The sequence below is a fragment of the Myotis myotis genome, unplaced genomic scaffold (assembly GCF_014108235.1).
Source record: "Myotis myotis isolate mMyoMyo1 unplaced genomic scaffold, mMyoMyo1.p scaffold_m19_p_3, whole genome shotgun sequence".
Classification (NCBI taxonomy): domain Eukaryota; kingdom Metazoa; phylum Chordata; class Mammalia; order Chiroptera; family Vespertilionidae; genus Myotis; species Myotis myotis.
Genome location: NW_023416335.1, coordinates 88,527,293 through 88,649,188, shown reverse-complemented (window position 1 = coordinate 88,649,188; position 121,896 = coordinate 88,527,293). Strand labels below are relative to the sequence as shown.

Genomic DNA, 121,896 nt, shown 5'->3' with positions numbered 1-121,896 from the left:
AGCATAGTATTCCATCGTGTAGATGTACCACAGTTTTCTAATCCATTCATCTACTGATGGGCACTTAGGCTGTTTCCAGATCTTAGCTATGGTGAATTGTGCTGCTATGAACATAGGGGTGCATATATCCTTTCTGATTGGTGTTTCTGGTTTCCTGGGATATATTCCTAGAAGTGGGATCACAGGGTCAAATGGGAGTTCCATTTTCAGTTTTTTAAGGAAACTCCATACTGTCTTCCATAGTGGCTGCACCAGTCTGCATTCCCACCAGCAGTGCCCAAGTGTTCCTTTTTCTCCTCATCCTCTCCAGCACTTGTCGTTTGTTGATTTGTTGATGATAGCCAGTCTGACAGGTGTGAGATGGTACCTCATTGTTGTTTTGATTTGCATCTCTCGGATGATTAGTGACTTTGAGCATGTTTTCATATGTCTCTTGGCTTTCTGAATGTCCTCTTTTGAAAGGTGTCTATTTAGGTCCTTTGCCCATTTTTTGATTGGATTGTTTATCTTCCTTTTGTTAAGTTGTATGAGTTCCCTATAAATTTTGGAGATTAGGCCCTTATCAGATATGACATTGGCAAATATGTTTTCCCACACAGTGGGTTTTCTCGTTGTTTTGTTGATGGTTTCTTTTGCTGTGCAGAAGCTTTTTATTTTGATGTAGTCCCATTTGTTCATTTTCTCTTTCGTTTCAAGTGCCCTAGGAGCTGTATCAGTGAAGAAATTGCTTCGGCATATGTCTGAGATTTTGTTGCCTTTGGATTCTTCTAGAATTTTTATGGTTTCCTGTCGTACATTTAAGTCCTTTATCCATTTTGAGTTTATTTTTGTGTATGGTGTAAGTTGGTGGTCTAGTTTCATTTTCTTGCATATATCTGTCCAATTTTCCCAACACCATTTATTGAAGAGACTATCTTGGCTCCATTGTATGTTCTTGCCTCCTTTGTCAAATATTAATTGAGCATATTGGTTCGGGCCGATTTCTGGGCTCTCTATTCTATTCCATTGATCTATATGCCTATTCTTGTGCCAGTACCAGGCAGTTTTGAGAACAGTGGCTTTGTAATACAACTTGATATCTGGTATTGAGATCCCACCTACTTTGGTCTTTTTCAGGATTGCTGCAGCTATTCAGGGTCTTTTTTTATTCCAGATGAATTTTTGGAGAGTTCGTTCTAGATCTCTGAAGTATGCCATTGGTATTTTAATGGGAAGTGCGTTGAATTTATAGGTTGCTTTGGGTAGTATGGACATTTTTTTTTTTTTTTTTTTTTTTTTTTTTTTTTTTATGAAGAGAGAAAAAGAGATGTTTTACCTTTATTTCATAGGCAATTCAACGCCATCTTTCTGTAACATCTACGATAAGCAGCACCAATGGATCGCTCAGAGCTCTAGCCCAGCGGGTCTCGCGTCTGGCTGTGGAGCGGGTGCGGGAACTACAGACCCCGCCGCCCGGACCCCCCCGCAGGGGCTCTGGTTGACTGGCGGGAGGAGGCGGCCCGGGAATCCGCAGTCGCAGAAGCTCGGGGGGCCTCAGAGCCAGAGGGTCCCTGTCGGAGGCAGCGGGGCTCCTGGGCACCCCGGGCCCTCAGGACACCAGGCGGCACCTGTCCGCAGGCCTCCACAGGCTGCTCTGACTGAAGACACTGGCGCTCACTGCAGTCTCGCCGCGCGGGGCCCACACGGGAAATGGTAGAATGGAGGCCAAAGTGGCCCGCAGTCCCCAGGGAGACATGGGCGCCCTGCTCACTGAAGACACAGGGTGAGCGAAGGTCCCTGGGCACGTGCCCGCGCTGCTACCAGGAGCCCCAACAGGAGCCTGTGCTTTCTCCTGTGGCCGATAAAGAGGAGCAACAGGAGGCAGAGCCAAACGTGCACTGAGCTCAAGGCGGGGAAGGGGACCGCCTGCTGACGGGGCTGTCTCACAGCTGCACGTTGGGGCCCAGGATGAATGCTGCACAGCACCGCATGCCACGCAACAGGACCAGCTGAGCCCTGCCGGGGTCCAACCCCAGCAGGTCCAGGGGTCCCCAAAGGTGTAGACGGAGTCGGCGAAGAAGGAAGGACACGGAGACAGTGTTCAGTTGATCAGCAGCCTAGCCAGGATCTCTAGCCAGGATCTCCAGCCAAGTTCTGGTCTGGATCTCCAGAGAGGTTCTGCTCTGGATCTCCAGAGAGGTTCTGGTTAGGATCTCCAGCCAGGTTCTGTTCAGGTTCTCCAGCCAGGTTCAGTCACCAGGTTCTAGTCAGGTTCTCTTGCCCATTTCTGTAGTCAGGTTCAGTCCAGGATCTTTTGCCATGTTCTCTCCAGCGAAGTTCTTCTGTCTCTAGTTCTGTGTCTTGCTGTCTTATTGCATCTAGGGGAATCCTGTTCCAGGGGTTCCCAAAGGTGTGGACGGAGTCGGCGAAGACTATCCACCCTCTTCCTACGGTGGAGTCCTATCCATCCCGAGAGTGGGGCTTACCTAGGGGTCCCTGTTCGGGCGCCAGATGCCGGGGTCCAACCCCAGCAGGTCCAGGGGTCCCCAAAGGTGTAGACGGAGTCGGCGAAGAAGGAAGGACACGGAGACAGTGTTCAGTTGATCAGCAGCCTAGCCAGGATCTCTAGCCAGGATCTCCAGCCAAGTTCTGGTCTGGATCTCCAGAGAGGTTCTGCTCTGGATCTCCAGAGAGGTTCTGGTTAGGATCTCCAGCCAGGTTCTGTTCAGGTTCTCCAGCCAGGTTCAGTCACCAGGTTCTAGTCAGGTTCTCTTGCCCATTTCTGTAGTCAGGTTCAGTCCAGGATCTTTTGCCATGTTCTCTCCAGCGAAGTTCTTCTGTCTCTAGTTCTGTCTAGTATGGACATTTTAATGATGTTGATTCTACCAATCCATGAACACGGTATGTTCTTCCATCTGTTTATGTCTTCCTCTATATCTTTTTTCAATGTCCTGTAGTTTTTTGAGTAGAGGTCTTTTACTAGAATTTAGAGGTAAGGTTTTAGAGGTAGTATATGCTTGCGATAAAGTTTCAGTACTTTTCACCTACCATCTTTTGTCTGTGGCTTAATTCTTCAAATCTATCTGGACAAAAACCTGGGGAAGAAATCCCCCTTGCATCCTGCTCAACAAAACAACCTGAATCAATAAGAGGGAGGTTGTTCCTGTGTGAGGGAAGGGGGTAAATGGGCACTCCACTTCCTACTCAATGTTTCTGTGAACCTAAAACTGCTCTAAAAACAAAATCTATTTGTTTTATAATATACTAGAGGCCCGGTGCACAAAAATTTGTGCACTCGGGGGGAAGGGGGGGTCCCTCAGCCCGGCCTGTGCCCTCTCGCAGTCTGGGACCCCTCGGGAGATAACGACCTGCTGGCTTAGGCCTGCTCCCAGGTGGCAGAGGGCAGGCCCAATCCCTAGGTGCGGCCCCTGGTCGGGCTCAGAGCAGGGCCAATTGGGGAGTTGTGGCGCCGCCCCCTGTCATGCACAGAGCAGGGCGATCGGGAGGTTGCGGTGCCACCCCCTGTCATGCACAGAGCAGTGCCAATCAGGGGGTTGGGGCACTGCCCCCTGTCACTCACAGAGCAGGGCCCATCGGGGGGGTTGGGGCTCTGTACCCTGTCACGCACAGAGCAGGGCCAATCAGGGGGTTGGGGCGCTGCCCCCTGTCATGCACAGAGCAGGGCCCATCAGGGGGTTGGGGCACCGCCCTCTATCACCCACAGAGCAGGCCCGATCAGGGGGTTGGGGCGCCGCCACTCTCACACTCAGGGCAGGGCCGATGGGGAGGTTATGGCTCTACCCGTCACACACAGAGCAGGGCCGATCAGGGGGTTGGGGCGCTGCACCCTGTCACACACAGAGCTGCAGGGCGATCAGGGGGTTGGGGAGCTCCCCCCTATTCGGCACAGAGCAGGGCTGATCAGGGGGTTGGGGCGCCTTCCCCTGTCACGAACAGAGCAGGGTGGATAGGGAGGTTGTGTCCCTGCCCCCTGTCACACACAGAGCCCCCGGGCGATCAGGGGGTTTGGGTGCTGCCCCCTGTCATGCTGATCCTGGTGCTGGGAGGCCTGGTGCATGGGTGGGTGCCAGCTGGTTTTCCCTGAAGGGTGTCCTGGATCAGGGTGGGGGTCCCCACTGGGGTGCCTGGCCAGCCTGGGTGAGGGGATGATTGCTGTTTGCAGCTGGTCACACACCCTTCAGGGTGGGGGTCCCCATTGGGGTGCCTGGCCAGTCTGGGTGAGGGGCTGAGGGCTGTTTTCAGGCTGGGGGTGACTGAAGCTCCCAACTGCTCTTTTTTTTTTTTTTTTTTTTTTTTTTTTTAATTCTGGGCCAGCTTTAGCTTTGAGGCTTGGCTCCAGCTCTTAGGCCTCTGCTGCTGAAAGTAGGTTTCTGGCCTTTGCTTACAATGTTGCGATCCTGCTGGCTGAAGCCCTGAGGACTAAAAAAGGTTTCTGGGGTTTTGTTTAGCTTCTATATTTGTTACACAGTTGCTTAGAGTTGCAGCTCAGAGGCTGCCGGGGTCGAGCCCCAGCGGGTCCAGGGGTCCCCAAAAGGTGTGGACGGAGTCGGCGAAGAAGGAAGGACACGGAGACAGTGTTCAGTTGATCAGCAGCCTAGCCAGGATCTCCATCCAGGATCTCCAGACAAGTCCTGGTCTGGATCTCCAGAGAGGTTCTGCTTAGGATCTCCAGCCAGGTTCTGTGTCCATGTTCTCTTGCTAGGTTCTCCAGCCAGGTTCTGTAGCCATGTTCCCTCGCTAGGTTCTCCAGCCAAGTTCTGTCCAGGTTCTCCAGCCAGGTTCAGTCACCAGGTTCTAGTCAGGTTCTCTTGCCAATTTCTGTAGTCAGGTTCAGTCCAGGATCTTTTGCCATGTTCTCTCAATCTAAGTTCTGTGTTCTAAGTTCTGTGTCTTGCTGTCTTATTACATCTGTATTTATACCAGTTGATTCAATCCTATCAATCTCTATTACAAAGGTTAGGGCGTTTCTTATCTCCATTCCAGGGAGTAAAGATTATGTAGCTTAAGCATGATTGTTCGTAGTTAAAGTGATTAATTACCCACTTGGCACTAGTTAAGAAGTTTTATTCCCTCCCTAACTTCAGGGGAAAATCCCTACCTGGGGAAACAACCTTTCTCAGAGACCTTGGTTAAAACACATAGTGCCAAGAAGGTGAGCAAACATATTAAGAACAGTATGCCATATATGCCAGGTCCCTTGAAACAGCAAGCATGGACCGGCTCCCGGCAAGAGGCCTGCAGTGGCAGGCGGGCAACGTTGGAGTCCTCCGTCACTGAAGCAAGCAAGCCTCATGTTAGTTTCAAGCTGCCTGGCTGCCTGCCGCCATCTTGGCTGGCAGTTAATTTGCATATTGCCCTGATTAGCCAATGGGAAGGGTAGTGGTCGTACGCCAATTACCATGGTTCTCTTTTATTAGATAGGATATTTATATCTATTTATGGACCTTGAGATATATCTATTTATAATAACTTCTCTAAAAATCCCATCTAGTAGATTTCTACTTGTACCTCATTTGCCAAAACTGATCACACGACAACCCCAGGCTACAAGGGAGTGGCTTTCTTTCTGGTGCTTTTTCCCTTCCAGTTTTACTGACATATAACTCACACACAGCCCTGTGTGAGTTAAGGTGTACTGCAGAATGACTTGATGTAGGTGAATTTATAGTGAGACCCACTATAAGTTTAGTTAATATCCATCTCCTTATATAGTAACAAAAACATTTTTTTTTCTTGGGATGAGAACTTTTAGAATATACTTTTTAGCAACTTTCAAATATAGCAGTGTTAACTATAGTTATCACTTTGTGCATTGCATCCCCAGTACTTATCTTATAATTGGGAGTTTGTGCTTTTTAACCACCATCATCAATTCCCACAGCCCTAATTCTGTCTTTGGTGACCATAAATCTGATTTTTTTTTCTGTGAGTTTGGTGGCTTTTTGTTTTTGTTTTTTATTCCACATATAAGGGATTTCACATAGTATTTGTCTTTCTCTCATTTATTTTACTTAGCATAATATCCTCAGGGTTCACCTCAGGTTGTAAGTGGCAGGATTTCCTTCTTTTTATGACTGAATAGTATTTCATTATGTGTATATCTCTATCTCTATCTCTATATCATCTATATCTATATCTATCTATCTATCTATCTATCTATCTATCTATCTATCTATCATCTCCATTTATTAATAAACACCTAGGTCATTTCCATGTCTTTGCTATTGTAAATAATGCTTCAATCAACACAGGCAGATAGCTGTTCAACATAGTGATTTAGTTTCCTTTGGATATATACCCAGAATTGCTGAATTATATGGTAGTTATATTTTTAAATTTTTTTTGAGAAGCTCCCTATTTGTTTCCATAGTGACTATACAAATTTACACTCCCACCTCCTCATGAGCATTGGTTATCGCTTGTCTTTTTGATGCTAGTCATTATAACAGGTGTGAGGTGATACCTCATTGTGGCTTTGATTGCATTTCCATAGTGATTAGTGATGTTGGGCACCTCTTCATGTGCCTATTGGCCATTTGAATATATTCTTTGGAAAAAATATATGTTCAGGTCCTTTGTTCATTTTTTACAATAGGTTATTTGGTTTTTCGCTATGAGTTGCATGAGTTCTTTGTATATTTGGGCATTACCCCCTTATCAGATATATGATTTGCAAATATTTTTTCCCATTCCATAGGTTGCTTTTTCATATTATTGATGGTTTCTTTTGCTGTACAGAATCTTTTTAGTTAGATGTAACTTAGTTAGATGTAATTAGTTATTTTTGCTTTTGATGTTTGTGCTTTAGGTATCAAATTAAAAAATCATTGCTAAGACATTGAAGGAGACCAAAGTTTTGCCACTCCAAAATATGACTTTTAAGATATTGATTTTAAGCTGGCTATTCAGAAATAATAAAGCAGTGTAGTATTCCATTGTGTAGAATTTTTTAATCCACTCATCTGCTGACGGGCACTTAGGCTGTTTCCAAATCTTAGCTATTATAAATTGTGCTGCTATGAACATAGGGGTGTGTATATCCTTTCTGATTGGTGTTTCTGATTTCTTGGGATATATTCCTAGAAGTGGGATGACTGGGTCAAATGGGAGTTCCATTTTTAACTTTTTGAGGAAACTCCTACTGTTCTCCACAGTGGCTGCCCCAGTCTGCATTCCCTCCAGTAGTGTACTAGTGTTCCTTTTTCTCCACATCCTCGCCAGCGCTTGTCATTTGTTAATTTGTTGATGATAGCCATTCTGACAGGTGTGAGATGGCACCTCATTGTCATTTTGATTTGTATCTCTCAGATGATTAGTGACTTTGAGCATGTTTTCATATGTCTGTTGGTCTTCTGTATGTCCTCTTTTGAGAAGTGTCTATTTAAGTCTTTTGCCCATTGTTTGATTGGATTATAGAAGAAGGTAAAGATTATTAATCTGCCTCCTGAGCAGTGGGCAGATTACACACCATCTACAACTTCCTTTTGTTAAGTTGTATGGAATACTATACTGCTATAAAAAGGAAGGAACTCTTACCATTTGTAATAGCATGGTTGGACCTGGAGAGCATTATGCTAAGCGAAATAAGCCAGCAAGAGAAAGATAAATATCACATGATCTCACTCATTTGTGGAATATAAAGAACAATGTAAACTAATGAACTGAAATACAGCCAGAGACATAGAAGCATTGAACAGACCGTCCAACCTCAGAGGGAAGGGATGGGTGGGGGTGGGGGGTGAGAGATCAATCCAAGGACTTGTATGCATGCATATGAGCATAACCAATGGACACAGACAATAGGGGGTTGAGGGCATGTGCTGGGGGTGGGAGCGTAAAACTGTCATTATTTGAAGTAAAGAAGTAAAGGAAGAAGTAAAACTGTCATTATTTGAAGATGACATGGTACTGTATGGTATATAGAGAATCCTAAAGATTCCACCAAAAAAACCTGCTAGAACTGTTAAATAAATTTAGTCAAGAAGCAGAATACAAAACAAATATCCAGAAATCAGTTGCATTTTTATACATCGATAATGAACTATCAGAAAGGAAACTAAAAAAACAATCCCATTCATAATTGCTTAAAAAAGAATGAAATACCTAGGAATAAATTAAACCAAGAAGGTAAAAGACCTGTACTCAGAAAATAATCAGACACAGAAGAAAGAAACTGGAGAAGATACAAATAAGTGGAAGCCATATATCATGTTCACAGATAGGAAGAATTAACATCATTAAAATGTCCATACTACCGAAAGCAATCTACAGATTCAATGCAATCCTTATTAAACTACCAATGGCATATCTCACAGATATAGAACAAATATTCCAAACATTTTCATGGAACTACAAAAGACACCAAAAATCTTCAGCAATTTTTAGAAAGAACAAAGTTGATATCACATTTACTGATATAAAACTATACTATAAGCCCATAATAATCAAAACAGCATGGTACTGGCATAGAAACAGACTTATATATAAATGGAACAGAATACAGGGCCCAGAAATGAACCCATGCCTTTATAGTCAATAAATATTTGGCAAAAGAGGCAAAAACATACAATGGGTAAAGACAATCTGTTCAATAAATGTTGTTGGGAAAATTGGACAGATACATACAAAAAAATGAAACTAGTCCACCTTCTTACTCCATACCCAAGAATAAACTCAAAATGGATTAAAGACTTAATAATAGGGGTGCTCTCCCTCCCAGGAGCATACTCCCATCTTTCTCCTCTCCTCCTCTTCCAACAAGACTTACATGTTAAACTCAAAATCATGAAAATCCTAGAAGAAAACACAGAAAAATCTTAGACATTTCTCCTAGCAATATTTTTTCCTGATATATTGCCTTAGGCAAGGAAAACAAAAGAAAAAACAAACAAATGGGACTACATAAAACTAAAAAGTTTTTGCACAGCAAAGGAAACCATCAACAAAATGAAAAGACAACCCACTGAATGGGAAAACATACTTACCAATGATAATCTGATAAGGGGATAATATCCAAAATTTATAAAGAACTTTAAAAACTCAACACCAAAAAAATTAAATAATCCAATTAAAAAGTGGGCAAAGGACCCGAATAGACATTTTTCCAAAGAGGACATACAGATGGCCAATAGACATGAAAAAATCGCCAACATCACTAATCATCAGAGAGCTGCACATTAAAACCACAATGAAATATCAATTCCCACCTGTCCTCAATAAATCAACAAATAACAAGTGTTGGTGAGGATGTGGAGAAAAGGGAACCCTCATGCATTGTTGGTGGAAATGTAGACTTGTGCAGCCACTGTGGAAAGCAGTATGAAGTTACCCCAAAATATTAAAAATGGAACTGCCTTATGACCCAGTGATTCCACTTCTGGAACTATATCTGAAGCTATATGAAACACTAATTCAAAAGAATATATGCACCCCTATGTTCATTGCAGCATTATTTATAATACCCAAGATTTGGAAGCAGCTAAGTGTCCATCAGTAGATGAGTGGAGAAGGAAGAAGAAGAAGGAGAAGGAGAAGGAGGAAGAGGAGGAGGAGGAGGAGGAGGAAGAGGAGGAGGAGGAGGAGAAGGAGAAGGAAGAAGAAGGAGAAAGAGAAGGAGAAGAAGGAGAAGGAGAAGGAGAGAAGGAGAAGGAGAAGGAGAAGGAAGAGAAGGAGGAGGAGGAGGAGGAGAAGAAGGAGAAGGAGGAGGAGGAGGAGGAGGAGGAGGAGAAGAAGAAGAAGAAGAAGAAGAAGAAGAAGAAGAAGAAGAAGAAGAAGCAGCAGCTGTGGTATATTTACACAATGGAATACTACTCAGCTGTAAAAAAGGAAATCTTACCCTTGCAACAGCATGGATGGACCTGGAAAGAGCATTATGCTAAGTGAAATAAGCCAGTCAGAGAAAGACAAGTACCATATGACTTCATTCATATGTGGAATCTAATGAACAAAATAAACTAACAATCAAAATAGAGACTCAGACTCACAGATAGAGAGCAGGCTGACAGCTATCAGAGGGGAAAGGGGTGGAAGGGCTGGGTGAAAAGGTGAAGGGGTTAAGCAAAACAAACAAACAAACAAACAAACAACAACAACAAAAAATTCATAGGCACAAACAACAGCATGGTGATTACCAAAGAGGAAGGGTGGTGGGGGGAGGTAGAAGGTGAAGGGGAGAGAAATGGTGATGGAAGGAGACTTGACTTGGGGTGATGAACATACAATACAGTATACAGATGATGTACTGTAGAATTATACACCTGAAACTTACAAAATTTTATTAACCAATCTCACCCCAATACATTCAATAAGAAAAAATTCCCCAGAACAGTTTGGAATCATTCCTGGCTGTATGGCAGTCAGGCGTGGGTTTCTACACCTCACAGAGAATCTGGGATCTGCCTGACATCCTTTAATAACTTTCTTTATAGATTCAACTAGGGGACTCAATTCTATTGTCCATTTCAAGAACTACTTCCACCCAGTGGTGATGAGGCAGTGTCAGAATTAAGAGCACAGTCTGAATTCAGACAGACCTAGGTCTGAAACTTGACCTAGCTGTTAGCTAGCCATATGCCTTGGACAATTTACTTAATGTCACCAAGTCTCAGTTCTCATATGGATAAATAAAATCTATCACATTGGGTTGTTCAGAAGATTGAAAAGAAAATGTTTGGAAAGAATTTAGCACAATGCTTGGCATATAGTTGGCACTCAGTAAATGAAAGGGCAATTATTCCAGAGAGGTATGCATGTATTTTTCCTTAATCTGTTAGATTATTTCAAAGTTTTTTTCTGTCATAAAGATGCAAACTCAGAGGTTGGGAATGGCTGGAGGTAAAAGCTCCTCCTGGAGAGGGAATTTCTACCATGAGACATTGGGAATCCTGGAAGCCCACGGGGTCAAGCACTGTCTCTCCAGAGTGAGATGGTCTTTCTACACTGGCCTTGGACTTGGTCACTGGCTCTAAATGGTTAATGCTACAGTGAACCTGAAGTCAGTAATTTGGATGGAACAGGGGTAGAAGAATAAAAAAAATAGTATCAGACATGACTTCAGTGAGACTTTTGCAAAGATATCACTTTATTTCATGTAATATGCAAACAGCCTCTGCTTGATTCATCTCTGTTCTTTCATCATACATTTTCCCTTAGTGTTTCCATTTGTCATGCTGGCCTCCCACTCCATTTGGTCCAAATATCCTCTTTGGTTATTTCTGGTTCAGCTGTTTAGAACATGCTGATTTATGGTGCCTTTGCAGCGATATGTGGTAGGGGACTGAGCTGCCAAATGCAATGGGAAACATTTGCAAACAGTAGAATGGTCTTAACTATGGTGCCATCTTTCTGCTGTCTAAAGGTGATATGATGCAGGAAGGAATCTCAGACTAATGAAAAGAAAGAAAAATCCAGACAGGCAGGGTGATTGTTTTGAAGACCTTATGTTGGTTATACAAAAAAATAATACATTCCCAAGTTGATTGTACTTAGCTGGGGAAAAACTAGACCAATTCAGATGACTTGAGGGAACTCTGACAAGCTTTGTGCAAATGGCCTCACTTAAGAGTGAAATCACATGTGAGGTCAGAGGACTTGTTTGCCTGCATGCTCCACATGCCTCATTTTATTGCCTCATTTGTTCTAATAGCTCCTGGGTTCAACCTCATCCTTCCAGCCCTCCCTAATTCCAGAGGTAATATATCTTCCCAAATAGAGTAAATTAATATTAATTTTGTTTTAAGATTTTATTACATTCTTTGACCTGTTTGAAAATGTCACAGATCTAACTTTATAAACTGCCTGATCTGTGATGAGTGTTAAAACACCTGTGCTTTGTGAACCTCCATAGCAGTGGTTATCAACCTTGGCTGCACATTGGATTCACCTGGGAATCTTTTTAAAATCCTGATTTCTGGGCCGCATCCTCCGGAAATGCTGTTTCTTTGTTATGGGGTGGGGCCACAACATTAGTAACAAAGAAACAGAATTTTCAGAGGATGAGGCCCAGAAATCAGGATTTTAAAAAGATTCCCAGGTGATTCTAATGTGCAGCCAAGGTTGAGAACCACTGCTCCATAGGGTACTGTGGACATGTAAATCCTTTCTCCCCGCTTTAAAACAAAGGGTGCAGAGTGTTTTAAGGGTGCTGACGGCACAGGAGTGAGTCAAGGCCTCTCAGGAGGATTGGGGTCCCTACCAAGGCATCACCCCGCTCTCTGAGGCCACAGCAATGAGGAGCTCTGGGAGCTTTCAATTTCTTCCACCCTTCTTGACATTCATCTTATCCTCTAGTTATTTCCGTTTCTTCTCTCCTTCTGCTCCAAATATCGAACTGGTGGGAAGAATTCAGCTCTTGATTGGGGGTGGAGAAAAGGCAGAGATGCATTCTTGTTCCTTCTTTTATTCACCCCAAATCAGGAACGCAAGGAGCCCTTCAGTCCCCTTGCCCAGGGCCCCTGCTTGCAGAGGGTAAAGCTGGTCTACTTGTCAAATCATAAGTATGACAAAGACATTTCAAGTGGGACTCTGTGGCCCTCGGGGTACTGACCATGCCTGGGCCTGAACGTTTGTGTAAGTGACCTTCATAGAACCAGGTATTTCATTTGTTATCATAGAAGGCAGTCATGCTCCTAAACAGGCACATTCCTGCTTCCCTCTCATACAAGCAGGACTTTCCTATTTAAAAGGAGGCTGTATAGCTAGTCTTCTTAATGACCATAATTAAGTCATGGGAATAGAATTTTAATAGAATCTGCTTATAACTTCTGAAATCTGAATTTAGTTCCAAACAATTATATGCTACTCTTATCAGGTTTTTCCATCAGATTCATTTAGCTATTGTGTTTGAGACAAACAGTGCTATGAATTGTGCTGACAATGGAATATGTGAATAAGTAAATAAAACACGTTAATCTCTTATTAAGAAAACAATGATGATGAAATAGTAACAACACAGGCTACAGTGGATATTGCTGATTTAATAATTCCTGTGTGGGGGGAGCTTAGCTTAAGAATGTTTCTGCTTGGAAGAACTTGTTCACATTTTGTTCTTGAAATTTTACCCCTGTTTAAACCCAGCTCAATTGTTACTTTCATAGGAGTGACTGTCTGTTTCTCTTCAAGGAAAGAGTTCTCACGTCACATGTCACACCAGGCTCTACTTTCTAGACATCTGTGTGCGGTTTCACTTTACCTGCTGCCTCATCAACTCCTTAGGGGAGAATCCCTTACATACAACTTCACCTGTTCTGTTGCAACTTAACAATACTCAGTATATTTATTTTTTTAAAAAGAAAGAATGAATGAGGACACTCTATTATTTGCTAGCTGTGTGATCTTAGGCAGCATCTTATAATCTTTGTGCTTGTTTCTTCATATATAAAGTGGTGACAACTGTGATCTTACACATTTAAGATTAAATGAGATCATGTGTGTCAGTAGCCTAAGGCCTGGCACATTGAGTTCTCAATAAATGTCAGCTGTTGATTTTAATGTTAGTAACATGGACTATATTTTTCAGTAGGTTCTTCGAGGTAGGGTGGTTTCTTTGCTGATCAGGGACATAGTGTTAAATGAAGGATGGAGATAATCAACAGCACCTCATAAAAGCAAAGTAACAGCAATAAAGCTAAAGTAATTTCAACTGCTAAAATAATGCTGCAAGTTCTATATTCAGTAATGGGCAGGATTCCAGAAGGGCCCAATGTACTCTCAAATGTACATTTAGCACATAAAAATACAACTCAATGTCATTAAAAATTTAATCAACGAACAAGATAATCATGTCCCTTATCAAGTGCATATATATTATGCTGGTGGTCCTATGATAGCATGCCTTTTATAGGGGTACTTTAGATATTGATAGATGGTCCAGGAAGGCCTTTTAGAGTAGATGGCACTTAAACTGAGACCAAAGGGTAAGAAGGAGATATGGGAACAAAAAGTAGGGAGAAGAGTGTCCCAGGCCGAAGGGACTGCAGGTGCAAAGATTGTGTGGAGTGTTCGACTATATGTAGGGAGTCTGGTGGGATTGGAGCATAGTGAGTGAGGTGGAGGGGTGGGAGGTGGGGGGGGGGGGTAAAGGCAGAGGGGCCAGATCATACAGGGCTTTGAGGCCTGGGGACAGGCCAGTGTATTTTCAGTTCAAATGCAATGGGAAGCCACTGCAGGACTTTAAGGGGGCAGTGACATGATGCAATGCTCAGATTTCATCACCTTCTACTAGGCTGTGCATGCACCGCCAGCTCTTGCAGCATTTGTCTTGTAGGAGGGAGGCTCTTCACTGCACTCTTTCAGGGGCCTCTGAGCTGCAGGTGTGCTGTGAGGGAAGACCAGAGCATAGAGCATAGAGGTGGCAGCAGCCCTTGAATCCCCTCTGTCACCCTGCGGTCACACTGCTGGGTCTGCACCACATCTCCCAGTTACCTGGTGCTGGAGAGTCTGCTAGTTTTCCACTTGATTTTAAAAATAAGTAAATATTGCACAGCCAGTCCACAGATATGGTGAAAATACAAAGCAAATGACAGAGTTAGGAACCTGCAGCTCTAGGCAATGGCTGCAGCTATGAGAGAGGTTTTCAGGGCCCAGCCCGAACCAGGAGGACTGTTTGCTATATATACATGTGGTTTGGGAGGGACAGAAGGCCAGCCCCGAGGGAAATTTTGGAAGCTGACAATGGGAAGGATTTTCAGTCTTAGGCAAAGAAACAGGTCAAACACCTGCACTCCCAGCCCAATTTTGAAAGACTATAATTCTAACCTGGCAAACATTAAAGAAAGCAAGTAAGTGTGTTCACGTCATTTCAACATTCCTTTTCAAACACGTGGACTTAAGGCAGCTATGTTTGAAATCCATTCAGTTTGTATTTTTGCCAAGAGTTTTGTGGGTATAAAGTTTAAAAATAGCTGTGTATACATAGGATATCTATGGGGAAATGTGGATAAATTCTAGGTTGGAAAAAGGTTTTGTGACCAAGTGCCCTAATGTTTAGCTCTAGATGTTTGTAAAGAAAATAAAACACAAATGGTTCAGGTAAATACGGACTTACCCAGCAAGGGCCTGGAGGTTTCTTCCCTCCACACAACTTCTCCCTCTCACCCAGGAAGTTGGAATGGAATAATTGTGCCGCAGGCAAGTACATCCCTCCCGCACTCACTTATTTAAATCTTATCTATCAAGGTACTGCTTTGGACTAAGGACTAGTTTATAATCTGCCTGGATAGATAAGCCTTGTCCCTAAACAACTCCAAGACAAAGTAGCCTGTGATCTGTCCTGAGTCAGGGACAACCTAGTGCTCGCACACTGCAGTGCGGGAAGGGTAGCCAGGCAGGCCTCCTGAGGGAGGCGGTGCTGCACAGGGCTTCGGTGGACAGTAGGGTTTTGATGGGCGGAGAGTTGGAGAAATACCTGAGCTTTGGCACATGGGTGGGAAGGTAGGTATGTTTAGTGGAGAATTAAGAGGCTGCTTGGCTGGAGTGTAGGCTAGTAAGTGAATGTGAATGATGAGAGAGAATACACCATTAAAGAACTGAGAAGCCCAGAGGAGAAGGAACTGGTCCTTTCTCGTGTGTGTTGGTAGGTTGTTGTGGGTCATGATTTGGGGGCACAGGGAAGCCAGACCTGTACAGTGTGGGGTACGTAGCAGGTGGCTGAAAATTCAGGTCTGGCCTGCAGGAAGGAGAGAAAGGAAGGCCAGCACATACCCATTTGAAAGCTCCAATGTTTACCAAATCTGATAGCAAAGGCTGGGATGGACCCAGAACAAAATGTGATCGGGCAGAGTTCCCGGGGACGGTCACATGTGGTTGGGTCACAATCTCGAGCCTGCTGCCAGGTGTCCGGGAGCGCCCACCTCCACAGGTGCTGCCAGTTCACTGCGCCCGGCAAGGACAGAGCTGGCGGGGAGCACTCCCAGGGAGCCCAGGCCAGAGCTGGGGGCTCTGACACTGACCGGAGGAGCACAGGGGTCACTCCGGGGCTGCAGAGCCAGCTCAGGCGACGAACACAGGCCCAGACTGCCACTGAGCTTATGGCCCAGAGAATTCAGAGCCCTGGGCTTGGGGTGAGTTACTTGTACTGGGCATAGGAGGCTCATTTTGCGGAAGTGGAACATAATTCTTAGAGTGGAAATAGGACGAGGAGTCTCCCTGCTGCACAAATCAGTGTCTTCTGTTGTGCCAGGTGCATTTTCAGTTGTCAGACCATTTCCAAGGGCAGAGGACTTGGCAGTAAATCCATGCTACTCACTAGCCTCTTCTTGTTTCTTACCTCACTAGAGTCAGACACAGCTCATGTGATAGGAGGAAGCCTGAAGGGATAATGAACAGTCTGGCCCTGGTTGAATAGGTGACAAGACCAGCTTCTAAGAGTAGTGCAAACCAAGGTTTAGGGGGCATTGAGAACTTGAAACAGGCTTGGACAGGAGAAGCCTTTAAGAGTGGATGAAAATTGCCCAAATAGCCGTGGATTGGTGGAGTGAATGGGAGTGACTCAGCACAGGATGCCTAACAGCTATGGGTGGAAATTGGGCTACTGCAACAGAGGGCTCGGTGCCTGGGGAGGAGGCATCAGAAGGCCAGAGGGAAAGAGGTGCAGAGGCTACAGAGGCAGCTGGTGAAATGGCCAGCTGGTGCTCCAGGTGGGGCAGGCAGATCTAGAAGCCAGAGGAGACGGTGTGGGGAGCAGGGGGACAGGGGGATGACGGAGAGAGGTGGAGGGATTGGTGGGGAGGGAGGGTGGTTAGGGAAGGGCAGCTCAGAGTTAGAGAGCTAGGAGGAGCAGCACTGGGTGGTAACAAGCACTCAGGTCTGGCTTTGCCGGCGGTGGCTTGAAATGGAGGAAAGAAAATATCCAGGGAGGTTGAGGGTGTGATGTTGGAAAGATGATTCCCTCTTGGGTGAAGTTCTGTCCAGACAGACGGTTGAGAGGTGGTGGTAGAATAGCTAGCTGTCAAGAGCATGATGAAGCCAAACCTGTCTGCCACCCACACAGGGAGTCTGTAAAGGGGACGAGAGCCTGCTGGGCAGAGCATGTGCCGTCCCACAGCCCGAGGGAAGAAAAAACATCAACCTTTATTAAATACCTGCCATGTTGTAGGCAGTATAGGAACTTTTGCACAAGTTATATCATTTAATTTTTGTAATGACCCTTGAATGTTGTCCATATTTTACACATGATAAAACAGAGGCTCACTGGGAGGGGTGGGGCGGGGTGGAGGGGATCAATGGGGGAAACAGGGGGACACCTGTAAAGATTTAACAATAAAGATTTTTTTTTAAACACACCAAAAGACAGAGGCTCTGAGAAGTGAAATAACTTACCCCAGGTTCATAGTGAGTGGAGTCAGAATTGGAAGCCAGATCTATTTGAAGCCAAAATTTGAGATTCCATGTAAGTGTAGCAGAGGTTAAGCCCAGCAGATCCACCAGGAGGGTTATACAATCTACAGGTAAGTGGGAAACAGCAATGATGATTATATGAGGGTAGTTCCACGAGGGAGGGATTGTCTCTCCCATTCCATGCTAGGTTCTCAGCACCTAGCCCACTGCCTCACACATAGTGGGACTCAATATGCTTGTTGAATGAATGATAAGCAAACATACTCAGGGCAATGAAGAAAGTGGTGCAGGGACCCAGATTCCTAAAAAGTTTCAAGAATGTCAGTGAGAGGCGGAAGGAGGGGATCTGGAAGAGCTTCGGAGTCCTGAAGCCTCTTACCTGGGGAGGTTAGGGACCTGGAGTTGACATCCAAGCAGGGAGTGGATGCGGATGCAGACGGAGCGCCATCCATGTGGACTCTCCGGAGGAGCCTCTCGTTTCCCAGGAGGATGTCAGTCTTACCGCCTGTTTCCCACTTGCCAGACTGTTCAGAGTTGGCCTCAAGAGATCAGAGTTAGCCAGCCCCCAGGCTTCTGACGAGGGTGAAATTTCCCTCTACCGACGGTGCTGCCGGAGATGTCCAGGGAGGCTCGTCCACAGTGCACGGCTGTGTCCCCTCCTCCAGGTCTTTTAAATTCATCCTCCAATCTAGAAAGCTACCAACTTGGACTATATTAAGAGAAAATCCTTTGGGAAAATCCCCTCCTCAGAAAGTGATTTTAGAACCCTGCGCTGAGAAAAACTTGGTTTCCACTGAGAAAGGGCATTGAGGCAACTTCAATCACAATGAAGTAAGGTGCCGCTAGATTCTCCAATCACAAATGAAAACGACTGAGCTACTCGTGTTTCCCTTTTTGCTTTGGCTTCTAGGAAATTCATCCACAGCAGTTACATTTTTCTTTACAGTTGGCTTATTTATGAACATTTTTCTTAGCTCTGATTTTCTATTTCTATCGTCTTATGTCATTGCAGTATCAGTTGCCTCAATGCCTTGTAGAAACAGCTTGATGCAGAATAGTGAACCGAAGTGCCTCCCCCCTGTTCATCCAGGTGGAGTCTTCAATGAAAGGGAGGGCAGCTGCTGACACTCCTGGGCATGGTGGCCACCAGGTGGCACCAAAGCTTTCCCACGGCCATCTTCAGCGAGGCGATTTGGCCTGAAAGTGTTTCTACTCTGTTTCTTGAGCTGCCACATGCATTCCGAGTGGCTCCTGACCAAAATGCACTGGGGACTGAGCAGAGCTGACCTAAGTCTAGCTGGCTTCGTTCAGGCGTTCAGCTTATAAGATCAATGTTTCAAATGGGGCAGGGCGACTCCCAACCAGATCAGGCCCGTGGGGGCTATGCCACTTCTCGGAAGCAGCTGTGTTTCTACACCATTTGAGGCAACTGGAAGTGGGACCTCATCACAAACGGAGAGCTTAGGGAGGGTGCCATAGGGGAAGGGGAGGGGAAGGGGCCTTTTCAGCTTCACCAAATGTTCTGGTGACTTCTGTTTGAAATGAATATCTTATTCGTAATAGTGGCCACATAACTGGACGATAGTTAGCACCCTTTTAAAATAGGAATGCTAAAAAGACCCAGCTGTGCTGACACTACCATCCATTTCTGCCTCTGTTATTCACCCTGATAAATTATGTCATTTAAAATCATTTGTATTTAGGCCTCTGTGCCCAAGAGGAGATAAAAGCCTTCAGTAGAAGTTGGAAGGATATAATTATATGAAAATCTTTAAACTCTGGTTCTTGACCCCTCATGAATTGATTTGTTATTATTGTGACAAAAGGTGTTTCCTTTGAGAATCCATGTTTACTCCTGTTGATTTCTCTTGTTATTTTCTCAAGCCTCTGCAGTACCTCATCAATTGTATTTCCAGAGGATTAAAGAGCAGTGGAACCCTACTAGTCAGAAGGAGGCATTTGTGTCCAAATCAGGCACAGGGAGCAATGTGGCCTTGGGCAGAGAGATGGAAGGTGACTCTTCAGCTATTCCCGCTGCTCTCCTGAAGTTCAGTCCTGGGATCACTGGCCAGAACTGGTCATTGACGCTGCTCTGTTAGGGAGGGGAAACTCTCCAGTTAATTTGCCTTTAAAAGTCTCTTCCAGGAATTCCGAGTCTACTCAGGCACCTGGTACCTGATGGATTGGAGAATTCGTTCATCTACAGAAAGCCCGGGAGGGAGATAAGAAGATACCTACATTTCTTACGATTTCCTTGGAGCCGAAGACATCAGCTATGAACTCGAATGTCTTCCTGCTGAAGGTGAACATTTGTTCTCACCTGGAATGCACTGGATAGTCCAATAGACTCCCATGTGACTGTTCCTCTGCTGTTGGGTCCCTCAGCTCAAGAAGCATCCAGCACTACAGTCCATTTAGTATAGCCACACGTCAACCCTCCCACCATCACAAAAGTCTCTTTGGTGGCTCCCCACCCACCTGCATGGTGACCCAAGTGGAGTGACCCAAGATGAGTGCTGTAGGGCTCAACAGGCCAGTCAGGGACTGCCCTGAGAGATGTTTGATCTTTAATGCAGGTACTAGGTGTTTAGGGTAGGCCACAGTGGGACCGTGAGCAGTAATTTTGGGGAGTCGTATTAGGAAAAGAGGCAAATAAGGATGGGCTGTAAACCAGACAAGGGCACTTACTAACACTGCCCTCCGGGGAAAGCTGGGGAAAGTGCAAGGCCAACAAGAAGAAACTGGGTCCCATTAAATAACCAAAAAATTAGGAATCAGATCTAGATTTCCTATATTACAGAACTTAATTCAGAAGAGATATAATTTATGAGACAACCTCAATGTTATTAAATTGAACAAATTTATTGAGCACCTACAATATGCCAGCATCTATCACAACAATAATAATCCAAGAGTCGGATCCACCAGTGGGTGTCAGGAACTCCCCCCCCCCCCCCCCGGGGGGGGGGGGGGGGGGAAGGTTAGTGTATGACCAGAAATGGAAGCGAGGGCTCTGCCAGTAGAGTCTCTGTGTCTCCTTCTCCACACAGTGACTGCCATTTCTGACCATAGCTCTGGAGGGGAGCGGGAGGGCGGCCTGAATGTGGTCTGTGGTGGGCTTCCCTTTCCTTCTCTCTGTTATGGGGGCACCTTGCATGTTCTGCTCTTGAACGGTGCTGCTCACATCCCTTGGGGTCAGCTGGTTGAATGGACTGTGCTGAGGGTGGGTCACTGAAGAAGGGTGGGTCCAGAGAGCATCAGAGTTGGGCTCTCAGGCAATTTTAGGGATGCATGCAAATACACTAAACTAAGGGTGCCAATTAAGGATGAAGACAGGAGGAGACAGCACTTGGCAGTTGGCCTCATTGATTTTTGCTACTCCTGAGCTGGCCACTGTTCCTTGTAGGCTGAGTTTCTCCTCCTCCCTAAGGCTAGCCTGTCGCTCTTCATCATCAGCTACTGATTGTGAGTCACATTCCTCGGCAGGAGTCATCTCTGCAGAAAAAGCCCCTCACTACTCTGTACCCCGTGGTCCTGCAGCCATCCGCATCACCGGAGGAGCCCGCTTTCTTGGCCTCATGCACCACAGCAGCAGGAGACTGCAGACCTAGATTCTTGCTGTTGACTGTGGCTGGGGTCTTAAATCAACCTCAGTCTAGCACAAGGATTGGCAAACTATAACTCTTGAGCCAAATATGACCCTCCACCTGTTCTTGGAAATAAAGTTTTATTGGAACTCAGTCACGCCCACTCATTGACATATTGTCCATGGCTGCTTTCATGCTATACTGGCAGAGTTGAGCAGTTATAATAGAGAGCATTTGGCTAGCAAAGCTCGCTGTATTTATTATCTAGCCCTTTCCAGAAAAACTTTGCTCACTCCTGGTCTAGAATTATGAGACCATATTTTTATTTACTTAAGCTGGAGCAGAATGTTGTATATCGGAGTCCTGGGATATCCAGGATGTTTGGGGGAAGATCTAAGGCTTTCATTGACAGGGATGGCAAGCATTGAGGCTTCAGTGCAAGTCTGATGACTGGCCACAGCTGCCTGAAGGCTGTGTGGAGAAGGATCCCAAGACTGTGTCTGGAGGGGGTGGGCGCTTCCAGAGAGGTGAAAATGGGCTGTGCTAATGTAGGCAAGGAGCACCAGACTGAGAAATAAACAAGGAAAATACATGCTCTTCTTCCCCAAAGGTAAATGGCAACCAGCGACAGCTCGGCATTGCCCCACGCCTGCACTTGGCATTGCTGAGGCTGGAACAATGTGCCCTTATTGGAGTGGGAGAGAGGTGAGATTTTAATACCATTCACATGGTGACAGAAGCAGACAACAGTCCGGAAGGGCCACGGTCAGGGGAAAGCTCCAGCTTCAATTAAGGCGCCTGGCACTCTGGCAAGGCCAGCACTCCAACTGTGTTTGTTCAGGGGGCACTGCGTGGAAAGCTTCCTAGTGTGCAACCCAAATGATGGTTAAAATGTTAAAGATGAAAAGACAAGGTGACAATGCATATTTGCTAGAGAAAGTGGTATACAATATGGGTCCTGCCATTTATATAGGTATATACATAGACAGCCCTTAGACTGCAGGTTTTAAAACTGAAAAACCCTAAGACTGCCTACCCAGTCAACATCCTATTATTCTGTAATTCCAATGAACGATTCATCCTCAGTGGTCCAAATAAATCCAGGTGCGGGAGTGGCCTTCTGTGGCCCTCACTTGCTACAGTGAATGTGCTAGTATTGTCGAAAGGTGAATACAAATCTAGATTTTGGAACTGAAATCAGATTTTAAATGCACCAAGAGTCTGCTACTCATGCTAAATCCTTATAAAGCTTATTAGCCATTTTAGTGTAAATCCAGATTTTTGGACGTTGCAAGACATTTAAGTGTGGTATGACTGTAGCCTGATTGATGTTTACAGCTGTCTTATCAAGCTGACTTTTTCATTCTAAGCACTACTTGGAAATTATTAGGGTCACTGCTCCCTGGTAACATAAATCTATCTGGGAAATCCAGGGTTGTACATTGTTATTGTGCACTAATTTCTCACACAAGTCACTCAGTATCTTTCCTACAGTGAACATTTTGGCTTTAATTGTTCTTTCTTCACAGCATGAAAAATGGCCAAATCAGCTCTGGCTGACTAGGTTTTTTTTTCACTTCAAGTAATTGTATGAAGCATTTAAAGTGTGTAAATGCACTAAACCATATCTCAAATGGAACTGAGTAATTCAAAAAATATATTTTATGACTTAAGTTATTGGCATAAAAATGCCAGTATTTTTCCACCTAGTCCCTAGAGTGGGTGGCATGGCGAACGGGGGGCTGGGATAGATAACTAGGTTCCAGACAGACCTGGGGAAGCTGAGCTTGTGTGAATGAAAACAACAGCATAGAGGGTGCTCAGATATAGAATTCCTCTGTGTCACTGTCCCCGGGCCCAGCCAGGGCTGGGGATGGTGTGATGTGTCTGCCAGTCTGCTCGGTGTTGGGAGCATCGCCAGGGAGCTTGGAGGATGACCCTGTGAGGGTGGCGGCACCAGAAGCTGGGGGAGCAGCAACCGCCGTTGCCAAGGAACTGGAAGGCCCTTCAGCCCAGGAGGTCTCCGTGGTCACCCCACTCCCAGTGGGTAGTGGTCCTTCTCGGGAACCTCTGTGCTTGGAGCAGTGGCTGCCACAGCGTTCGGAGGGGAGGGGTGTTTCCAAGGTGCTAAAGAATCTACTGGGTGCAGAATACGCAGAGACCACAGACAGGTCCGAGGAGGACAGCCGCAGGCCCGTGTCCACATCTGTCTCCTGGGACCCCTCTAAGTCATCAATGGAGAGGAGGTGGCCGTGTCTCCACTCCGATGCCCGGTGCCCTGGGGCACCTGTGTTTGAAAAACACTGTGGTACAGCCAAGGAGGCTGGGTCGGGGTCTTCTGTGGGCAAACAAAACAAGGACTTGCTTCTCTGGAAAGACCAGGGAAGGCTGGGAGTGCTGCTGGCTCCTGTGGCAAATTCCTGCTGGTGTCCAGCTAGCAGGATCGTCTGGCTGGGCCCCAGGCGTGGACTGTCCAGTAGGGGTTGCTGTCCGCTGCCAGGAGGACGGCTCGGTGTGGTGCAGCTCGGGGAAGGCCTGGAGTGAGGTTTCTTCTCCGAGGAGTGGTGAGCTCTGTTGGGTTTAGGAAACTTCTTGTGCACCCTTTGCGCCTGTAGGGGGAAGAGGGCATATCCTACTAGTCACCTGGGAAGGGGATTTATTGTTAAATACATCCTGAAACACACTTTCTCATAATTGGAAACTTCTAGCAACATCGTAGCAACCAATTTCATTCTCCAAACTCTAAAGCAAAGACTGAGGTAGCAGGGCTTGGGGTGGTAGCAATCAGGACCTAGGAGGAGACACAGCCCCTGTCACGATAGTGGATAATACTTCAAGTCCACATGCAAGGGGCTCAACAGATTAGCCACACAATGAGGGCCTGGCTGAGAGGAGGTAAGAATTACCATTAAATGCACAACGGATGCCTCAAGGTTCCTCCCCTCTGACCACAGCATTGCTTGGGAGTGTTACTGCCGAGAGGATGGAAGCGTTCCGGATGGGATAAGCACATAGCCCTGAGTGGTTTGGCTCAGGATGGGATCAGCACAGACAATCTCAGAGCAGATGGACATGGGATTTGACTCCAGTACCTGGGTGATCACAGGACACACCCTAGGGCTGGCCATGTCAGGGTGGTACTAGTAAACCTTCAGTGAGTAAGGGGCTATCAGGCCATTAGCATTTATTTACCTGCTATTAGGAATCTCTTACTGTATATTTTGCCATTTAGAGATGGCACAGGAAAGGGAGCTGTGACTACTGACTAATCCCTTGGATGCCCCATAGGGTGTAGACAAGCAGTTGCACCCTTCATGCCTCACCCCTGTCCTCTTATTCTTCCACCCTCCCTGCAGCTCAGCAGGAAAACGTTTCTGTTGCACAAATCTGGGACCTCCATTCCACCTGGCTCTGCTTCTCTCAGATTCTTCCTCTGGTCTGGCTCAAAGCCCAAGCCTACAGGGCAACCTTACAATGCAAAGTTTCAATTTAATAGCAGATTTAGGGATAGTGGGTCTTGTTCTATTTAGTATAGGATCTGATTTATGAATCCCTGATATAAGAAAAGGGTTCTGACTGCAGCTAACTAAAAGGGATATTTCCTGGCACCCAGCAGGCTAACATACCAGCCCTTCACTAGACACCAAACACCCTCCCTCCCTGTTCAGCAGGAACCTGGTTTTCCCACAGCCACTTGGGAAATTTCGTTCAGTGTAATAAACTTCTGATGAAAAGGGGCCACAAACTAAACCTGACAAGCTCAGGGCAGGCCTGTGTGGCAGCCTTACAAACTCAGAGACCTAAAATAACCACAAAGGATAGTCTGAAATTAAACCTTTTTTAAAAAAAACTAAAGGCAGTTTATGGTGGATAGTCATGTTCTAGGTCAATCTTTACCTTAACTGAACCTATTGTCTTTTTGCATCTACAATAACATCTCTTTGGAATGTCAAAGTAATTTCCCTTTTTCCAGACTCCTCGAAGCACAGGCACCGCTCTGCGGAGACTACAAATCCCCTCATTGTTATTGAATCAATTGTTGACTGTTAACTATCCTGTACCTACTTAAGTAACAGGAGTGTGTGTCTATCATTTTACTTTTAATCCAATCCCAGAGGTTTCCCCACTTTGCTTTCTCCTGCCTCCCTAATCTATCACCAATGGATTTCATTGAGAGGAAGAGAGAGGGAGGGATAAATAGAACATCAATGTTGAGACAGAATCATTGGTTGGCTGCTTCCTGCACGCCCTCCACTGGAGGTTAACCTACTTACATCTCCTCCTTGAATTGTAATTTTGTACAAGGTGCTTAAAAACTGCCATTCTCCGAAGCATTATCTCAATCTGTTGAGGTTCGGCTTCCTGGCATTTGTTGACAGTTTGGCTAAAATAAACGCACAAAAATTCTTCCCAGGTTTGAATGTTTCTTACGTTATTACTTGGTGTAGTTGGCAGGATTCCAAAGAAGCTCACCCAAGACCATTCTGCAGACCCAGACCTGGTGCTTGTATCCAGAAAAGGCCCGTTGAGCCCCGCCGGCTCCCAGGTGCATTGGGTGAACTTGGGTGAGTTGTCTCTTGGATCCAGGACCTTCCCTTGCTTTTTTGGTAGAGGGTCTGACTTTATTTGAGCTGCTCTTAGAAATTCCTAGAGGTGGCACTAAAGGATAGGAGTTGAAACCTGTGGCAGGTTTTGATTGGGCTTTTCAATTAGAATTGCTTTCTGAGAGTCTGAGCAAAAACCCTTCGCTGTATAAATGAGAGCTGAACGAGTTCAGCTCTGAAGATAAAGGGGCACATCCTCCCTCCAGCCCAAATCTCAGGTGTTCTTAGGTTACTAAGAACCTTTGTGGAGGTGTCAGAGGTCATTCCTCAGGACATGCAGGAGCCCCACAGGGAATTTCCAACTCAACTGTAATTAAACTAACAGGCTCATCCAGGGAGCGCCCATAAGGCTTGGTTTGACAACGCCCGCCCGCCGGTGCCCTTCCCATTGTTTTGGACGGCTGGGAGAGAAACCCAGGCATGTAAGAGGGTGGAATGTAGCTCGAGGGGTGAGAGCCTTGTGGAGCTCAACCCATAAGCAGCACACTGTGACCCACTACATAACATCCCTAGAAAATTTTCTCAGAATCTGCAGATATCCAAAGAAAGACTAAAAATAAAATGGGAAATTGTACCTCTAAGGTTGAAACGCCAAGAATCCCAGCCCCCCGTTAATACTCCCACAGGATACATGTACAGTTTGTATAGAATTTCAACTTGCAAGTACCTATAGAAATGAGAAAATTTAACTAAAAATGATATCAGCTTAAAGTGGGGAACTTTTGACACCTCCAAATTGATTATTCTGCATGCTCAATGTGAAAAAGCTGGCTCTAAAATTAAATTGAATGAATGGGAAGCTTATCTTGATGGGAAATTAGAGATTCCTAGGGGATGAACAGATAAAATATCTTCCCCACTGCTGGGATCATATTCAGTCTTTAATTTTTTAAAAAAATATATTTTTATTGATTTCAGAGAGGAAGGGAGAGGGAGGGATAAATAGAAACATCAATGCTGCGATAGAATCATTGGTTGGCTGCTTCCTGCACGCCCTCCACTGGAGGTTAAGCCTCCAAGCCAGGCATGTACCCTGACCAGAAATCCAACCATGATGTCCTGGTTCATAGGTCGACATTCTCAACCACTGAGCCACACCAGCTGGGCCATATTCAGTCTTAATTATGTCTCTTCTATATGACCATTCCTTTCATTGATTTCTAAGATCTTTATTTGACTAATTCCAGATATCTCTTAATCCTATAAACAGACTGATTGACTTATTCTTTCAACAAACATTAACTGCAGGTCTTGTATGCAGAACTTCTTAACTGGTGTGTTTAAGCTTTGAATGGGTTATTAAAGGTGTGCCAAGATATTAATCTTTCAAACTAGCAGCCTCTTTAACCACATAAATATTATCATTATCATTTTCAATGTGCCCCCAGAGGGCCAGGCACAGATAATTTTGAATAAGACATGGTCTTAGCCCCCAACAATGAACAATACAATGTTGAAGTGTAGTAAGGTGAGCCATGATGATAAAGTGAGTAGCAATATATGCGGCATGCTGGGGCACAAAGAAGGAAGTGGTTGATTTTGTAGAGGAGTGAGGCAGCATGGGCAAAGGTAGAAAAAGTTTGCACTGAAAAGTCGTTCTTGGATAAAACCGCGGAAGTGGAAGAGGTGTTTGCCAGCTGGAGGGCATGGGGACAGGATGAAGGGCAGTCAGGCACAGAAGCAGCCCGAGCAGAGGCTGCAGGCATGAACCAGGAGGAAAACTCTGAGAAGTGAGAGGAGTCATGTCACGGGGACCCTGAATCCCAGGCAAATAGAAGCACCTGCACTTTAAAACCTGGAAAGGTTTGAAAGTAGGATGGCCAGCGTTGTGGCAGTGGACTGAAGGAGAAAGGATTAAGTGGGCTAAACAAAAGAGAAAAATGTGACATGAGGCTCCTAGAGAAGGAAGTTCCAGACGGACAATGCTCAGTAGTTAAAATGTCTTATCTTAATTTTCCCCCTGGGCCTGGGTGCTCCGATGTTGTTTTCTGACTTTTTAAGTATGTCAGCCTGTGACTTCAGAGTTTTATTTGAGGAGCATGCCCTCAGTGAGCAGCTGTGCAGTCTAAATCTGCCTGAAAAAGGAACCTCTGTGGGTATTGCTTCATGAGAAGCAAAAAGCCAAGCTTCCCATGCAAGGAACTGCTAAGGGACATCTGAGTATTCCCACTGCAAGGGACAGAGCGGTGTGAAATCTGACTTTAAATCAGGAACAACTGGCTGAGGATGAGTACTTCGTGGTTTTGCAGATTTTTATCACTGTACTTGTTTAACAGAAAGCTGCCTCTGCTCTGTCTTATTCTGACCACATCAGGCGTCCAAATAAACCCTAAATTTTGCTGCTTTGAAGAGAGGTGGCACCTGGTGTTTTTTCAACATAGAGGTGCCCATGTGCACCATGGAGGTAGCTGCTGGGCAGGAGGGATTCCAGCTGGCAGAGAGATGGCTGGTGATAACGGCAAGAGCCTGGGGCAGGGAGTTGGAGGAGGGTGGTGGCTGAAGAGACTCCACACCCCCCAGATCCCAATCTGGGCCCAGGGCTGATGTGGGCTGATGTGGGAGGCATCTAGTGGTATTCTCCAGTTTTGCCCTGAGGGGGAAAGACAACTTGCACATGCAAAGGATGGAGTTTCTTTCTGTGTCCTACTCCTGGCTGGGGCTGTTTCCAGCTTCTTTTGTCTGCTTGTCTGACTTGACCAGGAACACTAATTAGATGCTGAGAATGAATCATGGTAGATGTTTCAGGAAATTCTTCCCCAGTGGACCTTTTCAGAGTGAAACAACGCCCTGTGCCGTCTTCCCATGGAAGCCTGTTAAGAAGAATTCCTGGTGGCTATTTGGCTCAAATTTATAAACAGAGTCTATTAGTTATTGCTAAGCAGGGTACTTCATGTTCTCTGCACTTCAGGGGAAACCTGCACCGTGCTGCCTGTCTTCCTGCACTGTGTTCCTGTCATTTGAGCTGACCTTTATAAAGAATCAATCCCTGAACTAAAACCTGCCCCAGCCAATTGGGACTGCGAAGCTATATCCTCATTGGAATCTTCACTGACCAATGAAGACATTGCTTTTGGGGAGAGCTTTTGTGAGGATCTGGAGTCCTCATTTGCATGGGAGTAGACCAATCAGGGCCTGGGGGCAGGCACTCTTCTCTATGCAAGCCAGCTTCCCGTCTTCAGTTTCCAGTGAAGACTGCATTTCCCCCGCTGCACCATCCCCTGAGCTGTAACACTGCAGCTAGAACTGTCTCTCTGGACCGGAGTGGAGCTGTAACACCGGGGCCACCTTGCCCAGGATGCCTTCCACAGCTGTGCTGTATCACCATTGACCTGTATCACTACTGAGTTGTCTCATAGCCATGCTGTTCCAAAGCCAAATGTATCACAATTGAACTGCTCTAAGCCCGACCTGTTCTACAGCCGTGCTGTTACACAATTGAGCTGTTTGCATTGAATAAAGTCTGTCTCCCCCTTCCCCACACCCCAAACTGGGGACTCACTGGTGTTGAATTGATGAAAATGACCTTTGGCTGACAGTGGTATGCTTAGATTCCTTCCTATTTCTCTTTGTATATATGCTATCGGTGTTTGCTTTGTGAGACCATGAGGTTTACAAAAACAACTTATTATTTTTTGTTAATCCTCACCTGAGGATATTTTCCCATAGACTTTTAGCTTCCATACTAACTTTATAAGTGATTAACTCATCACCTTTATGAGATTATGTTACTCTGAATTTTTGCTATATATTTACCTTTACCAGTGAGATTTATATAGGGTATCCCAAAATTCACACAAGAAGTAATTTTGATAGAAAATATAGGTTTATAATTAAAAATTGTAAATTTTTTATTGATTCATAAAGTATACAATATAGGGTTATGTATGGAATAGCACATTGGGTAAATGGCCTCCACAGCTTTGCTGGCACATACGTAAAGCCGTGGTCTTCATTGGTCTTCATTGTCCCTGCTCCTGGGCCATAATTGGTACTTGGTAATGTTTATCAAATTGAAGGGATTGAAATCAAAGGGCAACGGATATTAGAATTTGATTCAATAAGCCAAGTAAAAATTAGGCTTTTATTTTTTTGTTGTTGTTGTCAATGCTCACGCAAAATTCAAATCTTGCGTGAATTTTGGGACACCCTATACTTTCATGTATAAGTTCTGCATTTCCCCTTGAATATTTATTTTCAGTATAACTTATGAAATACCCTGCCATTGACTGTAAAACACAGGGGTAGACTGAACTGTTGTTTATGTCAACAAAAGATCATCAGAAGTTGATTAAATATCACTAATTTAAGAATTCCAAAAGACAAATATCCCTTGCCATGGTTCAATGAATAAATCTTAGAAATAGATGACAAATAATTAGCAACAACTTAAGCAAGAATACCAGTTTTGAAATTAGAATGAAAAAGAATGAGGATAGCCTATCTGAACAGTGGAAAAATGTTTTAGAAACCTCAATATCTTTACTTAGGGAGTCTCAGAAGGAGAAAAGAAAGAGAAAGAACCAGATATCTAATTTAAAGAACTAATGGCTGAAAACTTCCCAAATCTGGGGAGAGGTATGGCCTTCCAAGTATAGGAAGCTCATAAATCCCCAAAGAACTTCAACCCAAAGAGATCTTCACGAAGACACATTATAATCAATATCTCAATAGTTGAAAACAAAAAGAGAATCTTGAGAGCAGCAAGACAGAAAGAATCATCACATACAAGGGAATCCTGGTAAGGCGTTCAGCAGATTGCTCAGCAGAAACCTTGCAGGCAGGCAGGAGAGTGGGTGATATAGTCAAAATGCTCAAAGAAAAAAAAACTCATCCAAAAATATTTTACCCAGCAAAGTGTCATTCAGAAATAAAGGAGAGATATTTACTCAAACAAAAGCTGAAGAAATTTATCATCACTAGACCTGCCCTATAAGAAATGCTAAAGGGAATTCTTTATGCTGAAACAAAAAAGTTGCTAATTAGTAACATGAAAATCTATTGAAATATAAAATACACTGGTAAAGGTAAATATATTGTCAAATTTAAAATACTTTAATACTCCAATGTAGTGTGTAAATCACTGAAATCCAGCACATTGGTCAAGAAAGAAGAATGTGGTGAAATAACTAGCTATAATATTATGTTAATGAACATAATATAAAAAGATGTAATTTTGGATATCTACATAAATTGTAGGGCAAGGCAAATAAATAGGTAGGACTTTCTTATGCATTTTGTTATAACTATAAGATGTATTATAAAAAGCCTGTTGGTAAGCACAGAGCTAAAACCCATAAGAGATTCACAAATGATAAAGAGGAAAAAAAAATCAAAGCAAACAACTGTAAAAAAAATCATTAGCTACAAAGAAAAATAGCAAAAAAAGAAGAAACTAAAGATTTCAAAATAATCAGAAAGCAGTTAACAAAATGGTGATAGTAAGTCCTCAGCTATTAAAAATTACTTTAAATGTAAATGTGCTAATTTATCCAATTAAAAGACACAGACTGGCTGAATGGATAAAACATGACCCATCTACATGTTGCCTATAAGAGGTTAACGTAATCATTAGGAACACTCACAGGCTGAATGTGAATGGATGGTAAAAGATATTTACAGCAAATGGAAAGCAAAGAGAGCATGGGTAGTTATAATTACATCAGACAAAAAAGATGTTAAGTAAAAAACTCTAATACAAGACAAAGAGGATCATCCTATCTAATAAAAGACACACATGGTAATTGACCGTACCTTCGCTATGCCTCCCATGGACTAATCACACGATATGAAAATTAACCACCAACAAAGATGGCGGCTAATTTGCATACTGCAGGCAGGGCTGGACAGCGCAGCTGCCAGCACGAGCCACCATCCCGGGCCACAGGCCGGCCCCAGAAGCCCCAGAAGCCGGTGATGGGGGGAGATGGGGGTCCCCTGCCCAGGCCTGACACCTCTGGCAGAGGCGTTAGGCCTAGGTGAGGGGCCGATTTGGTGATCGAAGGGTGATGGGGGTTGATGCTTCTGGCCGAGGCGTCAGGCCTGGGCAAGGGGCCAATCCGGTGATGGGAGGGTGATGGGGGTCACGCCTCTGGCCGAGGTGTCAGGCCTGGGCGAGGGTGGAGCCGGTGATCGGGGGGTGATGGGGGTCCTCTGCCCCGGCCTGAAGCCTGGGCCAGAGGCGTCAGGCCTGGGCCGGGGTGGGGGGGGGAGGGCACGCAAGCTGGCAATTGGTGTGAACTACAGAGGAAACACCTTTTCTGATCGCTCATTGGCTAAGCTCCCTGTATGTCACTGGTAATATTCTTAGTAACTTGGGTAATAAGAATCCAAAAAGGTGATCTAGGGTTTTTCACCACACTCCTGGTGAAAAAAACGAAGGTCTGCTGCTGGAGGGCTAAGAAATGTCATATCCTGCCCTAGCCAGTTTGGCTCAGTGGATAATGCCTTGGCCTACCGATGGCAGGGTCTGGGTTCAATTCTGACCAAGGGCATGTACCTAGGTTGCAGGCCGGGGCCCAGGTCAGGGCTCATGCAGGAAGCAACCAATCAAAGTGTTCCTCTCACTTTGATGTTTCTCTCTGTCTTTCCCTTTCTCTTCCACATTCTCTAAAAATCAATGGAAACATATCCTCAGGTGAGGATAATAAAAAATAATAAAGAAATTATTATTATATGAAAGACACATCTTGAAAATGCCTAAAAAAAGTTGTCATTTTTTCATGGTGAAGGGACTGGAGTCCATGTTGATGAAAACACCTTGGTGGCTGCGGTGACTGGCAGTGGCTGCAGCAGTGGGGTGATGGGGCTGGTGCCTTCCCCTGATCAGCCCGGTCACCTCTCACAAAGGAGGCCAGACTGCGGCTTAGGCCCGCTCCCCAAGGGGAGCAGGGAGCGGGCCTAGGCCGTCACTAGGACATCCCCTGAGGGCTCCCAGTATGTGAGAGGGGGCAGGCTGGGCTGAGGGACACCCCCCCCCCCCAGTGCACGAATTTCGTGCACCGGGCCCCTAGTCTATATATATAAAAGCCTAAGCGACCAGAACGACCAGTCGCTATGACGTGCAGTGACCACCAGGGGCAGACACTCAATGCAAGAGCTGCCCCCTGGTGGTCAGTGCACTCCCACAGCCAACCTCCTGCAGCCGGCCAACCTCCCCTGGTCCCTCCCCACGACCAGCCAACCTCCTGTGGTCCCTCCTCCCATCTGTTAGGCCCCAGCCGGCAGGCAGCAGCCGACAGGAAGAAAGACCCCGGCTGGCAGCTGGCAGGAAGGAAAGCCCTGGCCGGCAGCCAGAAGGCCCCAATCAGCCCTAATCACCGGCCAGGCGTAGGGACCCGTGTGTGAATTTTGTGCACTGGGCCTCTAGTTATATAATAATAAAGGGGTCAATTCATTAGGAGAATATAGTTGTAAACATATAGGTACCCAACATTGGAGAACCTAAAATATTAAACAATTATTAACAGATCTGAAGAAAATAGGCAGTAATGAAATAATAGTAGGGGACTTCAATACGCTACTTTCAACAATGTATAGATCATCCAGAAAGAAAATCAATAAGGAAAAAGGTTTCAATGACACTTTAGACCAAGTAAACTTAACAGACTTATGCTGGACATTCCATCTAATACCAGCAGAATACACATTCTCAAATGCACACAAAACATTCTCCAGGATAGATCACATCACATGATAGGTCACAAAACATGTCTTAGCAAATTTAAGAAGACTGAAATCATAACAAGTATTTTTTTAAATTAATAGGAGAAAAGCTGTAAAATTCACAAATATTTGAAGATTAAATAATATACTCATGAAAAATTAATGGGTAAAAGTAGAAATCAAAAGGGACATCAAAAATATCTTGTAAGAATGAAAATGGAAGCACAATCTATAAAAATCTATGGAATATAGTAAAAGCAGTTCTAAGAGAAAAGTTTATAATGATAAACATCTCAAATAAACAACCTCAATTTATACCTTAATGAACCAGAAAAAGAAAAAAACTAAGCCCAAATTTAGCAGAAGAAAGACAACAACAAAGATCAGAGCAGAAATAAATGAAGTAGCGACCAGAAAACAAACAAAAAATATTAATAAAACTAAGAGCTGGTTCTTTGAAAAGATAAACTGAGCGAAAACTCAAACTCAAATAAATAAAATCAGAAATGAAAGATTACAACTGATAGCACAGAAATACAAGAAATATGAACAATTATATGCCAATAAAGTGGAAAACATAGAAGAAATGGAAAATGTTTAGAAACATAACCTACCAAGACCAAATCATGAAGAAATAAAAAAATTAAAACAGACCAATAATGAGTAAGGATATTTAAATCATTCATCAACCCCCCTTTACCCCCACAAATCCCAATGTTTTATTGTTAAATTCTACTAAACATTTAAAGAAGAATTAACTCCAATCCTTTTCAAACTCTTCCCAAAAACTGAAGAGGGAATACTCCCAAGCACATTTTATGAGGCCAGTATTGCCCTGATACCAAAATCATTTAAAGACACCACCAGCCCTAACCAGTTTGGCTCAGTGGATAGAGCGCCAGCCTGCAGATTCAAGGGTCCCAGGTTCGATTCCAGTCAAGGGCATGTACCTTGGTTGCGGGCACATCCCCAGTGGGAAGTGTGCAGGAGGCAGCTGATCGGTGTTTCTCTCTCATCCATGTTTCTAACTCTCTATCCCTCTCCCTTCCTCTCTGTAAAAAAAAAAAATCAATAAAATATATTTAAAAATAAATAAATAAAGACACCACCAGAAAGGGAAATTATAGACCAATATCACTGATGAATATAGATGCCAAAATTCTCAAAAAAATATAGCAAACCAAATTCAACAGCGCATTAAAAGGAAGCTTCATCATGGTCAGGTAAGGTTTATCCCTGCGATTCAAGAATGGATCAGCATACACAAATCAATAAATGAAATACATCCCAATTAACAGAATGAAAGAAAAAAATCACATGATCATCTCAATATATTTAGAAAAAGTATTTGACAAAATACATTTTTCAGGGTAAATCACTCAAAAAATTGGGTATCAAGTAAGGCACTTCAGCATAATAAAGGCCATGTATGACAAGCCCACAGCTAACATGACAATGAACGGTGAAAAGTTAAAATCCTTTCCTCTAAAATCAGAAACAAGACAGAATTCCTGTTCCTCTCATAATTTCTATTTAGTGTAGTGCCTGGAAGTACCAGCCAAGAAAATTAGGCAAGAAAAAAAATTAAAGACATCCATAGGAGTAAGGAAGAAGTAAAATTATCTAGAGTTTGCCAAAAATATGGTGTTATATATAGAAAATCCTATCTCAAGTGCACATGAAGCATTCTCCAATATGGATCATATGGAAGGCCACAAAACAAGACAAAATAAGAAGATTGAAATCATATCAAGCATCTTTTTTTTACAATAATGGTATAAAACTAAATAGTAAATATAAGAGAAAAAATTCAAACATGTGGAGAGTATATAATACGCTACTGAAAAACCAATGGGTCAAAGACAAAATTTAAAAAATACCTTGAGACAAATGCAAATGTAAATAAAACATACCAAAACTTATGCAGCAAAAGCAGTTTTAAGAGGAAAGTTCATAGAAATAAATGCCTACCATTACAAAACAAGAAAGATCTCAGTAAATAACCTCAGTTTACATCTCAAGAACCTTGAAAAATAAGATTAACACCAAAATTAGCAGAAAAAAGGAAATAACAAGAATCAAAGCACAAATAAATTAGAAAAGATTATAGAAAAGATCAATAAAACGAAAAACTGATTTTTTTAAAAGATAAACACAATTGACAAACCGTTAGCTAAACTCACCAAGAAAAAAGAGAACTCAAAGAGGAAACATTAACATGGATATCACAGAAATACAAAAGATCATAAGAGACAACTATAAAACAATCATAGGCTAACAAATTGAACAACCTAGAAAAATGGATAAATTCTGAAAAATCAACAACCCAAAACAATATAATCTACCAACAGAATCATGAAGAAATAGAAAATCTGAATAGACCAATTTGTAGTAAGGAGATTGAGACAGTAATCAAAAACCTCCTAATAAACGAAAGTCTAGGATCAGATGTTTTCACTGGTGACTTCTACCAAACACTTAAGGAAGAATTAATACCAATCCTTCTTAAACTCTACTAAGAGTAGAAGAGGAGGGAAGCCTTCCTAATTCATTTTATGAGGCCAAAGACAAAGGCACTGGATAAAAAGAAAGTTACAGATCAATTATCTATGATAAACATAGATGAAAAATTCCTCAACTGTTAGAAAACTGAATTCAACAATACACTAAAAGGACCATATGCCCTGATCAAGTGAAATGTATTCCTAGGATGTATGGATGATTCAACATTTGCAAATCAACAAGAAGGGTATACAGGGGATGTACTGCAACATAATAAAGGACATAAATGACAAGCCCACAGCTAACATCATCCTCAATAGTGAAATGATATCTTTTCCTCTAAGATCAGGAACAAGACAGGGATGCCCACTTTACCCATGTTTATTCAGCACAGTATTAGAAATCCTAGCCAGGGCAGTTCAGCAACACAAAGAAATAAAGCCATCACTACTTGCAGATGACATGATATTATAAAGTAAAAAAAGTGGATTATCAAAACTCAAAGGCAGTGCTATTATTGCCAGGCTGAGCTAGCTTCCCATATCAGGAAAGGAGCCATACTTAATACGAGGCAATGCCAATGGGTCTACTAAACGTCTTCAAAACCTTCCAGTGGACTTGGCGAAGGTTACATTACTGCCAATCAGCATGGTCCTCTCCTGGCTGCCCTCAACTGCAGCCCCCCACACCCTCTTCAGGATCAGTGAACACATGTATTTGCCAGGACAGATGCTGGCAGAGTCCTCAAGACTGATGCTGTCATGAAATCATGCCAAGAGAAGCAGAAATGAGAGCAGAACTTACTGTATTATGTAGGCAGTAATTTGCAATCCTGGCTGCACATAAGAATCACCTGGAAGCTTTAAAAGAGAGCCCACTCCATGGCAATTGAAACAATTTCCAGGTGGGTCCCAGGCATCAGCTGAAAAGCTTCCCAGGTGATTTTAATGGGTAGGCAGAACAGGAACAGCTGTTTTAGGCCAACTTCCTGACTTCTTCATATGCTTAGGCTTTATGTCTCTTGTGCCTGGGGCGTGTACCTATTTTTATGGCTACTAAAAGTGACATTCTGAATGACCAGATAGTATATCTTTTCATGACTATATACTCTTCAAAACCTTAAAAACCCCCTTTCTTACTCTCTGTGATGCAAAAATTCTTGCAAGTCTAGATCCAAGTATCTGTGATTCTGAAAAAAACTGCGAAAACTGAGACTCAGAAAGTTGTGCGTTGTAAAATCTGCACTGAGAAAAGTAGTGGGAGAGGCAGCGCTAGCACATAGGAATATTCTTTTCTCTTTCTCTGACTTCCCACTGTGTTAATTAGATTAGCATTCACCCCCCCCCCCCCCCCCCCGTTTTATACAATTATGTTGGCCAAAATACACTGAAGTTCCCTCTCAACTGACCTTTGTCTGGATAATGGAAATTTTGAAGAATGAGTTTCTATTTCCACTCTCTCAATAATTTCCTCTCTCAATAATTTTTTACTTTGTTCTTATCTGAAAATCTGTTTTAATAACAAACTTGCTTTTTATTTGAATTCTCGTCAGTTCTAACCATTGCTATGGCTTACATAAGTTTCCTCTTACAGTATTATCTGCTAACACATTTAAACAGAGAACTATTGAATATATTTGTAGTGCTTATGCCAGAAACAAGGCTGCCTACCTCAGAAGAGATCAACTAACTGGCCCACAGAACAAAGACCCAGAATGAACAAACTCTCCATCCAGCCCTCCTTAGAAGACATGGACGTCACTGTCATTGTAGATTCTAAACAGCAAAGATGGATCTAATCTTCTCCATAAATCTTCCTCGCTGGGGAAAAATGCTGGCTGTTGAGATTAGTCTTGTCATAACAATGCCTCTACTTAGCAAATGGAATTTAGGACAGCACCTCAAAGTTTGGGTTAGTAAGAAGCATGCCAGGAATACGTCAAGAACTCACTATGGTTACTCATTATGTCCTTAGGTGCTCCCCTGGCCAGAATCCTGTGTGGGCTTTCTTGGGTGGTTGAAAAGAAAGTAAAAATATTAAATTAAAAAAAAAAAATCCTGTCTTTGAAGTGCTTACTATTCAAAAGACAGATGCAGAAACAGAAGGACCTAAAGATAGGACAACTTGATAGATGCACAATAAATATGTCAATTAAATAAGCATTTTCACTGGATTGGATGCAATATAAGTGTTGTAAAGAATGAGTCATTACAGTTTTGCATTTTCAGATGTGGAAACAACCTGACAAATAGTCAGGTGGCCATTTGCCTGAAGAATTACTAACCACTTTAACTGGCTGCAGCATCAGGGGAGGAGGAGGAATATGGTTTTGGGGTCACTGTCTTAGGTGGGACTCACCCTGGAGGTGCAGAACACCACTGAGGGGACGGGACAGACCCCCATTTCCATGGGATCTGGGAGAGCCCTGAGTAAAGAGGACCTATCTTGGAACGCCATGGATGAGAGTGAGCCCTCAGAACTGTCTCACTGGTCCTGAGCTCACCCAGTTCAATAGCTGGGTCCTTGGATCCTTCACTGTGTTGAGGACCAGGCCTGGCTTATACGTGGATGAGTTGTGGCTGGAATTAAATTAACCTTCCATTAGTTACTCAGTTAAAATTCTGAGTACCAAGGTAGGTTTCTGCTCTGCTTTTGTGCACAGAAAAATATCCAAAATCTACTTTTGGAAAATTAATATCCGATTACATAAAGTTACCAATTTCAAGCCCATTTTTTCTAAGCTTACTGATTTAAGTTCATCTCAAATCTTATTACTCTACTAACTAATCTAGCAATTAACACATTTAAAAAGGGCTCTTTCTGCTTAATTAGCTAATTTCCTTTTAAAATCTTAAACTGCATCTATACATTTAATCATTGATTATCTTTAAGTCATTCAGTAGTTTGATAAACAAAACATTTAAGCACTTAACTTTTGCAAATCTAATTAGTTAAAATATAAACATGGCAAATATTCAATCCTCTTAAATGTTTCGATGTTACAAATCTACTAAAACTTACCCTTATATTCCTCAACTTAAAACTGCAAATAAATTCTAAACTACATTTTAAATTGGAAGCTCAGGTTGACCAATGTCTCTAAAACACAACAAATTCTTAAAATACCAAACATGAACAAATTATTTCTAAACTTAAACTGTTCAATACATATTATAGATTTTACTTTATTATTTCTATACATAATTCTAATTATTTTTCTGGGATTAAAACAAACACATCCACTAAGGAGATACTTATGTCATTTCAAACAATTTGGGGTTGTTTTGTAGCTGACTGAGGTTACATATGGACAGCTATTTTGGTCAGGAGGTATCCCAACCAGGAGGGACAAGTAGGGCCCTCTTTTGTAGTTGCTAGAACAAGGATTCCCAAACTTAAAGGAATTGTTCACATGGTCCAGCTCCCTGGATTAAGTCAAATCATTATCTTATTCCTCTCCACTAACAGACTTCTGAAACCTCTCAGACTGTGGCTAACTTCCATCACTGCTTCATTAGCTCTGCATGTTTTTGTTTAGCTTAAGATATTTACATGTTAACTCACTGGATTCTGCATCTTCCAAGGCTTTGTTGCCTCTGCAGTCCTCTGATAACCAGGTGTTTCTTAGGTTCATGGAAGAGAGGAGCCAGCCGAGCCTGGAAGGCCCAGCTACTTGAAAAGTCCCATGTAATCTGGTGTTAAAGGAGTGACCACAAAGCAGCTGGGCAACTGGAAAGAGGTAGGTTCAGGAACGAGAGGTGCTGAACTGCTCATAACTATCAAAATCATTAGACCTAAAGGGACCTTGGAAAGCAATCCCAAGTACTGGCTTCCAGGGCCCTACAACATGGCATCCTTTTGTGGCCACTGGTCTGTCCACAGGCCTCCAGGTCTCTGCCTCCCGAGGTCCCAGTTGGGTGTGTTCATGACACGTGATGGGTTCCCACCACAGTATATTGTTATACATAATTGTCCTATTGTATTATTAGTTACTAGAGGCCCGGTGCACAAAAATTTGTGCACTGGCGCGGTGTGGGGTATCTCTCAGCCCCACTTGTGCCCTCTCACAGTCTGGGACCCCTCGGGGGATAACAACCTGCTGGCTTAGGCCCGCTTCCGGGTGGCAAAGCATCTTAGTGGATGTGTTTGTTTTGGCCCAATCCCTAGGTGCCTGCCCCGCAGCCCCTGGTCGGGCTCAGAGCAGGGCCAAATGGGGAGTTGGGGCGCCGCCCCCTGTCACGCACAGAGCAGAGCCGATCAGGGGGTTGGGGAGCTCCCCCCTGTCACGCACAGAGTAGGGCCAATCTGGGAGTTGGGGTGCTGCCCCGACACGCTCAGGGCAGGGCTGATAAGGGGGTTGGGGCACCGCCCCCTGTCACCCACAGAGCAGGATGGATCAGGGGGTTTGGGCGCTGCCCCCTGTCACCCACAGAGCAGGGCAGATCAGGGGGTTGGGGTGTCACCCCGTCACCCACAGAGCAGGGCCGATTAGGGGGTTGGGGTGCTGCCCCCTGTCAGGCACAGAGCAGGGCTGGTCAGGGGGTTGGGGTGCCGCCCCCTGTCACCCACAGAGCAGGGCCGATCTGGGGGTTGCCGCGCCGCCCCGTCACACTGCTCCAGGGGCTGTGAGGCTTCGTGGCTCCGCTGATCCCAGTGCCAGGAGGCCTCCTGGCTCCGCTGATCCTGGGGCCGGGAGGCCTCGCAGCTCTGCTGATCCTGGGGCCATGAGGCCTCTCGACTCCGCTGATCCCAGTGCTGGGAGGCCTTGTGGCTCCGCTGATCCCGGGCGGTGAGGCCTCGCTGCTCGGCCGCTTCAGGGCTGTTTGGCTTCGCTCCACCACTTGGAGCCTGTGTATGCAAATTAACCGCCATCTTTGTTGGCGGTTAATTTGCGTATCGCCCTGATTAGTCAATGGGAAGCGTAGCGGAGGTACGGTTAATTACCTTTTTTGTCTTTCATTAGATAGGATTGTTGTTCATCTTATTGTGCCTAATTTATAAATTAAATATGATCATAGGTTATGTATGTATAGAAAAAGACATATTAAAGGGCTCAGTACAATTTATGGTTTCAAGGGTCCACTGGGGGTCTTGGAACATTATTCCACAGACAAGGAGGGGCTGCTGTATAAGTGATTCTCATGCAGACAGTTCAGAAAAAACAACCCTATACATATTTTGTAAAATATATATTATGCAAAAGCAGAGGAATGCACTTAAAAACTAACAGGATAATTTCTTCCATACAAGGTTTATCTACATGTTTCTAGATGTTTTTGGCCTGTGTCTTAGCACAGTAACTAAAAATCCTTAGGTTTTGAAGATTTAATAAAAAATATTTTGAGAATCAGATTTAGCCTCATATTCCAAGTTTTAAAAAGCAGGTTGGACCAATTTTTCATCCTCCTCATACAACTGCCTAATATACTATATAATATTTTTACATCTATTATTTATTATATGACTTTCCTGCTAGAATATACATTTCACAAGGGCAGGGATTTCTGTCTGTGTTGCTTGCTGCTGGCTGTATTATGAGCATTCTATAAATTGCCTGAATGAACAACTGGTTAAATTTAGGCATGATATAAATTCCCATTACCTAAAGATTATAGGTGCAGGTTGATGTCAACAACTGCTGGAAGGACTAATTATGGTAGCAGATGCTGTTGCACGACTTTTCTTTCTTTTTTTTTTAAAATATATTTTATTGATTTTTTTATAGAGAGGAAGGGTGAGGGATAGAGAGTTAGAAACATCGATGAGAGAGAAACATCGATCAGCCGCCTCCTGCACACCCCCCATTGGGGATGTGCCTGCAACCAAGGTATATGCCCTTGACCGGATTCGAACCTGGGAACCTTCAGTCCGCAGGCCGATGCTCTATCCACTAAGCCAAATCGGTCAGGGCGAGGACTTTTCTTATTTCAAGTGCCAGCATGAGGGCAGCAGCACATGATGGAAGCCGGAGCGCCTGTGTGAGCAGAGGCCAAGGAATGGGTAACACAGGGGGCAGGCCACACTCCTCCCAAGTAGGTGGCCTCGTCTTTTAGCATGATAATACTCAAGTTTCTGCCCACACTACTTTCATTCCTACTTGCAGACATTTTATTATGGGGTTAAACTTACAGCATTGCAAATCTTTAGTCCACATGGCCCATAAAGGCCTTAACACCTCCTAAAGCAGTGGTTCTCACCCTGTGGGTCGCGACCCCTTTGGGGGTCAGACGACTCTTTCACAGGGGTCGCCTAAGACCATCGGAAAACACATGTATAATTACATATTGTTTTCGTGATTAATCACTATGCTTTAATTATGTTCAATTTGTAACAATGAAATTGGGAGTCACCACAACATGAGGAACTGTATTAAAGGGTCACGGCATTAGGAAGGTTGAGAACCACTGGTCTAAAGTTTAGTTGCCAAGTTCTGGCATAAACAAAAAACTGCACATGCTTCCTTGGAGCATTACTGAGCCCCCCAACTCAACGGGCTTTGGGGTCAGATGGGAGGACTCCTGATCACTAATGCATATTAAAATGCAGCTATGGGTACCCAATTTAGGAGTAGAGAGCATTGTTTTTGTTTTATATTTTACCTAGTATATGATAGCTAAAAGCTTAATATGCTAAGTGTCCGGTCAGCCGGTTGGCCGTTCAACCAATCAAAGCGTAATATTCTAATAATATGCTAAGGCCACTTAACCGCTCACTATGATGTGCACTGACCACCAGGGGGAAGACAGTCGACCAGTCGCTATGATATTCACTGATCACCAGGGGGCAGATAGTCAACTGGTAGGTTAGCTTGCTGCTGGGGTCCGGCCGATCAAGACTGAGTGAGATAGGCCAGACACACCCTGGAGCCCTCCCACAGTCCCTCCCCAGGCTCTGATCATGCACCGGTGGGGTCCCTTGGCCTGGCCTATGCCCTCTCACGATCCGGGACCCCTCGGGGGATGTTGGAGATCCGGTTTTGGTCCGATCCCGCAGGCCAGGCAGAGGGACCCCACTGGTGCACGAATTCGTGCACCGGGCCTCTAGTATTCTAAATAAAAATCTGACAATATCTATGCAATGGACTCTACTGATGAAAGGTACCTAAAACTAAAAATGGCTGAAAACATGTACACCTTTCTCCAATGTTTTATTATGAAACTTTTTAAATATAAAAAAGTTGAAAGAATAGTACAAGGATCAGTTTAGACACAATTATTTTGTCTTACTTCCTTTATCTACATATGTATAGATATATTTTATACATTTATACCATTTAAAATAATTTCACTTATTTATATGAATACATATATGTATAATAGTACTTATATGTAATAGAATCTATATGCAGTTTTTTGAACCACCTGAAAGTAATTTGTGGCTTTCCTAACACTTTACTCCTAAATATTTCAACCTGCATTTCCTAAGAATAATTTAAGTAAATCCTATGTATGTGGCTGAGATGGGAACATGCTTACATGTTCCAATAAAGCATCCTGAATTCTGGTTTCAGGCACGCAGGTGCTTTGTTGTGGTCTGGAGAGAGGCCCCTGAAGTTGGGACACCCTTAGCAGCCACCAAATTTAGCTAATAGTAGAGCCACCACTGTGCATTTGAACCCTTACTGGTTCACTTATTAGCTTTGTGGCTTGGGGCAAGTGGTATAGTAGCTGTAGTGATGATGGTGACGGTGATGATAATGATAATAATAATAATAACGAGGGCAACAGCAAACAACACTTAATAACCTTACTATGTGCTAGGATTTACTATTCTAGATCCTATCTCTTGGAATGATGTCACCAAGGTGATGACACAGGTCTTCCCTGATTTCGCTTCCCTCACAAGGAGAACATTTAACAACTACTAGCACAGTAGTGCAGTTATTCACGATTTCGCTTCTCATGGTTTCAGTTACCTGTGCTCAACTGTGGTCCAAAAAATATTAAATGGAAAATTCCAAAAATAAATAATTCAATAAACAATTCATAAGTTTTAAATTGTGTTCCATTCTGAGTAGCATGATGAATTCTCATGCCGCCCACCCCCCTCCCTCCCGGACATGAGTCATCCCTTTGTCCAGTATATCCACATTAGTCACTTAGTAGCCATCTCCATTGTCAGATCTATCGTCACTCTGCTTGTCTGCAGAGATGAGCTAGTGACTGTCTGGACAGAGTGTGGTGCACAGGCCTACCTGATTAGTTCCCCAAGTAAGAGTTCTTGTCAGCTTTGGGGCCTCCTATGTATGCAAGACCCTCTCCCCTGCCCCCACGGCTGGGAAGCTAATCCATAGCTCTAGCCACTGTTTACAGTCTCCACCCTGCTAAGCAGGAAATCAAACCAGAGCTCCTGGGCCTCTTGGTAGCCCACCCCGAAGCACTGATTACAGCAGCATTTGAATGGAGAACCTGATCAGTGGCTCTATGTCTGCGGAGCCAAGAAGGTTGCCCCGTCTGTCCAGGGAGCTTAGGTGCATGTTTGTCTGACTTGATGGTGAAATAAAGAACTTTGCCGGCCCCGGGGCTTGTTCTGCAGCTCTAACCATGCAGGGAAGGTAATTTATTGTTACACCCAAAAGCTCAATACATCCTCCAGCCCAATCTGACCTGGAAACCTAACCAGAGCTTCCGGGAGCCCATTTGCAATAGTGGAACTCAAGTGGAGAATCCAGCCAGCAGCCCTACTCACCTGTCAGGCCTGGGAATTTGGTGCATAGTTCTGCCTAATTTGGTCCTCAAACAAGAGCCTTGCCAGCTTTAGGGCCTGTCTGAGGGCCACATGGGAAAAAACTAATTTGGAAACTAATGTGCAGCCACACCACTGATGAATACAATCTTCAGCCTGCCCAACCTGCAGACCTACCGGAGCACACAGAAAGCTGCGCAGCCCATCTTGCAGCTGCTGTGGCAGTGGCACTGAACAGAGATCACAGCATGGGGTTTCCCATCTGCAGAGCAAAACTGGTGGCCCATCTGGTCAGCAAATTCAGTGCACAGGCTAGCCTGATTCGGGTCCCCAAACAATGAGCCAGGCAGACCTTGGGACTGTTCTGCTGAACCACCAGTGCAGGGGAGCTACTTCCTGCCCTGCCTACTGCTGAGTATAGAACCCAGGCACCAATGTCTGCTAAGCCTGAGCAGAGACTCTAGACCAGTGGTTCTCAACCTTCTGGCCCTTTAAATACAGTTCCTCATGTTGTGACCCAACCATAAAATTATTTTCATTGCTACTTCATAACTGTAATGTTGCTACTGTTATGAATTGTAATGTAAATATCTGATACGCAGGATGGTCTTAGGTGACCCCTGTGAAAGGGTTGTTCGACCACCAGAGGGGTTGCGACCCACAGGTTGAGAACCGCTGCTCTAGACAACCATGAAACAAATCCTACAGCCTCATTTGAAACAAAACCAATCCAACAGTCCTATCCAACTATTCTGAGCCACTGTCACCACCCTCCAACCCCCAACCTCAGAGTCCAGAAAGTGGCCCCACCCCAAAATTGCAAGCCCCATCTGCCTGAGAACATTATCAGCTGAAACATCCAGAACACCAAGCCAATAGGACTGGTGAAAAACTGTCTCTGCCAAAGTGAACCTGGGTAGGTGCGTTTCAGGTCTATGCCAAAGGATGCCAGCTTCTCTTCAGGTCATTATATCACAGGAAGTTGAGGTGGTGACAGACAAACCTGGGTTCCAATTTGTCCCCATGGGTTCCAATTTGTCCAAACTAGTGGAACCTAGACTTTTGGGGGGCACAGCTGTATCTGAGTACAATGTGGGAGACAGAACCCCTTTACATAATGTTCCAGAGGATCCAGGGCTCATTCTCTCAGCATGAAGCCAAAAGTCAGGTGAAAAGTTCCTTAAAGTCAAAGTAATATTTGGCCTTCCATTTGGGAGGGTGGAAGGCTGGTGATGGGAAAGAAAACTAATCAAAAGTCTGAAGCCCATTAAGGAAAAGTTTCCTTTTGTATGTTTTTGGGGATAAATGAGGAAGAAAAAGTGAAAAAAAGATTTTAAGAAAGCTGATACATATATATATACATATATATATATATATATATATATATATATATATATATGTATATATATATATATCTTTTATGTCAAACACTGGAAGAAAATGTACCAAAATGCTGTTATGGTGGTAGTAGTAGAGTGATATATATATAAACAAAAATACTAATTACCAAAAAATTTTTGGGTACTTTGGTTTTATTTCTTTCTAATAAAAATATATTAACATGGGAGGAAAACTCACTGGAAATTAAAGTTGAGTTATTTCGCCTGAGGTTTTAAGTTTAGGCCAACCTGACAGAGCTGTTAGGTCACCAAACAGGATTTGATCTGGATCTGTGGGACCTGAGGTCCAAACTCCCATCTGCTGGCTTCCAGAAAGTTTCTGCTTTAGTTTCCCTGTTTCCCAGCCCTGGAGGGAGGGGTCCCTCTGGAGCACACCCACTGCACCCCATTCTCCTGTACCATGGCTTGCACATGCCATAACCCCCTGGAATGATCTGAACCAGCTTGGACTTGGAGTACAGGGACTCTGTTGTCCGTCTTTGTCACCCTCCAGTACCATGTCTGGCTGAGAGGAGATATTCAAAGTTTTTGCTGACTGTAATGGCTCCCGAAAGCACTGGACTGTCTATTTCTGTTGCAGGTTATTCACAGGCATAGTTCGGCTGGCCTGTAGGAGACAGGCCCTGGTTGCTGGGAGCCACCTGCCACAATCAGACACAGCAGCACTTCCTTCCAGATCTACCGCCAACATGACCTCTTTGGAAGTAGAGCCCTATTCAGAACAAACTAAACCAGCTGAATGAGACAGGCAGGCCCAGGGGGAAAAATGCTCTCAGAACTGAGAGCAGAAAATATTGCTTAAAATTCCTCACTTTCCTCCCTCTGCCTCAAGGTCTGATTCCAGGTCCCACCAAGGCTTATAATAACAGTTCTCTTTGTCTTCCTAAAAGAAGATGCCTCTTTCTTCCAGGCTTGAAAGGGCTATGATGTCACTCACACATATTCTGCAAGAATATCAAACCCAGTTAATGTTTTGGGAAATCATTTCCTGGGGGCGACTTTCAAGCACCTGGGTAATAAGCACAGGTAAACTAGCCCAGCATGTGCAATGCGGTCTATGGGAAACAGCCGTTTTCTCTAGTCTGTACTGGGAGCCACAAACCCTGGGCTGGTGGAGCAAGCTGCCGTGTCCAGTGGCCTCCGGTTCATGTGGTATCTTCCTGCTTCCATGTGTGGATGCTCTAACCCATGGTCACTGGACCCCTGCCCCGAGATACCAGAGCCCAAGGGGGAGGAAGGACAAGCTAATGTCTGTTGAGTAGCCACTGTGCATTGGACATCAGGCTTGAAACTGGGAACAGGATAAGAACAGTTTCAGGAAGGTCTGCTCATCTTCTTACAACCTGTACTCTTATTTTATTTTAATTGAAAGTAATTAACAAACATTTTAGTTCCAGAGTACAACATAATGTTTATATATATAGTAATATGATCACCACAATATTGTGACTTATACTCTTGATGCTCTGTCCTAGGCCTCCTACTAAGTACAACTATAATATACTTTAAAAGTGAACTTGCCCTAGACCAGTGATGGCGAACCTTTTGAGCTCGGCGTGTCAGCATTTTAAAAAACCCTAACTTAACTCTGGTGCCATGTCACATATAGAAATTTTTTGATATTTGCAACCATAGTAAAACAAATACTTATATTTTTGATATTTATTTTATATATTTAAATGCCATTTAACAAAGAAAAATCAACCAAAAAAATGAGTTCGCGTGTCACCTCTGACACGCGCGTCATAGGTTTGCCATCACTGCCCTAGATATCAGTATAAAACATGAAGCAATGACTGGGTAGTCCTGCCTTAGCATATCCTATGCCGGATGCACATGCAGTAAGGGTGCTCAGGTAGCAGCACCAGGGAGCTGGCTACAAATGCAGGGTCTCAGGCCTGGCCCCAGACCTCTGGGATCAGTCTCTGAAGGTGGGTCCCAGGAACCTGTGATTTTTATACCTGCTGAAGTTTGAGAAGCACTGGCAGAAGGAATGCCCAGGTCATTACTGGGTTCATTGGAAAAGGACAGAGGGCAGCACAGTCAGGGTGGGTTCATGAGTCAAATGTGTCCAAGTATCAGTTGCTGTTGGTAATACTGGGCGTGACAGTTACCTGACCTAGGTCTGAGGGTGTGCAGAAAAACAAAGCAATCAAGTTAAAAAATGGGCAAAGGACCTGAATAGACACTGCTCCAAAGAGGGCATGCAGATGGCTAACAGACATATGAAAAAATGCTCAAAGTCACTAATCATCAGAGAGATGCAAATTAAAACCACAGTAAGGTATCACCTCACACCTGTCAGAAAGGCTATCATCATTAAATCCATGAACAACAAGTGTTGACAAGGATGTGGGGAAAAGGGAGCCCTTGTGGACTGTTGGTGGGAATGCAGATTTGTGCAGCCACTGTGGAAAGCAGTATGGAGTTTCCTCAAAAAAATGAAAATGGAACAACTTTTTAAAATTGACACTCCCATGGCAATTCTCCAAAGGAGAATGGCCTTCCATTCAGGCCCTTGTACTTATCAGGCTCCTCAGGACTAAGGAGATGTCAGCATATAGTCCAACTTGGCTGAGTCACAGGACATATGACTCTGTTCTTTACCAGTTACATGGAACAGGTCTACCGCGGGCACTCGGCTCAGAATAAAAAAACTGAGCTCACTGTTATTCACTATCTCCCGGAAGCTTGACTGAGAAACAGATTTTGGGAGGTTATCCCTCCCTCTAGGACTAAGCTAAGCCCCTAGGAGCTGCAGGTGGGGCCATCTTTTGCCCAGCCTCCTTTAGGGCAGTGGTTTTTCTGCACTAACTCCTGGCTGGGCCCCCTGCCCCCACTGCAGGCACTATCTAAGGAAAAGCCTTGTGAGTATTGCTGTAGCTATAGAGGTATGGTTGATGGTTGGCTGTTGACACCACTACGAACATGAGAGAACATGAGAAGGTGTGGGAACACTACTCCACGACTCAGAACCAGGGATACTTGTGCATCTAGAACATGTTTATTTTTACCTCACAGACTCTAAATCATATCATTGATGAGCTTCCATTTTGCTTTTGCTGCTATAAAACTCAAATTTGGGGCTTATTTCTGGAATCACATTGTCCAAGAGAACTTCCTTTCATGATGGAAATTTTCTGTATTTGTGTTATCCAATATGGTAGCCAGTAGCCACATGCAGCTACTGAGTACTTAAAGTGTGTCTACTGAATTTTAAATTTTATTTAATTTTAATTAACTTAAAATTTAAATTTAAATGGCCACACATGGCTAGTGACTACCAACTTACAGCACAGCCTCAGACAGCATATAGAAAATCACATGCATTTTGGATGTCACACTTGGTTTATCTTACTTTCCTATCAATATTTTCCTCTACCTCAAATCCCTTGGGTATCTAATAATATTTACTAAACTTATTGTGTAGTTTATATCTTTTTCAGCTATCTTAAGTCTTGTTTTAAAAATGTGAGATGTGCCCTAACTGGTTTGGCTCAGTGGATAAAGTGTTGGCCTGTGGACTCAAGGGTCCCAGGTTCAATTCTGGTCAAGGGCATGTACTTGGCTGTAGGCACATCCCCAGTAGGGGGCGTGCAGGAGGCAGCTGATTGATGTTTCTCTCTCATGGATGTTTCTAACTCTCTATCCCTCTCCCTTCCTCTCTGTAAAAAATCAATAAAATATTAAAAATAAATAAATAAAAATGTGAGCTCTACGTACAAGTACAAAAAAATTAAAACATACCCATATTCCCAACTTTTTAGACTAGGTACTTCTCCCCACCTTTAATGAAACATAGAGTAATATGTTCATTTAAGGCAGGGGTGGGGAACCTTTTTTTCTGCCAAGGGCACCTTGGATATTCATATCATCATTCGTCAGGTATGCAAAATTATCAACTTAAAAATTAGCCTGCTACATTTGATCAAACATTTAATTAACTCACCCCTAATACCTTGACAGGGCCAGACCAAATGATTTCGAGGGCCTTATATGGCCCCCAGGCTGGATATATCCCACCCGATTTAAGGGAAGGGAGTCCCAGGAGTGTCTCTGTGTCTGTTCTGTTTCTTCATCTGGATTTTGCTCACACAAATGTTCAATTTGTGAAAATTCACTGAGCTGTATATTTATGATATGTAAACTTTCTATATGATATAATTTATATTACCCTTCAATAAAAAGTAAAGAAAAACATATAAAGAGAACAGATTATGTTTATAGTCAATGTTATTTTAGTTCGAGGAGATGTGGATTCACAAACACAGACCTTGATTCCAGAAAACTACAGTTTAGTATTAATGCAAATTTCTAAGATACCTTTTTCAGAGGGATCTCAGACAACTTCTGATACCACCTCCTGCCTGTTCCTCTGAACTAGCAATGCCAAGAAAGATGGGGAGATGAGTTTCAGGAGTAGGAAGGCTTGCTTTCTATCTTATCATAGCTCAGTAAAAAACATTTCCAAATTCTTATAAGAGAGTGAGTAGCTCCCAGAAAAGAACCTCTCAGCTTTTCTCCTCCAGAGGAATTAAATGGGAGGAAGAGGTCTCTGAAATATGGAATGTTAAATCAGTGAGGCAGAATGAGGAAATAAAATACAATTTATACCTTGAGAAATTAAAAACTACCCAACAAAGATTTTTCTTCAATGTATAATTCTACCCAATCAAACAAAAGCATTTAATTAAAATTATAGTTAAACATGGAATTTGGGAAATATATACATTAATGAAAATGTAGATAAAAATGAGCTCTCTCAACTTCACCCCTCCTCCATGATCTAAATATCTTAATTTTGCTAAAGACTGAAACATAAATTTTTACTTTAAAAAGTTACTTAAAGAGATGGGCAGGTGTGTATCTCATGCTAGAGCAGAAGGTTGCTTTCTGTAGTGATGGAGTAACAACAACCTGTTCAATGGCCATAATCAAAATTTATGAGGGGGCTATTAGTCATTTCTGCCCATATTAATTTAACTCCTCGATATACTACTATTTTGAATAAAGACCTGCATTCCTGCGGCCCAAGATACAAATCTTTTTTCTTACTCTTTTCACACTCGATGCTGTAACTTCAAAAGCCTGTACCTGTAGAGATTTTATTATCATTTAAATGTGTGGATCCTCTTTGAAATATTTTTTCAATGGTTCCTTTGAGCAGAGTCTGGGCCACGCTTCCACACTTTGTTCTTTCACTTACGTTATTATAAGGATCAAGGGAAAAAAAATATCCTAATGATTATAAAAAGGAAGAGGTCCTTCAGAAACAATCACATTCATTTTGTTGGTTTTTTTGTTTTTTGGTTTTTTTTTGGTATAAGCAAAACTTTTCTTTAACTTTAACTTATTCAACTGCATTATATTTTGCATAAAGAATTGGCAGTCTTCAAACCAGAAGAAAAATTTTTCTCACATTTCAAAAGGGATTATAGAGAAAATATTAGCCAGCTTTTAGTTCACTGAATAAAAGAGCAATATTATTTATTTATCTGCACAGTTCAAAGGAAATTCTGAAACTTCTCTATTTTCTATAAATAGTAACTACCTCAAGGTGACCTTTCCGACTGGAGCAATGGTGTCCTGGCTGTTGTGTGAGTCAGTTGTCTGACACATGCCAAGTTCTCACTTCATTTTGTGATATGTGGATTACAGTTCTGATGTTTAATACCAAAACCAACAAAAACTGGAACGTTTCCTGTGATTCAAGTAACTACAAACAGCACCTTTCAAGACAATGGCCCCTAATTCGATATCAACTTTCTCCTTTCAGGTAACCAAAAGTGAAAACTGAGACAGAAGAGGATTTTCAGAAAAACGAATTCCTATATTCCTTGAACTGATGTACATGTTAATTCAAGAAAGCCTAGGTTTGGAAAGCATTTCTCAGGCAGGGCCAGGTGTAGGACATTCTTAAATCTATATGTTGAATTTTGAATTCTAGGGTGTAATTAATGATCTTGAAAGAGCGTTGGACACCCACTGGAAGGTTGAGAGGAGAAAGGGGTCCAGTAACTGAGCAAAGACATAGGCCATGGAAGGAACAGAATAGTCTACTGCATCCATTTCCTTAAAAGGTATTCACTCATTCCTTTCCAAGCGTTATGAAACCACAAGGTCCAAAGGCATCAGTTACTCATTGAAATGTTTATGAGAAAGTCATTTTTCAAGTGATCACTGAATTTTAACAACCTACTGCCCAGCAGTGGAAGGGTAGGAGAGGTGGCACCACAGTGAAGAAGAAAACAGGTATCATCTCTATTGAATGTAACATATTTCACAGTAGATGGGTTTTCCTTAAGTTCCTTTGTGGGACTGAAGAATACACTGGTAAAACTCCCTAAATGTGAGGAGTAGATTCAGGAATCTTTACTAACAAGATCCCTGGGATACAAGCTCATCTGAAATCCCCAGGAGCCACAGCACTTAGTGGGTGCTCAAACGCAGGTGGGTGAAGCGGCAGGGCAGGGATTGGCACTGCTTGCCTGGGCACATGGCCATACAGTAAAACGAAAAGAACCTACAGAAAGAGCCCTCCTCTTGCTTAGGTATTGTATGAGCTCCTTGACACAGTCTGAGGCCAGAGGGTCACTGATCCCTCCTGTTTCTTAACTCGTGGCTCTGTAACAGGGAGGGTTTCTGGCACAGCCGACCCACTTTTTCTCTGTGCCGCCCACACAGACAGGGAGACAGACAGACAGACTTCCCCCGCGGTACCTGCAGAAGGACCTTGTTCCCGTCGTGGTCCTCCGTCTGCCAACGCCCCTCACTGATGGGGCTGCAGGGGTTGGGCAAGAGGGGCACGAGCTCGCCGATGTCCTTGACTCGGAACTCCAGCACCGAGTTGTCGGTGGGGACGGGGTTCTGGTCACAGGGCAGCCTCTTGAGGGAGAACTGAATGTCCACATCCAGGCTGGAGAAAACGGGGAAGATGCAGAAGTCCGTCTTCCTTTGGCTGGGGCTCCGCCGGAGGATCAGCTCATAGAACTTGAGGATGTCGGCGTAGTTGTCATGGCGGCAGTAGATGGTGAAGCGCACGATCTCCCTGCCGTAGTGCACGGGCCGGATGGCCCACAGTGGAGTCCCGGGCGCCAGCGTGAAGAAGTCCTGGCTGCAGGGCAGGTAGGGCAGGAGCCTGCCGGGCACGCGCTCCGTGTGGTGGTGGCGCCAGGGCGGCCGCTGCAGCGCGCGGTGCAGTTGCAGGATGGGCTCGTCGCCGTACCCCTCCTGCAGGAAGAGAACCACCGCGAGGGCGGGCTGCGCCGCCTTCGCCTTCGGGGCCTTCCTCCGCCGCCGGGAAGCCCTCCTTTCGGAGACCCGGAACAGCTGCAGGTCCGGGTGGATCCAAGCCAAGACCCGGTCGATGGCCTCCTGCAGGGGCTGGGATTCCCCTGGGTCTGCGATTATGTGGATGCTAACCAGGAAAGGATCCTGTGGCTCCTCCACGGAGAGCTCACCTGGGAGCACAAAAAGAAAAACAAAAGAAATCCCCAAATTGTGACTGTTTCCTGGTGTCCTGCGGTGATGACATGCAAAGCTTTGGCAAGAAGAGAGGCTAAATTCTAACTGAACTGACTCCACAATTGTTATGATTTTCTGATGCCAGATTCATGTGCAAAAACCACTGTTGCAATGCCCTAGCTGCCAAAAGCTTAAGAACTTCTCGAAGTGAATGGCTCTCCAGTTGGGCAGTGTTAGGAGGACTTCGGTGCTGTCCTTCCTCAGGTTGCATGCACTTTCTATTGGGCAGTAGAAAGTCAAGTCCCCATTGACCTGGAAGGGACAACAGGCCCAACAGCCTTAAGTGTGTACCACTTAGTATTTCCTGAAGTGATGGCAGTGCCTGACCCCACAAATGTTCCTTATACCGCTGTACTCCCTTCGTTTGCTTATTTCATTGGTTTATTTTGTTCGCTCATTTAACAAACATTTATGGAATCCTTTCCTCATGCCCTTTGCTAGGTGCCGTGCTAAGCACTTTAACTGAGGCTTCCTGCCAACAGCGTCCTGTTGGTGGGGGTGGCCTGGTCATGATACCTTTGCTGCTGGAAACCCAGGGAAGAGCAATCCAGGGACAAGCACAGAGTCCTTCTGTCAGCGCTTACTGGGGCTGTGGTTAGGGGTGGGGGACTCGAGGTAGGACCATTACTGCCTGTGTAATGCTTTCTTTTGGGCCTCTCCTCAGGCCATGTCCACCCAGAAGCCCATACATCCTAACTGGGTCAGTTACCCTCAAACATTGGGAAATTTCAAATTCTAAGTGAGACGCTGACTGTTTAACGTGGCAACACTTTCCCGCAGGGTGAACAGTTTGTTGGCCACACTGGCATAATTATAACTCACAAATATTCAGCATATTTTATGAAATTACCTGATAAAAGTCTTGTTCTTTTAAAATATGGGCTCTATTTGCATTTATATAAGCTTTATGACTCATCCAAGGACAATCAAGAAATCTTTTTTTAAAAGAAATCTTTAGGTCTATTGTGACTTGGGGGGTCAGAGTCATGTAGAACCAGACCAGTTTTCACACACATGTCTCACAATGTCCCCTAGGGTGTTATGCATAGGGCATTTATGCAGTCAATAGCATTTAAGAAGTGTCAATAGCATTTAAGGAACCACAATCTTGATTAGTTCACAAGATGAAAGGTAATTTTTTGTTGTTGTAGGTAAACAAGACATTCCAAGTTAGCTTACAGATCATATGCACCTGTAATAACATGGTTTTAATTTTGTTGGATCAAAAGCTGTCTGAATTTTAATCCCAACTTTGACTATTAGATATCTCACTTGGAAATAGTTAGTTCAATTTGTTGTTACCTTCTTTCTCATTTACTCATTCATTCACACATTTCTTGAGCAATTTATATGTACTAGCACTGGAGAGATAAGGAAGCTGGTGCCACTGAGTACTATGGAAGTCCACTTACATAGACTCTGGTGTGAACAGTGCACCCTTAGAATTGTTCAGTGCATCGTCTGCACAGTCACAGGCAGTAGTCCTCTAAAAAACATGATTTAGATGGGAAGCACAGATGTAAAATATTAAAATCAATTTGATAGGTGCCTATAGAGTAGTATCTTAGGCAGGAGTTGTATTCTAAAGTCACCATGAAATAAAAATTATGCATAGACAATATTACCACTGAAAGCTCTTGGCTTTCCAATACAGTACTGACTTGCAACAATAAGGCCAGAGAGATGTTCCTTTGATTAAAAACTAGGTGAGGTAACAGCTTGCTTCATGGCTGTGTTTTAAAAGAATAGTCTTGTATCATTAAACACTAGACACCCCGTCCCCACTCTCTCTTCTTGCATAGGCTGTGCCTTTCACTCTACAAAAAGATTCTGAGAACTCAAGAGGCTTCTGGAACCAAAGATAACTAAGGTTAACAGCAGAGTCAAGTCTTAGTACTCCCATGATCATGGAGTAGAATGGTAGATGGAATTACCTGAACTTCCTGCCCTCCCCCCTCTGGCTGAGCATGTATCCTCACACATGCGTGAGCTAAATATGAGCACTTAGTACTTACCTGTACTAAGTCTAAAAAGGTTAAAATTGACTCCAAAGTGATTAAAAATAGCTCAGTTTTGTGTCTTTAATGTAACTCAGCCTTGAATTTGCAAAAAATAATAATAATAATAATAATATGAGCACAATGCAATTCCAATTTACTATCATGTGACAAAGGAAGGGGCAACTATTTCTCCAGAGGGCTTCTGAGGCACCATGCGAGTGGATCTTAAAAGGTAAACATCTCACTTATGATAACTTCCAATGTGGAGGAGATAGCTGTGGGAAGAGGAAAGACTATGAAGGCACAGAACTCTACAAAAAACAAGCATGCTTTGAAAAGGGTGGTAATTCTGAAACATAGCAACAGATGAAACAGGAATAAAAGAGATTGGAGCCAAGTTGTACAGGGCTTCAGCTCAATTTGGTAGTGTTAAGTGGCAATGGAAAAGCTTTAATAAAGGGATCTTGGGATGAGGTAAATTACAGGCAAAGTAAGAAAAACGAAGACAAGTGAAGAATCTAGACAAGAGATAACAAGGATTTGGCAGTGCATTACTGGCCCTAGTTCTTTATCCTGCCCTCTTTGCTCTCTGCCATGTGACTTTGTAGTTCCTCCCACTAAGAGGGTGAAGTGTGATTCTTCACTCTTTGATTTTGGATTAGACCATATACCTAGGTTGGCCAACAGAAAGAGTCAAGAGTGACATGTTTTGGTTTGCCTTCTTGTGCTTCTAACATTTCCATGAGAAAAACATACTCAAGCCAGCCCACTGGTGCCAGAAAGGAGGATAAGAGATTCGAGGAGCAAAGGCACCCCAGCTGAGCCCACCTACATCAGCCAACCTCAGACATCCAAAGACACCCAAAGACACACAGTATGAGCCACCCAGCTAAGCTTGGTCTATATGAGCTGACCCAAAACACATGGAAAATAATAAATGACTGCTATTTTAAGCCACTGTTTGGGGGTGATTGTTACACAGCAATATTATAAATGCAGGCAGAGTCACTGGTGTACGGAAGGGCATGAATTCAGAAGCTATTTAAGAGGCACATGTGCATGGGGGTGGGGAGCAGGAAAAGCAGAAGTGTATATACCTTGATACTTCCAGCTTGAGCAAGTGGTCTGATGTTGATGTTTAACTGAGTTAAGAAATATTTAGAAGAAGGGTAGGTTTGTGGGGAAAGATAAGAAGTTCCACTTTGCCCATGTTGGCTTGAGATGTCTGCATGACTTCTAGGAGAAATGTCTTGTTGGTAACTGGACCTGTGTTTTGCTGAATTTAAAGATGGGCCAGTTACCTTTAGGATATATTCCTATTTTTATGCAGTTATCTCATAAGTGTGTGCCCCATATTCATCTGTATAAGGAAAAATTCATCATGATGGCTTTAAAAACAATCCAAATTCATGAATTATTATGGTTCTTTTCTTTGCTTGCTCTTTCTGCTCACCTGGCTACTTTCTGTCTCATTGAACATTATTAGCATCACTATCAGCAGAACTGCAGTAGAAACAAAAGTAGTGAAATGCAAACCACTGAAATTTTCCATCAGGCAGTAACTCCAGTAATCATCTGAAATGCACATTTCACTTTTCCGTGGTGCCTTGATCTCCCAACAGTGAAGACACTGACTATGCCAAACATTACTGAATGCTCAATGTAGATGGAAAGGGGCAGAAAGGCCTAGAACAATTTGAGGATGAAATTCTTTTGAGAAAATTACAGATGATTCCTGTGAGGGGAAAAAAGGAGACATGTTGCAGAAAGAATGTTTAGGAAAAGAGGCTGTCAGAGCAGTCAGGCAGTCCTGTTAAGATCCTGCCCCACACTCAGGGTGTGCATGTGGCCACAACTGTTAGCCAACACTTGTATGACATTCACTGTGGGTGGGCTGGCACGTTTTTAGTGTTCTACATGTATGAACTCATTTAATCTTCACAATAACACTAAAGGGGGGGCAGTGAATCAATTATTCTCCCCATTTTAGAGAGCAGGAAGTTGAGGCTCAAAGATGTACAGTAAGTAACCTTTCCTGGTCGCCCAGCGCCTGACTTTTTGGGCACAGTCACCCCACAGCTCTGCAGAGAGGTGTGTTCACGCTCTCTGCGGTATTTATTTCACGGCAGAATGAGCCACTGTCACTCTCCCGCCATCTCTGGCCACACTGCTGCTACTTCACCTCTCTCTACTGCTCTCCTACTTCCTTCTAACCGTTGGCTTCTCGGCTGCCAGCCAATAACTTCATGCCTTGGACAGCCATTTACATCTCTTTCTTCTGGCCCTGGGTTTCTGAGAAAGATTATCCAGAAACCACCTCCCCAATGGCACATGCCCAAGTGTTTAGATCTGAACACTGTCCTTGAGGGAAACTGAAACAGGCTAGCACTGCAGGTGGGTGTGACAGTGAAAGGAAAGCAGAAGAGTGACACAGAGCAAGTCTGCAGAGAGGTGTGAGCGGCCTCGGTCTGAAGAGACCTGGGGTAAGTAAGGGAGCCTCTGAGTCTCCCAGAGTTGTCAGGGAGCTGAGTGTCGCACCGCCTCTATCAGCTGCACAAAGGTTTCCCAGAGAATGGTAACAAAGGCCACACTGAGCCTGCACGGATGAGTGAATGTTCACAGCTTTGCTAAAGGGCAAGATGCCCAGCCTCAGAGAAGGAGGTGGGGCTGAAAGGCATTGGGCCAACCACCAGCTCAAGCTCTAGCCTCGGCAGTTCCAGGTGCAACCAACTGTCCCGACTCCAGAGCTCCTGCCTTTGCATGGTAAGAACCAGGGACATGTCAGTGGCTAAAACCCTGCCCAGAAGAGGAAGGAGAATGAGTAGTGGCATTAGTATGCCCTAGCCATCGCCAGCATGGGCCCAATGCATGTGAGCCTAAAATAAACAGGCTCCAAGAGCCACAGGATGCAGCGCCAAACTGTCACGGGTGCTAGGTTACACACGCCCCAGAGAAAATTGGCCTCCGTGGAGCTCGATAGGAAACTAAGTATTTGAGGAGAAGGAGAGAAAATGTGAATAATTAATTGTCATGCAAAGCCTCTCCGCCTCCTTGGAGAAGCAGAGACGCCATGACTGTGGGATGTGCTCTGCCTTTATCATATCTATTACATGTCTTCTCAAAGCCCTCAGGGAGCACATGTTCAGTTAGGGCCAGACAGACCAAAAATGACTGGGCGACAGACAGACCTCTTCGGGGCTGGTTAGAGGACAGGGGCTGGCCACACAATATTTAAAAGCTTTCAAATTAGATTGCGCTTCCCCAGAGGACAAGAAAGAGTGCTTCCCATGTGATTATACATAATTAGATTTTCCTTTCATAATGTAAAACAAAAACAACTTTAAGTACTGCATGAGTTCAGGCCTCCTATGAGGTAGAAAGTATACTATCAATCTGAGTATTTGTTACTTTCCCCCCTAATATTTCACTTTTCCTACATATCCTTTTTTTTTGGTCTCTAAAGTCTAGCATAAAATAATTTAGACAATAACAACCATGTATTAAGCTCTTATTATTTGCCAGACACTGTTCTAATACATGTATTAACTTACTTAATCTTTAAAACAACACCATGAGCCCTGGCTCAGTGGATAGAGCAATGGCCTGCGGACTGAAGGATCCTGGGTTTGATTCCAGTCAAGGGCACGTGCTAGAGTTGTGGGCTTGATCCCCAGTGGGGGGGGGGGGGGGGCGTGCAGAAGGCAGCCGATCAATGATTCTCTGTCAACACTGATGTTTCTCTTTCTCTCTCCCGCTCCCTTCCTCTCTGAAATCAATAAAAATATATTTTAAAAAACACACACACAAAAACACAACATGATGCAGGTGAAATGTTAACTGACTTGCCAAAGGCCATTTGGGGTCTTTCTTCTCATCAGTGTACTTTCCCGCCTCTTAGGTCTGCCCTCTTTATATCCATCCTGACCCGAACCTCAGGCTGCTTGGCTGGGCTCTGAAATTATGACCTAACTCCTTCAGGCAACATGGGCGGGAGATTCTGCTATGACTGGACTGACCATTATGACTGGGCAGTTCCTGGCAATCCCTGGCCTGCATGGATGTCCTAAGCTTGAGTGTGGTGGAGGAGACTGAGGTCCTTCTGCCTGTTGCCATCCTGATGCTGGATCTGCACTGAGCATCTCAATGCTGCCTGCACCGGGACCCCTCGCCGTCACTCTTGCCTCCTGGGGCTTCACACAATCCTTGCCTACAACACTGTCTCTAGCTGTCCGGTGCCTGCCATACTGGCCCTCCTCCAAGAGTTGGCAAACTGGTATGTCCCCAAACACACTTCCTTCCAAGCATTAGGCATAGCTAATCGAAGGTCCAAGTCTCTCATTCCAAAGGGAATGCCTTACCGATCCTCAGCATAGGACAAGCTCAGATATCGCTTTCTAGAATTTTTGGGCAATGATTGATGTCACTGTCATTTTATCCATAATATTATCACTGATAATTTGCAGTTCAGATGCAATGGTTTATTTAATCAAGGACTCTTTATTATAGACATATTATGTGCTAGGCGCTGTAGAATATAGTGATGAATAAAAGAATCTCTGCCTTCCTAAAATGTATAATCTAGTGGGGGAGATGGACAATAAACAAATATATAAAATGAAGTAGGGAGCTGAGTGCAAGAGACACTTTACTGGATGGACCCATGTTCTATGTGGGCGTAATAAGAGGTTTCCAAGGCAGCAGTAATAACCATTTACCATCAACTGAATACATCCCCAAGTAGCATTCTAGTGCCATAAGTACTGCCAGCACCTTTAGTATCCCCTGAGGAAGCTAACAGAGTCGGAACAAGGGTACCTCCAGCTGCAGGATGCTTGGTTTGGGGAATTTGGCCCTGGAGCCTGGTTTGAGACCCTCGAAGCTCATATGCATGAGGCCTACCAGACTCCTTAGAGGTTGAATAAAATTATTTGCATTTATAATGATACCCCACTCTGTGGCACTGAACAGTTCAGAGGCGTGGATACTTGGTCTGTCAGCCAGACCCACATGATCCAGTGGCAGTAAACCCAGGTGAGATGGAGGATCAGATATACAACACAGACATGCCCAGGGCACAGGCTGACACAGTGAAGAATGATTAGGTTAGAAAGCAGGAGGGAGAGGGACCTCAGAATGACAATAAACACAAAACCACTGCTTTGTGAGATGCCATAAGAGGGCCAACCTCCCCCATGAAGCCGCCTTCCCAGAATGCCTGAAATAAATGCTCTCTGAAAGGGCCTCTCAAATTCTTCCCCCGAAAGTCTATTCATCTGGAATATAATGAATAACCTGCCTTCATCTCTTTCTTTGCAGTTTTTTTAAAGCCAGTTCCTTGAACCTCTGGACTAATGGGGTGGGGGTGGGGTGAAGCAATCCCCGTTGCCCCTGCCAATACTTAAATGAAACCTCAGACTTTCTTAATTCTTAGTAATTTTATAACTTGGACAAGGCCGTCGGTTGGCCTGCAACTTTGGGCTGTGAAAGTAGCAAAGCTGGTCCCAGTGCTAGCTCCAATGTGAAGTCCAAGTTAGATGCAGGGTTGGGAATAGCGGGAACCTTGGGGCAATAAGGTGATATGCAGAGGTTCTAACATAATGGATCCAAACTGTGTTCGTCATGTAGAAAATAAGGTTCTCCTCTTCCAGTCTGAATTCACACAGCTTTCCTCTAATTGAAGAATGGAATATCGGCTGAAATGGTTAGACCCAAACCTGTATCTTCATTTGACAGAGGAGAAGAATATGGAATCTTTCTGCTCCTTGGCCCCCCTCTCAAGCTACTGGAAGAAGCATGGCTTTGCTATAACTGTGGTTATTGGACTTCCTTCTCAATTTCCATCACCACCGTGGAAACAATGTCAGGGATCTGGAGTTTCTTGAGCTCATTCTGGATGCAGGACACTTTAAGAAAAAAATACTATAGAAATGAAGGCAGACACTTCAGATATTCTGCATTTTCTCCCGCTTGGAAATGAGACATTCATTTTACTTTAAATATATTTCCAAGCTTCATTCAGAAACAAACCTCTGGTGAGAAGAGGAGGGGGAAGGAAGCAAGGGCCAGGCAATGAACCAGAGAGTAGTGACAAAGACACTTTAAATCCTGAGATAGCTTGACCTGAATTATGGAAGAGGACCAGGAGGTTGACAGGTTATTAGTTGGAGACTACATAAATGCAGCTGGAAACACTAAACATACCTACCATAGCTATTTAAGTATTTAGGAATATAACGATTTTGAAAATTTATGAGAAGGTAACACAGGCCCGACACACACCAATGTCCAATGCTTAATCATGTTCTAAGACTCTTTGTGCATAAAAGCTAAAGGGTTCAAAATGACTAAAGTATGTAGTATTTTACACAGAATGCTTTCTTCTACTCCGTAATTCTGCATCTTTCTAAACCACATTATGTCTTGTCATTTTCATCAGCAGCAAAGCATCCTAAGAGAGCCAGGACTTCAATAAAATTCTGTTGATTTGGACACGAGGCAGCAGGGCTTTTGAACAACAGGATTAGAATATCCATCTTGTTTTGAGAAGTAAAGTGAATTTATCAAAGCAAAACAGACACAAGAGGAGGATGTTAGCCAAAACCTGTTCCAAGGATTTGCTCACCAAGGAGCCCCAGGCTTTTCAGTCTTACACTAGAGCTGGCAGGAGGAATCCTCACAATGACAGTAATTAACATTTATTTTTAAATGGGATTTATTCTAGCAGGATGTTGAGAAATCAGATGAACAATGATTCGCTATTACAACCCTCCTAGGAAAAAAACACCATATATGCTTATAAAGCATACCTGGAATGCAGAGTAATCAGTGCTAGCAATGGAGGCACTGGAGCCTCTGGGCTCATTTTTGGGGAAGGAGCTAAAATTCAATAACATATTCAAATGCTTCGCCAATTTGAATATGACACTGACAAGTCCCTGGTCCTTGCTTCCATGTTTCCTTAGAATATATGTACCATGCAGCCTATTTGAAGAACAAGCTTACTGAACATGACTAGGGAATTAAAGGCGGGTGAGGAATCGGGTCCAACCCCTCATTTTACAGATGAGGTCAGACTACTAGCCCATGTCAACCAGTTAGTGGCAGGTCTAGAAAGAGAATGAACATCTCCCAACTCCCAATGTGGGGCTCTCCCTTTGCACTCGCTCTGCAGTGCCTAGTCCTGCTGACAGTCCAAGGACTGCAAAGCAGGAGGAAACATGGTCCCTTCCAGAGCCCACAGCCTAGCTGAGGAAGCAAGATGTTCACACCTGAGAAATAGAAGAAAAACATAAAATGGGAGATTTTAAGTTCTAAAGCAGGGGTCCTCAAACTTTTTAAATAGGGGGCCAGTTCACTGTCCCTCAGACCGTTGGACGGCCGGACTATAGTTTTAAAAAAAACTATGAACAAATTCTTATGCACACTGCACATATCTTATTTTGAAGTAAAAAAACAAAACGGGAACAAATACAATATTTGTATTTGCATGTGGCCCGCGGGCCGTAGTTTGAGGACCCCTGTTCTAAAGGATGTAGTGGATGAATGTCAGAGGTAATAACCAAAGTTCCCCTTTCCCACAATTTTCTTATTGCCTGTGGCCCTCCGCCTGCAGAGTCTGGGCTGTTTGTTGCTTCAGGGAGTGTGGGGGCAGACAGACCCATTAGTCAAGTTTCTGAATGCATGCACTTTCAAAATCACAGTGGAAGAAACACTCTTGAAGTCTCTCTATTGCAAGGCCTTGGTTTGGGAGAGAGAATGGAGGGCAGAAGCAGGTGTGATGCTGCAAGGGCAGCTCTTCCAGCTCAGGAGATGTCCACCTTGGGCTTCTGGTGAAAGAAGCAGCCTGGAAGGGACCTGACCGAAGTCTGGGTGCCAGAGGTTCCTGAGGAAGGATCATGCGATGGACTTCTCCTCTGCTGAACCCTGCAGCACTAGGATCCCGGAGCATAGCAGCTCTGGGCCTTCACTTGCCAGGGGTGAGCTGGCTACTCAAGACTGAAGTTCAGCTCAATTACAGAGAAATATAGCAGTTCTAGTTTTATACCTGAGCACGTGACTGTGAAAACTCTTACAGAGTTTTCCATGGATAGCATTAAATGTTATAATCCCATTGATGGTGATCCCTTAAGCATGCCATTCCATACAAAGACTTCCAACTTCTGAGTCTAGGTTACCTGTGATCCCCACACATTTTAGCCAAACTATGTTCAAGCCATGTTAAATATGGAACTTCAGAGGAAGCCCAATTCTTCTGAGAGTAGACAAAGGAAAGACTTCTCACAACTATTCTGGTTACAAAGAAGGAAAAATCAGTCTTCCAAGCACAGGTGGAACAGCTCAGCTTCACTACCTTTTTGTACCAATAACAATGTCATAAGATGGCAGGGTGAGCTAAAAATAAAAGGGGAAGCAGGTGGAATATACTTTCCATTTTATATGCAGTGTGTTGTACAAAACAAATTTAATAAATGCAAGGAAGGAGAGAATGTTTACAAAGAAGGAAGGAAGACTGATGGGATCCTCTTCACCTTTCTAGTCTATTCTGAATATTGTACCCCTTAGTGGATATGAACGTTTTTTTTGCACAGTATCCCCCAAATACTTCCAATATGTTACCCCTCAGAGATTAATGGCAACAATACTGATGGTGAAGAAAGACAGAAATTGTCTACTGGAGTGGGGAATGCTTTCCACAAAGTCTGTGCAGAGCACTGATGACTTTGCTGAGGCTGATGTTGCCTCCTGAGGTGGGAGCATGAAGTGGTACCTTTGGAGTATGAGCTGGCCATAGGGATCAGCAATTTTACTTGTAGGAATTTATTCTATGGAAATGATGAAGGATATAAACAATGACTTAGTACAAAGATATTCCTGGCAATGCCGTTCATGATAGTGAAAAAGTGAACGTAATCTACAGGACCAACAACAGGGCACTGGTGAATAGAGTCTGCTGCAGAAAGATCTTAGTGCAATACTGAGATATTCAAACTACTGCAGAAGTTTACTAATACATAAAGATGTTCACAACATACTTAGTTAAAAAGGAGAAAATTAAACTATAAAAATTTACCATACCATGTTTGGATAATAACATATGTCTATATGACTATAGATACTCAGAAAAAAACCCTATAAAGGTAGACACCAAATTATAAATATTGGTTCTTTCTGGATGGTAGGGTTCTGAGTTTTCTTCTTTTTGCTAATCTGTATTTTATGATTTTTCTATATTGAGTATACATTGTTTGGATAATAATAATTATTTAAAATTGAGAAAAGCACCAGGCATATCAGGGGAATATGCAGTGGCAGCTTCTCACTTTTGTTCCTCTCTGGGGGGTCCTGACAACCCTGGTAGACCATGTCACTTAAGCTTCTCAGGGAAAATATGGTATAAGAAATCTGCCTTCATTTCTCTTTCATATCCTGGATAGAAAGAGACACCCTCTATGTAGGTGAAGTCACACAATTAAATCCCATCTTTAAAGCTAGAAGGACTACATCATATTTTTTTGAAAACAGCAGCAAAGCATCAAAGGAGTTGTCCATGTGGTATACTTCCTCAGCCTTTGATTTCCTGACGCATATCTTTGGTTATTGCTTTTTTTCTTATTAACTATGAAATAGTAATATTTTTTAGTTTTTCAAGTTCCCATTCAGAGGATTCTGAACATATAAACCCAAATCACCAAGTCTACATGCACTTACACTTTCAGCTTCACTGGTTTCATTCTTCTCAGAGGTTTCATTTGCAACTTCCATGACACCTGCTTCTCAAAAAAGCCCCAAACAAACAAACACCTCTAGCTCGCCTGATAAAGGACAACTGCCATGTTTTAAGATAAACCACAGTTTTCTTCTTTTAAATTATTAATAGAATAATTTAAATATTTATCAAGTGAATATATTTTTCCTCTAGACATTATCCAAATCCTAGAGTTTACAAATTATACCATCAAAAATTAAACTCTAAAAGTATGAAATCTGGATAAACCTCATCTACTAGGGATGATTTAAGAGCAATTTTACTCCTCAAAACTGCAGCACAAGCAGCTCACCTGACTCAGGAGGTGTTGAGCAGGGCTGGGGTCCTGCATTTCTACCAAGCTCCAGGCTGATGCTCATGCAGAGGTCCCTGGACCACACTGAGTAGCAAGTTTTCCAGGAGCAACTTTATGTGCTCTACAGGCTGAGAGTGCCTTTTCTGGGCAGCTGACGAAATGTGGAGTGAGCAGATACCCCGACTTGCACCAGCTGGTATTTTGTGGTTCTCAGGCTGTGACTAGCCTTCCCAGACCTACCCAAAATAACACACTCAGGACTTTTTATTAGTGTCACCTATAAGCTATAAGTTAAATAGCTCTAGCAGTAAGAGGAAGGTCCAGGAATACCAGTCTCAAACCTGAAGCCACACTTGCCAGAGAAAGCTTCAATGCTTAGGAGCATGGGAAGAGTCGCTGGCAGCAGGGCCCTCTCTCCATAGTTAGGGAAAGCTGGAACAAGGCCAGAGCATTCCGAGGAGGAGGGAAGCAGCCCTAAGAGTTCTTTCCCACACAGCTACAGGAGCAGCAGCTGTAGGTGTACCATATGCCCCCTGCCATGGAATGGGAAAGGTACGTCTGAGTAAAAGCTTTAATCCTACAGTCACTTTGGAAGGCAGAGCCACAAAGGAGGACAGATCAGACAAGGGAATCAGATTGATCCGTCCACATGTACAACATCTTAGTGGTTTGTGATGGGTCTCTGCAGCTATGGCTGCATGTCACAAAGGTCCGTGACAGCATCATCCCCCACAAGGCCGATCCTGAAGAGCCTGCTAGGGTTGCAAGGTCATTCCAGCTGTGCCACAGCTCACCCTGAATCTCCTTTGAGAACAGTTCTGCATGTGAACATGACTGTTGTGCCAAACATGATCTTAAACATAATAAAAATGGAAATAGTTCTTATTTGGGGTTCATTTTCTGGAAGTTGCACACTCAAGTGCTCCGAGCTCGAGTGATGGAGTAGAAACTCAAAATCCTAAATTTTCCTCCACTTAGAAATAAGTATACATTTCCCTGATGCTTTGATTTGCTTAATGTTGCCTGTTGGGTTTACAAGAGTAAATCAAACAATATTGTTAGTATTACTAATAAGCCCTTTGAAAACTGAGGAAGTAGAAAATAAAAGTAGTGATGGACCTGAACTGAGATACTTAAAATACTTGTCTAGTCTGTCCCTAAAGACCTTATTACTATCCATAGCTACCTCTGTTTACAAGGCTATATTCTAAGTTGCCAACTATGTGCTAATCACAAAATTAAGCATGCTCAATGGCTACAATTATTCTTCATAAGGGTTAATGAATAGACTTGAGTTTTGCCAAATCTTATGGAGTAAGACTCTGAAAGAGTATTTGCTCTGAAAATCATAATGAGGAAGGTACTGTACACAGAATAAAGTGTAAACTATGAAATTTACAAGTGGATCAAAGTTTAATTGGCTACTACCACCTCTTCCAAAATACTGATCTTCTTTTTCTTAAAAAATTTTTTTTTATTGAGTTCAGAGAGGAAAGGAGAAGGAGAGATAGAAACATCAATCATGAGAGAGAATCATTGATCAGCTGCCTCCTGCACACTGCACACCGGGGATCGAGCCTGCAACCCAGGCATGTGCCCAGACCGGGAATCAAACCGTAATCTCCTGTTTCACAGGTTGATGCTCAACCACTGAGCAACACTGGCCAGGCCTGATTTTTTTTTAGTGACATGATAAAACTGGCTCTAAAATGAATACTATTTGTCAATAAAGTATCATCTCCTCTAATAAAAACAGAAAGAAAATAATGAATATTTCATTATCCCAAATCTGAATTTAGCTCTTAGATATTGAGACACAGATCATATATATTCAAATATTCCCCATCAGTCATATTCTTCAGTATGTGATCATATCTTTTCAATGTGTTGCTTTTAAAGCTCCTTACATTTATTTATAAATTAAATCACAAGGGTTTATCTTTCCCTCCATGCTGAGGGGAAGCACAGATGTGGCCAAGGATACAACCAAAACATATTTTTCTTCAGTATCCTGAAACTGCAAGGAAATGTGAAACTACTGAGAAATGAAAGGGAGAAGACAGCATTTATGTGGAAAGATATGTCTGTTAAAAAAGGCAGCTTTAGGAAGCAATGAGGTCCTGACAGCAAGGCAGAACCGACAAGTCCCCACGGTGGCTCTGACCAGCTACAGGGTCTTGCAATTAACCAAGACACCCGACTTTCCTATTTGAAAGTCACCTGACCCTTTTAACTTTGATATTAGAGTGCGTCCAGCTGGACCTAGTCTGGGCTGCCCTCAAAGGCAGGTCGCTGAGCCTAAGGGGACAGAACTCCACTGGACTTCTGGGCTGTGGAAGCTCGGGGTCAGCAGGGAGAATGTAGGCAAAAAATGAGGAAGCCACTTGAGTCACTGGAAAGGCAGGCCAAGAAACAAGGAGAAGAAAGCTAGGGGGGAACAGGAAGGTAGGCTTTCTCTCCTCGCCACAGCAGCGAGAGGAGCCGCCCACGTGCCTGCCCACCTGCAGCGGATGGTTGTTCAGAGCTGCTCCAGCTTCGAGATCAAGAGGAACAACCCGAGTACAACGGAACCCAATCATCACAAGACCTGTAACTCCTTCCCCGCAAGACTGTGGGCCTGGAGCCGGCAGCCAGCAGCCAAGGCGTGGCGGCGATGGGCCAGTGAAAGCCACCACCTCCTAATGCGGAGCACCATCAACCAGGGCGCCAGCCACGCTGGGCGGCATCCTGCACACGATCCGCAAGATCAGGTACCGCTGTCACCTGCGCACGGCCTCCATCCCCAGAGCCAGCCCCGTCCGGTGAGGCTACAAGCCCGTGATGGTGAAGAGGAGGGGGGCCTGCCCCACCAAGAGTTCCTGAGCTCCCTACCCCCCAAAAAAGCCAACTTTCTTTTTAAAAAAAAAAAAAGGAAAGCAGGAATCTGAGCCTGGGCAGGTTAAAGAAGATTCAGAGACTCCCACCCAGCATGATGTGTGTCTTTCTGGCACAGGTTGGTAGGTGCTCCTGAATTCAGATTCGCAGAACACACTCTTCATGGCCATTTCTCTACAGTTTCAGGCTGGGAGAATTTCTCAGGGCAATGACAAGGGCCCTGCCACTTCAACGGATTTTTTTAATCATTTGTGCTTTGAAAAGTATGAAGGGATACAAAACTTCAAGGCATTCCTGCTGTCCCCAAAGTTCATAAGGGCCAGGTATGGTTAATGACTAAGCTGAGTTTTGAGATGGAACAGTTTTAGGGCACAGATGAGGAGGGAAAATAGCAGTCTCAAATAGAGAGAACTAGTTCACTCTTTGACCACTTTCTATTGGCATTGCTCTGGGGCTAGAGATCCTCAAGAAATGTTATACTCCTAAAAATAGCATTTTAAAGCGCCCAACATCTTCTAAGAGTAGTTCTCCAAGTATGATTACTACTATAATCTTTATTTGAATGTAAATAGTTAGTCATATGTGATGGTAGTTTCATTAGCATTATGTGGCACAGTTGATTTTATTCCCCTGGCGTAATTATTGTTTTCCATTTATCCTGTTTATAAAACGTCCCCTTTTTATTTAAATCACTAAAAAAAAAAAAAAAAAGAATGCAAAGTGTACATAGTGGCTTCATGATCTTCTTATCAGGATTCTGGACAAACAATCTAAAATTCTGAGTTTAAATTAAATTTGTCTTCCTTGGGAAGTATGATTTATTGAGATCTCCTGAGGGCTAACAGTGTCTTTAGCTTTGCAGAATGCATAAATGAAAAACTTGCCTGCCCCATCAATCTAAAAAGGCAAATGGACCAGTTGCAACTAGAAAAAAATTCACCCCCACAAAACAAATCATCCATTAAAGAAGCCCCCTCAGCCACTTCCCCAACCCCGAGTTGGAAGTGAAATCAGACACAGTCAGTAGTAATGCAATTCCATGATCCATGAGGTTGAGGAAAAACAGGATGCCTGGCTCTCCATGTGCCCTCCCCAGCCCCATACCTTGTCCATTTTTTTCTAGGGGAGGGAGATTAAAAAGCAGCAACCTCCCTTCACCATAATGTCTCTACTGCTACCAACTACAAGCAACTCACAGTACAGAAGCTCAGGTTCAGTCTGAACAGCCCTCAATTCGATATTAATGCTAAGGGCCATTGGAGAGGGTGCACGTCCTAGACCAGTGATGGCGAACCTTTTGAGCTCGGCGTGTCAGCATTTTGAAAAACGCTAACTTAACTCTGGTGCTGTGTCACATATAGAAATTTTTTGATATTTGCAACCATAGTAAAACAAAGACTTATATTTTTGATATTTATTTTATATATTTAAATGCCATTTAACAAAGAAAAATCAACCAAAAATATGAGTTCGCATGTCAACTCTGAAGTGCGTGTCATAGGTTCACCATCACTGTCCTAGATTCTATTCGGGGACAAAGAAAAAAGGTACAGATTCCTCAATTCTTGGCTCCTTCCCTCCTCTCTTTATTTCCTTCATTCCTTCTCTCTGTTTAGGGGAGTTTCTAAGACATTCACATCTTAGCATCCTGGAGCTTCTGAAAATGTCCTTAGAGGGCATCTAGCCTCATTCCACAGAGGAGAAAACATGCCCAGAGAAGGCAACTGACTTGTCTGAGAGCACACTGCTCACTAAGGGTGGAGCCAGGACTAAGACCCAGGACACCTAGATCTACACCACTGCTCTTGTACTTAGTCTTGGTGATGGCCTCTCCTCTTTTCCCACCAGGGGAAGGCAGTATGAGGAAGCAGCCCCCGCATGCTGAAGGAAAAGACGACTAAACAAAGTGACCATGTTACCGGAGGAAGCTTTTCTGGCAATTTTGGTAAGGACGAAAACCAACTGAGGGGGCACAGACTCTGTCCCTAGCTCTCCTCAAGGAAGCATTTATGTCCCTGTGAACTCAGGAACAAATGGGGAAAGCAATATCATGGGAATGCTGAGTAAGAACCACGTGCAGACATAGAAAAATTCATTTCTTAACAGTGAATGGTCAGAACCAATGCTCAAATCCCAGTCAGGAATCAAGAATTATCCAGAAACAAGCCATTGGGTGGAGAGAGGCTGACTGGGGACAGTGGAATGACCATGAGATGCAGGAGCTGCTCCCAGGACTGACAAGTGGGAACCGGTCACACAGGGCACAGGCACCAAGCCAGCTGGGAAGGGAGAGTGACCCTGGAACGGAAACATTCAGGATGGATACTAAACATACTAATTTTCTCCCTACCCAGTCACCTGCGTGTGATTATATAGTTTGTGGAGAAATGCTCTGTGTGCTTATTGGTTTTTAGAGAGAGGAATGGAGAGAGAGAAACATTCAATGTGAGAGAAACATCAACTGGTTGCCTCCAGGGATCGAACTCACAACCTAGGTATGTGCCCCGATGGGAAACCGAACCTTTTGGTGTATGAGACGATACTCCAAACAACTGAGCTACACTGCCAGGGTGAGAAATGCTATGTTTTAAATCTACTTGGAAGAAACTTTTTATTATTGCAGCTCTGTTGAACTTATGTTTTAAAGGATAGATTTAAAACTGTAAACTTAAAAAAATTTGTTTTCTTTTCAGAAAGTGTCGGCTCTATCATCTTCCACTGACTGCTTAAGGGGCCTTCTTCTGAGTCTGGGTGTGGCCAGGATTTATGTTCCTGGCTGGGAGGAAATGCAGGCCAGGCCACATATTGGGCAAAAACAGCCAGGGGCCACCTGTATGCACTCACCCCTTCTTCCTGCCCAGAACAAGGATGTGATGGCTATACTAGAGGCAGTGGTTTTGTGACGCTGAGGCAACCCTGAGGATGGAAGCCAAAAGTTAAGGATGGTGTAGAATAATGATCGAAGGAGCTTCTACACCACACCAGCGCCGCATCCTCTGGACTTCATTTTTTTTTAATGTTAGAGGAAAACAAACTCCTATTTATTAAATCTTTATTTTTCTCTATTATCTGTAGCTAGACACATGTCCTAATTAAAATATGAAACACATAAATATACATCCTCACTTGTCAAGGAGCCCCGACATTGAAGAGTGAGAGTGAAATCATGGAATATTTAATGAGAAAAGAAAGAGTAATAAAGTCTATTGATCCCAGTGGCACTAAGAGAAATTCCAACTCAGAGATCGCAATAAAAATAATGGAGAGGAAGACATCCCAAACCAAATTACCCGCTTCCCTAACAAGAGAGGTGCTTTGTTGTGACCCAGAGGACTGATTTGAGAGCTACGAATTGAGAAAAGGCTTTGGGCAAGTGTTTTATACAAACCATTCTTTAAAAAAAATATAGTCTCTGGGCAAAACTGAGAGTTCGAGAGAGCATGCTCTGATGTTAGGAATGCAAAAGCTTCAGGGAGTAAATGCAAATCACTGAAGCATTATTCTCATTATTACTAATGGTTCTTAATAACCATGAGTCTCCAGTTGGCTGAAACAACCAGAAATTGCTCCTTGTATCCATGCTAATAACTAATGAAATTTGACACTAAACATAATTTCAGATATACAGCTTTCTGCACAGTCTCTTATTGCAAAGGAAAGCTAAGCCAGAACATCAGTAAAAAGAATAACCCAATTAAGTGTGTTTCCAATTGGGAACTATTTAGAATTGAGAGTTTAACAGGATAGTGAGATAATAAATACTGAATTGTTTTGTCCTGATTAAAAAGATCAGGATTTTACCATAAGACATCTTTTTTTTGTTATTTTAAAATAAGTGCTTAATCAGTCTGAATGACTGTGGTCTTCTATATAGTGATCTTAATCACTGTAAATTGTTCAAGGCCTAATTTCCCATAAATAGATTCACACTTGTGATTTAATATTTAATACAGAGGCATCGTTTTATATACTCAGAATGTGTTTATAGACATAGTCCCAATCACTTTTTAAGCATGTATAATAATTATGATCTCTGAGGAAATTTGCCCAACAGATGAGTTGGGGCCACGCCATGGATCCAATAAATGTGCTCTGAGCCATTAGCCTTCAACAGGTATTTGATAAATGTTTGTTGAATGAATGGGTTACCTCAGATTCTTCAGAGATGTTTTAGAACAGTGGTTCTCAACCTTCTGGCCCTTTAAGTACAGTTCCTCATGTTGTGACCCAACCATAAAATTATTTTCGTTGTTACTTCATAACTGTAATGTTGCTACTGTTATGAATCATAATGTAAATATCTGATATGCAGGATGGTCTTAGGCGACCCCTGTGAAAGGGTCGTTCAACTGCCAAAGGGGTCACAACCCACAGGTTGAGAACCGCTGTTTTAGAAGCATTCGTGCTAATAAAGCCTGAGCTAGTTCCCCCAGGCTGAATTTCTATAGGGAAAGTAGTGGCATAGCTAGTCCTGCAGCCAAGGTAAAAACAAATTCTCCAGAGAAAGTCTCCACTGCTGGAGTGAGAGGATGTATTATTGTTAAGGATACCTTTGGTGAGTCCTACTATTAACACAAGGGTAACACAGATGACCTTCTCTACATGCATAGATGGGACTGACGCCTGAGGGACTGTGAAAACAATTCTGAAAACAAGCATTTAAACCATACTTACTGCTGGTGGAGGATATGTGGCTGTAGTCAGACCTGAAACACAAAACCTTGGTATTAGTAGGATTAAAAAATTTTTCATTAGCCAAATAATTTCCCTAAGCTACAATTTTAAAGTCAGTGGCAAGTAGCACCTAGCTAATCAAAAAATTCCACAAATTAAAAACTATTGTGTTAGCATTGTTTGTGCAAAATAAATTTAAGTCTAAATTTGAAAGCAAAACTTTAAAGGCACTTTAGAAATCAGGGGTCCTTTAGGTTTTGGTCAAGATGGTGGTGTAGGTAGATGCTGCACTCACCTTTTCTCATGACCACATCAAAATTACAACCCAATTATAGAACAATCAATCTGTATAATCATCTGAAGCACAGCTGAACAGAAATCCTATAACTAAGGATATAAAGCAGAAGCCACATAGAGACTGGTAGGAAGGGTAGAGACGCAAAACAGGCTGGCCCTGCACCCATCTGTGGTGATTGAGAATCTGAAGGGATATTTCAGCTGCAGAGGTCCCCCCTTAGAAGCAAGGGACTTTTGCCCCACACCAGGTCCTTATCCTGGAACACCAGTGCCAGAAGAGAAGCTCACATAACATCTGGCTGTGAAAATCAGCAGGGATTCCATCCTTTGAGTGAGATGGAAGGCTGTCCTCTTCAAGGGCCAATGCACAAACTCTCACTCACAGGGCACTAAACTTGGGCTTCATGAAAGGGCAGTATATCGGGGAGTGCCACAGATACACAGGGAGAAACTTAGTGTGTATGACTTCAGGGCAAGGGCTGGAGGGACGACCGCCACTCTCCCTGTTTTGAGCCTGCCCTGCACACAGCCTCAGCTGAATCTACATTAGCCAGGTGAACTCCACTAGCTCTACCCTGACTTCCTGAGACACTCCCCTATCTAACTTGCACAAGACCCTGAATAGCCACAACAATCTTGAGAAAGAAGCACAAAGTTGGAGGGATCACAATACCAGATATCAAATTATACTACAAAGCCACTGTAATCAAAACAGCCTGGTACTGGCACAAGAACAGGCATACAGATCAGTGGAATAGAACAGAGAACCCAGAAATCAACCCAAGCCACTATGCTCAATTAATATTTGACAAAGGAGGCAAGAGGATACAACGCAGTAAAGACAGTCTCTTCAATAAATGGTGAGGGGGAAATTGGAAAGGTACATGCAAAAAATGAAACTAGACCACCAACTTACACTATACTCAAAAATAAACTAAAAATGGATAAAAGAATTAAATGTAAGTCATGAAATAATAAAAATCCTAGAAGAAACCATAGGTAGAAAAATCTCACACATCTATCACAGCCATATGTTTGCTGATACATATTCAAGGAAAGAGAAACAAAGGAAAAAATAAACAAATGGGATTACATCAAACTAAAAGCTTCTGCACAGCAAAAGAAACCAAAAAGGGATCCCACTGAATGGAAGAACATATTTGGCAATGATACATCTGATAAAAGGGTTATTTCCAAAATATATTAAAAACTCATACAACTTAACAAAAGGAAGACAAACAATCCAATTTAAAAAGGGTCAAAGGATCTTAATAGACACTTCTCCAAAGAAGACATATAGAGAACCAAGATGGTGGCATAGGTAAACAGCAATACATGCCACCTCCCACAACATCATCAAAATTACAACTAAAATACAGAACAGCCATCATTCAGAACTGCCTGAAACCTGGCTGAATGGAAGTCCCACAAATAGAGAAATAAAGAAAGCACCAAGACTAGTAGGAGGGGCAGAGGCACAGAATGTGCTGGTCCAGCACCCACGTGCGGCATTTTTTTCCAGCCAAGAGGGATATCTTGGTTGTGGAGGCCTCCCATGAGGAGCTAGGGGTCCCAACCTCACACCAAACCCCCAGCGCAGTGTTCCAGAACTGGGAAGAGAAGCCCCCCGTAAAAACCAGCAGGGATTGTGGCTGAGTGACACAGAGGCTGCTGGAGACCCAAGCAGTTCCTCTTAAAGGGCTGGTGCATGAACTTATACAGTTCAGCTTTCTCTGAGCTCCAGCGCTGGGGCAACAGCTTGGGGGGATCCAGTGACATAAAAGGAGGAACTAGATCATCTAGCATCAGAGCAAGAACTCGGGGATGACTTTCTCCCAGAGAGGGGTGCTCAAAGGGGTCATCCTTACTGTGCTGACACCTCTCCCATCACAGAGCTGACTGGCAGCCATATATGAGTTTCCATCAGCCTGGCTAACACTGTTTCTCCAACCTGGTGATTCACTGAGACCCTGCCCCATCCAATTTGCAGCCCTATCGAAGCTGTTTGCAGTGGTCTTTTTGTATAATTGGCCTGTCCTGGCTTAGGCTTCACACTTTCCTAAAATCTCTCAAGAAAGCAGCAGCTGGCGTCAGCATGCCCCATACCTATCAATAAGTGGTGGCCATCTACAGGTCGCTCTGTGGCTCCTGCTGGGTTACCCCAGGCAGGGGCTGACTTTACACCTCCCTGGAGGCCCCAGAGCCAGTGCACCCAATGGACAACTGCAGACCATACCAGATTACAACTCTACACATCCATAAGGGACACACTCAAAAGGCAGACTCAGTGAGCTCCAAAGCCCCACTGAAGCAAGTCCTGCTCTGTAGGGGGGCACAGCAGCTCTTCCACTGTAGTCACAGCTGGTCCTCACAGCCAACTGGTCTAGAGGTCAATTCCTCTCAGTGACACCAACAGCAATTAAGGCCCAATTACAACATGACTGTGCACACACCCCACACAGAGGTGCACACAGAGTGCCCAGCTCGGGTGACTGGGGAGGCTGAGCCACTGGGCCCTACAGGACACCTACTACACAAGACCATTCTACCAATTTCAGGAGACATAGCAGCTCTACCCAATACATAGAAACAAACACAAGGAAGCAACCAAAATGCAGAGACAAAGAAACATGTCACAAATGAAAGAACAGAGGAAATCTCCAGAAAAAGAACTAAAAGTAGCAAGCAAACTACTAGATACTTTGATATTGTTCAAAACAATGGTTATAAGGTTGCTCAAGGATCTTAATGAGAGCTTCAAGGAACGTAGTGACAACTTCAAGGAACTTAGGGAGAACATCAATGACATAGAAAAGAACCAATCAGAAATGAAGGATACACTAACTGAAATAAAGAATGATTTATAGGGATTGGTCAGTAGAGTAGAAGAGTCTGAGAATCAAATAAAGGATTTGGAATATGAGGAAGCAAAAAACACCTAAGCAGAAGAGCAAAAAGAAACAATAATCCAAAAATATGAAGATAGTGTAAGGAGCCTTGGGAACAACTTCAAGTGTATCAACATTCGCATTACTGGGGGTGACAAAAGGAGAAGAGACAGAGCAAGATATTGAAAACCTATCTGAAGAAATAATGACAGAAAACTTCCCCTACCTGGTGAAAGAAATAGACTTACAAGTCCAGGAAGTGCAGAGAACCCCAAACAAAAGGAACCCAAAGAGGCCCACACCAAGACACATCGTAATTAAAATGCCAAAGGTTAAAGACAAAGAGAGAATCTTGAAAGCAGCAACAGAAAAGCAGTTGAAGAAGAAGAAGAGATATGAATAAAATACATATCTATCAATAATTAAATCTAAAATAAAAAAATGAACAAGGAATATAATGAACAAAATAAACTGATGAATAAAATAGAACCAGAGGCATGGAAACATAGAACAGATTGATGAATCTCAGAGGGAAGAGGGGTGAGGGAGGGAGGCAAGAGATTAACCAAAGAACTTATATGCATATATGCATAAACCATAGACACAGACAATAGGATGGTGAAGACCTGGAGTGGGAAGGGAACCAGGTCGTAGGGGGCAATGGAGGAAAAAAAGGGGCACATCTGTAATATTCTCAACAATAAAGATTTAAAAACAAAAAGGAGGACATACAGATGGCCAAGAGACACATGAAAAAATGCTCTAAGTCACTCATTATCAGAGCAATGCAAATTAAAAGGACAATTAGGTATCATCTTACACCTCCCAGAATGGCTACCATCAACAAAACGAATCACAAGTGCTGCTGAGGATGTGGAGAAAGGAGAACCGTAGTACACTGTTGGTGGGAATGCAGACTGGTGCAAGAGTATAGTTTCCTAAAAAAATTAAAGATGGAACTGCCATTGGACCCAGTGATCCCACTTCTAGGAAAATATTCTAAGAATCCTTAAACACCAATCAGGAAGAACATATGCACCCCTATATTTATATCAGTGCTATTTACAATAGCTAAGATTTGGGAACAGCCCAAGTGCCCATCAGTAGACGAGTGGATTAAAAAAACTAGTACATTTACACAATGGAATACTATGCAGCAGTAAAAAAGAAGGATCTCTTGCCCTTTGAGACAGCATGGAGGGATCTGGAGAGTATTATATTAAGTGAAATAAGCCAGTCAGAGAAAGACAAGTATCACATGATCTCACTCAGATGTGGAATCAAATGAACAAAATAAACTGATGAATAAAATGATCCAGAAACTGTGGAATCTCAGAGGGAAGACAGGGGAGGATGGGTGGAAAGTGACCAATTAAAAACTTTTATGCATATATGCATAACCCATGGACACAGAAAATAGTGCAGTAGGCCTGGGGGGTTTGGAGTGAAGGGGTCAATGGGGGAAAAAGTGGACATCTGTAATAGTTTTAACAACAAAGATAAACTTTAAAAAAAGAAGAAACGGAAAATCTGAACAGACCAATTACTACCAACGAAATCAAATCAGTAATAAAAAAAACTCCCAATAAACAAAAGTCATAGACTGGATGACTTCACAGATGAATTTAAAATAAAAAAATTTTTTTAAATTTATTTCTGAGAGAGGGAGAGGGAGAGAGAGAAACATCAATGATGAGAAAGAATTATTGAATGGCTGCCTCCTGCACCCCCCCACCACTAGGGCTCCAGCTTGAAACCCAGGCATATGTCCTGACCAGGAATGGAACCCTGACCCACTGGTTCATGGATTGATGCTCAACCACTGAATCACACTAGACAGGCAATTTTACCAAACATTCAAATAATAATTAATATCTCTCCTCAAACTATTCAAAAAATTCAAGAGGACTAAAGGCTCCCAATCATTTTAAGATGCCAGAATTACTCTGATTCCAAAACCAGAGACTTTACAAAGAAAGAAAATTATAGATTAAAATCCCCAATGAACATGGATGTAAAAATCCTCAACTTAATATTGTTAAATTGAATTCAGAAATACATTAAAAAGATCATATACCGAAAAATGGCGACCAGCAGGAAGGTAGGGAGGGAGAGAGTGTGAGAGCGCAAGGAAGTGATAGAGGAGTGTGTGGACGCGTGTGGTGTGTGTGTATGAGCTAGGGACAGTTAGATTCTGCAGATCTCCTAAGGGGCTGCTAAACCAGGCAGTCTTAGGCGGCGGAGTCCCGCTCCCTGCGCGGACACTCCTGGGTGGCGAGCACAGGCACGGCGACCTCACCATCTTGGGAAACGGAGCTGCTTGAGACTGGGATCCTGACCTCAGCACCACCCAGTCTGATCTCGGACGCATACCAGGACCCTGCAGCCACCAGGGACAGAGACCTGTGACCACAGGGACAGAGACCTGTGACCACAGCTACAGACCTGCGGACACCAAAAGTTCAGAAATCCCCGCGGCAGATCCGTGAGTAACAGAGCCCATCCCCCCTTCCCGCAGGCTTGCGGGCAGCGCCAGAGTAACTAACTGATAGACCCACCCCTTACCGGGGCCTCAGCGCTCCAGGAACTTTAGCCTGGAAGTGCGCAAGCACCTTGGAACTGATCCCGCCCAGGGCCCGCTTCTGAGCTCTGGTCTGGGAGCAAACGCTCGAACCCCAGGTACTGAGACTGCGTGCACTGCAGGCTTCGGAGCCCTGGGCTGGGAGCAATCGTGCGAACACCGGGAATTTGTCCCACGTAGCACAGGCCCAGGGACCCCGATTCTCTGGGCAGGTGGCAGCACCAAGCACCAGTGACTTGACTGTGTTTCTTTTCACCTGCGCCTGAGATCCTGATTTCCTGTGCATTCATACTAAGAGCCAGTGACTCCACTTCCTGGTGCAAGGGCACACAGGGACCCTGATTCTCAAGGCAAGGTCACGCGAAGCAACAGAGACTCTGATACTGGATTCTGGGGAACTCTGACTCCTGGGGCACGCTAGGGGGCTCTGGTTTTCAACATGCTTCTGGGGGGTCTCTGTTTCAGCACGGTGCAGGCAGGGTCCCTGGTTCTAAGGGCGCATACGAGGCCACATTGAGCGCTGACAACACTGACTCTGAGAGAGCCTGGTTCCCACCAACCCACAACAACCACACATCTTAGTGTCAGAGCTCTTCAGTGACACTAGGGTGGCGGGAGGCTCCCACTGCACATGGCCCAGGCCCACGCAACTCGACGTTTGAACCATCGGGAGATAATCAGAATGAAGAGACGAAACAACACCCAGAGAAAAGACAATGAGGAGTCACCAAGAAAGGACATTAATGAAGTTGAAGCATGCAACATGACAGAAAAAGAATTCAGAATAATGGTTGTACAATTCATTCACCGGATGGATGAGAAAATCAACAACCTATGAAAGAATCAGGAAGAAATGAAAAGTGATATAGCTACAATCAAAAACACCATGGAAAGTTTCAACAGCAGACTAGAAGAAGCAGAGGACCGAATTAGTGAATTAGAAGATAAGGCAGAGAAACAAGCTCAATCTGAACAGCAACTGGAGAAAAGAATTAAAAAGCAGGAGGAGAGCCTAAGGGAGCTTCGGGACAACATGAAACGAAGTAACATACGCATAATAGGGCTGTAAGAAGGACAAGAAGAGCAGCAAGGATTAGAAAATCTATTTGAAGGAATAATGTCAGAAAACTTCCCTGATATGGGGAAGAAAAAAGTTACACAAGTACAGAGAGTCCCAGGCAAGATGAACCCCAAAAGACCCACACCAAGACACGTCATAATAACGATGGCAAATGTACAAGACAAAGACAGAATCTTAAAGGCTGCAAGAGAGAAACAGAGAGTTACCTACAAAGGATCCCCCATCAGATTATCAAATGATTTATCAACAGAAACACATCAGGCCAGAAAAGAATGGACAGAAATTTACAAAGTGATGCAAAGCAAAGGACTGAATCCAAGAATACTCTATCCAGCAAGGCTACTATCATTCAAAATTGAAGGGGAAATAAGAAGCTTCACAGACAAAAAAAGGCTAAGGGAGTTTATCACCACCAAGCCAGCAATGCAAGAAATGCTAAAGGGATTGGTGTAAAAAGAAGAACTAAAAAGCCCAGAAAGAAAACAGCCACAAAAAAAAATAGAAATGGCTACAAACAAGTACCTTTCAATAATAACTTTAAACGTAAATGGACTAAATGGTCCAATCAAAAGACATCGAGTGGCTGAATGGATAAAAAAACATGACCCATATATTTGCTGTCTACAAGAGACCCACCTCATTAGAAGGGACTCACACAGACTGAAAGTGAAGGGATGGAAAAATATCTTTCAGGCAAATGGAAATGAAAAAAAAGCTGGGGTAGCGATACTTATATCAGACAAAATAGGCCTCAAAGTGAAGGCCATAACAAGAGATAAGAACGGCCACTTCATAATACTAAAGGGATCAATACAACAAGAGGATATAACCCTGGTAAACATATATGCACCCAATGCAGGAGCACCCACATACATAAGAAAACTCCTGGAAGATATCAGGGGAGAGATCGACAACAATACAATCATAGTAGGGGACTTTAATACACCACTGACATCACTGGATAAACCCGCTAGACAAAAACTCAGCAAAGAAACAGCAATCCTAAATGACTCACTAGATCAGATGGACTTAATTGACATCTTCAGAACACTTCACCCCAAAGCCACAAAATATACATTCTCCTCAAGTGCTCATGGGACATCTTCAAAAATAGACCACATATTGGGTCACAAACAAAGTCTCCCCAAATTCAAGAAGATTGAAATCATACCAAGCATCTTCTCAGACCACAAGGCCATAATATTAGAAATAAACTACAATAAAAACAACTCAAAATACTCAAACACTTGGAAGCTGAATAGCACGTTATTAAATATTGATTGGGTTACCAATGAGATCAAAGAAGAAATTAAAAACATCCTGGAAACTAACGACAATGAAAACACAACAATCCAAAACCTATGGGACGCAATGAAAGCAGTCCTGAGAGGGAAGTTTATAGCTCTACAGGCCTATCTCAACAAACAAGAAAAAATGGTAGTAAATCATCTAAATCTACAGCTCAAAGAATTAGAAAGAGAGCAACAAGAAAAGCCCAGAGTGAGCAGAAGGAAGGAGATAATAAAGATTAGAGCAGAAATAAATGACATAGAGACCAAAAAAACAATACAGAAAATCAATGAATCAAAGAGCTGGTTCTTTGAAAGGATAAACAAGATTGACAAACCTCTAGCCAGACTCACCAAGAAGCAAAGGGAAAGGACCCAAATCAACAAAATCAGAAATGATAGAGGCGAAATAACAACAGATCCCACTGAAATACAAATGATTGTTAAAAAATACTATGGACAACTCTACTCCAACAAACTAGACAACCTGGAGGAAATGGACATAGTCCTAGAAAAATACAACATTCCAAAACTTAATCAGGAAGAATCTAAAAATCTCAATAGGCCAATAACTATGGAAGAAATTGAAGCAGTCATCAAAAAGCTTCCATCAAACAAAAGCCCAGGACCAGACGGCTTCACAGCGGAGTTTTACCAAACATTCAAGGAAGAACTAAAACCTATCCTCCTCAGACTACTACAAAAAATTCAAGAGGAAGGAACACTTCCAAGCTCATTCTATGAAGCCAGCATCACCCTAATACCAAAACCAGGTAAAGACAACACAATGAAAGAGAATTACAGGCCAATATCCCTCATGAACATAGATGCCAAAATCCTCAACAAAATCTTAGCAAATCGGATCCAGCAGTACATCAGAAAGATCATACACCACGACCAAGTAGGATTTATCCCAGGAATGCAAGGATGGTACAATATCCGCAAATCAATAAACGTGATACATCACATAAACAAATTGAAAGAAAAAAACCACATAGTCATATCAATTGATGCAGAAAAAGCATTTGACAAAATTCAACACCCATTTTTGATAAAAACTCTCAGCAAGGTGGGAATTGAAGGATCATACCTCAACATAATAAAAGCCATATATGACAAACCCACAGCCAACATCATACTCAATGGACAAAAACTAACACCATTTGCCCTAAGAACAGGAACAAGACAGGGATGCCCACTCTCACCACTCCTGTTCGACATAGTACTGGAAGTATTAGCCATTGCAATTAGACAAGAAGAAGAAATAAAAGGCATCCAAATTGGAAAAGAAGAAGTAAAACTGTCCTTATTTGCAGATGACATGATATTATACTTAAAAAACCCTAAAGACTCCATCAATAAACTATTAAACTTAATAAAAGAATTCGGCAATGTAGCAGGATACAAAATTAACGCCAAGAAATCTATGGCATTTCTATACACCAATAGTGAATGTGCAGAAAGAGAGACTAAAAAAGCAATCCCATTTACCATCGCACCAAAAAAATTAAGCTACCTAGGAATAAACTTAACTAAAGAGGTAAAAGACCTCTTCTCAGAAAACTACAGGACGTTGAAAAAAGAGATAGAGGAAGACATAAAGAGATGGAAGAACATACCATGTTCTTGGATTGGTAGAATCAACATCATTAAAATGTCCATACTGCCCAAAGCAATCTATAAATTCAACGCACTTCCCATTAAAATACCAATGGCATATTTCACAGACCTAGAACATACTCTCCAAAAATTCATCTGGAATAAAAAACGACCCCGAATAGCTGCAGCGATCCTGAGAAAGAACAAAGTAGGTGGGATCTCAATACCAGATATCAAGATGTATTACAAAGCCACTGTTCTCAAAACTGCCTGGTACTGGCACAAGAACAGACATATAGATCAATGGAATAGAATAGAGAGCCCAGAAATCAGCCCCAACCAATACGCTCAATTAATATTTGACAAAGGAGGCAAGAACATACAATGGAGTCAAGATAGTCTCTTCAATAAATGGTGTTGGGAAAATTGGACAGATACATGCAAGAAAATGAAACTAGATCACCAACTCACACCATACACAAAAATAAACTCAAAATGGATAAAGGACTTAAATATACGACGGGAAACCATACAAATACTAGAAGAATCCAAAGGCAACAAAATCTCAGACATATGCCGAAGCAATTTCTTCACTGATACAGCTCCTAGGGCATTGGAAACTAAAGAGAAAATAAACAAATGGGACTACATCAAAATAAAAAGCTTCTGCACAGCAAAAGAAACCATCAACAAAACAACAAGAAAACCCACTGTGTGGGAAAACATATTTGCCAATGTCATATCTGATAAGGGCCTAATTTCCAAAATTTATAGGGAACTCATACAACTTAACAAAAGGAAGATAAACAATCCAATCAAAAAATGGGCAAAGGACCTAAATAGGCACCTTTCAAAAGAGGACATTCAGAAAGCCAAGAGACATATGAAAACATGCTCAAAGTCACTAATCATCCAAGAGATGCAAATCAAAACAACAATGAGGTACCATCTCACACCTGTCAGACTGGCTATCATCAACAAATCAACAAAGGACAAGTGCTGGAAAGGATGTGGAGAAAAAGGAACACTTGGGCACTGCTGTTGGGAATGCAGACTGGTGCAACCACTATGGAAGACAGTATGGAGTTTCCTCAAAAAACTGAAAATGGAACTCCCATTTGACCCTGTGATCCCACTTCTAGGAATATATCCCAGGAAACCAAAAACACCAATCAGAAAGGATATATGCACCCCTATGTTCATAGCAGCACAATTCACCATAGCTAAGATCTGGAAACTGCCTAAGTGCCCATCTGTAGATGAATGGATTAGAAAACTGTGGTACATCTTCACGATGGAATACTATGCTGCTGTAAAAAAGAAGGAACTCTTACCATTTGCAACGGCATGGATGGAACTGGAGAGCATTATGCTAAGTGAAATAAGCCAGTCAATGAAGGAAAAATACCACATGATCTCACTCATTTCTGGAGTGATAATAAAGACCATTATAAACTTATGAACAAAAATAGATACAGAGGCAGAGCTGTCTCGAACAGACTGTCAAACTACAGCAGGAAGGCCAGGGAGGGTGGGAGGGCAGGAGGGGGGTGGGTAAGAGATCAACCAAAGGACTTGTATGCATGCATATAAGCATAACCAATGGACATAAGACATTGGGGAGTAGGGGAGGCCAGGGGAATGCCAAGGGTGGGGGAAAAAAAAGGAGACATATGTAATACTCTTTGTAATACTTTAAGCAATAAAAAAATAAATAAAAAATAAAAAATAAATAAATAAAATTTAAAAAAAAAGATCATATACCACAATCAAGTGGGATTTATTCCTGGAATGCCAGGTGGGTTTAATATCAGCCAATTAATTAATGTGATACACCACATAAAAAATAGAAGATAAAACATATGATCATGTCAATGCATGCAGACAAAGCACTTGACAAAATGCAGCATCCATCTGTGATAAAAACTCTTAGTAAAATGGGAATAGAGGGATCATACCTCAACATAATAAAGGCCACGTATGGAAATCCACAACTTACATCACACTCAATGAGGAAAAGCTAAAATCAGGAACAGGACAAGGATACCCACTTTTATTCAACATAGCAAATCTTAGCCACAGCAATGAATCTAGAAAAACAAAAAGGCATCCAAATTTCAAAGAAAGATGTAAAACTATCTGTCATTATTTGCCGATGACATGATACTGTATATAGAGAACCCAAAGGATGCCACCAAAAAACTACTAGAACTGATAAGTGAATTCAGTAAAGTAATAGGGTTCAAAATGAATAGTCAGAAATTTGGTTGCATTTTTATACACCAATAATGAACTACTGGAAAGGAAAACTAAAAAACAATCTAATTTACAATTGCATCAGAAAACTACCTAAGAATAAATTTAACCAAGGAGAGAGAAGACCTGTGCCTAGAAAATTATAAGACATGGAAGAAAAAAATTGAAGAAGATACAAATAAATGGAAGCATATATAGTACCATGTTCATGGATAGGAACAATTAACATGGTTAAGATGCCCATACTATTCAAAGCAATCGAAATAGATTCAATGCAATCGCTATCAAAATACCAATGGTATTTTTCACAGAACTAGAACAAATAATTCCAAAATTTATATGGAACCAAAAAGACCCTGAATAGCCACTAGTATAATTCTGAGAAAAAAAACATGCTACCTGATATCAAACTACACTACAAGTCCATAGTAATCAAAACAGCATGGTAGTGGCATAAAAATAGACATATAGATCAATGGGACATTATAGAGAGCTCAGAAAGGAACCCACACCTTTATGGCCAATTAATATTTGCTATATGAGGCAAAAACATACAGTGGGGTAAAGATAGTCTATTCAAGAAATGGTGTTGGGAAAAGTGGACAGATATATGCAAAAAAAAAGAAACTAGACCACCTTCTTACACCATATACAGAATTAAACTCAAAACTGATTAAAGTTTTAAATATAATCCTATCTAAAAATAGACAAACATGGTAATTGACCGTACCTTCACTACACCTCCCATTGGGAAATCAGCGAGATATGCAAATTAACTGCCAACAAAGATGGCGGTTAATTTGCATACTTAGGCGTGAAGCAGCAGAGTGAAGCCTGAAGGTGGCTCCGGCTAGAGCGAAGGCCTGGGTCCTGGGTGCCAGAGGAAAACCGGTGCCGGCAGCCAGGGGGAGGGAAGGCCTATTGCATGAATCTTTTCGTGCAACAGGTCTCTAGTATCCTATATAATAAAAGGCTAAATAAACCGAACGGCGGAACCGAACTGGTTGCTATGACATGCGCTGACCACCAGGGGCGCGTGCGGAACATGGCGGGCATTGGCTGTGGCGGGATGGTGGAGCAGGTGAGCGGGGTGCCAGACCAAGGCGGGGCACCGGTTGCTGTCATTGGGGCAAACCTCTGGTGGTTATTGAAAATTCTTTGCTCCTGCGCACCACAGTCCTGCCTGGCGCTTGCACCTGCTGCCGGCGCTGGCCCCACTTGCACCCGCTGCCAGTGCTGGAGCTGCTGCTCACACCTGTTGCCAGCATCCGGCGCTGGCCCAGATCGCTCGGCACCGTCAGCGGGTGCGAGCAGCGGCTGCTGGCCCCGATCACCCCTCAGGGCTTCTCCACCTCTCCCAGCTCCTGAGGATGATTTGGGCTGGCAGCTGCCTCTCACACCCACTGCCGGGAACAGCCCTGCTCTCACCTGCTGCCCACACCAGAGCTGCCACTCATACCCACTGCTGGCACTGGCACCACTCACACCTGCAGCCAGTGCTGGTGTTGCCACTCACACTTGCTGTGGCCCACAGTTCCTTTCAAGGCGCACAAATTCGTGCACTGGGCCCCTAATCTTATATAATAAAGAGTTAATATGCAAATGGTCATCATGCCCTCACACCATCATGCCATAACAGCTCAGACACTCAACTCTGGGAAGAGAGGAATGGGGACCAGCTAGGCTGCGGCCAGGAGAGGGACAAGCTGCCTGCCCTTTGGTCCCGGGAGCCAGTGGCTGCGCCTGTGCCTGTGGCCTGGGAGAGGGACAAGCCACCCGCCCCCGCGGTCCCAGGTATCAGCGGCTGTGCCTGCGCCTGTGGCCTGGCCCGGGAGAAGGACAAGCCGCATGCCCCACAGTCCTGAGCACCAGCACCTGTGCCTGGGGCCCAGGAGAGGGACAAGCCACCTGCCCTGCGATCCCCAGGCGCTTGCAGCTGCAGCATGGGCGAAGTCGCCTGCCCACAGTCCCCTGCAGCTGCGGCCGGCCCAGGAGAAGCCAGACCGGGTCCTGGGTGTCTGCGGCCGGCCAGAGGGAGGAAACCCCAGGTCCTGGGTACCTGTGAACAACTGGAGGAGGGAATCTTGGGTCCCGGGTACAGGGCAAGGCAGAAGCGGTTAGGTGCGATCAGACCAGCAGGGGAGCAGTTAGGGGCGATCAGGCAGGCAGAGGTGGTTAGGGGCAATCAGGCAGGCAGGCAGGTAAGTGGTTAGGAGCCAGCGGTCCCAGATTGCGAGAGGCAGTCAGACATCCCCCGAGGTGTCCCAGATTGGAGAGGGTGCAGGCCGGGCTGAGGGGTCCCCCCCCTCCCCCGCCCACACGAATTTCATGCACCAGGCCTCTAGTTTAAATATAAGACTTGAAACCATAAAACTCTTAGAAGAAAACTTAGGCAGTAAACTCTCTGACATTTACCAAGGTTTTTTTCTGATATATTTCCTCAAGCAAGGGGAACAAACAAATAAAAAAACTAAAGGGACTATAGCAAATTAAAAAGATTTTGCACAGCAAAGGAAACTATCAACAAAATAAAGAGACAGCTTACTAAAAAGAAGAAGATATTCACCTATGATATATCCAATAAGGGATTAATATGCAAAATTTATAAAGAACTCATAGAATTCAACACCAAAAGAACAAACAATCCAATTAAAAAATGGGCAGAGGACCTCACTAGACACTTCCCCAAAGAGGACATACAGATGGTCAATAGACATATGAAAAATGTTCAGGTAATCATCAGAGAAATGCAAATTACAACTACAATGAGATATTATCTCACCCCTGCCAGAATGGCTATCATCAGTAAATCAACAAACAACAAGTGCTGGTGAGGATGTAGAGAAAAGGAACCCTCTTGCACTGTTGGTGAGATTGCAAATTGGTACAGCCACTATAGAAAACAGTATGGAGGTTTCTAAAACAATTAAAAATAGACCTACCTTTTGACCCAGCAATTCCACTTCTGGATATATATTGGAAGAAATAAAAAGGTGGGTGTGGGTGGAGGGGGTCAATGGGGGAAAAAACCAAGGGGACATCGGTAATACTTTCAACAATAAAGATAATTTTTTTTTTTAAAGCACTAATCTAAAAAGCAACCCAAGTGCTCATCAATAGATGATTGGAGAAAGAAGATATATACAATGGAATACAACTTGGCTATAAAAAAGAATGAAATCTTGCCCGGCCAGCATGGTTCAGTGGTTGAGTGTCGACCTATGAACCAGGAGGTCACGGCTGACTCCCGGTCAGGGCACATGCTGGGTGTGGGCTCGATCCCCAGTGCGGGGTGTGCAGGAGGCAGCCGAAATAATGATTCTCTGTCATCACTGATGTTTCCATCTCTCCCTCTCCCTCTCCCTTTCTCTCTGAAATCAATAAAAATATATATTTTTAAAAAAGAGTGAAATCTTACAATTCACAATATGGGTGGACCTAGAGAATATTATGTTAAGTAAAATAAGTCAGACAGAGAAAGGCAAATACCATATGATTTTACTTATATGTGGAATCTAAAGAACAAAATAAACAAACAAAATAGAAACAGACTTATAGATAAAAGAATAAAGTGAGGGTTGCCAGGTCAGATGTGGGGCAGGGGCTTGACTGAAAAGGTGAAGGGATTAAGAAATACAAATTGGCAGCTACAAAACAGTCACAGGGATGTACAGTACAACAGAGGGACTACTGTCAACAATACTGTAGTAACTACGTGTGGTGCCAGGTGGTGCTAGAATTATGGGGGAGGGGAGAGGGGTGGGAATCTCTTTGTGAATTATACCATTGTCTAACCACTATGCTGTATACCTGAAACTAATATGATACTGAATGTCAACTGTAATTGAAAAAAAAAAATCAGGGGTCCTTCATACGGGCTCTGTGACTCTCCCAGACTAGAGATCTGGTGGATTCTGGACCATCTAAATTTCCTGGCAAATTTTTGAATGGACACTTATGTTACTGGGGAAAAGCCTCAACGTTTTCAACAGATTCTCAAAGGGGTCATGACTCCCCCAAAGTTTAAACCACTGCAAATAATAGCCTTCAAATGTTATCACCACACCTTGGACAGGTCTTTCTGTGCATAGGAATGGTGGACCTTGGGGAGCGTGAGTGGGGACCCTGGCTGTGAGGACTTCCATGTTCAAGGTCTGGCCTGCCATCAGGAAACGCAAAGGCACATGATGTCTGACTGATTTCAGTTCCATCTAAGGACAATTCTGCTGCACAGTGCAGTCACAGGATATAGGCTGTGATTGGGGAAAGGAAAAGGCAGGGTTAGGGCCAGGGTGAAATTAGCCATCAGTCTCTCGGCTAAGAAATCAGCTGCTGGCATTCCGCCTCTGTGCAAACGGGCATCTGGCCAAGGACCTGCCTGCTTACTCTCTACTAAACTTCTGCCCTACTTACATGGCTGTTAAGGCTCCCCTCTCTGGCAACTTACTGGTATAGAAGTTAATAGTTTTCTTTCCCCAGTGTCCCAAAGTTGTTTCTACTCAGAAATCTCTCAGGCACATAGGGATTATTCTGCTAAGTGGTAGTTAGGGGACATAGTTATGCAAATTAAGTGATGAGTTATGTTACATTTTATAGATTTGCACTCCTTTTATTTACTAGCCTCATAGTGTCCTTCTTGAATCATCCAATTTTCACTCCACTGAGTTTCTTAGCACATTAAAAAAGCACAGTATATGTAAAACTTCTTTAAAAAACATAAAGAGCATGCACCTTACTATTTAAAATAACCTGCATCTCTCACACAAAATGATGCACTGACTTACTGGTAGAGGAAAAAAACAGAAGAGAAAGAGTACAGTTAGTCACAGAGTCACTGAATTCTAAAGCTGGAAAGAATAACAAACTACTAACATTTGCATATCCCTTTATATATTACTAACTGCATTCTCCTAGATCTAATCCAATTTTTTATATTACTGATTAGGAAGCTAAAGTGATACTATCTGTAGGGAGAACAGGAGGCGAGGAATGATAAGGGCTTGATCTATGTGTGCAGGGTGGTGGGAAGGAAGAAGTTAGAAGGTAGAGGAATTGGCTAGGGCGTGGCGACACACTGGCTAAGGGAAATGAAAGAGAAAGGAGAGTCAAGGATCAAGAATCTTTTGGAACCCCAGTATTGGTGCACTGCATGTTTTTTTGAAATCAGGCAGGATATAAATAAGCTTTAGGACAATTCTTAGAAATGTAACACTATATAAATGCAATGATACACAACAAACATCCACTGTAGTAGATACAACAGGAAAGCAATACCATTACAATATGATCATCTTAAGATGGACAGATTTTAAAGAAATTTCATGATAACTCAAATAAAACATTCAATAAGAAAGTGTGATAGGGCTATTTATCTTATTACTAAAAATTTGTCAGTATTTTCAGCTAGGATTTCCAAATACTCCTGAGGCAGATGGGTTTCGCATATGCATACATTTTAAAGATCTGCATACAGATGGAAATGTACTTAGAATGAAATTTACATTTGAAACACATTTCAAGAATCTTAAAGTGCAATAGTAGAATTTTAGGACAGGTGCTAGCATAACTAATGCGCCTGCCAGGAATCTTCCCATATTTCTCATGTCTAAAGGTTCTGCTTGGGTCAGGCCTGCCTGTCACTGCTCAGTCTCTTGACTGTCATTCTCACCCTTTACATCAGTGAAACTCTGCAAAGTACAAATCTGATCACGTATCTCTCTGGATGAAGTTCAAACTTGATATTATACAGCATAAACCCCTCTTTCCATTACTGATGGCCCCTGCCCAGCTCTGCAGTCTCATTCATCACCTATCTTCCATTCCTGTCCACCATCAAAAGAGAAATCCACAGAAAGTCACCTAAACTCTCACGCTGCTTTCCAGCCTCTGATCCTGTTTATGTAAGTTGTATACAGTTGACATAATACGGGAGATACAATTTCACTGAACACTATTATAACATGCTGCTGCATAGTTCCCGTAGTTATAATTTTAGATAAAGTGATTTACTATAATTTAATCAACCATTTCCCTCTTGTTGGCTATATGATTGTTCCTGATTGTTCACTTTTGCAAAGCACACTGGCAATGAGGTATTATAATATAACTTGATACTTATTTTCTTTTCCTTAGGAAAATTATCATGAGGGGGAGCAGGGACTGAATCAAGGCATGGGCCTTGTAGAGCTCTTAAAATACAGTCTAAATACTCTACAAGGTTATTTACTGGAAATACTGCCAGTGAAAGACAAACTGTAAAACTTAAAACAAGTTTATGCATACTAATTAGGTTCAAACAATTTCAATCTCTGGAAGGCTATGTACTCCCAAGCTTTTTTTAGAGGAGGAGGGAACAGCAATAGGGCACCTATCTTGGGAATCACATCCTAAGAATTTACCCAGCTGGCTCTGCATAACACCTTCAGCTCTGCCAGAGTAAAGCATGAAAGGTGAATCCATGAATTTTAGGATGAAAAATTTATGGGCACATAATACAGATGAGCAGAATAAGAATACAAAGATTATATATTTTTCACATACCTGACACATACAGTGGACAAATTTCCAAATATTACATTTTTTTAGTATCTGTGCCAATAATGAACAGAAAGTTAGATGCAATCCTTTGACTGTATTTTAATTATACATATAGGAATCATATATAAAAAGATCTGCACTTAAAATATTTTACCACTATTAGCAGCCATCTACACTAATAAAAGAGAAAAATGGTAATTGGTGTACGGCGCTACCCTTTTCATTGGCTAATCAGGGCTATATGCAAATTAACTGCCAACTGAGATGGCAGTTAACTGCCAACAAAGATGGTGGCTAATTTGCATATGTAGGCACAATGCAGGGAGGCGAAAGGGAAAGCAGGAAAAAGCCCCCTGCCACTGACAGTGATCGGAAACCCAGGGGGGAGCTAAGAGCTGGGGGGCAGGGCAAAGGCGGCCCTGGGGCCATGATCGGAGAATCAGGCGCCTTTGCCGCCCTGGCCAGTGATAGCAGGAAGTAGGGGGGGAGCTAGCGATGGGAGCTGGGCATGGTCGAAGCTGACAGCCCCAGGAGCTAGGGGTCCCTTGCCTGGGCCTAAAGCGGAGCCCACGATCGCGGGGCCGCTGCGGCTGCGGGTCCCCGCTGCCCGGGCCGGACGCCTAGGCCAGAGGCGTTAGGCCTGGGCAGGGGCGGAGCCTGCAACCGCGGGGAGCTGGGGGTCCCCTGCCCAGGCCTAATGCTTCGGCCAGAGGTGTTAGGCCTGGGCAGGGGCAGAGCGGGAGATCGTGGGGAGCTGGGAGTCCCCTGCCCAGGCCTGACACCTCTGCCGGAGGCCTCAGGCCTGGTCAAGGGGCCGATCCGGTGATTGGTGATCGGAGGGTGATGAGGGTCAACTCCTCTGGCCGAGGCATCAGGCCTGGGCAAGGGGCCGATCCTGCGATTGGAGGGTGATGGGGGTCAACGCCTGAGGGCTCCCAGTATGTGAGAGAGGGCAGGCTGGGCTGAGGGACACTCCCCCCCCACCCACCCAGTGCACGAATTTTGTGCACCGGGCCCCTAGTCTATATATATAAAAGGCTACTATGCAAACTGTCCCCTTGGGAATTTGACTGGGAGACCGGGAGTTTGATTGTTTGCTATGATGTGCGCTGACCACCAGGGGGCAATGCAGAATGAAGGAAGGCCCCGGCTGGCAGCTGGAAGGCCCTGATTGGCCCTGATCACCGGCCAGGCCTAGGACCCTACCCTTGCACGAATTTCGTGCACCGGGCCTCTAGTATGTATATTATGGGTACCTTTCTAAATTCTCTATTCCAGGAAAATCTTGGCATAAGAATTGATCTTGACATTTCTGTAAAACATCAGTTCAATGCATCATGGACCTCATCTGTTAACTCAATCCATTGAATTAGATGCCATTGTAATTTAATTAACTAGCTCCACCTTGAACACAAAGATAATGTCAGCTTGTCTTCTATACAAGATTTCTCTTTTTATCTCCTTTAAACTTGTCCCATTTTAAAATGTATTCCCCTTATTGTTTCATCTACCTGTTTATAAACTCTAGATTCTTGGATTGCTACCTCTTAAATCACAGTAAGTATTAGTCAGAGGTCACCCAGAGATAAAGGGTAGGGTATTGTTACTGGAGAATCCCTGTTGCTCATGAGAGTGAGGTTCTTGGGGTATCCCTTAAATAAATTTTCAGAAGCCCCCACAGGAGAATGATATGTGGTAAGAGGCTTTATTTGTGTGGAGTTACAAATAAATTACATTTATTTGTGTGGAGCAACAAGAGGTTGCAATGTCCCATGCCCCTTAAACCAGTCCTGAAGGAGGTACAGCTGGGGTTCCAAAAGCAAGGCCAGTGTCCAGAGCTTCTGCTCCATGTTGCAGCATCTAAGTGAATATAAGTCCACTGTGTGGAGTCCCATATGGCCAGGACCACATGAGTCAGAGGGAGAGGGAGAGGGAGGGAGAGAGAGAGAGAGAGAGAGGGAGGGAGAGGGAGAGAGGGAGAGAGGGAGAGAGGGAGAGGGAGGGAGGGAGAGAGGGAGAGAGGGAGAGAGGGAGAGAGGGAGAGGGAGGGAGGGAGAGGAGGGGGAGAGAGAGAGAGGGAGAGAGGGAGAGAGGGAGAGAGGGAGAGAGGGAGAGAGGGAGAGAGGGAGAGAGGGGGGAGGGAGGGAGGGAGGGAGGGAGGGAGGGAGAGAGAGAGAGGAGAGTGCTCTTTTGTTTAGAAGTTTAAGTATTCAAGTTTTGCTTACTTGCAGAGGCCACGCCCATCCCAGGTGTGACTGGGAGACAGGTAGGCACCTTCCCATGTCACTCAGACCTTACTGCAGTGGTTCTCAACCTTGGCTGCACATTAGAATCACCTGGGAATCTTTTAAAAATCCTAATTTCTGGGCCTCATCCTCCGGAAATTCTGTTTCTTTGTTACTAATGTTGTGGCCTCACCCCATAACAAAGAAACAGAATTTCCGGAGGATGAGGCCCAGAAATCAGGATTTTAAAAAGATTCCCAGGTGATTCTTATGTGCAGCCAAGGTTGAGAGCCACTGCCTTACTGGGTATGAGTCTAAACTGCCTTTGTCCAGTCCCTCCCCCCATCAATCAGTGGGGAACAGACTTGGAGAGTGTTAAATGCAGCTTTTTGGCCAAGTGGTATAAACGGCATGTCTACATTATCTGATCTCCCCTTTACTTCTTTCCTGTAAATAATAACCAGGTTATTGCGACTGCATCAGTGTTACCTGTGGATGAAAAAGGACCAACAAATCAACCCTGACAAGCTCAGCAGAGGCCTACATGGAAGGCCTTGCAAACTCAAGAGACGGAAAGCAATCACACAGGATGGGCTTGTTATTGGCGGGGTGCTCCTCGTGTCCCCACCTGTTGCCGATGGAAGTGGGCTTCTTGCGATGTCATGAGAAAAGGAATTTTCTGAGACTCACAAAAGAGAATGGGTGACATTTATTTGTGTGGAATTAAACCCATGAGTTTCCAAGGTCCCATCTCCCTCCATCCTGCCAAGGAAAAAGTCCAGGTGTGTCATCAGCAGAGCTAAGATTAAAGCCATTGTCCAGAGTTCCTGTCCCATATTTGCACAGTCCAGCCCAGCACCAGGCTAGCTTAGCTTGTATTTCCAGCTGCTGTCCGTTGTGTCTGGGGTCCACATGGCAGGCTAGCATACGGGCAAGTGCAAGGAAGCAGGAGTGAAGCAAGAGGAATGAGAGAGAGAGAGAGAGAATTCCTTTGTCCTTGGGATTTTAATCTTACAAGATTTTTCGTACCTGCAGTGGCTCCACCACACCCAATCCATGGTTCTCTAGGCTAGACTGACAGCCAAATATCTTCCATGCATCACCCCGACTTTACTGCACATGCCTCAATTTTCCCTTTCTCCTAGTGATCTATAGGGAATGGACTGGTAGTTCCCTGGGGAGAGTGAAGGGGCAGCTTCCTAGTGAAGCTGCCTAGATGACCGTGCTTATAATGTCTGGCCTCCCTTTTCCTCCTTTCCTATTATTAATATCAACTAGCTCAGCGGTTCTCAACCTGTGGGTCGCGACCCCTTTGGTGGTCGAACGACCCTTTCACAGGGGTCGCCTAAGACCATCCTGCATATCAGATATTTACATTACGATTCATAATAGTAGCAACATTACAGTTATGAAGTAGCAACGAAAATAATTTTATGGTTGGTTCACAAAATGAAGAGCTGTATTTAAAGGGCCAGAAGGTTGAGAACCACTGAACTAGCTAGTTACAATGGTAACAGGCTTGAACATAAAAATTCCTAAGTAAAAGTGGGTCATGGTAGGTAGTCATGTAGCTTCCTTATCAAAGGTAAATCTTTACCTTTGAAATTGTCTAAGACGGGGTTGGGGAACCTTTTTTCTGCCAAAGGCTATTTGGATATTTATAGCATCATTTGTGGGCCATACAAAATTATCAACTTAAAAGTTAGCCTGCTCTATTTGGTCAAACACTTAATTAACTCACCCCTAATGCCTTGGCAGAGCCAGACCAAATGATTCCGAGAGCCTTATCCGGCCTGCAAGCTGGAAGTTCCCCACCCCTGATCTAAGGTAACATACCTTTAAAATGTCCGAGTAATTTTCTTTTCTAAGCCTCTGGAAGGCACAGACGCCAGCACAAGGTCACATGGTTATCTTATTCCCCGCATACCAGCTCTATGTGCTCTAAATGTTAACTATCCTGACCCACCAACGTAAAAGAAGTATGTGTCTCTCCATTTTACTTTTTATCCAGTCTCAGAGGTCTCCCCACTTTGCTGTCTCCAGCCCCCTTAATCTACAGCTAATGGATTTCAGGTAACCCTCCTATGTGTCCTCCTTTGATTCTAATGTATAAAATAAGCCACAAAACTGCTATTCTCCTGAGCATTTTCCAACCCCTTGAGAGTTTGCTTCCTGGCAATTGTCACCAGTTGGCTCAAATAAACTCTTACAAGCCTTTTCTTAGGCTGGACATCCTTTCATTGACAGGTTCTATATGTTCAGAAACTCGGGGCCAACTGACTCTGAAGTGGAGGTCCATTAATGTCAGATCAAACTTTTGAATGAAAGTAATCCATCAAGTATTGTCATATTTGATCGAGTGGTTTACAGGCTGAATCTGGGAGACATCACTAATGAAACACCCATTATTAAAGCACTAGTGGCCCAGTGCACGAATTCGTGCACCTTGAAAGGAACTGTGGGCCGCGAGGCTGCAGTGGGTACAGGGGTGGGTCTCGGCCCATCATCTGCGCCCCACCCACTGCAGCCCCGCTCTCACCACCGCTCCCATGTACTGTTAGCGGGTGCAAGCAGCAGCTGCTGCCCCAATCGCCCCTCAGGAATGAGGGAGGCTAGGGGAGCCCTGAGGGGCGATCGGGGCCAGCAACTACTGGCTCTCGCTGATGTCACCCAGCGACTGGGGCAGGTGCCGGCAGCAGGTGCAAGCACTGGGAGGGACCATGGCACGTGGGAGCAAAGAATTTTCAGTAACCACCAGAGGCTCACCCCAATGACAGCGACCAGAGCCCCACCTTGGTCTGGCGCCCCTGCTCACCATCCCACCACGGCCGCTTGCCATGTTCCATACTCTGCCGCCTGCTGCCAACACCCATCATGTTCCATGCGTGCCCCCTGGTGGTCAGCGTCCATCATAGCGACTGGCTGTTCGGTTGTTTGGTTGTCCGTCATTCGGTCTATTTGCATATTAGGGTTTTATATAGAGAGATTGTCTTGCTTATTCTGTCTTTTATTTGGGTTTACAGCATTGCCTGTCCCTCTATTAAGGGATTCTGTTTCTTAAGATAGTTCACAACTGTCAATAGCTGACCTGCCAGTTTTTTCTAACAAAAAGTACACAAAAGCACAAGGCTGGTTTTCAATAGGAAAATGGGAGTTTCAAAATGACATCAATCACCACAGAAGAATATAGTTTGCTTTTAATTTTGGCCTGTATTAGGTGGGTCAGACAGCAAAGGTAGCATTTCAAGCAAAAGACAATGAGCAAAAAAACAAGGGTAGACCTGCCAAGAAACAAAGCCAGAGGGAGAGGAATGCCATAACATCAGGCTTATAGGGCATGCTGAGCTCTTTGCCTTTTATAGATGACAGAGCCACTAAAAGTTTGAATGGGAGAGAGACATATCAGATTTGCACTTCAAAAATAATGACAGCAAACATGTATTGAGTGCTTTCTCCACTTTTGATACATAGTCTCAACAGGCAGCGATATGAAAGCTAGATAGGGTAAGAGGGGCAAGCTCTGGAAAAGCAGGGAAATGATGAACAGCTTCTTGATAACTAAACTACTTCCAGGGGTATGTGAATATGTGGCAGACACCAGACTAATAAGCATACACGGAAGCTATTTTATTCAAATACAGGGCATTTTACCTGTATGTTCTATTTAAGGTTGCTACTGAGGCCATAAGAATTCTTTAAACAATTATGTTCTGTTACAACTGCACACTTTCATGACAGGCAGAGAACAGAAGCTCCGGTATCAGCGTGTTCAGCAAGCCCCTCCCAGGAGCCCTGGCTGTGATGCTGCTCTTGGGGATCCCAGGATGGTGTTAAATGGGTGAAGAGGGTTAGGGACTCCTCTCCATTCTCCTCTCCAAGAGAGAGCCATTGCAAAAATGTTTTAGGTGAGCTTTGCAAATTTAAAACAAATGGACTAGTCAGTGCTTTATTTAACCCAGCTGATAATACGCCGGTTTATATTGCTGGCTTTCTTCTATTCATGGTCCATCTAACTACAGGCATTAGGGAGAAAAAAGCCAAGGGTCTTCAATTAAAGTTGATAAATGCCACATATACAAAGTGTGGGGGGAAAGCAAGGGAGTTCAATATTCGCACTCAGGTTACTACCCTGGAATGTCATTGGGTTCTGTAGTGATCCATAGATGATCACAAGTTTGGATAACAGGGAAAGACCATCGAAGGGTAAATGCTTAGGGCATAACATCCCAGATTTGGGCTAGCAATGGCCGTGGAGGCTGCAAAGTAGGAGAGGCCCAGTAGGGAGCCCTTCTTGGGGTCAGGTCAGAACCCTGGGTCCATTCTGGACTTAGACCCTCTTCCAGGGGCAGTGGTGGCAAATTCATTAGTCAACAGAGCCAAATATCAACAGTACTTCTTCAAAATAGACTCGCCCAGGCCAAAAACCGACTTCTGCGCATGGGCCACGAAGTTTCAATCACACTGTACGTGCGCCCACAGGTGGTATTTTGTGGAAAAGCTACACGCAAGGGGCCCAAAAGCCGCATGTGGCTCGGGAGCCGCAGTTTGCTGACCACTCAGGTTACTTACCCTGGAATGTCATTGGCTTCAACCTCTCCAAACTCCAGGATAAAGGCTGTCTGGGCAGCTCCCCCGCCCCGCCCCCCTCGCCCCAGGGTTCCTGCAGAGAGGAAAATACACCCTTTCCTCCTGGGTCAGCACTGCATCCTGGACATTGGATGTGGCGCTGACTCTGCACAGGGAAATCCTCGAGAGATAGGGGCCGGGTGGGAACCTTTACAATGACTTTCATCTCCTTGAAGACATTCCGGAAACCGGTTTTGTTGGGAGAGAGCTAGTTAGTCTCCAAAGGTTTGGGTAACAGTCTGTTGAAGTGAGGAGGACATTGCTTTACATATGTCTCCATCCCACCATCTTTATCCCACCTGTACCCAAGGCAAAAGGTTGCGGGTAGGACAGGTACACACAGAGGTGAGGAATTTCGGCGGGGCGGTGGCGGGGGGGGGGGGGGGGGGGCAGAGTGGAGAAGTTGGGGGGAGGGGAGAATGTCTCAGCAAGCACAGTAAAGCCATAAAATTAAAAATATCATCCTTTTAGCTGATTTCTGAAAGACTTTTAGGTGCCGGGTGTCCTAACCTCTTTCCCTCATCCCGGAGCCCCCATCCCGGACTCCAGGGGGCTCCTGAGCCACAAGAAAGTCCTCACGGAAGGTCGAAACAGGTGCAAGAGCATCTCTTGTCTCTCTAACCACGATCTCAGGGGACACCACATTTGTCTGGCACTCCACATCATCTCAGTGATAACAGAGGGCAGGAGGGGCTGGGGTGAGGGCTGTGGGGGTACTCTGAACCTTGAGTCTTTCACCCCCTCGCGGTGTGTGTGTGAGGGGTTGGTCCTGTCCCGGGCAGCCATGAACCACGTGCCCTCAGGGCTCGCCACTGCCCCTCCAGCCCCAGGGGAGGAGTGGGCTGCGGGACTGGCAGCCCCGGCCCCCTTGCTCAGCCAAAGCGGCTCCGGCTCCGCCGCGGAGTCCGAGAAGGTCTTAGGCCAGAGAAGAGCTGCCTCGCAACTCACAGACACCCGCCTCATCCCAGCCCCCCCACCCCCCCAGCCCGGCCCGGCTCACCCTCCGGTTTCGGCTCCCGAGTCCACACAGTCATCATCCTCGCCGCCGCCCGCCTTGGGGTCCATGGCGCGCCCCCCGCCGCGCTCCACTCGTGGGCACCAGCGTGACCTGGGACGCGCTCGCTGCGGGCCGCCCAGCCCAGCGCAGCCGGACCCGGGAAAGCTCCCAGCCAGCGTCTCCCCGTCCCGGTCCCCGCTCCAGCAAACAACTCCGGCACCGCCCGCGGGACTCCGCACCGCGCCCTCTCCTGGCCACGCGGGGCTGGGCACCAGCGGCCGCTCCCTCCCCGCCCCGCCCTCGCCGCGTGAGCGTGTGCGCGCCGGGGTCTGTGCGTGCGCCAGGGGGCGTGTGCGCGGGGTGTGAGCCTGTGCGCGCCGGGGTCTGTGCGTGCGCCAGGGGGCGTGTGCGCGGGGTGTGAGCGTGTGCGCGCGGTGCGTGCCTGTGCAAGGTGGTGTGTGCGTGCGCCGGAGGGTGTGTGCACGGGATGTAAGCGTGTGCGCGTAGATGTGCACATGTGCGTGAGCATTTGTAGCTCGCGTGTTGCGCGCCTGTGTGTGGTGTGCGTGCATGAGCGGGAGAGGTGTGTGAGTTCGCGTGCGCCTGTGTTTGCGGTGCGATGTGGGTGGGCGTGTGAAGTATGTATTTGTAGGTGCACACTTCTGTGTATGTGTCGAACGCGTTTGCTCTTGTGCCCGTCTGCTCTGTAACCGTGTGTGGTGTGTGGCGTGTGAGTGTATGTATGCGTGCGCATTGGACTGCCCTCTCCCCCGGGTCGACAGTCCGTGAGTCAGACACCCAGGCATTGCCTCCTCGGTTCCCCAGCCTCATGGTTCCTGAGCCCTACGCTGGGGCAAGCAGCACCGAGAAAGACCCGGCCGCACCGTGAAAGCAAGGAGGGATCTGTTTCAGTTCTGTGACCAGCTGGAACATCTAGGTGTTTTCTTATATTTTCCTCAGAATTGCCTACACTGAATTCATTATCACCTTTCTAAGCACAGGTCTGAGTGGCTTCCCACCATCCAGCTTGTCGGTTTACAATCGGCATCATGCATTCTTTTGCTTTTTTTAAAAACAGGGATGTACTTCAGTCAGGAATTGTAGTAAGGGAATACCTAATGGATGTTTGTAAAGTACCACTTTAAGGACTCAAGGTGAGTTAGTGATCACTATTGGAGGGTGAGGCCAGATGGAAGCTTGGGGAGAGGGAAGATTAGAACAATTGGGATTTAATTCTGACAGTTCTGACCGAGCCATTAAAAGGCACTCATTCCTACTTTCTTCTATTTGGAGGCAAGTTATTTAACCTCTTTAAGACTTAATTTATTTATCTATAAGTTAGAGCTAGTTATATGTACCCTATATTGTATTGTGAATTTAATGAGTTCATATATGTAAAATACTTAGCATTGGTCCTAATACATGCCGAGTACTAGTCAGAGGCAGCTGTCATTACATCCCAACCTCAACTTGCAAAGCAGTGTCACTCTGGGTGACAAGTGATATAGGTGAAGGAAGAGGAATATATTTTCTTTTCCTCTCCCTTCTCTTTATTTCTCCCTTACCATGTACCTACCTAAAGATCACTCCTTGCTGACTCTTATTTGAATTACACAAAAGAGAAACCAATTAGCGAAAGATTAGAGATGCAATTTCATCATCAGGAAAAATCAGGTAAATGTGCCAAATCTTAACTGAATTTTCCTTTTACACAAACAGAGATGGGTATGTTCTACTCAATTTGTGCTCATTAGCAGAAAGAATGGAGCAAGTCAAAGGGGATTTCCTCCCACTCCCATGTACTGATTTTTAAAAAAATTCTCACAGGAGGGAAAAGAAACTCGGTGAGTGATTTGCTACACAATGCCATCAGTGACCATTTTAAAGGTATCAATTGATTCAATAACTATTTAACCAGACAGGAGGGTAAATTCTGAATGTACAAATGAGAGAAAACAGCAATGAATATGATGCCTGCCCTTAGAGACCTTATAATCCAGACTAAGTAAGTAAATTATCTGTATCAAATATATATAAAACATAAATGGAGATAAATCTATGAAGGAAAAGAATGGCGTGTCCCGAGAAGAAGAGAACATAATTTAAATTTGAGCTCTCTCAGACAGGAATATTTTAGCCTTCTGCTGCAGCAGGGCCTTTGCACTGTTCCTTCTCCCTGGGATATTGTCTTCCAGATTTCCTTCAAGACTCCTGGCACCAGAGAGCCCTTCCCGACTAATTCCACACCATGGAACCCTCTTACCTCCTCCATTCCCTCTTGTAATTCGGCCAGCACCTGGCATATGGTAGATTTATTTAAGTACCTGCTCTTCCATCCCCAGCTCTACCCCAAAGATGCCAACTCCATGAGAGCGGGGACTTTGCTTTGTTTACTGCTGTATACCCAACACCTGGAGCAATAAATAAATATAATATATCAATTTCTGTGTTATGTAAAAGGAATTTAATACTCAGTAAGGGTAACTCAGTTAAGAGTTGGGGTTGGCACATTTACCTGTTTTAATTCTTGATTTTGAGATTGCATTTCTATTCTTCTCTTCTGAAAAAGTGAATGGAGGGGAAGCAGCCCCCAAGTGAAGGCGGGGCATGAGGCGAGTGCTCAGGTGGAGACCAGTGAGGGCCAGAGGCCACTGAGCATTTGATTGGAGGGGGAGTGAAGGAAAGCTAGGTCACCAGAAGAACCCAAAATGGCAAAGGTGATAGTGAAACATTTCTACATAAATGTGACATCTCCAGGAAATCAATAGATAATTATAGCCTATTTGTAAAATAGAAGGACAAATACAGTGTCAATGAAACCAGATGAACAGGAGTGATAAAAGTGGGAAAATAGGTAAGTATATTGAACATTCTACCATCTTATTATCCTTACAGCCACCAAAGAAACTACCTCTGTCTATTCTGAATAGGTAATTCATATTTGCCAAAGAAAGGTCTGTGAAGTAGGTATATTTTTCCATTTTTCTGTAGAGGAAACTAAACCCCACAGAGTTCAAGGGCCTGCCCCAGGCCACTCAGTGAGTGAGAGGAGGAGCCAGGTGGCCCTTAAATGCAATGAAGCTCATGTCATCTACCTGGATGGCTTATGGATGGGCCAGTCACACCCTCAGCAAGATGGCATTAAGACAAAGATCAGAGAAGAAAACAATGAAATTAGCATGGCCCTTAGAAGGAGGACAGTAGAAAATGAGATGCTACTTAAATTATTTCACTCTTTTTAAAATATCCAGACAAAAAGCCTGAGCCACATCTCAGAATGATGCATTTGATTCAGATCCCCTGGACCACAGGGACACAGTGTTGTTTATCATTGGCGCAGCATCTAACGGCAACTCCATAATGCATTTATTATTTGGAAGATAAGTTTGAAGGGTAACCACTGTCCCTCTGAGCAGACATATCGTGGATCTGTGTGGGTTCCCACTTTAGTCATTGAGTCTTAGAAGCCTCACTTTGTTATTTTTTCAGAAATAGAGTTGTCGGCAGGGAATTGGTCCAGGGATTTTGTAGTGATCACGGTAGGATATCTTGTCCAAATCTTGCATGGTTCCCAGGCTTTACTTCCAGCTATTTAGCATCAATCACTTTAATGATGGAGGGTGCGATGCCCTCTCCCGTCATCCCCTGTAAGATGGCAGCAGAGGAGTGTCACTGGTCTGCTTAGGGTGCCCTGCCTGCTGTCCTAAAGATGATCCAATCGGAGACTCAGAACAGTGTGGGAGGAACACAGAGGAAGGTGGGAAGTGTGATAAACCAGAAAACGGGAAACCTGACCTCTGGACCTAAATTTGTCATGTCAATAGAGGAAAAGGGTAGACCATCAGCTGTTTTCCAAGTTCTTACTACATGTCAGGCATTGTGGTAGGAGCTTTACATACACGATCTCTTTAATCCTCAAAAAAACCTTTGAATAGAGTCTTCGAATCTGTCTAGAAACTATGAAACATCCTATATAATAAAATCCTAATATGCAAATTGTCCCCTATATAATAAAAGTCTAACCAATGGTTAGACAGGAAGACAGGGACTTTGACTGCTCGCTATGACGTGTGCTGACCACCAGGGGGCGGTGCAGAACATGGCAGGCATCTGCGACACAGCGCTGGCAGTGGGCAGCAGTGGAGGTGCTGCTGGCCCTGATGGGCCCCGACGAGAGGAGGACCATGGTGGGATGGTGGAGCAGGTGAGCGGGTGGCGCCAGGTCAAGGTGGGTGCAAGCAGGGGCCCAATCGCCCTGCCGATCACCCCACAGACAGCGACCAGCAGTGGCAGCGGCAGGGGGTGGGGCCACCGCCAGGCTCCCAGGCACTGAGGGAGCCATGTGGGGGGTGGGGGGGTCCAGCCCTGACTAATTGCCCCACAGGCGAGATGGTGGAGCAGGTGAAGGGGCGGTGCTAGGCCAAAGTGGGTTGCCAGGTGGGGCTGCAGGGCTGCAAGGCTCAGGGTGCGAGCTGGGGCCTGATCTCCGCAGGCCACCCAAAGGGACCCCACCCATGCATGAATTCGTGCACTGAGCATCTAGTATGAATATAAGAGGTCACTGACTTTTTAATCACTTTTTCTCAACCAGGTTTCAACACTCATATTTTATTTCACCACAGTACTGTTTTCAGTTTTTGTTGATGCTATTGCATGTGTTGGTATTAGGAATACAAGACCATTCATCCGTTTACTTATTGAGCACTCAGTGTGCCAGGCAGTAGCTGGGTGCTAGGGACACACTGAAGAATAGGTCAGAGGCAGTGGCTGGCCAAATGGAGGTTTTTAAATTATTATTATTGATTTCAGAGAGGAGGATGAGGAGGAAGAGGAGGAGGAGGAGGAGGAGGAGGAGGAGGAGGAAGAAGAAGAAGGAGGAGGAGGAGGAGGAGGAGGAGGAGGAGGAGGAGGAGGAGGAGGAGGAGGAGAGGAAGAAGAGAGAAAGAGAGAGATCCATGTGAGTGAGAAACATTAATCGGTTGCCTCCCACATGACCCCCTGAATCAGGGATTGGATCCACAACCTAGGTATGTGCCCTGACCAGGAATCAAACTGGCCACCTTCTGGTGTAAGGGATGATACTCCAACCAACTGAGCCACATTGCTTAGGGCCCAAAGGAGCTTTTGAGGTCAGTTCATCATGTTCAAGGTCCCACGGGCAGGCCTGGCCCCCCCACCAGGCCTAACCTTCCTTGAGGGGGCTCCTTAATGCCACACCAGGCACCTGTCAGGTACACAGTGCCATCGGCCATTAGGGTAAACCTGGAATATCAAAGCCCTTTACTGAAGAAGAAACAAATCTCAAGATAATCTGATGGTAAAAAAGAGCATCAATTTTGATGATGAAAAAGATTAGTAATCAAGAAGGCCAAAAATAGTAGGGAGGGGGCCAAGGGTTTTGAATAACAGAAGATAAGCAGTGTTATAAGAATTTAAAGGCCTAGAGATTTACAAAACGGATAAAAATAAAAATCTTCTAGGCACGGGATTTTCCTGGATTTGAGTTTAAAGTTAGAGGGAAGAAGGCAGGCCTCTTCCTCTGCCTGGGTTTAAACCTTTTGGACCATTTGCTGTAAGGCCAACCTGCTCTGTTACAGTTCTTTAAATGACGTACTAGTTTAGGGTATTTAGCAGCAATTAGAGCTCAAAGATATGTTGGCTTGGGAAGTTTTATTCATTCATTTTAATTTAATACTTTGTTTTTAAAAAAATGTTTCCTAGAAAGAAAAATTTCAGGTTAAAGAGAGGCATAATAAAACAACAACAAAAACCCTTTTTCTTCCAAGTCTCCAGAAGAGTTTGTCTGATGTGAAAAATAAATATTATGATCATGACAAGAAAAATTATAAACTATTGACAAATCTACTTAGACAAAGAAAGCCACTAGCCTTACATGCAAGCATAAGGGGACCAGATGGCAAAGGGAAAATGAAACTAAAGATAAACTGTTGAGTTGGAAAATAATCTCATTAAAATATAAATGACTCTGTTTGATAAGGGAGAGCAGAGATAGTGGTCCTGCTTGGAGCCCATCCAAGAACTCTCAGCCTGCAGTTTATGGGATGAGATCTGGAGACCAGGACCAGACATCTGACCATGTGACCATGGTTACCTTCCCAACTGCCGGGTGGTGGGAGAAAGATGAGACGGAATGAGAAAGAACTCTGGAAAAGTGCTGTGGAAATTTAAGAATAGAGTGAAATCCTACCCACAACACTGCCCTCTAGGCTCCGGTGAGGACGCTCGTGCCTTCTTGGAACTGTGGCTGGTCACCTACGTATCATGTTATTCATCTGGACTTGGAAAGGCTCAGCCCTCTGTCCTCAGTCTCACACTTTCCTTCAGTGACTTCAGGGACCAGTCTTCTGCAGCTCTAATCGCCAGTATTAGTTTGCTAGAGCTGCCATAACAAAGCATCACAGACCTGGTGGCTTCAACAACAGAACTTCATTTTCTTACAGTTCTGGAAGCTGGAAGTCCAAGATCAAGGTGTTGGTAGGTTTGGTTGCTCACGAGGCCTCTCTGCTTGTCTTTCCTCTGTGAGAACACATCTCTGGTGTCTCTTTGTGTGTCTAAATTTCCTCTTTTTATAAAGATACCAATAATGGATTAGGGCCCATCCTAAGTGCCTCCTTTTAACTTAATTACCTCGTGAAAGAACTTACCTTCAAATACAATCAGATTCTTAGGTACAGGGGGTTGGGACTTCAATATATGAATTTGAGGTATACAATTTAGCCCACAACAATGCGTTTGAAGAAGTCTCACATAAGTGGAAGGATAGTATGTATCATGGATAAGACTTATTTTTGTTATGCTGGCCAGACTGTCTGAATTCAGATGATTTTTCCATCACTAGGTTTGTGATCTTTGGGACAAGTTACTCAACCTCTCTGAGTCATTTTCCTTGGTTGTATCATTGGCATTCTAAGGGTTTTGTGAGTACTGAGAAGTTAATACATAGAGCTGAGATAGTGTTTGGCATGTGAGAAGTATTGGATATTATCATTTCGCTCTACAGTCAGCTTCCAAATCTATATCTCTCTTCATGTGCTCTCACAAGTCTGTATCTACGATCTAAATGCTCTTGACTCTTTCTACATGAACTCCTCAATCCTCAACATGATATTGGGTATCCGGCTGGATCTGGTCCAAATAAGATAGAGACTTTTCCTTTGAATGCTAACAGTCATTAATGAAAGATCCAGACAAGTGAACCCCAAACCTCAGTACATTATCATTAATATTATGACAGATGTGTTTGTGATTCAGTTTAGAAACATGTACAAGATGTTGTTAGAGCCAGTGTAAGGGAGGAAACAATAGATCCTGAATAGGATGAGAGGGGAGGGGGGTGGACGGAGGAATTGATTTAACAAAGAGAAAACAAAGGTTGAGACATAAAGAGCAAATAGAGTTCACCAAGCAGACAGCAAGGGGCAGGTCAGAAATCTTTCTTTTTTGAGGTCTAGGCCATTCAGCATCCCTTCCTTCTCCTCACACCCCAATTCACCCCTCTCCACCATCTACTCCTGCTTCTGTTGTGTTGATATTATAGACATCCTAGTTCCTTCAGTGAGGACCTGAGAATTTGCTAACAATCATCCTCACTCAACTTTTGCCTTCATTTTGCAGCTACTCCAACTGCAATTTAAAAACTCCAATATACAAATTTATGACTACCCATTCTAGTCTTTTCTACTCTCATTTCTATCTCTCCATCCATTTCTCACCTCATAAAGACTTCTATTTGTGCATCTCAAAGTTGAACCACCCTAAAAGGCCTCCAGATACATCTGCTGCATCAAGAGCTACTGCCCTACAGCACAGCCTTGAGAGCCTTCATTTCTACCATCTATTCACAGAATACAGGCAAGCACCACAACCTGCACTTACCTCCCATCTTGATGCTCTTCCCAGCCTCAATTATCTCTCTATCCTCTTTCCCCTCTCTGTGATGGATCCTGTCCATCAACTGCTCTGTATGAGGGATAGCTCTAGGCACTGGGGACACTCAGATAAAAAGGACACAATTCTTGCTCTTAAATTGCTGCCAGCTATATTTGATTTTTAAAGTAAGCTGACAGTTTGAAAACAATGTGATAATTTTTCTCAAGCCCAAAGTCAGGCTGAGGGGGCTTCTGTTTTCCCTCATAACCCTCTGACCTTTTATGTAATACCTATTGGTGTACTCACCTTATTTCTGGCTTTTTTTTTTTTTTTGAAAACCAGAACTACAGTATGTCTATGAACCCTTTTGCTGTGTTGTGGGTTTACAAGTATTGTGGGCCACTGATTGGGAAGCACTATTAGGTGGGCTGGCTGGGGTTGTTAAGCAAAGCCTCTGGCTCAGACAACCTCTCTGCTGGGTCAACCAGCAAGCACTGTCCTGACTAGAGGGCTGTCCTCAGAGTAGCAACAAGAGGAACAATTGACAGACCTTTGGGGTTCCCTGATGCTGGCCATGATGCTGCTTGCCCTGGCAATGTGGTTGTTTTTAACACATAGTTTGAGAACCTGAGCTTGTAATACCCACAATGAGTACTTTCAAAATAAAATCTCTCTACATAAGGCTCCTCTCCCTTCTAGCCTATTCAAAAAGTAGCCTATTGCCTGCCCCTTCTCTCTGTTCTATCGACCTCTCCTGGGGTCATTCTCATCAACATTTAAATACACTAATCTCTCTCATGTTGAAAAAGAAAAAAAAAGTCCTTGTAAGCCCACATCCTCTTTCATCAACTGCCACTCCTTTACACAGCACATTTCCTGGAAGTATTGTCCATATTTATAATCTCCATTTCCTTTCGATGCCAGTGTCCTTAGACACTGTTGACTCCTCCCTGGTTCTTGGAATATTCTCTACGCTGATTTCCACAGTATGATGCTCCAGGTTTTCTTCCCACTCCTCTGGTCACTTGCCTTCCATGCAGCTTCCTCTATGTCTTCATGGACTGGAGTTCTCAAAGCTTGCTCCTAAGCTCTCTTCTCTTCTTCGCACCCTTTCCTTTGGCCCGTGATTTCAATTGATGTACATATGACTCCTAATGAGAATCCAGCTCTCACATCTTCTCTGTGCCTCAGGCCTGTCGATCTTACTATCTCCTTGACAGATTTTCTTCCATCTCAAAGGTATGTTCAATTAAAATTATACAAACTGAACTCATGGCCGCCATTCCCACTCTGCCATGATTCTCTTCCCCCTGTTTCTCATCTCATTGAGTGGTACCATTGTTTGTCTTAGTATCAAGCCAGAGATTAGATGTCATCCTTAAAAACTCTCTCTCCCTTAACCACTTATCAGTTCATCACCAGGTTCTGTCATTTCTGCTTGCTAGATGTGCCCTGATGAAGCATCCATCCTATCTAATAATAGAGAAACATGGTAATTAGCCGTACCTCTGCTACCCTTCCCATTGGCTAATCAGGGCAATATGCAAATTAACTGCCAACCAAGATGGCGGCCAGCAGCCAGGCAGCTTGAAGGGAACAGGAAGCTTGCTTGCTTCAGTGACGGAGGAAGCTAACATTCCCCGCCTGCCTTGCCGGCCTCTGAGCTTGCAGTTTAAGAAACATTGTTACAAATATAGAAGCTAAACAAAACCCCAGAAACCTGCTTTCAGTCAGCCGGGCTTCAGCCAGCAGGACCACAACATTGTTTCAATTATAGGACAAACGCAGATCCCTGCTTTCAGCCAGCCGGGATCTCAGACCTGGAGTGAGCAGGACCGCAACAGTGTTACAATTATAGAACCCAAACAAACCAGATACCTGCTTTCAGCAGCTGAGGCCTCAGAGCTGGAGCCAAGCCTCAGAGCTAAAGCTGGCCCAGAATAAAAAAGAAAAAAAAGAAAAAAAAGGACAGGTTGGGAGCTTCAGTCACCCGCCAGCCTGAAAACGGCCCTCAGCTCTTCACCCAGACTGGCCAGGCACCCCAGTGGGGACCCCCACCCTGATCCAGGACACCCTTCAGGGAAAACCAGCCGGCCCCACCCATGCACCAGGCCTCTATCCTATATAGTAAAAGGGTAATATGCCTCCCAGCACAGGAATCAGCGGAGCAACGAGGCCTCCCAGCACCGGGATCAGCGTGACAAGGGGCAGTGACAAAACCCCCTGATCGCCCTGCGGCTCTGTGTGTGACAGGGGGCGGGGCCACAACCTCCCTATCGGCCCTGCTCTGTGTTTGACGGGGTAGAGCCATAACCTCCCCATTGGCCCTGCCCTGAGTGTGACAGTGGCGGCTCCCCAACCCCCTGATCGGCCCTACTCTGTGCGTGACCTCCCCATTGGCCCTGCCTTGAGTGTGACAGGGGGCGGTGCCCCAACCCCCCAATCAGCCCTACCCTGAACGTGACTAGGGGTGGCATCACAACCTCCCGATCCGCCCTGCTCTGTGCATGACAGGGGCGGCGCCCCAACTCCCCAATCGGCCCTGCTCTGAGCCCGACCAGGGGCTGCACCTAGGTATTGGGCCTGCCCTCTGCCACCTGGGAGCAGGCCTAAGCCAGCAGGTCATTATCTCCCGAGGGGTCCCAGACTGCGAGAGGGCACAGGCCGGGCTGAGGGACCCCCCTCCCCCAGCCAGTGCACAAATTTTTGTGCACTGGGCCTCTAGTCTTATATAAAAACTGTTGTTTGAAATTTTAACCCTCTATTTCTGGCTTCTGTAAATGCTTGCTGGCTTAAATAATAAGGAAAATAAGACTACTCCCATTTCAGAGAGGCCATTAAACCTTCCCCAGACGAAGTTATCAGTGCTGGCAACAGGCTAAGCCTTTGGTTGAAGTCTCAAAGCCCCAGCACATAGGGCCCTTTAAGAACTTGCAAAGGGAACCGGAAAAACCCCATATTTGGGAGACAAAGAAGGTAAAATCGTATAAATATGAGAAACTTCATGTGTAATTTCACCCAGAATTTGAGAGACATTGCCTCTGGGCCCGCGAGTAATAAATGTAACTCCATCTCTCTAAGCGTTGCTTGGTTCTTCTCTGGTTTTTCTGTAACACTGAAATATTTCTCTTGCCTCCTACCCCACTCTCATTTTAGTCCATTCTTTATGTCTCTCTAGGCTAGCTTATTACACTAGTCTTTCAAATGGCTTCCCACACCCATTCATGCCCTCTTATCCAGTCACCATACTCTAGCTAGAGTGCTCTTTGTGAATGGGAAATCTGGCCATGTCATCCCCTCAGCAACCTAAACAATCTTCCTGTTGTTCTTAGAATGGAGACCAGAATTATACCAAGCCATGAGTCATCATAATCCCCCCTTTCTGCAGGCATTGTGCTCCAACTATACTAGCCTTCTTCAGTTCCTTCAATAACCAACTGTGTTTTCTCTTCAGTCTTTGCATTTGCCAGTTTCTCTCTCTGGAATCTTCCTGGCTCATTGTGACCTGGTAGACTGCTGCTTGTCATATCACCACTCAATCATTGTTGCCTGCTTGATTAGATGTATCCCCTATGTATGCATTCAGAGGACCTTAACAAAGTGGTCATTTCATATTTTTGTGTTTCTTTAATCATTCTCTCTTTCCATCTCTATGCATCACGAAGACCAGATGATTCTGTGCACCATTGTACCTTCCCTGTCTAACATAGAGCTTGACATGTGCTTATTACAACAGATGCTTCTATGCTTAGCACTTAATACTGAGCCTAGCACACAGAAGGAGTCCTTCAAAGGTTTCTGAAAGGGTGACTGAGCACATGCACTATGAATGTTCTGATGCCTTTTCTAATCCCTTGGAGAAAGCTAGAAAAATTCTCAAAATGTTCACTCTTAAAAAAAAAGACTTACAGTTTTATTAAAGCATTTTTCATGGGCAAGACAGAATATGTAACAAAACAGACACAGTTCAAATGATTGTTTCACCCCACTGGGAAATTTACTTGCTGGAAGAAGCATGAAAAAAAGGGCACACTGAGTAACAGTGGTTAATTCCCATAACCCCTCAAGAATTGACCCCAGTGACCCATGGACTCTTCCAGGCATGAGAAGTCTAATGTGAAAACCATTATATTGTGAACTGGCTGTGCTTTGATGCTTTCACTTTTCCATAATATTTTCCAAAATTCAAAGTATTATTTCTGAATCATCTCTAGGTGAATTAGATCATTTTCTTCTCAGTCTGTCTTTAACTAGCAATGTCCTACTGTGATAATGTTGATTCTGTGTCACCTCAGGGCTCTCATGGGGAAGAGGTTCTAAGCACTGAGAATTTTTTGTTGTAGACTAGAATCTTCTCCTCTGGGGGAGAAAGAAGCTGCCTTTTAAACATAAAGATTCCTTAGTTCCTCAGGGTTAGGTTAAACATTTTCCTGCTGAAGGGAAATGGGTTGATTCCATGAGTCCACAGGTCTCCCGCTGCCTGATGATCCCGTGATCCTATTAATGTTTGACAGAATGGCAAGTCTAAATGTGCAATTCCACATAACCCCTGAGTTTTCTCCTGGGGATGAAATTGAATAGAAAATGGAATATACTGTAGTGATGAGAATCTGGCTGTGTGTTTTGGAAGAGTAACTAGCTGCACAGCTTGGTCACCTAGGAAACAAGCAAAGCCCCATATGAGGATGTTGGAGAGCTTATGCTACTGACTCAAAATTTATCTGGATTTGGCTTCATGTTGGGAGCACATGTGATATTTTATCTGTGAGGCTAGGAACACTGACAAATGATGTTCTAAGTGATTTAAGAGACCAATAGTGCATAAACCAAAAAGATCAAGGTGCAAATGCTGGCTCTATGTTAAAAAGGTGGAAGTGGGTCAGTGCGCTGTGGAGAGCTTTAGGCTATTTTGCAAATTATGCTAAATAGCAGAATAATTCAAGGAAAAAAAAAGACTGAAAATGCCTGCACTTTTGGTTTACATTGATGCCAAACATTAAGATATTTGAAAACATTCAAATGTCTGGCATTACAATAACAAATGTTTTGGATAAAGAATTATGCGGGTGTTTTTTTTTCTTCAATTCCTTATTATGGTGCTGCAAAAATCATTTTTGAAAAGTTTCTTTATTATATGTAACTAGGATTGACATTACATTACATATAACCTGTGGCTATCCAGAAAGCTGTTTTTTTTTTTTTTTTAAATAAAAATTTTCTGACTTTATCATGGAATTTTCCCCAAGAGAAAGATTATAGACATTTCAACTTGACCTGCCAGCAATAGCCCACATAGACAGCCACACCCTTCTCCCTAGAACACTCTCTTCCCTTGACATCACCCCACTGGGTTTCCTCCCACATCTCTGGAGATTCCTTTGTCAGATTTTACAGATACAATCTTCTTGTATTGGAGTCTTCCTGATACACTAGTTCTACCCATTGCCCTCACCCCCCAACCCCTACTCATTCTCATTTCCTTGGTGATTCTATGCATGCTCATGACTATGAGTACAATCATTATGCTGATGATTTCTAAATTTGTGTCTTTGAACATTTCTCCCAGCTGAGCTCCACCCCTAAGTCCAATTTCCTACAAGGCAATTCACTTAGATGTTTCAGAAATATGTCAAATTCAACATGTCTGGCACAGAAATGATCGTCTTCCTCCCAAACATGCTGCTCTTCCTCCATGTTTCTTAGTAAATGATCCTATCGTCCACCAGAAGCCAAGGAGTTATCTTTGATAGCTCTATGTGTCCCACCTTTTACACCCAATCATCCAATTGTTTTCTTCTCTCCATCTCCACTATCACCCCCTCAGTCCAGGCCAACATCATTGCGGACCCAGATGACTGCACTGGCCTCCTAACTGACACCCCTGTATCCACTCCTGCCTCCTAACAATCTCTGCTCTACACCAGGTAGAGAAACGTTATAGAAATGCAAACCCAGTCATGTTAGCTCTCTGCTTAAAGCCTTTTTGTGATCTCCTAACACCTTAGGAGCAGTAGCAAGAATGGGCTTGCAGAACAAAACTATGAATTATGTCTCAAAAATGCCTGTGGGACATTCAGTTAGGGCCCACTGGGCAGATGCACCTAGAGGTCGCAGTAGGAGATGTAACTAGAGTAGTAGCTGTTGTAACTAAGAACCCATGGAGATGTTATAAAGGTTAACTGGACGTCCCCTCAGACAGGGCTCACAGAATGACAATCACACCAGGTGTGGCCACAGCATTCTAGAGGTTTTAGAGGATGGGGAAGTCTAATTTACTGAAGCACCCGGTATTTTGGGGACAGTTTTGATCACTGATGTACAATCATGTCAATTTGTTATGGCAGAAATCAGGCCGGCAGGAAGTGACAAACCAAACGCACTGGGAGGTTCAGAAAAGGAGTGTTTATTTGCACCTGTGCTGGCTCAGCGCAGTCCCCTCCAGGGGCTGAGTCCCCAAGGTGGCAGGGTTTTTGCCTTATATACACCCCTAGGTTCTTTGTCTCCCATATATGACATACATACACATTCTAGACATTCTTTCTACGCTACATGCTAAGCTCCCAGGTATCTGTTGCAGTTTGGGGAGGTGGGGCAGGTGCCGCAACCAAGCAGAGCTCAGAACCTCCCTGCAGGCTGAGCCTCTCTAGAGGCGTGGGCGAGTGGCCCGCCTCTCCCACTTCTATGTGCACACCACCCTCCCACGGTTGCCCGTACTCTTGGCTGTTTCTCCCAATGCAATGTTCCCGCAGCCGCTCGGGAGGATGCCGCCCAGGAGCTGAGCAGGGCCCTCGTGCTGACCCTCTGGGGCCCTGGCCTCCCGAGCCACCCCTGACAGACATGACTTCCAAGCCACATTCCGACTAGATTCCCTACATTGTCTTAGATGATGAGTGCAGCAACCTGAGACAGCAGAAGCTTGATCGGCTGCAGGCCCCACTGAAGCAGAAGCAGAAGAAGCAAGAGAGATCACAGAAGCTGAGGTGTGGTTATGGTGGTGCAAGCAGGGAGGGGGCTTGCCATCTCAAATTGATTAACTTAAAGGGAGAAATGTAACTATCAATTTCTCCCAAAGGATGTATTGAATTCACTGCTCAATACATTTTTTCCCCTTAAGACAAATTACTGTAAGACAAATTATACCAGTAATCAGGAGACTGCTCAGTGAACATAATATCCAAGCTAGGGAAGTGAGATGAATGATTCTTATTGAATTGTTGGTCCAGAATATTCACATACAATTTTCTAGGCACTGTTGATGCTGTGCCTTAAAGTTCTGTTTTTGCTTAGCTAAACTTGAAATTGGGATAACAACAATGAAGCAGCTTTTACTTATATGTGAGAATTTTTTTTGCTCCCTTTATAAAAACAACCCCCCGCCCCCCAACAAACAGCTGAAAATAAAACAAAACCAAAAAATACAAAACCCCCACAAAGCTATGGAAATGTTCACCATTTAGTTAGAAATATTTAGCTCAAAATGTATTATAATTCAAAAGTTAACTTTGTACTTTCAACAGGAACCAGCTGGAAGAATGTTCTTTCTACTTTAGTAAACTTTACCCTGAAGAAGATAAAGTAGTTGAGAGAATAGTCATTTGATTCCTCTCTTCTGCTTGGGTCTTAGAAAAACAATAACTATCTGTACTAATAATAGAGGAATATGCAAATTGTCCAGGATGCCATCACAGTAACAGTAACGACCAAACAGCAGGCTGCGAGGGGTGACTAGGCTAGCAGGGGGGTTAGTGAGGGACATCCAACAGGGGGGCAGTTAGCGGCAACCAGGTCAGCAGAGGGAGGCAGTTGGGGGTGACCAGGAAGGCGGGGTGGGGGGAGTTGGGAGCGACCAGGTAGGCAGGGGGGGGCAGTTGGGGGTGACCAAGCTGGCAGGCAGAGATGATTAAAGGTGATCAGGCTGGCAAGGGGGGAAGTTAGGGGTGATGAGGCAGGCAAGTAGGTGAGCAGTTAGGAGCCAGCAGTCCCGGATTGTGAGAGGGATGTCGAACTGCCGGTTTAGGCTCGATCCCAGGGACAGCCTCCCAAGGGGTCCTGAATTGAAGAGGGTGCAGGCTCGACTGAGGGGACCCCCCATCTGTGCAAGAATTTCATGCACTGGGCCTCTAGTAGAGTGATAAGCAACATTCTTCTGGTGTAATTGCCTTTGGGGGGAAGGAGTCAGTGAGAAGCAATCTTGGCTCTAATGAGCAGAAATTGGGAGAGGTGAGCTGAGTGTCCTGAACTAACAAGTGCTAAGATTTGTAGTCATCCTCCTACTCTCTCTGTCCATTAGGATGATAGTGAGACTTTAACTTGCAGCCAGGCACTCTTCTACACCCTTGAAATATATTAACTCACTGCATGCTTAACCTCTATGGGATAGGTTCTCTATTTCTACTTTTCAGAGGAAAAACGTGAGGCAGGTAAGTTGCTAAAGGTGCATAGTCAGTAAGTGGCTGTGCTGGGACTTGAACCCAGGTGGTTAGATTCCTAAATTCACAGTCTCAAGATCCCACCCTCTTCCTATTGCTATCACTAGAGGTATATGAGAGAGAGAGTCCCAAGTTGGTGACTCATGGTCCCTGAAGAGCCAATAACACTATGACTGTGATAGGCCATGATCAGCTTGAAGAGACACATGCCTACAGCCATGGAGGGTTCCTTCTGAGGACCAGGGTAGGGGAAGGGGCTGCGGTGAGGGCTGGGATGTCAGTGCCTTTTCTATTTTTTCTTTCTTACCTACATACCAAAACGTGGGATTATTTTCTTAAGTAGCCTGGCTACAGACTGCTTACTTCAGGCAAACCTTTAGGCAGAGTAGGGAGAACAGAGTGTGAACCACACGTTGAGCTCAAGTCAGACCACACAAGTTCCCCCTCCTCTGGTCTGTGCATTAGACATGTAGGCAAAGCCACGAGGTCTTGTTCTTTCTCTAGGCCACTTACCGACCACATTCTTCTATTCAAGTTTCTTCAGGAAGAGCAAAATATAAGTGTTCACATTTCAGCTTTCTTGGTTAAAAATCCCACTGCAATTGTGTCTCTGAGATGAAGGTACTCCCAAGCTAGCTTGACCGATATTGATAGACACAAATAACATCAGTTTTGTACACAATCCCTTTATTTTCTTCTATATATGGACTAGTGGCCCTACACACGAATCTATGTGCAAGTAGCTTGCTGCCACTTTCCTCAGCTGGCTGCCCGGTCCACTGCTGCTCGTAGCTCACCACTGCTCATAGCTCTCCACTGCACGTAGCTCGCTGCCCACTGCCCACCCACCTGTAGCTCTCTGCCGTAGGTAGCTCACTGCCCCACCCCCCTGCTGTTTGGTCATTATGTCACGGCGTCCCAGACCAATTTGCATATTACCTTATTATAAGTATAGATAACATTATCACTGTGCTATTTGTTTTTCTGTTTAACACTTAGCAAGTGACATTACTTATCAGCTAACAATGGTGATGGCAGTGGGGATGGGCATGGAAATTGCCTCACCTTTCCCTATGAACTAAAGTAGGGAGGACTAATGTAGAGAGCATGTTATGAGCATTAAGTGAGAGTTAGTGCCGGGAGAGAGAAAAGAGTCAGAGCAGACTCTGGGAACATCATTGTCACAGAGAAGAATAGAGGAACAAGAGGTCCAGAAAATAATGATAATAGATTAATAAAAGTCAAAGTAGGTGACAGTTTTGGAAAGGGGCTAAGTCATCAAGAATGTCAAATATTATGTGGAGTTTGAGTAGGATGTGATTCATGAAGAAGTAGCTGAGAATCACAAAGCCTGACAGAAAAGTGAAACAAGATGTCATTAAAACTATGGAGAAGCTATGGCTCATGCTGAGAGCTGGGAGATAGCCAGATTTATTTATTTTAGTCCAACAGTTGCAGATTTAAATTGGACTTGAGAATTAGGCAATGTAGACCTGAATTCAGGTATGTGGACTGAGAGATTACTCCATTAGGCAGGTATGGACTGGATGTCCTAATTGGGACAATCTCCATTAAAGGGAGCTCAAATTGTATGGCTCAGAGTCATTTGCAAAACTGCCCTGCATATCTTCAACTTGTTAATAAATAATTTTGGTTCTCAGAGGAATCACCCTGCTTTCTTGGGAGAGTCACACCACTTCTTTTGGGCTAGTAACCTCAGCTCCAGGTCCCTTAGATCAGTAACCCCCATTTAGTTGAGATAATAAAATTGTTTTCTTAATTAGTGTCTTTAACCCTAGGAAATAAAGAAATGATGAAATAGATAAAATCTATTGTATTCATATTCCTGTGTTAAGTTCAGGAACAATCTTTATATATTTGAAGTGTAAAATTTAAAAGAAATTCACCATATTATTTAATTAACATACTCCTACCCCTAGGACCTTTGCACTTGCTACTCTTTTGCCTGAAAATTTCTTACTCTCAAGAGCTTCATGCCTTGCTTTACTAAATCCTCAAGTCTTTACTCAAATGTAAATGTATCAATAAAACTCCCTTTGATCACTTTCTAAAAATGTTATACTTCACCCCTCCATAATCTGCTTTATTTTCTTCACAGCACTAGCCACCATTTGACATACTCTTTATTCTAATTGTTGATTTGCCCCCACTGATTGTATCACCAGGTACTGTTCTAGGTGCTGGGGATGTAGTAGTAAATAAAACAGACTTGCTTTTCAGGGGGAAAATGCCTCTATGAGCTGTTTGGGGTTGGAATGAACCCATAAGTGTATAGTTGAGTAACAAAAATAGCTGAAAGATCTTCTCAGGCCTGATAGAAATGAAGAGTACAAAATTGTCTAAAAGGATTTCAAGCATCTTAACACAAATTATTTTATTAATTTATATTAAGTTAATAAAAGTTTACTTGTATTTAAAGTTTACTTATATTAAGTTTAATAAAAGATATCTTAATCTTAAAAATATATTCAGGGTTTTGGTCAAGATGGCAGAGTATGTGAACACTGTATTCACTTCCGCTCATGAACACACCAAAATTACAACTAAATTGTAGAACATTCAAGCTGTAGAACCATCAGAAAACTAGGTGAACAGATGTCCTGTAGCTAAAGATATAAAGAATAAGCCACATTGAGACTGGTAAGAGGAGTGGAGACACAAAACAGACTGGCCCAGCCATGGGCAAACTACGGCCCACGGGCCGCATCCGGCCCTTTTGAAATGAATAAAACTAAAAAAAAAAAGACCGTACCCTTTTATGTAATGATGTTTACTTTGAATTTATATTAGTTCACACAAACACTCCATCCATGCTTTTGTTCTGGCCCTCCGGTCCAGTTTAAGAACCCATTGTGGCCCTCGAGTCAAAAAGTTTGCCCACCCTTGGACTGGCCCCACATTCATATGTGGCAGTTGAGATTCCAGAGGGATATCTTAGCTACAGAGGTCCCACTGGAGAATGAGGGGTCTCAGACTCATGTTGGGCTCCCCAACCCAGAACAGAAGTGCCAGGAACAGAAGCCCGTATAACATCTGGCTATAAAAATCAGCAAAGATTCCTTCATCCTTCTCAGTGAGAAGAAAGGCTACCAGGCACCCTCTTAAATGGTCAGCACACAAACACTTGTTTGTAGGCACTCACCATGGGCTCTAGTGGAGGGTCTGTAGCTGGAGGGGTGCCAGAGACATACAGAGAGAAACTGAGTTGTGTGGTTTTGGTCCAAGGGGTAAAGGGATGGCCATCATTGTCGCTGTGTTGAACTTTCCTGCTGCATAGCCAAGAGGAACCATCTCAGCAGGCCAAATGCAGGTTCAAATCTGAGCTCCACTAGCTCCACCTTGACAACTCCAACCCAACTGGCCCACAGCCCGAGGCTCTTTCAGAGGCAATCATCCTAGGCCTGCATTGAAGTTTTTCTTTAAAAAATGTGTGAGTGTCCTAACTGGTTTGGCTCAGTAGATAGAGAGTCGGCCTGTGGACTGAAGGGTTCCAGGCTCCATTTTGGTCAAGGGCATGTACATTGGTTGTGGGCTTGATCTTCAGTAGGAGGCATGCAGGAGGCAGCTGATCAGTGTTTCTCTCTCATTGATGTTTCTAACTCAATTCCCCTCCCTTCTTCTCTGTAAAAAATCAATAATATATTAAAGAAAAATAAAATAAAAAATTTGTCAGTAACTTTGGTCAAGCTGGGGGTGCTTGAGAGTTGCAGGAAGAGGCTGAATTGGGTGGCTTTGGGGCGGGCATTGGGTATTGTTCCTGTGTTTAGCCCTCTTCCAGGAAGGCTAACAGGGTACCATCTTTCCTTTGTTGAAACCTACCTCCACTGGTCAACTCTGAGCCTTCATTAGCCTGGTGAACTCCACTCTCTCTATCTTTATGACTCCACTCTACTCAACTCACCAATGGCCCAAGGCTCTTTTGATGGCAACAAAGCTGGGCCTGCCTTTCAGTCTTTCCTAAAAACACTGGGTCCACTTCGAGGGTGCCAGAGAAATTCATAAAGAAACTGAATTGTGTGACTTCAGGGTGATGGCTGCGATTGTCACTGTGTTGAGCTTTCTCCAACACAGCCAAGCCAGATTCTGCATTAGCATGGTTACCTCCATTAGCTCCATCTGACAACTCCCTGAGACCTTGCCTTATATAACTTTGATTTGGACTGGACTGAGACTCTTTAAGTGGTTGAGTCTTACTGGCAGTCAGAAGGAGGCAGTGGGTATCCAGGTACCTTGGCCTTTTGCTGACCAGCCCCAAGCCCAGTACTGGTGGAAACTGGCTGCAGTTCTCAGCACAGTGCCTCCCATGCATCCAGGCCCAACACAGGCAGCTATCAAATGAATTGCTTTCTAGCTCTTAACAGATAGCCCCAGGCAGGTCACAGCAAGCCTATGATATTGATTTGCACCAGAATCCCTGCCAAGAGGCAACAGAACCAACAAACCTGGTACTGGGTTCAGACCACAATAGGACACCAGCCAATTAGCTCCACAAGCAGCAAACCAAATGAGAGGTCTCCACAGGCACCAGAAACTGCTGGGGCAAATCCCACTCCATGGGGTCGGCCCCTGCATAGCACCTTGTACCCTTTAGACATGGTCAAGTTTCATAGCCAGTATGCTGAGCATCAATCCCACCCACTAATGTGCTAACAGCAATCAAGGATCAACTACAACAGGAGGGTCAACACGACCCACACAAGAGACACTCCTGGAGCAACAGGTCAGGTGATGAGGAAGACTGCAGCTGGGCCCCACAGGACACCTACTACATAAAGCCAAACTGCCAAGACTAGGAAGTATAGCAGATCTACATAATCCATAGAAACAAACACAGAGAGGCAGTCATAATGGGGTGACAAAGAAACATGTCCTAAATGAAAGGACAAAAGAAATATCCAGCAAAAGATCTAAATGAAATAAAGTCAAGCAAGCTACCAGAGTTCAAAGCACTTATTATAAGGATGCTCAAGGAGCTTAGTGAAAACATCAACAAAGAGATAGTAAGCATAAAAAAGGACATAAAAACCATAAGAACCAAGAAAGAATACAATAACTGAAATGAAGAATACATTAGATGGAATCAACAGCAGATTAGATGAAGCAGAGGACTGAATGAGTAATTTATAAGAGAAGGTAGCAAAAAATACCCATTCAGAACAGCAAAAAGGAAAAAAGTTCCAAAAAACTGAGAATAGTTTAAGGACATCAGGGACAACACCAAGCATAATAAGATTCTCATCATAAGGGTACAAGAAGGAGAAGACAGAGAGCAAGGGATTGAGAAAATATTTCAAGAAATAATGACTGAAAATTTTCCTAACCTGGTGAAGAAAATAGACAGTCTAGGAAGTGCTGAGAATCCCAAACAAGATGAACCCGAAGAGGCCCACACCAAGACACATCATAATTAAAATGCTAAAAATTAAAGACAAAGAGAGAATCTGAAAAGCAGTTAGTTATCTAAAAAGGAGCTCCCATAAGGCTGTCAGCAGAAACATTTTAGGCCTGAAATATTCGAAGTCATGTAAAGCAAAGACCTACAACCAAGACTATTCTACCCAACAAAGCTATGTTAAAATTAAAGGAAAAATAAAGAAAGAGCTTCCCATACAAGAAAAAAACCTAAGGAGTTCAAGACCACCAAACCAGTATTATAAAAAATGTTAAAGGGACTTCTTTAAGAAGAAGGGGGGTAAAGGAAACATAAATATGAATAATAAATATGTGGCAATTACTGCTTACCTATTAAGAATCACTGTAATTGTAAATGACTTAACTGCCCCAATCAAAAGTCATAGAGTAGCTGAATAACATGATAAGAAAACAAGACTCATATATATGCTGTCTACAAGAGACCCACTTCAGCTTAAGACACACACGGACTGAAAGTAAAAGAACAGAAAAAGGTATTTTATGCAAATGCAAAAACTTAAAAAAGCTGGGGTAGCAATACTTATATCAGAAAATAATAGAATTTATAACCAAGGCTATAAGAGACAAAGAAGAACATTACATAATGATAAAGGAATCAATCCAAAAGAGGATGTATCATTTGTAAACATTTATGCACCCAACATAGGAACACCTAAGTACAGGGTGGGGCAAAAGTAAGTTTACAGTTGTTTGTATGGAAAATAATGGCAATGATTAATAATGCAAGAATAAACTCTGTGTTTGGTATACTCACAATTGTAAACCTAATTTTGTCCCACCCTGTATATAAAGCAAATACTGATGGACATAAAGAGAGAGACTGACAGTAATACAGTCATA

General features: G+C 43.9%; 1 protein-coding gene and 1 long non-coding RNA gene across 2 annotated transcripts; one reads left to right on the top strand and one right to left on the bottom strand.

Moving 5' to 3' along the window:
- The first annotated feature begins 15,886 nt into the window (after window positions 1–15,886).
- LOC118651648 lies at window positions 15,887–20,919 on the top strand. The gene is made up of 3 exons (XR_004966311.1): window positions 15,887–16,058; window positions 19,470–19,636; window positions 20,821–20,919. It is a non-coding gene; the product is annotated as an uncharacterized LOC118651648 (long non-coding RNA).
- FAM124A (family with sequence similarity 124 member A) lies at window positions 20,181–99,495 on the bottom strand. Its single transcript, XM_036301038.1, has 4 exons — window positions 99,287–99,495; window positions 72,908–72,939; window positions 52,495–53,234; window positions 20,181–23,530 (listed from the first exon to the last, which is right to left on the bottom strand). Exons 1-4 carry the CDS (start codon window positions 99,349–99,351, stop codon window positions 22,742–22,744), a joined length of 1,626 nt encoding a protein of 541 aa, XP_036156931.1. The 5' UTR covers window positions 99,352–99,495; the 3' UTR covers window positions 20,181–22,741.
- Between the last annotated feature and the right edge of the window lie 22,401 nt (window positions 99,496–121,896).

Excerpts from the sequence above, each read along its gene's own strand:
- FAM124A (XM_036301038.1), bottom strand. The coding sequence starts at position 99,351 with ATGGACCCCAAGGCGGGCGGCGGCGAGGATGATGACTGTGTGGACTCG. Across the intron at positions 53,235-72,907 it reads CCACATATCCTCCACCAGCA|GTGAGCTCTCCGTGGAGGAG; the intron begins GTAAGTATGGTT and ends TTGTGCTCCCAG. Across the intron at positions 23,531-52,494 it reads GGAACAAGGTCCTTCTGCAG|GCGCAAAGGGTGCACAAGAA; the intron begins GTACCGCGGGGG and ends TTCCCCCTACAG.